The sequence below is a fragment of the Diceros bicornis genome, chromosome 14 (assembly GCF_020826845.1).
Source record: "Diceros bicornis minor isolate mBicDic1 chromosome 14, mDicBic1.mat.cur, whole genome shotgun sequence".
NCBI lineage: Eukaryota > Metazoa > Chordata > Mammalia > Perissodactyla > Rhinocerotidae > Diceros > Diceros bicornis.
Window position 1 is genome coordinate 15882253 of NC_080753.1, and position 144179 is coordinate 16026431.

Here is a 144179-nt window from a genome sequence, read left to right on the forward strand (position 1 = left end):
ACCTGGGTTCACATCCCGGGCGCGCACAGACGCACCACTTGTCTGGCCATGCTGAGGCCGTGTCCCACATACAGCAACTAGAAGGATGTGCAACTATGACATACAACTATCTACTGGGGCTTTGGGGGGAAAAAAATAAAAAAAAAAAAAAGAAAGAAATTTCTACTCAACAATTAATTTGTAAAATTACCAAGGTGGTACCTCTTAAAAAATGGTCATAGAGAATTTTCTGGCCCAATTTTTAACAAATATTAAGATTGGGGATCCTTTTTGATGGCTTTAAGTGGTTTTAAGTGGTTTTCAATCATATAGATAATATTTTAACTATTACTTTCAACTCTAGAAATCTAGTTAATTTGAAATTTAATGTTATAATAATTCCATGCAGCATATATTTAGTTCCTTATGCAATAATTATTATGAATTTTAAAAATGAGAAATGCTACACTTGTGAAACATACAAAACATCCAATTTTGGGGGTTGCATGGATAAAAGTATTTTAAAATATAATAGGACACAAGACCAATGGCTTACTTAGGTAAGCACAGGATTTTTTTTAGAAAAAAAAAGAATCACACTTGAAAGATTCATTTTGTTTAAAACCATTGATCAATCCAAAGCAACATTTAACTTCACTTATGGATTTTACCCGAAATCCTTTGTCCTCTCCTTTTTGGATAAGCAAATGCATGGCAATCTAGATGACTTTTACCTCAAGGATTTAAATGGGAGTAGCTGTTCCATTTTTTCTCTAAAAGAAGGCAGGGTTGGCATTTTTATACCGTTCATCCATGTTTGTATTTCTCGGTATCACAGGAATATTCATAGTTTTAAAAACTATCACAGCATTAGTTCCGGTTTCTTAGGCCAGTCTCTGGGTTTATCTGCCTATTTTATGCAACTATTCTGGTAACAAACTCATTCATGTGACAATGTTAAACTTGACATGAGCCTTGTGTTCTTGGAAAACCTCGATGGATAAGAAGTCCTCCCACCATTTTGTGTTTAGGGAAATGGCTTATTGCAAAGAAACACCTTTCCTCATATGACTTAGTTAAGACTCAGATGCCCCCTTGTTGACCTGTGACAATGCCAGACACACACCCTCCAAATTCCCATTCATTCTCTCGTAAATGATGAGTTGAACTGTTTGTACCCACTGACTAATCTGAACAAAATACCTACTTGACCAAACTGTAGGAAAGCTGCTTTCCTTCCCCCAGGCCCCAGAACTTTGACTCACTCTCATGCTGAGCCAACGTACAACCCTTCCTAAACAGCGCTTCCAAGGACAGGCAGACCAAAAGGAAAGACATTCCTGGGTTAACTGTCCTATCACTCCACCCACTCCCCAACACCAGACTCTTTCTAGCCTTATTTCTCCCTCCATAGTAAAGAAAAGTTCTTTCCTGCTTGACTTTCGAGATCTGCAGGCCTTACGATTGGAGTGTTCTCTCTATTGCAATAGGCCCCTTTCCCTTCTTGCAACCATCCCTTTGAATGCAGTTTCTCCTTAACTGAGCCCAGGTTAGTTTTTATTTAACACGTTTCATCTCCAGTATTGTTCTTCTCACTGCTCTGCAAGGAAATTGTGAACCTTGTCTACAGGGAAAATTAAGTTCTGTTCACTGACATGTACAAAACACTTGACTATGTATGGTGATGGATGTTAACCAGACTTACTGTGATCATTGCACAATATATACAAATATGGAATCATTGTGTTGCACACTTAAAACTAATATAATGTTATATGTCAATTATATCTCAATTAAAAAAGACCAAAACAAACAAAAAGACCACTTGACTATTATTTGCAAATACTTGGAATACATCTAAAATGTCAAGTTTACTTTCAAACGAATCCACTCTGAAGATGCAACATGATGTAGCTAATGCCTGCGAATCAACTGGTTGTCAGATTCACTATCAACAATCCTCCTTCCAGGGAATTAGAACCTCGGACACCGAAAGGAGAGGTTCCGTGATGCTCTTTGGTTGGCGTCTTCACTAAGGGCTTCAGCAAGCCTGGGTTTTGAAGATGAGGATCATCTTGCTCCCTTCTGTGTCTGAGGGTCAGGGTGGGGGGTGGGGCTGGACAAGTGCTAGCCTCCCCTCAGGATCTTGCCAACGCTCCTTGACCACGTGGTCCCACCGGCACAGACCTACTTTCCTAATAAGATTTAAAAATATTTACTTCCAAGCTCCCCACATCACCCTCCTGTTTTCCTGCTAGAAGGGAGCCTGAGGAAAAAGGAAGGAGTGGGATAAGAAATCTAAAGGGCAGGTGATAAGAGGTGTCACGGACTGAAAACCCCAATTGGTTTCATCACTTTCTGGATTAAAAATCCTCACTGGGTCCCTATTGTAGTTACCATGAAATACAGGCTCTTCAGCAGGGCCACATGCTTAGGAACATTTCTGCAGCCTCATCTCTACCCCCTACCCCTGGTTCACCTGCCCCTGGCTCACTATATGGCAGCCTCTCTGACCTCTGAGAGTTCCTGCCAACGCCAAGCTCTCTCCCTCCTCGGGGGCTCAGCACATGCTGTTCCTCCACCAAGAATGCTCTTCCCTTTCTCCTTGGACTGGTTAACTACCACTCATCCTTCAGGTCATTCTCCTTTCCATTGGAGAGGTTTGCCCTACCTCTCCTTGACTAAGTTGAATCTCTGCCATTTTATCTTCATAATAGCACTTAAAATTTGTGTGTTTGTTAACGAATTTTAATAAAATTATAGATAAATGAATGAGTGTTTACTGTGAGTCAGGCATATACTAAGTACTTTACATGGTTTATCTCCTTTAATTCTCCCTATATTATTTATCCTAGCTTGCACAAGATTTAGAAACATTGTGGAACTTTCCCAGGGCACACAGCTAGGAAAGTGGTTGAGCCCGAATTACAACTGAAGCAGTCTGACTCCAGCACCCTCTTCATTCCTGATCTTTGCAAAACTGCCTCCAAAATGACTTTCTCTGTGCTAGGCTCTCTGGTAAACAATTTGCATGCACTCATTTCTGCGCGCAAACTCACAACAATCCTGGAAGTTATATTAGTGTAATCATCTTCATTTTGCAGATAGGAAAAACAAGGCATGGAGAGTAATTTGCCTAAAGTTATACCCAATTTGAAAGCATATATTTGAACAAGCAAGGGACCTCACGGGAAATGGCCAAGCCAAGGTCACAGGCCAGGCAACTTGACCTCAGTCTCTGCTTTAAACTAATCCGATACGTGGCCCCCAGTGCTGCTCTCCCCCTCTGGCTCCATGCGTGCAGGGACTCTGTCTGTTTTGCTTAGCACCACATATCCAGCACAACGCTAAGCTCAGAGGAGCAAACCAATATATATTTGTTGAAGGAATGGAAAAACAGTGTTGGTTTTTTCAATCATAGCTGAAAAATTTGTTTGCTCAAATCAACATATATTTTATCATTAGAAATTATTCTCCAAAAACTTACAAATACCTTTGTTATATTAACTGTGAAAGAGTTTCCCCCCTTTGATCACTTGTCCAATGCTTTTGGTGTCTATATAGAGCATTTCCAGCAGACACATTGTCAGCTCACTCAGAGCAAGGGTGAGAAGTTGTTCATCGACTCCTCCATTTTTCAAAAAAGATGTCATCCTGTTTCCAGTACAGCAGATTTTAATCAACAACTATGTCAGTTGCATAGTGCTGGGTAACAAGTCACCCCAAAACTTAGTGAATGTAAACAGCAACCATTATCTTTCACTGCAACCCAATATCTATCAGAAGTTCAGCTTTTCTTCACATTCTCTTCACGTCCTGACCGACGGATATCAGTTAATGACTCTAAATATAACCCTGGATTAAGTCAGGCCAGTAGAGAGCTGAATAACTGGACTATTGTTTTGACCAAAAAGGGTCTTGTTTTCACTGAACTGTGTTTTGATATAATGCCATAATGCCATTTGTCTAAGAAACAGTTTCTCCTTGTTGGATGTACTACAGTGGTTCTTAACGGACAGGGCTTAGTGGGGTGGGATTTTGGCTTCCAGGGGACATTTAGCAATGTCTGCAGACAGTTCTGGTTGTGACAGTTGGGGGAGTGGTGCTACTGTCATCTAATGGGGACATTCCAGGAATTGCTGCTAAATACCCTACAATGCATAGGACATCCCCCCACAGCAAAGAATTACCCAGCCAATCTGTCAAAGGTATCAAGGCTAAGAAACTCTAGTTTGCTGAAAGAATGTTGTTCATAGTTCTTTTTGCAAGGATTCTTTTGAAAAACTTCTTTATTCTAATCTAAGTGTTAGAAATAGTTGTATTTCTGCTGAGTAATTGTTTTGGCTTAGTCTTAGACACAAACACAGCAAATTGAATAAATGATCATCTTTTCCATTTTGCAATGGCTATTAGAAAGCTCAGAGTTAAATTTGTTACCCACCTGTAGGAAACACTCATAAATCTATTTTTTATTAGCCTCATTTCTAGCTCTATTTTATAACTTTACCATTAATTTGCCTTTTTATTTCTCAGCTATTTCTAATTTATAGTATTTTATTATTTGTATAAGTTCCTGAAAGCTATATTAAATCTTACTTTTGAAGAATCTAGGGGCAAAAATGAATAAATGCATCAAATAGAGTATTTCTAGTCTGTGATCAAGGACTTATGCAAAAATTAGTACATAATGAGAATTGCTATTTATAGCCACTGGAAATGAGCATGAGCTCTCAGCTCTAGGACTTGAAATTAATATAAATCTTAAAGAAACAAGAACAATGAAAACAAAGGATTGACTACGATTTACAGTTCTAGTGCTAAACTTATTCAGCGTTTTCTATTCTCTCTTTAGCATAGCAACTGGCATATACTAAGTTCTCAATAAGTATTTGTTGAATAAATGAATGAATGAATGAATTTAATTAGGCTTCATTCTGATAAAGGCTGTGAGAAAATTTTTTAAAAAAATTCTGGGTTCAGGAACATCTTTGTTGATTAAATATGATTTATTGCTTATGGTTAGAATTTTACCTTGATCAATTTGCAAAGAAATCTGGAATTTCAAAGTTACCATCACATGTTCTAGGAGTTATGTGTCCATATGACAATGAAATACATGCCTATATACAGGGTAAGTTTAGCCAGACAATAGGGAGAAAACTTATACGTAGTGTGCTCTGAGCACAGGACCGCGTTTTCCTCCTGTGTTCTAAGGAAGGCACAGGCAATCTTCTCCAAGACCCTTTCAACAAAACCATTACAGCAATCCTCTGTCTCAAAATCGTTATAATAGCTTTATAACCTCTAGGATAAAAGATCATTTCCAGTGGAATTCTGTCATTCATTAAGAAAACAAAACTTCTCCACTATACAAAGGAAGTTACCTAATTCGAGAAAACATTTATGAAGCCAGAAGGAAATGCAGCTTTTCCACCCCCCTCAACTACTTTTAGAAAAAAGACATCTCGACTGTGCTAGTCAATAGGCTTCCAATAGATAATTAGGGTAATTAGGGTAATTAGGAACAACAAGCCTTTTACCCACTTCAATGCTGTTTGAGGATGCAATAATTTGTGCAAAGAATGATTTGCTGTAGATGAGACAATAGTTGTCAGTTTTATTTTCCATTACTGTTGTATTTAAAATCTTAGTTTTAACAATGTGGTTACGGGATTTATACATTGGAGACTGAGTGTGATGATGACTTTCTGTGTTAGTGCCTGAGACATGTTACACCCATCACTTTTCACTTGGGCACTGTGAATCCGAAAACACTTCTAGGGCTTTCAGGAATTTATGGTTGCCCCATTTCTTCCAGAGAATATTACATATTTTCTCTATAGACCTCGTGTTGGTCCTTGAATTCCATATTCATTCATTCGCCCATCATTCATTCCTGCCAAGCATATGCCAGGTAGGCATTGGGCTAGTTGCTGGGAACACAATGCTAGGCAAGATATATGGATTTTCTCTTCGAAACCTAATGATATTTAATACTAACAATTCCAATATTTGCAATAATATTAACAGCATCATTTGGGGCCCTTACCATGTCTCAGGCATTCTTATTATTGTTTTACATGGAAAATGTCATTAATCTTTATAACAACCTAATGATGCAAATTCTATAATTATCCTCATTTTCAGTTGTGGAAACTGGAGATCTTGGGAGTGGATTCTTCTCTAGAGGCTCCAGATAAGAGCCCAGGCTGGCTGTTATTTTGAGTTCAGCCTTCTGAGAGTTTAAGCAGAGACACAGTTGAGTCTGGCTGGACTTGTGACCTATAGAAATGTGCACTCATAAATGGATACTGATTTAAGCCGCTAAGTTTATGGTAATATGTTATGTAGCAATAGAAAACTCATATAGTTGCACTGAATTAGTAACTTTTAAGCTGATATCTGAAAGATAAGTAGGAGCTGGCTTGGTGAAGGAGGCTGGGTAGAACATGATGTTCGAAGCTAAGAGAACTATATATGAAAAGTCTTAGATGGTGGAGAGTTTCAGGAATTCAAAGACACTTAATGTACCCAGACTATGGAGCGTGTATGTGGTGGGGCGGAGGAGAAAATGTGATAGGGGAAGCAGGGATGCAAGATACAGCCGGAGGAGGCTGAAGGAGAAAGCAAAGGCCAGGTCAGAAGGATATTGTAAATCCTCCAAGAGTCTGATTTTATTTTAAGGGCAACAGCAAGCCATGAAGAGTTTTATTTGGGATGTGCAAATCAGATGTACTTTTTAGAAGGACTCTCGGCAGTGTGGGGAATGGAATAACGAAGAGCAGGACTGGAGGCAGGAAAACCATTTAGGAGGCTATTGCAATAATGCAATCACAAATTGATGGTGCCCTGAACTAGGGGAATGGCTGCCTCATACAGTCAGTCACCAGGTTCTGACAAATTAATTTATTATAATATTATGGTATTAATTTGTCAGAATCTAGTGATTAACTGTAGTAAGGGGTAGAGATAGGGAAACATTTAAGATGACTTACAGGTTTCTGTCTTGGGCAACTGTATGAAGATATCATTAACAGAAATAGAAAGGGGCCAGCCCCATGGCGCAGCGGTTAAGGGCATGGGCTCCGCTGGCAGCCCGGGTTTGGATCCTGGTGCTCACCACTGCGCCGCTTGTCAGGCCATGCTGTGGTGGCGTACCACATACAGTAGAGGAAGATGGACACGGCTAACATCAGTGTCTTTTTACTGTGTCTTCCTCGGTAAAAAGAGGAGGATTGGCAGGGATGTTAGCTCAAGGCTGGTCTTCCTCACACACACACACACACACAAAAAAATAGAAAACTCAGGAGGAGGAAGGGTTGGTTGAGGGAGGGAATGGTTAAGAATCCATATTTTGATATATGTTGAGTTTGAAGATGCTGTTTTTCAGAAGGAGATATCCATAGGAAGTTGATTACATGGATCTGGAGTGCCAATAGTCTGGGATGAAGATATGGATTTGTAATTCATCCGCTTGTGTTAGGCTAGGCTAACAAATAGTAACAAGTAAACCCTCCTACCCCTCCACAGTTTCAGTAGTTTAACATAACAGAAGTTTAGGTCGGAGTAATGTGCACTTCTCTTCCATGTGGTCATTCAGGGATCCGGGTACATCTATCTTGTGTTTCCAGCATCTCTAAGACAGTGGTTCTTAACTAGGAGTAATTTTTGTCCCCCAGGAGTCATTTAGCAATGTCTGGAGACAATTTTGATTGTCACAATTAGGAGAGATGCTACTGGCATCTAGGGCATAGAAGCCAAGGATCTGCTAAATATCCTACAACACACAGGACAGTCCCTTACAATAAGGAATTACCTGGCCCCAAATATCAATAGTGCCAAGGTTGAGAATCGTCGCCCTAGTGCCTCATCATCGTCTCATGCAGCTAGTAGAAGAGGACATAACATGGAGGCAAGGGCATGGCTGGTTTTGAATGGTAAAATCTGGAAGTGGCAAATATCACTTCCACTCCCCCGCTGGAGAGAACTTAATCACCTAGCTACAAACAGAAAGAAATGCTGATAAATTTAACCTAGGTCAGAGGTTAGCAAACTACGGCCCTGAGGACTAATCCAGCCCAATGTCTAGTTTTGTAAATAAAGATTTATTGGAATAGTCGTGCCCATTGGTTTACATATTGTCTATTGCTGCTTTTATATTACGATGGCACAGTTGAGTAGTTGCAACAGAGACTATATGGCCTGCATAGACTAAATATTTACTATTTGGCCTTTTACGGAAAAAATTTGGCAACCCCAGGTAGAGATGTATACCCAAGACAAAGTTAAAATGTACTTTGTTAGATGGCTGTTGGTTTTTGCCACAAGAAAAGACATTATAGTTGAAATTACAATAGAAGATGATATTTTCCAGGGAGAATGTGTGTGGTGAGAAGATAAAAGATGCTAATATTATGCACACAATCAACTTTTATTGATAGTGAGAACACCGTGTTTGGACTTGGAAGGAAGACTAGACATAAATATCATCTTAGTGCCCTTTCTCCACATAGCCATTGACATCAAAGAACTAATTAAGAAAATACAATGTTAAAGAAAGAACAGCTTTGAAAATTTATATTAGACTTTGGCAATAACTCACACGTCCATGTTTACTTTTTGTTTTTATTCTTTTCTGCCTTTTATGGGGGACTGTTGAGTTATTTTGAATTTTCTTAAGTATCTTGGACTTTCAAAATCCTCCATGATGTAGATGGCAAGTAGCTGAAATACAGTTTTTAAGTGTAGTAGGTATGAATGTCTGTCTGTCAATTTGGATATTTGAGAAATGTCACTTTATTTTCCGTGGTGTGACATAATTTCTGTATTTGAGCATTCATTTTAAACGTGGCAGAAATTTGATCTCAGTCCACTTAGGGTCTTCTTGGGTTGTATCTATGTCCCAGAATTGGGTGGGGAGGGCTTCTGTAGCACCAAGCTGTGTGGGGGAACGTGTGCCTGGATCTTCATCTATTGATGCTGGCATCTGCAGAGATGCCCAGTCTTCTGTACTGTGTGATGCTGAGGCTGGAAATCTACAAACTATCTTCCTCATAACCCTTGCCTGCTGGCTTCTACTTAGGTTCTGGCAATGGGAGACACTGGTGGGAATTCAAAGGAAGAAGGAAGAGAAAGCGAAGTTGTACATATTTCCAGTTCCTGTCAGCATCCCTCAAACAAAAGAGGAAGGTTATGCCTCCAGCCTCCAGATTCTTTTGCATTCCCAGCACTAGCCATGCTCTACCCTCTCAGAGGAACCACCAGTACCAGTCTCAAAGGCTCAAGCAACAACTATGGAGAGAAAAATGCCCTCCTCCAAGCTCCCAGATGCAGGTAACTTCACCTCCTTCCTTTTGTTCTCCCGTCTGTAGGAGCGGTTGCTATTTTTTAAAATTATTAATATTTGGGTGATTCAGTGCCTCATTTTCGCTTTTTCACCCTTCTTACACCTGTTTAATCTGTTGTCTTTATTAAATCCTTTCTCTTTGAAATCCCTAAAGGGGTTTCTGTTCTCCTGACTGGACTCTAACTGATACACTTGAATTCCCATCTGGTCTTGATTGACACATGTCTCAGGTTTCTCCTGTGTGTACTTGTGTCCAACTGCAAGGATTTTGCATGCCTGCCAGCTACCACAGTCACTCCCAGGTGTGCCTGAAATATCCTTTTGCTGCTGCACCCCTCTGGGTTGTAGGAATTGCTGCTTCTTTGTTTTCTGCTTGCACCCACATCATCCTTCTCTCTCCATGCCATGTTGAGAGAAAGTCCTTGGGAGAAACCCTGTGAGGCTATCTGAGAACCATCTGCCTAGACACATACCACATAGACAGCTCTTCTGCCTCTGCACTATGCTGGGTGTCCCTCCCTGGGCTTTTCTCTGGGATAGGGACATGGTTCCCTCTGTCCCAACATCACCCCCAGGACCTGGTCCCTTCTCAGAGATGCAATGAGAGCTAAGCTTTGTTTAATTCTTCTTTTATCCTCTCCTTCTTGCCCCAACCTGGTATCCTGTGTGTGTGTGTGTGTGTGTGTGTGCGCGTGTGTGTGTGTACGCCTGTGAGGAGGAAAGAAAAGGCCCTGATATGCCCTTAAACCTCAAGTCCTCCTTAGAGCCTAGGATTCTGAAACTGAAAACTTGCAAAAAAGTTCAACTCTTTTGCTGCCTACATTCCATTGGGTCACATCCCTGCCCTAAGGCCATACAGACAAAATATTAGCTGCTTAAAAATGGGAGGAGCAGGGAGGAGGGTAGGAATAACCAGAAATACAAGGTGCATTTGTTAATTTTCAAAATAGCATCCTGCCCCAAATGTTTTTAATTCACCCAGAACCATAAAGTCTCTTTTCTCCTGATCTTCACCTTTCCCTTTCTCTGACCACAACTCCCTTTCTTGATTTTCCACCCTCCCCTCTACTGTTAACACTCCTCCTCCCAACTCCCTGGACTCTGGTCTGGTCTGTGTTGGGGCAACTTGTGCGCGTTTTCATCACGGCACTTACCATATTTTAACGGCTGGGATCTTCATGGGAGATTGTGAGAGACTTACAAGAAAAATGTTCTATTCCACTCTGTATCTTCAGTCTTTAGGACAGAGCAGTCTCTAGGACAGAGCCTGGCATATAGAAAAGGTTCAATAAACTAAGGAGAAGCTAATATCTAGGTTTAAAAAAATAGTTTGTCTAAACTCTAAGTATTAAGGACAACAGCTAACACACGTCACACTAAGCATGCCCCTGTTTTGCTCTTAGCAATTTAGATACTTTGATTCTGACAGTAATTATGCATTATTATCCTCATCTTAGACATGGGGAAATGGAGGCACAGATAGGTTCAGCAACTTGCCCAAGGTCACACAGTAGCAAGTGAAATAGCCATGATTTGAACCCAGGTAATTAAGCTTTAGAGTGTATGCTCTTAGTCACTAGGCCATGCCACCTCTCGCATATTGACTTGGCCTTGTAAGGAGATGGCATGCTCATTGTGTAATGGATTTTGATACAATTTTAAAATTGCACTCGTCTAAAATGCCTCCAATGAGGCATAAAAGGAAGAAAATATAGGGAAATGGAATTATATTGTTTTACTCATTATTAATAAGGATAATTTATTGACACATTTACCTTAAAACCACCAGGTGGCAAAAAGTCAAATTCTTATCACTGTCACAGTAGGATGAGGATGCTCATGGTGCTAAAGGGTCATGTTCTGTCCTGGACATTGAAGAGAGCATACCCCAAAGAAGGGAAAGAAAAAATGGACTGTAAATCCAGGAAGAATTATCCCTATTTTTAAAGCATCTGAAAAGAAAGGAGCAGGAGACTAAGCATCTTGCCAGTGCTCTAATTTTTCCGGAGAAGAAAATATAGAGTAATTCAGAGTTTGCATTCAGTTTTCTAGAGCTGCTAAACTTAAGCCAAATGGTAACTCTATTGAAATAGCCATGGAAGTGGCATTTAAATTGGTCACTGAAACAGCCTTAAAAAAAACATTTCTTTCTGTAGGAATTTGACTCAATCTTTCATAAGTTTAAGTATAAAAATTTTACATTAATTATCATTACTAACTTTGAGTAAGTATGAGAGGTTTGGATAAATTTTCTGGGCTGTATTACTTATTATAATACTGAAAATCAGATAGAGTTTTTTGTGAGCTACCTTCCTTTACTATAATCTATGATACTGCTAACTTTATAACTTTACGTTTGTTAAAATTCTGATATCCACCTAATTTTCTTTATTATTCTATGTTAAGTACATCCAACTTGCAACTAATATGATATAGTGGAAATATTTCCTTATTAAAATAAATAAAAAGAATTGTCCATAAATTATGATGGAAGAAGCAAGGCAGATTGAAGCACTGAGTACTGAAAAAAAATCAAAAGTAAAAGGTCCTTTGGCCTATTTTGGACAAAGAACACACACATATTCATTTACTCATTTATTTAAAAAGTGTTGAGTACCTATTATATACAAGGCAAAAGTCGGTATGTTAACAATGTCTATTAGAATATGATAATAAATAATGACTCTCAACATGACCAGTCCATCAATTCATTTATGTCCTAATGGCTGGTTAAGTTAATGATGGGTGCTGTCCATTTAAGCCTCTTAAGACACCCAAAATCCTGGTAAATAATATGCACTGTAGTTATAGTAATACTTTTGTTTCCAAGGCTAATAAATAATAACACCCCATTGAGGTGTTAAGAACCTCAACTAGTCACAACTATGGGTGGAGAAGTAAGCTGGTACTATAAGCCAGATCTAATTTTTCATCTGATTATTGGTGAACATTTGACATAGTATATAACTACATTAAGTACCTAGCAGATATGCATATCAAAATGCCATATCAAATACATATGCATTATTATAATAAAAGGAGTAAAAGTTAATGTGGAGATTTCATTAAGGAAATATTAGTAGCCCACAACATCTGTATATAGCTTTCCTACTACTTATTAAACTGAAATATTCATTATTTTTGTTTCATGTGTATATTTTACAATATGGGAAATTTCATGTAAAATGGAATCATTTATTTTGTGATGAAATTTGGAACTGCAGCAGAATCTTGGCTTTATTCTATTTTATTTCAAAAAATTTAAAGCCGTGAATAATGGTAAAATTTTAAAAATGGAACTAGATAAACACAGGAAATCACAACTCATTACTTTTATGTTTCCTTATTTTAAACTCTTCTACTGTGTAACTATAAAACCCCTTTATTATAGAATTCCTTAGTAGTATCTTCTGTTAATTGAATTTAGTCTAGAAAATTTAGATTTTCATTGGTTGTGTCCCTCTTTTCTGCACAAGATTGAAGATAAAGTCAAATAATTTTAAGAATTATTGTTAGGTAAAAATACTTTTTGTGATCTCTATATGAACACTCTTGAGCAATTTCCTCTCAATTAAAAATAATACTAATATTCCCCATGGGGTTATAATATGGCAGACTTTTTGAAAGTAATTGAAACATGTTAACGGGAGGAGAATATTTTCATGCTAAACTTGGTGTTGGGAGTCCACGTTATTGAAATGATTTTTTTTTCATAGATGATGACTTACATCTTTATTTGCCTAGAAGTTTGAAAATTGTTAACAGTAGAAAGGTAAGTACAATGTGGTACCAGTCACACACATCAGGTTTCTTGACACATTCAGGTTTAAACGGACGGAACTTTCATTCAATTAGCCCCCGGCCCTTGCAGGCAGGAACCTCTTGTTTTCAGTGTCTTAACTAAAGGACAATGAAACTGTAAGAACAAGCTACAAAAAAAGGAAGCGTCTTAAAAGCAAAAGTCTTCTCTGATCATTCTGTTTTTGTTTTCTTTATTGAAGACAGACCTGAATGCTTCTGTGCCTCTAAAGGTTTCCAACACAGCTATCAGGCAGGTAGAAGAAGCACAAAGGTAGAAAAAGATGGGCTCTCGTTTTAATCATACAATCATTGGCCACCAGCACTTCAAGGGGCCTCCACTAGTTCCCTGGGCTCCTCTCCTGTCTCTGTGGGGCAGGGCTTTCTGAAAAGATCACTGTTCCTATTCCCATGCTTTCCCAGGCAACATAATATCAATGCTTTCCATTGGGAGCCCAAGAGTGGCAAAGCTGCCTTTTCCTGTATCCATCCTGCCCCGACCCACTAAGTGCCATCTGTTTCCTTGAACTGTTAGGTGGGGGATAGGAAGCGAATGGATAGAAGAGTTCACCTGTTATCTCTTCAATATTATGCTAAGTCTCTTCTTAGCTATCAGGAAAAAATAAAAAGGACCTAGGATGGAGTGGGAATGGTCATACATAGAACAGACAGAGTTTTCTGGAAGTTTTAAACACCACCAAGGCACTGGTAGTTAAGTGGGCTAGGGGAGACCAAGATTTGAGAATTTCTGTCAATTCACAGGACAAGAGGCACTCTTCTGTTATAGGGAATGAAGTCAAGAAAGGTTGGAGCTGTAAGCACTGGTGTTGGATTCCAGTTTGGTCATGCTTTCTGATCCCTAACTACATAGCTGGATAAGGAAGTGCATCAGTTAGATGTGAAAAAGCATGTGTTGTCTCTCCAAAGTCCAGAAGTGCTTAAAAACTGTGATGGATATAATTCGGAACAATAAATTACGTGCACAAAAGGAGTTTATCATAACATAAAATTAAAAAGTGACAATTTCATCACACGGTTACACTGCTGTTTTCCTTTTTTTTTCTTTTTTTTGGGTTTTGTCCTTTTTTCTTTCATTTTGCATTTCCATTTTTGTTTTTTATGAAGGGTTGGGGGAGGGTAGAGATTTGGTCCACTGAAGATTAATCACCCTCAATGATATATATATTAGAAAAAATATCAGCAGCAAGACTCTCTGGAAATAGATTCTGTTTGATGTAGCTAGTCTGTCTTTTCTGTTTTGCCCTCTTTCACAGCAGCCTCTGAAGTTTTCCGCAGGGGGGCTTTCTCCGAGTTGGCATGTCCTTGGCCAGAATCCGCCGCTCCGCCATTTTTGTGGGTAGTGTGTTTTTCCAAGTAGTTCAGCATTTCACTGAGGACTGTTTGGAAAGTGCTTAGGGCTGCACATATTGCTGGAGTCCCAAAGCCATGAGTGATCAAACTGGAAATGAGAAGTGGTAGGAAAAAGAGATGAACAATTTACAGTCTGATGCAGGACAACAAATCCTCTCATTAGATCCAGAACATTCTATTAAACAGGCATTTATTGCATTCATAAATGGCACCAAGCATTGTGGAAGTCAGAACACAAATCAATGTATTGCTTTTGACCATAAGAAATTTAGGACGTGTTTGGAAGAAGACTTGTCATTGATAGATTTGATATGCACTAGTTATTAACACGTCTGAGTGTTTAACACATGACTTGACTCTGCTTCTCTATCTCATTAAGAACCAAGAAGATACAACTTTCTACGTGTGGGAATCATCTTGTTTTTAAGAATGGCTTGTATGCTTGTATGGGCATAGATCACACAAGAAGAAATCAAAATTGGCTGAGTGTGTTTGATGGCCAGCTGTTCCCCTAAACTCATTCTTCTCTTCTTTATAGTAATGGAGTTTTACCTCGGCACATGGCCATCTAGCTGGAGACTAGGATGCTACCTCAATTTCCAAGCTTTCCTTGCAGCTAGGTTTGGACATGGGACTAACCCCCCACAATAGAACATGAGGGGAAGTGTTGTATGCCATTCCCACCTGCTTAAAAGGAAACTGAGTGCCCTTTATTTCCTCTCAAAATAGTTATGCAGCTATGCAGACGAGGATAATCACCTTGGTGGTGGGGACAGAACAAGATGGAAGGAACCCACTCACTGCCAAGCTCCTAAATGAGAGAAAATAAAATTCCATCTTATGTAAGTCACTCTACACGTTAAGTAGCTAACTACTTAACTAATGCACAGATGTAAGGAGTGTTGTGGCAACCCCAGCACGGGTAGCCCTTCCTACCATGACAAATATCATCTCTAATTAAACAAATATGTAATTATAGATTCACTCTTCTTGTGAACAGAATCCACCTAAACTGTTCATTTGGTTAATTGTTTCTGAAGTGACACTCTGCCAGATTGCTCCCCATAATGCATTTCTTGTAATAATATAGAAAAACATGTTTGACATATATTATGCATATGTATAATATATATACAACATGATATATATATTGTAGATTCAATAAATGAAGTTATTAACTGCTGCTTACAAGTCGTAGATTATTACTGTTGTTATGACATGAGCAGTTTTTAAATCAGATAGTACCATCCTCCATAATATGTTAACTAGTTAGTCACCCCTCTTAGGGTATATAATCTTTAGGAACAAAAATAATGAGATTTTAAAACAACGCAAATGAGGGATTTAGATTCCAAGGCAGCCTACTGATATGCCTCCATGATGATAATAATAGGATCTACCACACAGAATTGCTGTTTATATTAATCCATGCAAAGGCCTCAGGATGATGCCAGACCTATAGTGAGTGCTCAATAAATGGTAGATATTGTTGGCTGTGTGATATTCACGGTGAGGATAAAATTTTCTGCATGTTCCTCATTACACTCTACAGGTTGCTAGCATCTTTCATCAGGACATTTTACAAAGCTTGCCCTATGCCTAGGTCATAATTAACATACATCAAAAAGGAAAAAGACTTCAGTCTCCAATTATTTAGAAAACAAGAATGGTCAATAGTTGGGCAACTATGTATGCCAAAATTTGTAATATGAGACATCACCACAGTTCAAGCATCTGCATATCTGTGCTGCAGTGTCTTGCATTGCTGAGCAGGAAAACTGACTTCAGCTCCATTTCTACAATGAGATAACTAGAGGGGAATCTGTATGTTTTAGGCTCTATCAGGGAGTCTGGACAATGAATGGAATTGATTAGAGTGATGGAAGAATTAATCATGGCTGCACCCACAAAAAGAACTGAGTGAAGTCATCTATTAATGTCTAGATGCTTGGCCTGGGTATAACTGCCTCTTTTCTCATGCTTTATTTCTGTTTAGGGCTCCTTGTACCATTAGATGAATTTTATTTTCCTCTATACTGCCATGTCCTCTTGGTTGTGACTGGACTCTTCACCTACACCTGAGTATGCAGAATTTAGTTTCACTAGGTTAAAGTTAATAGCCAGTAGTTGAGTTCTGACCATAGGCCAAGCCCTGTCCTAAGTGCTTTATTCTATGTCACCTCCTGTAATCCTGGCAACAACACTAAGAAGTAGGTATTATTATTTCCATTTTACAGATGAAGAAACTAATGCCCAGAGAAGTTAAATAATTTGCCTGAGATATCTGATATTGTGTATGGCCTCTGTGCTTAGGTTATTCTCAGGCTGAGGGTGTGTTTTATTCCTTTTCTTTGAGAAATCACATTCTGTTGGCAGTTTTAGCTTAGTTTCTCTAACTTTGTTCTAGTGCAGACTTGTAGGCCTGGAAGACGATAATTCTTCTTACTCACTTTCCTGTCTAAGACCAGGGTTGTAAAAAATCAAGTACAAAGTGGAAAGGTTTATATAAGCACTTTAATTCTCCATGTCGAGAAGAGTTGTTGCCCTAACTAAAGACTCTTAAACTGGTATCCTTTCTTGGCTGATGGTCTTTCTTGCTTCTAAAATATGTATCTGACCATTAGCATGTTGAATTGTCATCTTTGCCTTGCATTGAGAACCAGGTGTACCACGTCTTCACATCGGCTCTGACCTTAGGCACTTTGTGATTTGGAGGAAGTTATTTAGCCTTGTAAGACGACAATGGTCTGACTAGACCATCTACGAAAATCTTTCCAATTCTAAGCTTCAATTCACCAGTATTAATAGTGCTCTTCTTAAAACTCAGATCATGGACAGAAGTTATGGAAGTTGAAAGACCACTGAGCTCCACAGAGAAGTCTAAAATTGATTGTGGAATATTCAACATAAGAAAAGTAACTACTTGAAGCGTTATCTTTCAACATGAAAAACATAATGTAAATTTTGTTAGTTTCCTTAACATTATCTGCACATGAAAAAATATGTGTGGCACCCTGCATAGGATGATACTCAGTGCAAAGGATAGTCTCTGATCTAGCAGTTCTCAGTGAAGTTTATGAGTCCAAATAATTAAAGTAATCTAATATTGTATAGAATAGCACAGAAAAAAGTGTGAAATCACAAGATGATTAAAAAGAATTTCTAGGAATATCATGCTATTCTGTTAGCCCCAACCACTCCAGAAAAATAGGTGTATATCTCCTTCATAGTGACATACAAAAAGGAGAAAAACAGTAATATAGAATCTACGGAAAAATAAAAGAAAAACAGAAATGATAGGGCTGACTTTCAGTCCTAGAAAGAAATAAACTAAGGTCATCTGTAAGGGAATACATTATAGTCAAATCTCCAAAATCTTTGGTAATGGAGAATATTTTTTGCCTTTAGAAAGTATTATTTTTCAGCCACAGACTTAATATTTAAGTTATACTTGGCATTTGCATATATTTTCATCAGATTAACATCAGAGAACATTTCACAAGCAAATATTACCTGGGTTAAATAATAGCCATGATGATTTGAAGTAGGCAGTCAAAATCTAGAAGATCTTCTAAAATCAGATTCATCTAAAAGTTTATCCTCAATGAGACAAGCGAAAGAGACAACTACCATCTTCACGCCACGTTTTAAAATTTTTGCTGAACAGTGGCAGAGGGTACAAATGTATCAGATTTCTTAATTTATTTACATTTCCCAGGTCTCCTTCCTTCACCCTTTGTAATCATGTGTTCTGTTACTTTATTTTTGAAAGGCTTATCTCTTCTTTACCCCCAAACCTATGATGGCCATTCTATTGTACACCTTTGTCCTCCCTCTTCTTTTCAGCCAATCTAAAGTCCATTCACCCTTCTAAGCTCTTTGGACAATATTGAAAAGAAGGAATTAGTTTCCTGATTCGTTGATTAAGATATTGAAAAAGATGTGCTTCTGCCAAAGGATAGAAACTTGCCAAAGTGATGAGAAAACTTAAATAGAATTCCTAGGAGAAAAGAGTACCATTCCTCCCAAAAAATGTAAAACTAGAGCCCAGCGAAGACAACAGGAAGAAAATAGACAGATGAGGGTAAGATCTCAGTCATCAAAGTGAGGAGGAGGAGTGGGAGCCGTATGGGTGGCCTTAGATCATAAGCGATAATCAAAGTCCACCAGAGTTTAATAGAAGCGCCGGTAAGATGGTATACATGTCTCTAAAAATTTGTGGTTTGGGCTCTTACTATAAATTGGTAATCAAAATTATAGTTTCATCTTAAAAAAAATACAAAGAATGTTAAAAGAAAATAAAAGATACCACAAACCAACAGCAACAACAACAAAAACAAACAGGCCTGAGATGACGCACTGCTGTCACCACCTACACTGTACCTGACACTGTCTGTTGCCAGCATTTGGGGATTAGTCACCACCAGGAGGCAGCAGCCTCAGGGAAGAAGACGTGGGGACTCCAGTGTATGGAATAATCGAGTTTACAAAAGGCTAAAGGTTCCTTGGTTTCATTTGGGAATCTGATACCCAGACAAGCGGGATTTAGTTTAAAGTTATGTTCCAAGAATGAGGAAGAGGAACAAGACAGAGATAGACCCAAGGCTGGGAGGAGATCGTGCTATGTTAGCCCATGAGAGATTAAATGGTCATTAAGATACTTTGCTTTCTTTTCAAAGAGTCTAATCATTAAAACTGGCAATGGCATAATTAATGGAGTTGAGACTTTTTTTTAAAAGTATGTATAAGAAACTCCATTTCAGGATCAAGAAAATATAGGCATGTGTTTCTGAGACCCTGGAGTTGTTAGCTAATCTTTGAAAAATCATGGAAGGTGGGAGAGGAAGTAGTGAAATGGGACAGAGAAACATGCCTTAATAAAGCAGGGGAAAAAAAGAGACAATTTTAGAAACTCTAGGTTATTGATTACATTTAGATAGTCTTTAACAAATTTCTTGCAGTGAGATATTTTTAAAAATCAGGTCTATTGGGTTTGAATTTACATATGGTTATGTTGACCCTTTTTAGGTATACAGTTCACTGAATTTCAACAAACCCACACAGTCATATAATGCCCAACATTAGCCAGAAAGTTTTCCTGAGCTCCTTTCCAGTCAGTTGCCAGCCCCCACCACCAGCTCCTGGGAATCAGTGCTCTAATTTCTATCCCTACAGTTTTTACTTTTTCCCCGAATTTCATCTAAACTGAACCATAAAAGTCTGTAGTTCATGTAATTTGTTCCTGCAATGGGTTATTACAAATCTGAAGTGTTAACATTTGAAAAATAGAAGTGATCACTGAAGGGCTGCATGGGTGCAGTAAGGAGCCCAATATGGTAACTGTATTTCCTTTTATAAAAGTGTTATTAGAGCAGAGCAGTAACAATGCAATCTACTGTAGGATTTTTAGCAATGCATCTGACAAAATCTCCCCAAATACTGTATGATAAGTTTGGGGGGAAATGAGCCAGATGACAGCAGAGTAAGGCAGATTCACAGCTGGTTGGACAATGACACCCAAAGAGCGGACTTAAGGGCACTTGTCAACCTCGAAGGACATCTCTAGTGGAGTGCTGCAAATCTCTCTCATTAATTCCACTCTGCTCGACAAGTTAATGTGGGCGAAGGCATCATGGATTTGTAACTTCACGGCTGGCATTAACATGGAGAGGAAGATTCCTACATTGGATAGCAGAACCAGAGTTCTGAAATATCTTAATGCGGTAAAAAGCTTAGTTGGTGGGCCAAAATCAGTGATGTCAAATTCAGAGGAGATTAAGGAAAACATATCCACTTGCAGTATACTGAGAGAAAGTTCTGACTCAAGAGCAATTCTTAGGGAAAAGTCTCGAATCAGTAAGTCTAAACGCGAAAAGCAAGGGTCAAAATTTGAGGTTTGGAGCATAGCTAGTCAGGCTTGGAAGCTATTTTTACCTTGAACTATTCTCTCTCTGCCTAACTAGATTCCAGCTCATTGATTTCATTTTCCTATTACTAATTTCACACTGAGGAGCAGGAAGGTTCTGACAACTGACTGTGAGCAATACAATCACCTGCTGGGAAAATCCAGACTGTGATAGTTTATGGCACCTGATGTTAGAGAAAATGTAACTTATATTTAACAGTCATCTTCTTAATTTTATTCATGGTTTTAAAAACTCTTATTTTGCTAGACCTCCCAATTAACATTCGCTAGAGCATCTTTCTGCAACATAAACCCTCTCTTCAAATGGGCTCAGTTCAGGAAGGTAGTAACTGTTGCTGGATCCAGAGGTGAAGCTCTGCTTTGACTTTTCCCCTAAGTATTAGGGCATGTTCACATTTCAGCAACTGAGGGGACACCACAGAGCAGAGCCACACTTTCTAGGGAGATTTTGCGTGTGTGTGCACGCACACACGCACACTTGTGGTCTTACACTGTTTTTGCCTTTTTATAAGGTAGTGTCCTAACCTCTTCTTGACCAATGGACTTGACCTGAATAAGTTCTACTGCTACAGACTTTAACTATTTAAATGAAAATACATCACAACTGTTCAAACTGTATTCTCCATCAGTGGGCTTAAAAATGAAGAAATTGAGACTCAGAAATGAAAACGGTATTGGAGGATGGAGAGAAGAGACTGCTATTTGAAAGACAATGAATTATATCCCTTTTTCCCTGTGTGGTTTTGCTAATGTGATAACCCCTCTTTAACTCAAACAGTGTTTATACTTACAAACTACTGATGTTAATGATGAGGACTATCAAGATACTGCCATATAATAGAAATTTCACTGAGTTCCCTTCACACCTTGTGATTCTTGGTTAAGTGCATTTTTTTCTTGTGGCCAAGGTCCTATGTGTTTATCTTTAAAATCTCCAAAGCTTCAGTGTTTACTTGGAATAGAAGTTAAAATAGGATTCTGAACAGACATCTACCAGAGCAACAAGAGCTGTTTTTCTTTCCTTAATCTAAGTAAATATAGTTTACATTTCACTAGCTTTGTTGTATGCTAGAGAAATGTTACAAAGCTGTTTCCATATTGCACTAATTGTCCTTCGGAAATGCTTTATCATTACTTCAATTGATTTGTCTAAACTAATTTAAATTAAACCACTAAAGCAATTTTCTAAAACTTAGCCTGAAGCAAACTCCTACGGTATCTTCCCCTGAATTCTTCTGATCTTGGCAAGAGTTGGGCCTGGGATCCGGCACATCCTTTCCACCTACTTAAGCAAACACTGATTTGATACGTATTGAGGAGAAAATGAAAGCAACATTAGTATTTGCCATTGAAGATTGGTCACTCAGTTGTGTCTGCCAATCATGGATGGATTTTTCCAGCTTTCTTTTGAGATACAAAAAGCTGGAAGTAATAGATACTATCATGCTACAAACTAGAAGATTGAAAACCAAGAGAAAATAGCCTGCCGTCATCATTTAGGCAATTAGAGTGAAAGCTAATTTCTACCTGGAAAATGTTTGACAAGCAAACTTCTCTTCCTCCACTTCTTTTGGCTTGTGTAAAGGTTGAAATAGTTCGGGCTATTATTCCTATTATTTTGTTATGTTGTATCATTCCAATAGGTGTTTGCTATCATATATCTTTGATTTCCTGAATTGCACACAGATGCCACTGTCGCCAACCTGCCTTCTGCTTTTTGGCCTCTGGGAGGCACGCAGGCAGCCAGATTTAAAGAGAAAACAAGTCTTTTCCTTTGCTCCTGGATTATTCAGCTACTGCGGGTTTCGGTCCAAATGTAGCCCGAGGCTCAGTCTGTATTCCTCACTACAGTTTTAGGTGGCAGCCAGAAAAATGCCTTCTTGCACTCCTGAGAACAGCCGTGAGGGCAGGAGGCTGGAGAACAGACCCTGGGGAACACCAGCAAAGGATTGTGGGGCTTCTCTGAAAAACCTTCCTTCTTTTCAGAGCTGTGAGAATAAGGCACTTCATCTCTCTGAAGCAGCACAACCCCTGAACGTAGGCCTGGAGAGAGACCTCACCGGGAGGAAAGTAGCTCCGGCTTCTCCTCCCAGAGCCTGGTGGCATCTATCCTTTGTAGCCTAACTGGTTGAGGAAATAGAGGAAAAGGAAAAGTGGCTAATTTTGTGCTCGTTTTCTACATAGATTATATTGTCCCATGGACCCTAGTGCTTCTAAAATGGAATTTAATTAAGGTGAATAATTAAGGTATATGGTTCTCTGGTGGCAAGGATTCATTGAAATCTACTCATTAGCAAGGTCTTGACAGCACTCAAAAATGTTCTGTGGTTCCTTCAGCTGGTGGCTCTCAACCCTAGATGTATATAAGAATCACCCGGGAGCTTATTAAAAAAAATACCAATGTGTGAGTCCCACCCCAGAGATCCTGATTTAATTGGTCTGGGATGGGTCCAAAACATTAGTATTTTTTAAACAGTACCTATCCAGTTTAAAAGCAGCTAGGGGGTTGGATGTGTTCCCTTAGGGCCAAGAAACAGCACTTAACTACCATGTCTGCTATTCTTCCCAGGAAAAGGAGGATGATAAACTTCCTCAGCATTCCCCCCAGGAACTTCTGCAGCACCTTGGTTCCATGGAATGTTAATAAGTATTCTGAGAAAAAATAATTTCTGTGATAAAGTTTTGGAAACATGGGGCTAAGTAAGCATTCCTTCCATTCAAAAATGGTTCAATTCAAAAAGTGCTGGGAGCCTTTGATATGCTAATATGCATTGGCATACTTCAAGAGGAGTATAATAGGGTTTCTTGATCCAAAAAACACTTGACCAAGAGACACTTTCAAGGACTATCTCATGGGACGAGTGCTCTATGAAACTCACTTGGGAGAAATGTGTTTCTGATGCCCTGAATCTCTGCCCATCCATTGCCCAAAGGTCACATTCCTCCTGCTTTTCTCAGCCACTGACTGAGGTCCCAAAGGGGAATGGATCCTTGTGATTCCATTTTACTTCAATCCAGCTCATTAGCAAAGGAGGCTAAAGATACAATCATTGCACACGCTTTAGGAGAGACCAAAATCAACCACATCCAAGTCAACTCTGATGGTAAAGACATTTTTGACATCTGCACCCTATTTTTTACATATAGGAATAAAGCTTTTAGGGATAAATGAACCATTTCCTTATTTTTCTCTACGTCAGACAATTCACATTTTCTACTTAGAATAGGGGAACGGAAACGCTAAGCTTAGAGCTCTTGTGCTTTTTTAGATGAATTTTATTCAATCGTCGACTTTTTTAAATGAACAAGTTGCTAAAATATAAAGAAATGAGATCATACGGAAACACAGCATAAGTAATGATTTAAAATGGAGTAGTAAATCAAGAATGGGGTAAATCATTATTGGTCTAGAAGGAGCCTTAGAGATCATCCTCTTTAACTACATCAACTTTACAGATGAACATGCAAAGGCCAGACCAGTCAAATGTCTGCTCTAAATCCACACTTCCAGCTGGCAACCAAGAGGAGACTGGGCTAGGCCCCCTGACATCCATCCTGAGAGTTTCCCATGATCTCGTGCTGTCTCCCTATGAACTCTCCCCCAATCCACAGCTCAACAAAGATAGAAATTATTTAAATAAAAATTTACCAAATTTCTTCCCAAATATATGCATTCCTCAAAATCAATTATTCACACATGTAGTTATTATGGGCCATGTTTGTAACTTGTTATTAGAAACAGTTGCTTCTGGTTTCTGTTGTTTGAATTACTAGTCTCTTATGTGCTGAACCTAAAAATCCATAAAAATGCCATCAAATGATCTGCAATGGATGCTTTTATGTCTGTATCTCCTGCAGCATTTGATTTGGTGCCATGTAACTTGTGAAGTACAATAAATATTGGCAATTGATTTAATTCTTTAATTTTCTGCTTAATGTTAAGTGAATGTAAGTAATTTTATGTAGATTCATACAAGAAGTGCATCATGGTTCCATTTGTCTGCTAAGGAAGTGAAAGCTGTTGCCTGTTTTATTTTTAGTCCACACTTTTTCGAGTGAAAGTTTTACTTCAAAGGAGACTCATTTTTACTCTTCGATAAATACAGACTGTCCTTTCTTATTTAACTAGTGAATAAGACCTGACCACTTAAGGTATGTATTTCTTTGTATCTGGGAATGGCACTCACTTTTGGAGTTTAAGTTAATGATTTAAAGTTTAATTTCCACCTTGCATAAAGGAGCTTAAGTTTGGAAAACACAAGATTTTTTTTTTTCTTCACAATTCAGGCCCACTATTTTCAGTATTCTTAAATAAAATGGGCTTAATGGGCATTTTATTGAGTTCATAAACTTGAGACCACCATTCAGTTTTATTTTTTAAATGCTAAGCCTAGTTGTGGAATTTATTTCATAATGTTTTCTTTTTGGATTAGAGATTTAATTGAAATTTCTTCATTTCTCTTCTGACACTAAAAAATACTTTCACAAGATTAAGAAAATCATTCACTGCTGATTACCTTCCTCACTACTTTCCCATCCCAAGAAAATGAAAAACTAAAAACAAAACCCAAAACTATGCACAATTTAGGCTCCTTGGAGAAGACCAAACATGCTCCCATTTAAGCAGAACAAACATCCTCTCTTCAGCATGTTGCCAAGCACACAGCTGTCGGAAGACGCTAGTTGAGTTGACTGGAATGCATGTCATATGTGGAACACGAAAGAAAATGAGGATGAATAGCCCAGAAAGAGAAAACTCGGAGAGACATGAGAGCTGCCTTTAGAAATTGGGAGGGAAACAGGATTAAACTGACTCTGTAAGGCCCCCAAGGAGTGGGACGTTAGGGAGACAGATGTTGCCTCAATGGAAGGAAGGCATTTCTAATAGAGTTGTCAGAGATAGAATGGATGCCTAGGCAAGAAAGGAGCCGTCTATCATTGCAAGTTTTCAAGCCTGGAATGGGTGACAACTTGACAGTGTTGTTGGAGAGAAGATCCAAATATTGAAGGAAAGTGGGAAATGTAGGGGGCCTTCCAACACTGGGAATCAATGAAGAAAATTTAATCACCAGCAAACATACAGATATCTGGGACTGCCTATATATTTCTTATTTCCAAAGCATTATGGGAGTGGTAGGAGGGTCTATTTCTAAGGAGTTGTGATGTCAGTACACTTTCTGACTCAAATAGGATAATTAAGCACATTGATCATTTCACTTCCCCAGCTCGTGTTCCGATTAAAACATCATGGCCCTGGGAATGAAGCTGTGGAGAATACATCCAAGACCTAATAGAGATAGTATCATAATCTACATTTAGTAACATATATTTATTGGACATATACTATGTGCTAAGTACTGTGGATAGATAGGAAAGCCTTTCCTAATTACCCCAGGTAATTACCTATACTCTGCTTAATCCTCTGTTATAAAATATCTCTCATATATTATAAGTCTTTATGTGTAATTGTCTTCCACATTAGAAGTTTCTAAGGAATGGGACAATCCTTTAGTCATTTTTGTACCACCTGCTATTAGCATGGTAAAATACAAGAAACAATAAAATTTCAGGCTTCCGAGGTGGGTGCTAAGGAAGAATATTTCCTCAATTTTCCAATAAGCTTTTCGCTCTGAACTGAGCATTAAAGATATTCTGACTTCCTCCCTTATTTATGTTGTCAGATGTGCTTTTGCTTGACTTCAGACTCAAAGAGATTTTAAGAACATAAGAGACAAAGAAGGAAAAAGTTGTAAAGATTTCCCGAGATCTCAAAGAGGGAAATTCTTATCATTTCAGAAACTTAGGGCTCTGGGTTTCCATCTGAGCTGAGTCTGTTCTGTTCGCGAAGCCCCATGCCACCTCCGTCTAATTGCCATCACCATTCCTGGGAATCGTGTCTTCAGGGTCTTCTGCAGATTTCAATCAATTCTCTTCCCTTTTCAGTAGGTGTTGTGGTGTCTGCTGTGTTCTCTACAGCAATACGTACTTTTGATGGTACTTAGTAAATTATAAATAATGAATAAACCTGCCTCCTGTCATTTTGATGGAAACAAGCAGCTTTCTAGGCTGTGAATCATGAAAAGGGTCACTGCCATGCGCACAGTTTGCCAGAGCACCCTGATACGTCAACTGCCAGGGAAAACTGGAAGTAGTTATCTGTGCTTTACAAGGCCAGAGCATTCCCTAGCTTTACCTGGACATATTCAGCCTGCTGAAAGTAAGCCACAGTTCTCAGGGTACCAAATCAGCCACCCTATGAGGTGTACTGCCAGTGGTCTGCATTGGGAAGGAGATTTTGACTAAATAAAACAGTAACACACATTGATACTACTAATCAGAGTATGCTCTATATCCATCCAATCACGCTCTCTCCTTACTTCTTTCCAGCCAGTGTTCAGCAAAAACAGTGGGAAATCAGACTCTGCCAATTGACTATTTTCAAAATCAGATGTGACATGCTTCCTTTCTACTCATTTTTCTCTTGAGGTTATGCTTCTATCGAAATTAAAGTTACCACTGTCAGTAGGAAATTATGAAAGAGACACACTCGATGCTGAGACATTTTTACCCAGATTATTAGCAGAATAATAGACATAGAATCTTTTTACTATATTAGTGTACAAGACAGAACTTTACATAATTCTCAGTATCGCTTTAAAATTATTTGAAATTGTTTTTCTTCCAAAAGAAAAAAAAAAGATAATAGTCTAGGAATATCCTAGGACTATGGTTCTTAAAGCTGCATAACTATCAGAATCAACTTCAGAGTTTTGCAAATAACAGAGGCCAGAGTCCAACCCTAGACCTGACCTATGAATCAGATCTTTAAAAATGTACTTCTGTCCTTGAGATTTTTAGAAAGCTCCAAGAGAGATTTTGCTGTGAAGCCAGGTTTAAGGGCTACACTTATAAAGTGTGGAGTCTTTTTCAAGGTCAGGCCACAAGCTGAGTTTTACTACCCTATTAAAATATTCTATTGAGGTTTCTTTTAATAACTGTACAGTAAAAGAAATACATACATTTAAATTTGGTCTACATCAGGAGCCTTCAATTTGGGTTTTAATTGGAAATGTCAACTGTGTATCTTTTGTTTAAAAGGATATAGTTTAAGACATGCAAAAGAATGAAGTTGGATACTTACCTTACACCAATACAAAAATTAACTCAAAATGGATTAAAGATCCAAATGTAAGATGTAAAACTATAAAACTCTTAGAAGAAGACATAGGAGAAAAGCTTCATGACTTTGGATTTGGCAAGGAATTCCTGGATATGATGCCAAAAGCACAGGCAACAAAAGTAAAAATAGGCAAATTGAACTACATCCAAAACTTCTGTGCATCAAAGGACATAATCAACAGAATAAAAAGGCAACCTACAGAATGGGAGAAAATATTTGCAAATCATATGTCTAATAAGAGGTTAATATCCAGAATATATAAAAAACTCCTACAATTCAACAACAAAAAAGCTAATAACCAATTAAAAATGGGCAAAAGAGCCAGCACTGATGGCCTGGAGGTTAAAATTCAGTTCTCACTACTTTAGTGGCCTGGGTTCACTTCCCAGTCATGGAACCACACCACACCACTTGTCTGTCAGTTGCTATGCTGTGGTGGTGGCTCACATAGAAGAACTAGAACAACAGACAACTAGGATATACAACCATGTACTGGGGCTTTGGGGAGGGGAAAAGAAAAAGAGGAAGATTGGCAACAGATGTTAGCTCAGGGCAAATCTTCCCCTGAAAAAAAAACAAAATGGGCAACGGACCTGCATAGACATTTCTCCAAAGATGACATAGAAATGGTCAACAGATATGAAAAAATCTTAACATCACTATTCACCAGGGAAACGTAAATCAAAACCACAATGAGATATCACTTTGCACCCATTAGGATAGCTACTATCAAAACAAAACAAAACAAAAAACCAGTATACAATAGGTGTTGGTGAGGATGTGGAGGAGTTAGAAATCTTGTGCACTGTTGTTGGGAATGTAAAATGGTGCAGCCAGCATGGAAAACAGTATGGCAGTTTCTCAAAAAATTAAAAATAGAATTACTATATAATGTAATAATCTACTTCTGGGTGTATATCCAAAAAATTGAAAGCAGGATATCAAAGTGATATATGCACACCCATTTTCAAAGCAGCACTATTCACGATAGCCAAGAAGTAGAAGTAACCCAAGTGTCAATTAATGGATGAATGGATAAGCAAACAGTGGCATATACATCTAATGGAATATTATTCGGCCTTAAAAAGAAGGCAATTTAACACCTGCTACAACACAGATGAACCTTGAGAACATTGTGCTAAGCGACATAAGTGAGTCACAAAAAGACAAATACTGTATGATTCCACTTATATGAAGTATCTAACGTAGTCAAATTCATAGAGACAGACAGTAGAATGGTGGTTGCCACAGGCTGGGGAGAGGGTAAAATTGGGCGTTATTTAATGGTTATAGAGTTTCAGATTTGCAGAATGAAAAAGTCCTGGAGATTGGTTGCACAACAATGTGAATATACTTAACACTACTGAACTGTACATTTAGAGATGGTTAAGATGGTAAATTTTATGTTATGTGCTTTCTACCACAATAAAAAAACATGTAATTCAGGAAACTTGCTATAAAGAGAATTTTGGTGAAGTGATTTCCATCATCCTACTACCTTCCATTATGAAATCAGAAGATTTCATCTAAATAAATAATCTGGAATGTAGTTAAAGCAAAACAAATGAAAAATTTGGCAAACATTAAAAAGGCATAATAGATGAGAAATTATAACTTTCTGAAATCACAATACTCAACATATAAATAACACAAAAATTTTATAGATGATACTTTTATAAGTAGATATACCACGTAGTGTTAAAATGTTTTAAGGTATGGTTATGTGTTTCAAATTGTTGTGATTGAGATTCTGCAGCCATATATAATTTTGAGAGTTTAACATCCGAAATACAATCTCTCTTTTTTACTGAGGATGGCAGGAGCAATTTACTAAATGTTTAGCTCTTTTCTGGGTAACACGAGTCTAGCTTTTCTGGGTAAGACCAGATTAGCTTGTTACCATATTCTGCACGGGGAGGTAAAGAAGAACATGTAAGGCCCACATACAAAAGTTTCCTCCAAGGAGTTCTATGGCATTCAGTTGGCAACTAACTAAAGTATCAACAAATTAGCAGATTGTATCTATACTGAGCCAACAAATGGTTTGCCTATTTATTTCACACTGTAGCTAATATTCAAGTTCCACATTGATGCTGTATTTTGTTTTGAGCCTGAAAAAGGACAACTGACTGTCCAGTGAAGGCTGCAGCATCTGTCATTGGAAATAACCTAGTAGATATGACATAAAACCTGAATTCTCTGTATTTTAACAGTAAATTCCCCCTTGCAGTAAATTTGTAACTTAGCGAACTTCCTTAAATCCAGAATTGAAACTGTATAAAAATTATTAAGCTCTGAGTTTAACTGCTGAAAAAATTATAAATCTCTCTAGTGTGTACACAAATAAAAATGTGGAAAATATTTGCACAGATATAATCGTGGAGCAATCCACAGCTTTTAAACGGGGATCAGTGGTGGAGTAAATAATACATCATTTATTGAATGCTCACTTTATATTCATTATCTCATTTTAGCTCACAACCACCTCATTTTAGCAACACCCCATGGAGGGGTTCTCATTCCATTTAAAGTTAGGAAAACAGAGGCTTGGAAAGCATGCATGTTACCCCAAACAACCCAGCTCACACGTATAAGGGTCTGGATTTGAAGATGGTTCTATTGACTCCAAAGCCTTTTGCTCTTAACTTCTGGGCATTGTTATTTCCTCCTGGTTTTATTACACTCACTTTCACTAACACAATTGAGTGACAGGAAGAATGTCCTGTGAAACATACTAAATGTGAAACATTTAGTGCATTTTTTTAGAAGATAAATCCTGAGTTTAGTCTTCAGAGATGTACCTATTACATCTTGAGGAGACGTGCAACATTATGGAAAATAAAATATTCTATTTAAAAGTCTCTGATGTTGCAGATAAAACTCCAACTTATTTAAATACTCATTATTTTATATAATTCAGTATCCTCAACAGCATTATACTCAATGAGAGGTATGGAACACATTTTAAAATTTAATGTATAATAGTCTTTCCTTAGCATGTTTTTTAAAATGAATGATAGGGGCCGGCCCCGTGGCTTAGCGGTTAAGTGCGCGGGCTCCGCTGCTGGCGGCCTGGGTTCGGATCCCGGGCGTGCACGGACGCACCGCTTCTCCGGCCATGCTGAGGCCGCGTCCCACATACAGCAACTAGACGGATGTGCAGCTATGACGTACAACAATCTACTGGGGCTTTGGAGGGAAAAAATAAATAAATAAAATCTTTAAAAAAAAATAAAATGAATGATAATAATTAAAAGATGATAAAATATTTTTCATATTGATGAGAAATATCACATAAGGCATTAGAATTCTAGAGTTTTAAAACTGGACTTCACCTGAGTAATCACCATCTTCTTTTTCACATTGCATCTAGGGCATAAATTAACCAGAAAAAATATTCCATTCTCTTCCAAACATCTCAGAAAATGAAATTTAAAATATCCTTTCAATGATACACTCTAGGATGTTTAAAATATGCTTGTGTGGTCCAATTTAAGAACCATTTGCAATTTCTAATTGGGTAGAAATTATTAACATCCTCCGGGAAAACCAGTCTATGATATCCCGTTCATTTCTGTCATATCATCTGTCATTCAACAACTTACCTCACCAAGATAAAGAACTGTTTAAAAATTTCAGAATCCCAATCCAAAAATGCTAACTAGGATTTGAAATAATCGTGTTCACAATTTCCTGATAATTGCACGAAGATATTAAATTTTCTGATCTAAAATGCTTCATACATTACTTATTTTTACAATTTGATCTTAAATGCTTGGAATTTCAAAAAATTCAGTCAGTTGCCATGTGAATATATAAGTGATATCTCTAAATGGAACAGTGATAGGAATACAAAAATACTTGGGTTAGTAAAGATGGTCTAACAATTTAAGAGCGAGTCTGAGCAATGGAAAGCCAGTCTTACCTGAAATGAGTTAAGTGTCTCTGGATGTCCAGGTCTAGGATTGGAGTGGGTCTGGAGGATCCCAGTGGTGATCTATCTTGGCTCAAGAGATCTTGGAATTCTTTACAAATTTGTCTAAAATAAAAGATTCAAAATTGAAGTTGAACTCTTGAGATGGGTCTTTAATCTCATTGCATGATATTTTACCAAAGGTTTGTTTTCTCTTTTAAAAGAGGATTAGATAAAATTTCGTAAAGCAATCTCCAAAGTTCCATCTACAACATACAGTGGAGGTACTCAACGGCAAGTTTGCTCTCAAGCCCTACAGCATCATTGTAAAACTTTTCAAGTAAATAACAGTCCATGGGCACTGACAAAACCAGTGCTCATTTTTAAGGTGAATATTCATCGATTAACCTCAGATTTTTGGAAGAATATCATATTTGTAAACAAGTTTAAATCAAGTTATAGGCTTATTTCAGAGCCGTGATTCAAGTACTTTGGAAAATCTTTTCCCCCAATATTTCATTATAATTCAGACTCTTGTAGACTAAATTTGTATTTTAATATTTGAAGTAGATAATCACTTACAATTCAGCTCACTAGCCTCACAAAAATGATTATGTTATGTTCCATGTAAGATGGTTTCTTGCAAAAAGTCCCCTTAAGAGCATTTTTCTGTTGCTGTTCTTACATTAAATGATTATGATTTCTGGTCATTGGTTTCAGTTTTAATTACCACATTACTGTGTATGCTGGATAACGGTAAAGCCCTTGTGATACATAGTCCAAAGGAGACAATTCTAAAGAAGCCAAACATATAAAGAAAATAGTTGTTTTGTTTTTTTAAATAACAAAACACTAGATTAATGAAATAGCTGAAGAGTGAAGTAAAGATCTGCCAAGAAATTGCTCAAAAGCATACATCATCTAGGTGAGGCCGCTAGATATTCAAGGCGTAATGTCATAACGATTAGGTTTTTTTGTCTAGATTTATGATGGGCAGTCACAAAATTTAATCATGTAGCCCTGGTCATAATTATCAAAGACAAGACATGTAGCCAAAGACAAGAAGGGAAGGGTCAAATTATTTCAAGTGTATGTCTTTCTATGGACCCAGCCGCTAATTCCTCTCCAAAGCATGTGTGTCATTGACAAATAACTATTAAAAAGTGACAAATGTCTCAAAGCACAAATAATTTATCACTGAGTTAAAATCAGTGGAGCCTTGTTTACAGTTAGGTGCCTAAAATTTCTTCCAAATGTCACTTGTGATTTTTTTTTAACAAACAATGTGCCTCAGGTTTATTGCCAGTGTTCAAATATTATGTCCTAACACAGAATATGCCTTTTACGTTTTGAACACAGATGAAAGTAAAGGAGGGTCCTAGGGAGAGGAAAAGCAAACAGAGATAGCCCTTATCTGCTCTAAATCACACAGGATCCTCCATAATCCCCTGTTAATGCCATTTGGTGGGGCATTGTTGTCTGCCGTGTTTCTGTTATTTAATACAGTTAGATATGATGTTGTCTTTGTTCTTAGGAAATTTCTAACTAAAATTTTAAATACAGACTCATGCTATTATTTTTCAGACTAGCAATATGAATTTCCATGTGGTAGCCTATCAATGTGATCCATTATTACAAAGAATATTGGGGTTGTTTAGAGAATAGTCTTAATTTTCTATCAGATTAAAATATATTAAAAAATTAAAACAAAGGTTGAAACGTTACTCTAATTCTTGAGTTATGATATTGGAATTAAATTTGGACAATTGAATAAATTAATTTATAAGTTGGCAAATAAACTTCTTCACTGCATAAACAGTACAGCAAGATACAATAAACAAAGTTGATGAAGAAATGAGAAAAAGGCAAAATGTGGAAAAATTTAACTTATGCTAAGCAATTCAACTACACCACACATGAAGTTGTTTCAGGAGAAGTTACAGAATTCTCAACCTTTGATATTTGATTCTGGTGCCTAACTCACCAACTTAGGACAGCATCTAGACTTCAAAACAGATGACAATTTTGTAGGTTCCCATTAGGCAATTATCATTATCATCTCATTATGACAGTTACAGAGTTATTATTTTTATGACTAGTTTCATTCTTATTTAAATTTTTATTTATGAAGCTGCAATAAGAAATACTCATTTCTCAAAACAAAATGTCACATTATGAGTTATGTAACACAAGATGGTCTTTGATGAATCATAAATTCTAACTTTATCACTTACATAATTGTCCTGAAGAATGTAATTTTTTAGCTGATGTCTGAATTTAAAGTTCTACGTTTCTCCTTTTGATGATTAATGTTATGGTAACAATTAAAACTTGTTAACTATTCTGCTTTACTGCAATGTAGATCAAATGTTAAGCATATTTAGTTCTATGTTCAGTGAAGAGGTTTAAATGTGTTTTCATGAATGAAATAAATGTTTTGTCTGGTACATTTTTAGAATTCAAAAATTCTCAGTTTCTGTCCCTCCTCCTCAGTAATTGTCTAATTACACCAAAATATTTGGTTAATCAACAAAACACTAGAAATAAAGAGGAATTAGGAGGCCAACAGCACTTAATCATTGGTCTTCATACGATTGTATACTTGGCAATATAATTAAATATAACTGGATCTGTTATTCACAGAGGTACAAAAGAAATACATAAGCCAATCTGACAACACAGATCAGCAGTTGGATCTCTGATCCAAAGAATTTTGGATTTCATATATATTTTTGATAAAAATTCTCACAGTCTTGTGAACAAACATGAGCAGACTAGAATGCAATGAATATCTGTGTAGGCTACTTAATTTCAATTTTGAGCATTTTAATTGAAAATATCCAATGCTTTACCATTGGAAACTTAGAAACTGCTCAGAATACATGTTGGATCAATTCATATGTTGCAGAAAAGGCATGTTATTTCTACACATCCCTTAATTTATGTACTTATATTGATGACTATTTGTATTGTGTATGTTTGCTATGACTACATAGTTTCTGATTCTTTAATTTTTATTTCACACTGTCTAATAAGAAGACAGGATGGGTATAAATAACCAAAAAGACAAAAAATTTATAAAGACTGTCTCCTAATTTCTAGAAGTTGATGGTCTATTTACTCTTTTGTAAAATAAGGTAATTGGAATTAATGAACTCAATTCTTGCTTGACATTGAATGATCTGCAAATGTCTAGCTACTGGCAAAGGGATCAAAGAAAATTATATGTTTTCACAATATTTTACGAAATAAAAGTTCAAAATATCACCTAAAATAATATATATTACTTAGATCTCAGGTAAAAGGAAAATATTACTCCCTAGTTGAATCCACCACTCTAAGCTAGATGTCTCAGCATAACTGACAAATATGGAAGTACTTCTCTTACTTCCCTCAAGTTCTTCTAACATTTACTTCTGTAAAGGCGTAATCTTAGCATCAGTTTGAATGCACTGACTCCCAAACTCTTCAACAGAATGATGGGAGCTCCAAATAAAATGGAAACTTGTGTTTGCAATATTAATGGTGGCATTGTTGTGTGTCATAGGGGTGAACAGTTATAGAACGATTCCTGGGGGAAGGAGGACAAGAAGAAGGATTTCTCTGGATTAGGAGGTCAAAGTCTTAGAATATGCACGATGAGACCACATCAAGTAATTTTGAGGTAGAAAATATGAAGGTGTTTTCTCTTGGATAATTTGTTTTTGGGGATAAGATTGTCATTCAGAGGTATCACATGGGTATACATACTGGGAGATTGGTATGATCCTGCCAGCCAGAATGATATTATCCTTTGGGAACACTTGGGGGGTATTATCTAACTTCCAGAACTGTATATTTCTCTTGATCCATAACAATCTTTATATTTCTCCTGAGATTATATTAAGGATTCAAACTAACTAACTACATACACTTTTAGTTCCTTGTGGAGAAACTGAAATATGACTGATGAAGACATCTCTGAGTCAATAAACTATTTGGAAGAGGGAAGGAACACAAGCAAAATAGGTACGAAGACTCCCAGGAATAAACCGTGCAAAAAGTCCAGGTGTAGGTCTTTCCACTAGCAAGTTTTCAGGACCTTGCATAGCATGAAGCTTATACCCAAATTCTAAGTCCAAATTTTATATCTGCCTTACAATTTTCTTTCTCTAACTTTTGATCTTCATTCTCTCTTTCCCCTTTATCCTTGTGTCGTCTTTTCTCTTCTCCTTTTGCCACCACCTTTTGTTTTCCCTCTCTTTGGGGCAAGATGAGAGAATCATCCAGTACTCTCAGAAGAGCAATGTATAAATATATCCTAAACCCAAACAGTGACAGCTACAAGGAGCACAAACCCCAAATAAGGGACTCAATTGTCTTGGGCAAGCCTGTTAGGTAGCAGGGGTCCCACATAAACCCTTAAATTTGTAAAAAACAAAACAAGACAAAAAAACCAAACCTATGTGACATTAGAAGTTTGTAGAAAGAATATTTAGTTTTGGTTTTATGCATTTTGAGCCAATTTAAATTTTTTAGCCAACATACAGTAAAGTCATTTTTTTCATCAGTTTCTAAGAAGCCACATCTTTAACACTATCTACCTTATACTTTCCCTTTAAAAGTTTTCCCCAAATGAGAAACTAATTTCTAAATGGTAATGTAACCATCTGAGACTATTAGTTCTAAAATCCGAATAGTTAGGAAATTAGATAAGATTATAATGGTCTCTATGTAGCAAAGACATTTTAATACAGAGAAGATAGCAAGAATTAGCTACCATCTGAGAGATTTTTCTCTAAAAATTTGAATGTGACTTTGCAGCAGTATTGACTGTTCTGCTGGGTTTTCACACAACAAATGTAGTTCTTCCATTAATTATCAAAGAACTTTCAAGTGGAGGGAATTTAAAGTCATCTTATGCAAGCTTCCCCTTTCCTACATCATTTCCATTATTATTTTAATTCACATTTTAATTGGACTTTCTACAATTTTCAGAAGCTTTCACATACATTATCCCTTTTCTTTTCGACAATACCACCCCAGGGGGTGGGGCACGACAGGGATTATTTGCTTAATTATACACAAGAAAAGATGGGGGTATTGATGGCTATCCTTGGTCCCAGAGGTCTCCCTGTTACCTCTCACGCATCTGGGTCCTCATCTTTTCTCACATTCCCCAAACACTCATAGTGTTTTAAGATCTTTATCCTCATTTATTAAGGCACAGTGAGTGGCTTAGACCAAATTATACATCAATCAATGGCATATTTGCCTGGAATTTACATCTTCTAAACATGCTTTTCTCCTAGGCATACCTGCATATTCTGGAGAGGTTTCCTAAGAACTTTCATTAGTGTCAATGACAGCCCCATCACGTATCAAGGGCAGTTTGTAAGTCTCGCTATGAGCACAAGGCAGTGTGTGTGGGGGGGAGTTGGGGAGGGTCTTTCTTTAATACATCTAGCTGCTGGTATGTGAGACCCTCTTGTTGGAGAGAACTGGTGCTTTTTAGACTGTTTCCCTCATTCAAAGAAAATTGAAACACTGAGAATGAAGGCATATAGAGGCTTCCCCCTTCTGCTTACTTGGTCGCTAGGATCATCTTTTTTCTTGCTGTCTGTTCTTTTTGTTCCATATGTTGTCTGGCAAGATGTTCGCCTACCGCTTTGGCTGGAAACTCTGTTTCACAAGTGTAGCCAAAATCCCGAGCCAAGTGTAAAGCTTCCCCTGTTGGCAGACAATAAAAGTCAGTTTCTCATGAATGTCCAAACTTAATAAGAATACACCTTATATTTTTCTCCAGCCTCATTCCCGGTTGTGGTCAGATGGATCATTTTTCCTATTCATTCTAAACAATCCAAGGGAAAGGACTTTGGAGGTGAGGTGGGGTGGGGTGGGATGAAGAGAAACTGAGAAACAGAAGCTACTTACCAGGCAGGAGTCTGTGGAAAATTGAGGGGAAAATCCAGAACCACAGTCTAGGAATTTTGACTCCCCTCGAGGCTCTGGCCATTAGACCACAACGACATCTGAGATCCTATGTATTAATGCCCTCAAGGAAAAAGCTCCATGGGCATGTCATTTTGTTGCTGCTCAACCTACAACCTACTTTCAGTACATCCAAAATATTCAGATATCTTTTTCATGAGACTTATCAAAATATCAGCAAAGGGTCTTAACTTTTCCAAAGAAGTTGGAACACTTTGAAAAAGGAGATAAATAAATTACATCAGTTTCATAACATTATATTGCTAAAGAGAGCATATTGCATAATGATGGTCCTAGCATCATCAGGCTCTATGGTAGGCTTCAGGACCTTTTAGCACTATGTACAATGCTTTTGTTGTACATAACTTTATTCTTTCACAAAATCTGAAACCCGAGTAAATTTTTAAAAATGGCTTAGCAGCAAAGTAATATTTGGCGATGGAATTCAGTCTGGAAAACAACAGTTAGTATTTTTAAAGCTCAAGCAAGCCAAATCTTACTTGACCATTAACACATGAATAAAGCAGGATTTCACTACCTGTATATTGAGCACCGACTTTGCACAATGTGCAGTGCTCAGTAGGAGTAATGGGGGATCTAAAAGGACATCAAAAATGGTTCCCGTTTCTAGGAAGATGACAATCATACGAAAAACAGCAGCAACGACAACAACACAAAAAACACCTTAGTAGCATTTTATAATTTATATCACACCTATGTAAGCATTATCTATAATCTGTACGTTTATTGACATTATGTTGATATTAGATTTAATGCAAGCTATTGCATTACTAGTATCAAATGAGTGTTAGGGATAAAATGTTTTGCGTAAGTTCAAAAAGAGGAGAAGGTAGTAATCATGGAGAGGTGATCCAACAGCTCCATGGTCAATCAAATTTTGCCATAAAGAAATAAAAAAATAATCAGGCTTGATGAGCAAGTCATATAACCCTTGTTTGGTGGTTGGCCAAAGTAACAGTCTGAGAAGTAATGAATTTCATCCTGCTTTATACTCATAGAATAATAGAGTAGTGTACGAATTAATACCAGGAAGAAATAAAAACATTAATATTACTATAGAGAGGAAGGAAAAGTTTATAGGTATAAAAAATAAATATATAAAATAGGCTAGTTAATATCAACGAAAGTTTCCTTAATAAATACATTAATTTTTCTATAGAAAAAAGAAATGTTAATCCTTCAAACTCGGAAACTCATATTTATAAAGAATGACAAAATTGCCAACAATCGAAAATAGGAAAACATTTTAGGATAGTATAGAGCTGAGAAAATATAATCCTGAGAGTAATTTTCCCTTAAATTATTCTTGGATACCTTGCTTTTCTTACAACTAAAAATCCTAAGGAAACAAAATGTAAATAAATTCCTTACGATTTTTTCCGAATATTTCAATTATAAAAATTTCAAACATATAGCAAAGTTGAAAGACTTAGACAGTGAACACCATATGCCCACTCTTAATGTTGTACTAAATTTGTTTCATCATGGGGTCGTACCCGTGGCAGAGCGGCTAAGCGTGCGCGCTCCGCTGCTGGCGGCTGGGTTCTGGTGTTAGCTCAGGACTGATCTTCCTCACAAAAAAAAAAAAATTGTTTTATCACATATCTATTCATCTTTCTTTACCTCTACTCATTCTTCAATCTATATTAATTTTGGTGCATTTCAGACTAAATTGTAAACCTCAATATCTCCCTAAAAACTTCAGCATGAGTGTAATTAACTGGAGTTCAATATTTGCTTATAGTTTTTTTTGTAAAAGCCTTTATCTCAAAAGTTTTCCCTGATCTATATTAAGAAGAAGAAGGAATAAGACTAAGATTTATGCCAACTGAGTAAATGGGAACTGGTGGGGAACTGGTGTATTTGACAGAAAAGCACATTTATACAATGGAAAGCTGCACTATGACTAAGATGCAGATATTAGTTAATATCCTGATTTGAAGTTTCAATGTGTACAAGTATTAACAAAGCATTAAAATGAGACTCTTGAATTTATGCGTTTAATTTTTATTTACGTTACCAATAGACGGCAATGTTGTCATTCAGTTTTTCATCCATTCACTGAGTCCTTATCAACTTTTTTCATTCCCACAATGTGAGAAGTCCTGTTCTAGGCCTTGGAAAAGTCTAATTTAATATAAAAATATTACAATGAGGTAAACATATTAGATCAGATAATGTTTTGTGAACCATCTGATCGTGGTTCCCCCCCACCCCACCTTGTTTTAAAGCAGTGGCAGGACTTTAGCTAAAATTTTTATGTTCATGTAGTAGAAAACGTTGTTTGTTCTCCCTAGTAAATAGAATGATGACATAACTAAATGGAAAGGATCGCTATATTGATTAGTCTGGAGAGTGCTAGTTATTGGAGATTACAGTTTAGGGTAAAGCTGTAATGTACAAGCAATATTTTCAAAGCTCTTAGTACCAGCAGTTGTGCACCCTAACCAGTTAGGAAAGAAAATATGCGCATATTTGCCAGGAGAAATGGCACAAAGGTTTTTTTTTAAAAGGACATTGTAACGCCATATAGGATGATCACTTTCGCTAGAAAAATGAAGAAGGGAGATAATTCAAGAAATTTCAAATTTGAAGTAAAACATCTTAAAGCTTGACCCATCAGATAGTGGCCACAGCACCTGACCTCTGAGAGGATAAACTCATGTGACCTTAGGACTCACAAGCATCTTGCAACTAACAAAATAACTCAATTCATAGTGTCATCTTTGTACGGCAAGTCGTTATGTGTATTGATATAACTGCATTTTGCAATACTCACACAGAAATAGATATTTAAATAACATTTTAAGAGAAACTATTATATATATTTTTTCCTCTACTGTTTGTGCAATAGTGGGAGAAATGAAACAGTGCAAACAGGAGGATGGCAGCATGCCTCTTAAATTTTGTGCTAAAACCTGATTCTTGAGGATCTGGCCCATTTTATGCAAAGCTCTCACCGTGTGGTAGTTTTAAAAACAGTTTGAATGGAACAGCTGCTATTTACATTTATACTGACAGCCAGATCCTTCCTTGTCTTAGTTCTGTTTACTGCTTTCTCCTGCTTGCGATATAACATTGTTACTGGATGTATAGCGATGCTACATCAAAAGAAGTGGCAAGTGAAGACACTCTGATATGTAGTTAAAATGTGTATATCATGCCACAAAAGCTTTTGTGTGTGAGGATCCAAGAATGAATAAATAAATGGATCCATGAATTAAAATACATGTCATATTCAGTAACGATGACAAATCTATAGTTAAATTCTGTACACCATGTATCTTAGAGTCAACAGCTTTAAGAAAAATAGAAATTTTAGGATCAGAAAAGCATATGAAGAAGACTTTAGGGGATTTGAGTGATTTGTGAAAACAAAGATCCACAGTTTCTCTGTCTCTGTGGTGGGACAAAACACCCACGTGAAAGACAAGCAGGTGCAGTAACCTTGGTGAAAAGAGGGATCCGTGCAGGGCCGACAATCTCTTCCCTTCTGTTATACAGCAAATATGGCTGCTGTCCCCTCACTTCTGTTCGAGATGAGGTAAGATGCCCTAGTTCTATTTTTTTTTTTTTAGAATAGGTTTAAGCTAGTCCTTTATTTCAATGTATTGTGCCACTTGACAAACCAGGTCCCCCCACAGCTGAAGCAACACAAGAACCTTGGCATATATGTCCATTTTACATCATGTCACTTTAAGAATTAATATCTTAGAGGTAGGATACATGGATATTTAGGGGGATAGGGTTAGTGCTTGGACAGGATTATTCTGAGTGCAGGGCTTTTAGGGTATATATGCCAAGCAGTGTCACCCTCCCCTCCGAAAAAGTGGAAACTACTAAAGGATATTCATTTTTTTATAGTAACAAGAGCAATTGATGACTCATATTGAGTATCTCTCTCAAAAAGCTGGCACAAGTAAATTACAGAATATGGGAAGAACATAAAAAGAGAATTTGCTCCCTAGTTTCAGGGCATACATTTTTCACACTCAAAAGCAAAAAGTAAAAAACGAGGAGAAAATACTAGGAAAAATCTAAATGGCAATCATTGCTGCAGCCCAGATATAGAAAGTTAATGAAAAAATATTTTCTGAAGAAAGGTGATTGCTCATTTGGCTGAGATTCTGGATTCCCACGTTATTTTACAGGTAGATCTAAATGCATTTTAAAATAAAAATAAACATACCTGATTTTCAACCTTTTATACAGTCATTAAGGATTTTTCCTTCTTTAAAATTATTGTGTTTTAGGGAAAAATGTACTTTAGACAACAAAAACTCAATATCTAGTACACTAATTTATACTGAAGGATACTCCTACCTTATTATTCACTAGATAAATCTTACCAACTGTCACCACAACAATATTGCCTAAAAAACAATTTAGGTTTAACTTAGTATTGCAATACCCAGTTATTAAATAAAAGCAACAATTCATATGTGCTAAATTCCAGTCACATATCTATGTAAGATTACAATCATTATTGACATGTATGGAGAAATAGCACATCCAAATCTATCTCTGGGATTATTCTAAGAAATACCCATTAGAAAGCAAATCTGAGAATATTTTCAAACCTGGATAAGATATTACATTAAATAAATTGTTTTCTAATATCAAGCTACAGTAAACCCTCGAGCTGAAGGACAAAGTTAATATGTTTGTTGCAGGTTTCCCAAACTATTCTGAAAGGAATGCACTGTACAATACTATATATCACATGATCTGTGATATACATAGGTGCCTTATAATGTGGCAGTTCCCTAGTTTAATGATGATTTTGTTTAAACACCAACACTTTGTCTTTCAAAGCGATAGTCTTGTTCCCCATTGCATATCCTGCACTTGGCACAGCACCTGATTCATAATGACACTCGGTAAACATCCGTTGAATGGAAAAGCTTTCAAGTATTTTTCTGGTTAATCATCACAATAGTCTTGTGAGGCACCCCTTCCAAAGAATATAGTGCACAACTAGAGCAAAAGAGAATTGCTAGCAAGAATGAAAGATACAGAAAACCCTTAAAAATAGAGTATATCGTTATTTCAGTGAAACCATTTAATAAAATAGACTACACTTGAAGGCAGTGTTTTTCAAACCCTTACTACTCCTATAACCTGGGAATTTGTTTAAAAAAAAGTCTGGGTTCCTCCTCATATCAATTTATCGAGGGAGCCAGGGCATTTGCATTTTTTGAAAGCTCCTGAAGTAATCTCTACCTAGGGTTGAGAACCACTGTCCTAAAAGGAAGGGAAAGTGTTCTGTAAGGATTAACTATACATCTTCCCCAAATACAAGGATTCTGTGCCTTATACAAAAGGAAGGCAGTCACCACAGAGTTAATATTAAACTGTAAAGGCCTCTCTCTGGCCTCTTGCATGATGAGTTCTGCCTTATTTGGCTGATATAGTATAAACTTTAGAAACCGAAAAGGAAATGTGGTGATAGAAGTAGAGACAGCATTATTAGAGAAACAAAGTCTACTTAAAAAGTATATTTGTATAGGGAGATTTAGTGTAAGATGATGTTTGCTTTTCATAGTAGTAGGCAAAAGATGGATTATCAACAAAAGGTGTTGGCACAACTGGGTGGCCACCTGGAAAAAAAACAAATCAAATTGGATCTATACCATACATCCCACAACAAAACAAAATCCAGACGGATCAATGACTTAAAAATAAAAAATAGAACCACAAAATAATTAGAAGATAACATGGGAGAAATCTTGGAATTAAAAAGGTCTTTTGAAGTATTATAATAAAAACCGAAAGCCATGAAATAAACTATATGAGGAATATGACTATATTAATAACAAAAATTCTGCATGACATAAACCTGAACAAATAAGCAAAAACAAAAAACTGATAACAACAAACAGACAAACCAGAGCCAGGGGTGAGAGTGTGTTGCAACTCAGAGACATACAACCAATTTTCCCGATATATAATGAGCACTTAACAAATCAATGAGGAAAATAGAAACAATTATCCCATAAGGACAAAGCAAATGAACAGACAGAAAAGCTCATAAAATTCTCCTAAGAATATAGTCAACCTCCTTTATAATAGAGGTAGCTTTTTTGTTTTTTTTAAACAATCAAATTAGCAAAGATCAAAAACTTGATAGCACCCTGCTTGGGCTAGGGTACAGGGAAGTTCTGTCACATCAATGTTTCTCACCCCCACTGCTGATGGGATTATACATTTGCAACTACTATGGAGAACAATCTTCCAATAATCTGCTAAAATTACAAATGCAAATATCTTTTGACCCTGCAATGTATTCCTAGGAATTTATCGAATAGACGTACTTGCATATCTGCATAATTATTTATGTGTGAGTTTTCTCATCGTGGCACTATTTGTAATAGCTGAAGATTGAAAACACCTATATGATATTCAGCAGGGGACTGGTTAAATAAATTGTAATGCACTCAAACAATAGAATACCATGAGTATTTCAAAGAATGGAAACTTGTAAGCACTAAAAAAAAAAAAATAAAAAAAGGAACATTAACATAAGGTGTGAAAAAAAAAACCCAACATGCAAAATAGAGTGTATGGAACACTATAATTTCTTTTAGAAATAAAAAAGAAACATACGTACACACGTATATCCTTGGAAGGAAATAGAGAAACCAATAACAATTGTTTTCTTCCAGGAGGGAGACTGAATGACCAGGGAATAAAAAGAAAAGGAGGTATTTCACTATACACTCTTGTAATTTTTGAGTTTTTTTACCATTTGTATAAATTATCTATTTAAAATTATATTACTTCAAAAGCAAAATTACTCTCTGACCCTGTTCTTAGAAAGATTTAATTCTAAACTTAAATATTTGTTGCAAATTAAAACATGGGCAATTCCAAAACTTCCATTGTTACTCAGTAGGAGTTAGACATCAATAGGAATGATTACAGTCTACAATTTTACTAGCATATCTATGAATTTTGATAAATGTAAATAATGGAAAAAAGCAGAAACTGCGTGTTTGAGAAGCACATTACTTGAGGCATAAAGTTTGAAAGAGAGAATAATGTAAAAAAGAAAATAAAATCACCAGGAAAACAATGCAGAGACATACTTTTAGGTGAGCATCACGATTCACAAGTATGTGTAAGGAACTGGACCATAGGGAAAGAGCAGGACTGAGCCAAATGGCTTGGATACATTTGCCTTCTTGTGCCTCAGTCACCATGAGTAGGAGCAGAAATTTAAGGACACCTTGAGCACATAGACACAAAGGCATCTATGTAGTAGCCTATTTCCTCTGCCTCTAGATGTAAACAGCTTTCCCCCCTAAAAGTGAATGAAATCATAAGATGCAAGTCAGGGGAGTAATATTAGGAAGTAAGCAAATGATTTAAGAAGATGTTTTCTGAGATAGTGTCCACTTGTCCATAATATTGTAAGATACAATCCCTGGTTCATTGAGACCAATCACTGAAAATTCTGATAAACACCCGTTCTTAGATATTAGACAACAACATCCAATTGTTCTCTAATTACCAGTTATCAAAGCAAAGTATCTCAGACAGAAACTATTGCATGACTTAGAATGAGAAATTCACAGATTAGACAATTCCCATTGGTCTGAAAAAAAGCCATCTTCCAAGAGAGATCTTAAAATGAATGATTAACATAGGCTCTACTAGCATTTACGTTGCTCAGCCCAATCCCACTGGTAGCTCTGAAATGCAAAGAAGACACTGTCAATGCCAGAGTGTTTGTGTGCCAAAGGGAACACCAGGGTCCCCTAGTGATTGGGCCTTTCCAAGTGATTGTCTGACTAAAGTGAGCACCAGTTAGAGTTATTATGACAGAGGGTCAATTTATTACCATTTTTATATCATGTATGGTTTTAGAAGAAACCTTTATGCCAAAGCAAAGACTAATGTGGGAATGTGATGTCTGGAATGACCAGTGCAGGAGTTATTTTGGGATGATGGTCCTTTCAGACCTGCAATTGCCGTGAGTCCCTGGAGGCTAGAATTAAGCTTCACACGTCCATAGAAACCCATCGTACCCATGTGGAGACAATGAGAATATCAGCTTTGTCCTAAATCTTGTGAGAAGAGCAACTAATGATGAGCATGCTCTGTGTATACATTATCACCAATACTTGGCAAAAGGATTTTGGTGTTTGAATCTGACAGGCCTCAAGCAGTGAACAATATGTCTTCCTAAAGTAAAAAGCCATGGATAACTACATCAAGAAAACTGGATATACTATACTCGCTTTACCTCATCTACAGGAAAGAATTCATTGCCAAGTCTGTTCTTTTCCCTTGTTTCCTGGAAATGCAATCATATAGGCTCAGGATGAAAGAAAAAGGGGAAATAGCACCACATCATAGCATTCCTTTCTCTTACCTTTGGTTAATTTGGCTGGAGTGGAAAGAAAAGGTTTTGTATTGATAATTATTCCAGAAAAGAGGAAAGAATCAAGATTTTATGTCATCCTAACTTTGGGGGATTAAGTGGCAGCAGAGGGCTCATCAAGATTTAAAAAACTTGTGCTAGTGGATGCAAGAAAGCTCGAGACACTTGTCCAGGATTCCTAGCAGCAGGGGAGGTGCAATCCACGGTGATTCTTTCTTTCTATCCCTTAGTTATACTTTAGTTAAATTCAGAAGTAGTTCAGCAATGCAACTGTTCATAATCCACGCCACAAATACAAATCCAAGTGGAACACACGTGGTGGTGTTGCAAACCGGGAGACCCGGGTTCTCGTCCTTGCTGCTCCCAATTTTACGATCCTGTGCAGAATGGTTAATCTCACTGTGCCTTAGCTTTCTTATTTGAGAATAGGATAACTAAAATTTACTAAGCACCAGCTTTGTGCTGGGCACCATGCTAAGTGCTTTATAAACACTCTGATTTAACTCTCACAATGACCTTATGAGGGTACTATTATTAACCCTTGATAGATAAGGACACTGATGCTCGGAGAGGTTATGTATCTTTCCCTATAGCACACAGCCAGCAAGCAGTAGAAGTGAGTTCAAACAAGGTTATTTGATGTCAGAAGCACTCTTGACTGCTATGACCTAGTGCCTTAGACTACTCAATCTTCCATTTTCTTCCAGGGCTAAAGTTTAATTATTGAGTAAATTTTGCTATTAAGTAACACTGTTGTTTAGGGAGAAAGAATCTAGAGGACAGGTACTAATCTTTATTAAGTGCCTCTGTGCCACCTGGTACCAAGTGTTTAATCTATGTGAATGCATTTAATCCTACAGAAAACACACAAGGCAGATGTGGCAGAGATGGGTGCTGGACAGTCAAAGATTCGTCCTTTCTGTATATACTATAGAGTTGTTGTTGAGAAGACTGCCCAGCTAGTGACTACCTTTTCTAGTGTACCCCACACCCACTCTAGAATTAGGTGTGGCCATGCAACTGGTTCTTATGGAATGTGAACAGCACTAACGTGGGTCACTTCCTGGCCAGGGGGGTAAGAAGCTGTGTACGTTCACCATCATGTCTTTCTTTATCGTGAACTGAATGTATAGGGCTCCTAGGACCTAGAGGAGGCATAGCTACAGATGGAAGGACTCTGGATCCCTGAGTGTGACTGTGAGAGGAAGGAAGGCCCCCAATGAGGAACACTAACATCAGACTGTGATGAGCGAGACATAAGCTTCTATTGTGTTAAGCCACTGAAAATCTGGGAATTAACTGTTCTAACAGCTAGCATTACCCTAACCATTACAGATATTAAGACCCTTATTTATAGATTAAGAAAATGAATCTCAGTTAGGTTAAGGAACCAGTTTAAAGTCAGACAAAATTTCAAAAGTGATATTATTGGGAATGTGGGTTTGGTACTAGGCCAAGGGATAATAGATTTTGCAAGTGGTACAATTAGTTCACAAGAGGTAAGAATGCAGGGCAGGATCTGGGAGCATACATCTTTTTGAAAGTAAAGAAGGAAGCAATAGTGACAGAGGGTTTAAACTTGAAAAAAGTGAATGGAGAGCATACACAATATTTGTAAATGGTCCCCTTTCTTTTGCTGATGTATATTTACACCCTTCACTGTCCCACACTATTTTTAAAAAATATGTATATAAACAGAATTTGACTTTCTGTCATAACAAACTACAAGCTTTCAGAACTTAAACTATGCTTTCAGAACTCCTGGTATTGCCTAAAAATACTATATGAGCTTTTGCAAATTCAGCAAAACTGTCCCAGGAAGGCATCCCACTCAAGTGAACGAAACTTCCCTCCAGCAACACTCTGCAACTTTGGCCATCTTGGAAAGCCTTAAGTGAGGTGGGGGTGATGGGCAGGCATGACTACATAATTGACTCCTCATATTTGTTTTAACAACCACCAACTCTGCAAAGATTATTCTGGAGTAAAATACAAGGGAGGCAGCTACAGACGTTGCCAATTAATAAATGATAAATATATAGCAAGAGTATTTGAACTACAATGATACTATTGGCAAAATTCTTTGTTTTCCAGAGACAGAATTTTTTCCACTGTAGAAGAGTCTGAGATTAGCCCAAGATCTCAGGGAGATCAGTGCATTGGGTTAAGCAACTCTAATCCACAGTATTTTCCAGAGAGTGACATCTCTCTGATAAAATAGATACCAGAACGGACAAAGAAGAAGTTATAGCAATGTGATTAACAAGGGGAAATAAAAAGAACTTCAGGCCTATGATAAAGTGGGGCACAAGAAGTTGTACAAACCATTAGTTATGTATTTAAATCTCATTAAAAGAAGACATATGGTTAAAAAGGTGATATGATCTAGTACTACATTCGGGGACTCTAGATTCAAATATTTACAGCTCATTCTAGCTCAAAAATATTTATGTTATATGGGCCAAAAAAATCCCCACTCTAAATATATACCTTATTAAATGTTCACTTTCAAATGACTTTGTCAGGTGAAAAGAAGTCAGTCTTGAGTTCTTCTTCCCATTGTTACTAGTGCAATGATATTTGTAACAGAATTGTCATGAATTATTTAAATATATTACAAATTTGCATTAAATAGCCCTCTCTTTTAAATCTCTAAAATAATCCCTAAGATAATGACTTTAATATGTTGATTTGAGAATGATGCTAGAATGGAGCTATTAGTAGAGAAACTCCATTTTAAAGAAATACACGAGAAAATGATTATAAAATAATAAAAAACAAAATGACTGAAAACCCAAGGCAAGCTTGGAAATCTAGGAATATCATGAAGAAACCACTGTTATGTTAGTGACAGGAGTAGTTTTTGAAAAACATATGTTCATTTGCTAATTTCATTCCTTATCATAAGGTACTTTGCTGTTCATTGATTGGGTCTTTATAAAGGTTAAATGATCTCTGCACAAGAGCCAGCAGGGTCTTCATGCACTACTCTTTCTTTGGGATTCCTGTCAAAACAGCAACAATGGCCAGGCTGTATTCAAATCTTCCCCAGAAAGGGGCAGAGACAAGTACTATAAAGTCATAGGAGTTTGACATTCATGAGATTTATTCCTAAGTCTGTTCTATGAGAAATAAAGCCAATCAGATATTATTTATCTTGTGCTCAAAATGGGGAGGGAAATGTGATTGAATCCCAGAAATGTACTGGGCCATCAGAATGTTTGAGAAACAACTAGTCAGGTCATGGCTTATAGAAATGTCTATAGCCTATAGAAACTTATAGACTACTCTATAAGTTTCAATCAACGGTTTTAAGTGACATTTCACAGAAACTAAATTATTAGGTATTGGTGATTAAAATGCACATATGGGTTACTGTAGAAAATGCAGGAGATAAAGGGGAGATATCAATTTAAAAAGAGTGGAAAAAAATAGTGTTCTTTCCCACAAGACCATAGATTTGTAAGAAAGCTGATGGACCATTTTTGACAACTAGGAATCTAGTTTTAGAATTTCTGAAAAAAATTAATCTAAAATGTTGCTGGCTTTTACAAAAACATTTGATTGAGGGGGAAGCACCACCCAAAGACCTGGTCAATTCAAGGTCTTATCAACAACTGGTAAATAGGTGAAGTTTTAATTTACCACCTAAAACTGTACGAGCAAAACGAACTTGAAAGAACTGAAATCAGACTCATGTTAGCTCAAAAAGGATGAAGGTCCCAAAAGTGTTGAAGAGAAGCACCAACTATTTCAACTTCCCAGGAGGTTGATAAATGAGAGTTGGCTCACCATTATTCTGTATACATCCAGCATCAGCTACAGGATTCCAAGGACTGTGAACCTAATGCAGAAAATGGCATCATGCTGACTAGAAAGGAGTCATCAGCTATCACCACCAACCCAACTGAAATGTGGGAATAGAAATATATAGGAGAGTCCTCAACCATGGAAATTGCTCTTTTTGTCAGCCCAGGGATAGAATGAAGCCTATTTTAATTTACATGGAATGTCCTTGATCTTCAAATATTAGGTTCTCCTCATGTCCTGAGACAACTTGTAGATTTTTAAAACTGGTGGTCATGACTCACGACTCAACAGTGAATCTTGAAATAAATTTAGTGGGTTTGCAAGCAGCACTTAAAAAGAACACAAAAATATGGAACAGAATAAAAATATCAGAGAACATAGCACATAGTAATGAAATTTAAAACTTGTATGTATGTGTATGGGTCCTAATGTAATATATGGAGAGTTAAGGGATGCAAAAGGTCCCTCTTATTTGAAACAATAGCATTCTGGGTTATAGAAGAACTCTCCTTTGACATTCAAAAGCTCCCCCACAAAGTTAAAAATAAGTCTCCAATAATACTTCTTTTTAGAAGATTGAATGAGAATACGTAAAGTTTAGTCCTTACAGAAGAAACAAAAGGGAAAAGGTAAATTGGAAAGAAATAACTTCCGAGAATATATTTCCACCTCTGTCTCTACCCCACTAGTTAACCCTAACCTTTCTGTGACTCAGCTCATCCACCCATGAAGCCGTGGAACTTCACTGTACCTTAAGAGAGGTGCCTTAAGAGATGTCGACTAGGATTAATACCATATGCTCTCAGGCTTGGTATCACGCCTAGACTCCTCTGAACTCTTTATAAAGGATTATTATTTATCCTGTAGATCATGCTGCACTGAATTACAGTGAGTTAAGTCAGATTTATGTGAACTCTAAAATAAACAATAATAAAAGTGACAATAGCACAGCCAGTTTTATGTTGCTGTTATTTAGGGAATACTTGTCAAGGTAACTAAACCTTCCATTGTTATCTTCTCTATTATTGCCAATATTAGTAAACTAAATGATATTTTATTAATTATCTAAGCCTTATATTAAGTCTAGCTTAATCATCATTGTCATGATTATTTGGAAAATTCACCTGTAACTGTTAACTGTTTTTCTTAATAGTACAGACAAAAATTAAACAGCATAATCTAACAAATCTGAGTGTCAAAGAATTGCTAACCTTCCATCACTACTTCACAGAGCTGAAAAGTCATACCTTCAACTAAGGAAGTGAGGAGGGTGACATTGGCTGCTTTCCGTCTTCCTGCTGGCAAATTCAGGCCGAGCCTATCCAGTTTCTCTCTCAGGCAGCGGCCCCCATTCTTGGATTTTGCTCTGTCCAAAAACAAATAAAAACTAGGTTTTGAAAGTTCACATTCTGAGGAAAATGATGAGAAGTCTTGACCACACAGGGAAATCGACATGGGACAGATGATGTTAAAGGCTCAGGTTGAGGAGTGTGGTATCAGTATAGTTAGAAGCCCACAGTGCCAGAAAACAACTTTGTCTTACCTTCTCAAAATGCCTCCCAAGAGTGAAGCATTGAGGCATTCAGGTGGTGAGAGGCGCCTCTTCACTTCAGCAATGGTCACCTTGTATTTGGAAGTAGAACTGAGAAGGGACAATCGACCAGGGACAGAGCAAAACAAGTCTGTGGGGTTGACCACACAAGTGCCACCTTTAGAGGAAGAGGTATATCATATATCAGTGACAGTGAGAGCAGATAACTGCATGCAGGACACTTAATATCAAGGCACTACTCAGGGCTTGAGAATACCTGGCACCACCGCCCTTACACACATCACCTGGATCAGCTTGGAAAGCTGCTCTGAAGATGTTCTTTCAAATAATATTCACGGTTTTGTCTTTCACATATCATACAGAAAACGTGTGTGAGGGTATGGCTTTAATTTTAATGAAAATTAGCATCCTATGGGGTATTGGCTGGCCTACCACTGTTAATTTTGACATCATCCATACCAAGAAGCACTTCAATTAATTAAAAACCCCAAACTCCACCAGTTAACCCTGCAAAGAGTAGGTATTATTTATCCACGGCTGTATGTGTATATATGTGTGTGTGCACACATATACACAATGGATGGATATTTTTTTATCCATGACTTACTATAGACAACAGTTTTAAAAGTTCTTTTCCAAAATGTTTGAGAACTGCCATCTCCTTTCCCTCATCCACCTACCAACTGTAGGCACCAAAGTCACTCAGTCCCCTGGTACCACTAAAAACCATTTTCACATCACCAGAAACTTCCAACTCATGTGGATGAATGATAGGTCAAATCCTTCTACCATATGTCAGCCCTCAGGATCAGCACACAGAGTCAAACACAGCACAGGACTTAGAACATAATAACAGTAACACATTAAATGTTAGTGGCCAATAATATTGATGTGATTGTTATCGTTATTACTATTAGGGAACAAAGCAAAGATAACTGCTGGTAGCAAAACAACCAAAGCAATTTTGCCATGCTGGGGCTCATGGAGCAGAAGCCTTCTGTCTCCAAGGTCCAGAAAGCTCCTTGAGCTTTGCTCTCCTCTTGGAACAGCAGAGTACACTCCCTAACCTCACGCAGCTGAAGTAGACTTGAAGCCCCAAGGTGATCATTGTTGGGGAGAGTTTCCTGCCACCCAGTCCTCCCTTACTACGAAAATCCTGAGCCAACGTCCACATTGCTAACACGGTGGCTACACAGCCCCAGGATCCAAGGCTGCCTTCCCATGCATTGACCAATCTGAGGGCAGAGCTTTTGAGGTTCAGCAGCAAGTTCAAATTCAAAGTTTGCTTTCCTGAGCATACATTTGATTTCTTCAGCAATGGGCGATCTTAAGAGCCATCTCCAGAAAAGGATCAAGTTCTATGAGGGAAAAGAAAAAACAAGTAGGCGGAGGAAGAAAAATGGACAGGAGAGTGTTGTCCAAAGTCATTTTACTCAAACGGTGGTCCTCAACTGGAAGCATTGTCGTCTCCTAGGAACTGTTAGAAATGCAGAATCTCAGGCCCAACCCAGACCTTCTGAGTCAGAATCTGCATTTTAACAAGACTCTCTGGTGGTTCATGTGTGCATTAAAGTTTGAGAAGCCCTGGTCTAGGGCTCCCCCCTGGCCTCCCATGCAGCTCCTCCCCTCTTTTACTAAGCAGCTCAAATGGAATATTATGTCGGTGGAGTCTCTGGCATCCAGATTTGGGTGTGTTCTCTGGGCACTGTGGCTAAGGAGCCTGAGAGGATGTTTAAAAAGGCAAAGGGGTCCTGGACCTGGGTGGAGAGAACAGGCTAACTGTGCCCCACTCTTACAGTGATTCTACCCCTGTACTTTCTGGAATTCCTCCTGGCTGTCTCACAGTCATCAAAGTTTCCTCTGCAAGTTCTGGGACCAAGGTCTTTCTCCCTAAGCATTCTGAGGCTGTGATCACCCCGAATGCCCCACCCAAAACAGAAGAGAGGATATTGAGAACATCAGAGTAGCCAGCCCTCTCCAGGCTGAAAGACGGGTCCTGTACACTCGGCCAAACGCCCAGTGCTAGTGCCTGGAAACCTGCCTTCAGTTTGAAATCTGAGAGGTCGGAATCTCAATTGTCAACGTGAAACCTTTTTCTTGGCATTAAACTTGTGGCCAACATAATGGAAACCATGCAAATGCTGCCTCAGAAGCTGGAAACACAAATTCACCTGCGCTTCCCCACTTTCATTCCCAGAAAGAATTTTAAAACTAATAATAATGATAATAATAATATTAGTTTTTCCAGATTTCTGGGCTCGAAACTACCATTATACTTTTGTTGATGCTCTCATTTTGTACCTATAGATGCAAAATGCTTTTTAAAAATAAACTCTTAAGTGACTTCTCAAAAGTTGAGATGAATGGGAAAGTAAGCTAGATATCAACGAATCTGGGTTTTAGTGTCATATTGTGAGAATCATGACCCTGAGAACGTTACGATTTAGGTCATTGTGAGGTCATCTGAGCAAAAATATTAAGAAAAGAAATCATAATGTCTATATTCAGAATTCACACAGCTGTCTCCTGAAAATGGGCCTCCATCTAGGGTCACTATGAATCATAAGCAAATTTATATTCTCACATAAACCCCCTTCTCTTGCACACTAGCTAGTACACAACTGAGGATGCAAGGAATCTCACCCAATGCATCTTAAGTTTATTATGAGTGAGAGGAGTGTTTGTGTATGTGTTGTTCTCCTGGCTGCTAAAGAAAGTGGGGACACAATTTTAGACCTCTCTTATCTTTGCTAATCTACAATGGGTAGAAACCTAATTTAGGGAGATGCAGAAGATTATAATTTTTATAGAAGGAGTTAAATCAGGCTTTCTCCAACTGGAAAACTGCCCCCATTTGGCAAAGTGAACCCTATGTGCTGAAAAGCAGCTGCTCCCGGGAAGTTACTGGGTCTGCTGCCTAGCCAAGTGCTAACTCCCTGGGCCCTGGGACTTTCTCTCCTGCATCCAGGTTGGGCTTCTGGCTTATGCTTAAATAAGCATTTATTAGGTAAGTTACACAGGCTGCATATTAGGAGTATGCTTTATGAACACACAAATTGCCTGGAGGATTTATTTTGTATTCAGGATTAGCCATCAACTCTAGACTCTTTTATTTTTTATGTCACAGCATCTTTAAAGGGAATTTCTGTTGCTTTGATACTTGGTATTGCTGCAGCCTTGGGGAACTCTCTCGTCCTGGCTAAAGATTTGGCAACTTGTAGAGTTTACAGAAGCATGGGGAAGCTGATACCTTTCTTCCCAGTGATTTATTTTTTAGGGAGGAAGAAAAGAGTAATAGGTCAACATAACCAGAGTTTTGTATCTGGAATGAAGATTCCAAGGAGGTGGGACTTCTTTACCGGGTTCGAGACTACAGATGGCAATGATGAGATTTCAAAGAAGGAAGGTCATGTGTCAACCAGTATTCATCCCCAGTGTTACTAGTTGAAGTTCCTCATGGTGCCTGTGTTGCATGTCAGCTCTTATTGAAATTATGTAATATTCATTCTAGATCCAGCGCTCCGGTTAGGGGTGTCTTTGGTGCCACAGCCAGGGTACTCATGCAAAACTTCTCTAGAGTACATCCCTTTTCCATTCATAGTGCACAGAAGCAATACTTCCATGGAGGTCATTATTTTTAAAATTGAAATTTGGAGATAGGGCTTTGTATTTCCAATGATGCTGCAAACTCAGATGGGTAGCTATAGTAACAGCATAAGAAATCTGGGACTAATCTACTCAAGGTCACTTGTCTAGGACATGGCTATCATAAAAGGGATAACTTTGCCATAGCAACAGGAAAAAGTCAGCCAAAGACTTAGTATGTGTGGGACAAAACCAGGCACAGAATACCTAGATGCAGATCCTCCTGCTGCCAGACCTTGTTAGGTCGCATGCAGCCAGAAGCAGCACAGATTGGTGCCACGCCTTTCTAGGTGTGGCTGTCTGCAGACACAGTACGGGGGAGGGGAAAGATTATTAGGCTACAAGTAAGAGGTTGGCCAACTAGCGGCCCACGCAACCTTAGGCGGTTGAGTAACTCTGGGCATCGGTCTGTCCATCTGAAAAATGGGGATGCTCTTAACTGCTCTACTTATTTTTCCAGCTTGTGAGGAGGCGCAATTGGAAATGAATGCACGCATGCTCAGCAACCTCAGTAAAGGCCGCAAACCCCACCATTGTGTTGAGCGACTAGCACGTCGCGTGGTGCGAGCTGTGGAGCGCGACAAGACCCCCACCCAACTTTTGCGCGCTATTGGATGAGAAAGCCAGGCGCCGACGCCTGGCCGCACTTTTCCTCTTCTCAATCCAGGCAGTTAGGGCAGAGGAAACAGCCACGGCTGTCTCCAAGGAACCGAGGTTCCCCTGGCGCCCCTAAAGTCCGCTCTAAGCCAAGCGCCCGGTTTGGGTGCCCCCCCTCTAAGAACAGAGCGAGTGATGGCTAGAGGCCCTGCGCGCTCTCCAGGTGCGATCAATACTTCCTGGCGCGTTTCTGGGCGCAGGGCCCGTGCGCGCAGCCTCTCCAAAGCCTCAGTGCCGCCCCGCTCGCCGCCGCTTCAGTGTTTACATAATTAGACCAAATCTTGAGAGCAAAATAAATGTTCTGTTCGCCTTACAGCCACACAGATGTTTACAATTCAAATGAAAGAAATACAAACGGCAAGGATTTTTTTTCTCCCCTTCTTCATCTCCAGTGATCGCTCGTGTTTTCTGACACATTAAAAATGTGTAAGCGATTACAGGAGTTTCCTGTCTCTGTTTTTCTGCGGGTGCATTTCTGCGAGGTGCGCGTGTAAACTGGGTGGGGCAGGATCGTTCTTGGCTGCTTCCTCTCTAGCCTCTCAATCCTAATACCCCCTCCCTATGTAATCCCCTCCCCCAAGGTAGCAGATAGTAATTGTAATCAAACAGCAAAGGGATAGGGGCTTACTTGCAATCAAATAGTCCTCAGATGATGTATCAGCAGCGAATGGCACTGTTTGGGGGGAGGCTATACCATTACAGGTATAACTGGATTACGAGTTCTGAATGCGCTCCTCCGGGTGCAGATTCCAAGCAGAACAAAAGAACGGGAGGTCTGCAGGGGGAGACGTACTGGTTTAATGTGGCGGTGGGTGTGTAATGGTGTGTGTGTGTATGGATTAATCCCCATTTCTCAATGCAGAGAGTGTTTTGGCTTTTGGTGATTTTCAAAGCAATAAAGAAATTAGAAGGCAAGGAGCTGAAAAAGCAGCTCCCCCTCCTCCGCAAAAAAGATTTCCAACAAATCGTGCTTCTAGATTCTTTGGTATATGAATTTTAGATTCAGATAAAGGAGACTGAATTCCGAATGTGCAGCATCTGTATTTGGGGACTAAAGAGGCAGGCGAGGCTCCGGGTGTACTTCTGGCTCAGTTTTCACAATGCCATAGAGATGAGTTTTGGCGATTGGAGTAAGGAGATGATTCCCGGGGCTCTGACAAAAGAAGAGGAACAAGGCTTCCCACCTCCCTCCCATCTTACTCCTTCCAGGAGCTGCAGAGAGAACCAAGGGCTCTTTCTAAGTCGAGTTCCAAGCTCTGGAACCCCAAGCAGCAGAGAAGAGCTCATCCTCCTGCCCAAGCCGACCGTGGGCAGCCGTGAGGGCTGCAGAAGAGAAGAGCGATCAGGTCCATCCAGCCTGTGATTGGCAGACTGGACGATTGACGCTAAAGCCCCGTTTGACGGAAGTATATATATATATATATTTTGAAATTAAATCGGATCTGACAATGTTTGTACCACAGTGTAAATGCCTCTGCCTTGGCGTGCCAGTCACCACTAAGCGATCTAACAAACCACAGCTCTCTCAAAACGTGCAGAGTTCAGATCATATTAATTCTCCAAAAATGTTTTGATTCAAAGTAGTTTGTATTTTGTGTAGCCACGGGCAATCCGGAAAGCGCTCCTGCCTGCCTGTGGCCGGGTCCGCTCCCTCTCCGCGTGGCCCAGAGGCTATGGCGGTATTTAAGCTTCTGAAATTAGCCTGGGGCTGCAAGGCAGAGTGATCACAAAGCGAAACAAGGGCGCTTCCCCTCTTCACTTTTTTCTTTCTTCCTTTTTTTTTTTTTTTTTGAGTTTGCCATCCCGATTTTACAAAAAAGACCAGGGCCAAAATGTCACTTTCCACCCAAATACGGAAAAGCTGGGTCTTCTCATCTCACCTCCATCTTCTTCTGAAGGCCACAGCCCCCTACCAATTCAGCCCCTACCCCTGCGATTCCAGTCTGGAGCCACTCATTATTAGCTTCATCATCATCGTCGTCATCGTCATCAACATTGTTCTCCCACTGTTAAATTCTCAGAGCGAGAAATGAAAGGGACCAGCGCCTGACAAAGGGGAGGGGGCCATGAGGGAGCCTCAGAAGATTCATAGGGAAAAGAAGAGTGGGTTTTCCTTTCTTGTTTTAATGATTAAAAACACAGACGACTCCTGTAAATAGAAGCCTCATTTCTTCAAGAGATGCCTTTTGAAACCCAGTATCTGAATATTCAACGAAGGCAAAGCCCCACTCTGTACGTACAACATTAATATGATCTCTGCAGAATTTGCTACTCGGAAATATTAACATATCAAAGCCGACGCCGGAGGCGAGAGAAGCTATCGATACGCGAGCACGGGGTAAAGTAAAGATTATTGGTTCTGATGGTTGGAGTGGCGGAGCTGCGGGCAAAATCGCGCACACCATTAACCGCGAGTGAGCGCGCAGGGAGCTACACCTCGGAGGCGGTGGCAAATATTTTATCTAGGTGGTAATTACCTCGGCGCTGCCCTCTTCCGCGCTGTCTTTCGCTACCGGGCCTTCATTATAGGCAAAAACAACATAACTGCCTCTTACCAAAGTGAGGCAGGGAAATGGTATTTTGTTCTTTGCAAGCAGAAGTGGCCAAATTTAAATTCCCCTCCCTCCACACACCACTGCAAAGCCAGAGCGCCTGTCCCGGGTGAACTCGTGTAGAGTACTTAGGGACCCATCTTCTAGAAGAGCATTCAGGGGTTTTTGGAAGTGAAATCTATTTTTTTCCTCCCAAGGTAAATTCTGGAAATCATTAGAAATGTAAGAACTTAGCACGAGGGGGAAAATGGCGAAAAGTTGTGCTTTTCAGGAAAACATGTTTCATGTGGAGAGTCATCCGTGAACCACGGATTAGAAGAGAAACAGATATTCCCATCTAATATGGCGACATGGCAGAGCGCTTGAGTTGTCCTCTCGATTTTTGATGAACAAAGGTGACGTGAGCTACTGATATTAGGAATCCTGTGCACTACCGTAGTGACAATAGAGAGAAGGGGTTTCCTTAGCGTTTCTTCAGAAACGGGGAGTCCTCAGATGAGGGGCTGGGCGGGCTCCGGCAGGATATACACCACCTTTTAATGCAAGACTTCCTTGCTATCCATTTGTAAATTGTCATAAACGTTCATCGTTTCAGAGTAAACAGACACACATAGACACATACCCTGGTCTCCGGACTCAACCAAGTTAATTGGCCTTTCTCTAAGACACGTGGCAATAGAATAAACTCAGCAGCTAAATTCTAAATTCCTTCGCGGAGTTGGGGGGCCGGGGGGGGGATTAGAGTTTAGTGAAATAATACAGACATAAACCTCAAGTTGCCTCTCCTTTCTCTTTGGAGCCACGCTGTTCTCCTAAAAGATCAATATTTGGTTTAAAATAGCAGATTCGGCACTTTTAGGTGAAACGAAGTGGCACCGAATTCTCCAAGAACAATAAAACAGCGCCTAATGAAAACCATTTCTGTGGCTCTGATAGGATAGGACTGCAGTTCTCATCCTGTAGTTACCCTAGAGCGTTGGCCTTTCTTGGGAGGATGGTGAGGGAGTGTCCCCTAAACCTCTCTCCGAAAATTCAACTCATTACACAGCCGCCTCCTTTCAGCTCCCGCCCTCAACCTCGAATAATTCCCACCCTCTGTCAGCTATTGTAAGATCTAATGCAATTTCCAAGCACTTGAGAATGCGATCTTGGAGCAAGTGCGGAATTGAACGCAAAGACCGCAGTAGCGCTAGCCGGCTCTGGGAGGAGCTGGTTCCGGGCGCTAATTAGTGGCGCTGTCCTTCAGCACCACCGGCGTCTCCGTGCGCCCTGAGTGCTCGGCCCCGCCTGCAGTGTGACCGCCCCAACAGATCCAGACCAGCACATCTCACCCGGCCCTTCTTTCACTGTGTATTAAACTCCTCCCCACAACAGTATGTATATTTTATTTCAATTTTCACTACTCTTGAAATTTCATGCCATTTCAATAAGGCTGAGTATTGGCCTGAAAAGCTAAATATTGCTCATTAAAAAAAATCTTTGTGGAGCAATACTAGTAGTTTTTTAAAAAAATAGTTTTCAAATCTCCACGGGTGAAACAATAGAATTGACTAGTTATTTTACACTTAATGGAAGTTCCACTATGACAATAGACGAGTTCCAAAAACACTCTTTGTTTTCTTTCCCTCTCAGTTTAAATGGAATTTCACACTGGACATTGGGTTGTAAAACCTGTAGCTTAAACGTGAAAGAATACACTGCTTTCTATCAATGCATTTCATTTTGAGGAAAAGCATTGGAATCTTTCAACAAGCTTTGAAAGGGATGGAGAGGGACTGAAGGACATTTATTTGGTGCCATCAGAAGTGACTCAGTCTTTAGTGGTTCAGTTACTAAAGACAACTCCGGCCCTGGAGCTGGAATTAGTCCTGGAGAATAGGCCACATCTTATTAATTCGTATGAAGTTGGAATAACAGCTGGTCCCTCTTGCCTTGTGTGTTCCTCGGGTTACTCAGCTTGCTAGGAAAATAAGCTTCAGAGGCTCTGGGTACAGTTAAGTGGGGAAGCCAGAAAAATCTGCACTGCCTCGAGGCCCTTAAAATGTCATAGTTCAAAACCTTTTGTCAGAATGGAACATCTGAGATGCAGCCCCCTTCAGTGTCTGAGCTGAAATCAACAGCTCTCAACTCTTGCCTTCCCCCCACCTTCCAATTCCATGGGTAACTCTGGATTCAGATGTTTTCCTCAACAGATGGGAACAAGAAAGCTTTATCTGGTACAGTTAACACCACCTCCTCCTCCCACTCTCCCTTAAAGAAAGAAATGTTCTGGACACTTAAAAAAATAAGGGCAGCTACAATATTGGTGTTTCATTAGCCTTCCCTGAAGCCTCAGTGAATCTAGCCTTTCACAGAATCCTTCAAAGCCTCAAGCTAACACCATCACCTCAAACACCCAGGCTGTGGCTGGCACATTTAGGGCTAAAAAAGACCAGAAATTCTGCTCGAGGATGTGGTGATGGGGGAAGGGGATGTGAGAAGGATTTTTTTTCTTTCTTTTCTTTTTTTTTTTTTTTTTTGCCTCTAACTTTGATTCTGTCACTGTTCCATGAGGAACAGCAAATGTCTTCAATCACAGGTCTTTTGGGCACAGGCTGGGTTCAAGCCTCAGTGGAGAAAGGGAGGCTTTTTAATGTGGGTATGTCTGTGGGGGACAAGAGTAATTGACTAAGAGTAACTGTTTTCTTAGTCATCAGACCATGGATCTCATGTTTAAAAGCACCACCAGATCTTCAAAACAAAGTAATAGATGAGAGAAAAATATTTAGTTTTAACACGTTACTTACCTCTTCTTATCACTCCACCTTGGCCATTGAGCACAAGCCCACATTGAGCTTCCACAGAGCCCTTAATAAAAAAAAAAATCACTTAAATAGATACTAATAGGTATGACTACATGAGTTAAGTCTTTCAATCTGCCCCATCTCTGAGTAGATATCCCCATAATCCCATAGTAGACATTTAAAAGCAACATTGAACTGGAGCAAATTTGGCACCACACATGATTTTAAGGAAGAAAATTTCCAGAAAAACCACAATCTAAAAGTTGTATAAATCTTAAGGTATGCATTTTACAACACCATACAATATTGCACTTCAAAGTGCCTGAGTACCTTTCATCTTGGCAGAAGAGAATGAGAAGCCCTTTGAGTCCCCATCAAGGCACCGAGCATATATACAGACAGTTTCCACGGTGCTTTCTGCATGGAGCAAATTACACCAAAAGTGTCAGGTCTGGCACTGTGGGTTTCTTGGGAGCTCAGAGGAACCATTTCAAGTGCAGGATTCAAGATATCTTATGAGGGTTCTGCTTTACCTCAGATGTAGGAGCATCCTATAATGCTACCCAAAATGTGTCTTATAGAGGAAACACCTTCAGGTTCACTCACGGTAGATCTTCAGGCTCCTAATGGATTGAGGGACCATTTGAGCTGGGAAGAAGGAAAGGGTTTGCTGATTTTTGATTAAGAAAAATAAAAATTTCTCTCTGTCTTTTTTTTTTCCTGAGTCAAAATGTGTTAAAGGCTCATTTTCCTTTACAAACAAACGAGGTATTGGACATGAAAGAGGCCTTGAAGGGTGTTAACCTACCCAACAGCCCGTGAAGAGTTAAGTAAATGCGGAGAGAGTCGGTGCATAATAAAAACCCACTTTACAAAACAACCTTTACAGCCCTGGCTCCCTTTTGCTTCCCCATTTTCACCATATTGAGGCAGGCCTGTAAGACCCCCCTTTTCAACCTACTCACGAGTTCTTTCTTATTTTAAATGTTCTGCCTTAAAGTGATTATCAAATCAATATGAAAAAAAAAACTTGGAGACTGAGCATAAATTAAAGCTGTGATGGGAAAAGGTGTGACAGTTTCCTTTGTTGGCCATAGCAAATCTTTTTAGGGGACTCAAAGATGGAACTGAAGCCACAAGACTGTTTGCATCTGTTAGGCAGACTTAGACCGCCCTCCAAACCATTGGACTTTCACTTAAAATTCTGTGCAGGGAAAAGTATATTTACATTTGTTGCATTTGAAATGAGGCATATGCTGATGAATGTTTTAAAAAGGAAGAAATAAAAGGAGAGAGACGGGTTTCTCCCACACATCCCCTCCCCATTTCTCTTTTTAAAAGTAGCTATGACTTGTTTTCTCTTTCTTTTTCATTCTGCCAACTAAGTCCAGGAGGAGCGGAAGAAAATAACTTGCCAGATTTACAACTTGCTTCATACATACATATATATATCATATATAATGATATATACATACATAGATATGTCTGGATCCATAAATATATCATACACCATACTCCTCTATTTCTTCTAGTGTCTTGCAGTGTTTCTCTCAATATGAATACTCCCTTAGTATGAGTAATAAACGGGAAAAGGGAGATTAAGAATATAAAAAGGACCTAGGCTGAAAAAAAGGTTTCAAAATATCTGAAATGCACAAGGTAAAGAGCCTCAAATCTCTCCAAGGAAGTGAACCTTTTTCCCTCTCATTCTTTGGCGCACCAGTAAGATGTTTATTTTCTTAGAAGAAACAAATCTTGGTCTTTTCACTTAACAAACTTTTTCCCCTCATAAGTAAAACATGTTGTCTGGTCGGATGACATTGCATAAATGACCAGTTGAATGGCACTAAGTCGAAAATTGGATAAACTACGGTGTTCTTTTGCACGGGATTCGCTCTTTGTCTGGTGCTTGCAAATGTTCTAATCCCCTCTTTTGAAAAATGCCCCGCTTTGTGCCTAGCACAGAAAAAAAATTTGTACAGATACAAAAAAATCAGCAGCAGACGTGACTATTAAAAGGAGTAAATAGGTTTTAGTTGAGCTAAGCATTGAATGGCAGATTTTTTTCCTTTTGAGACATAAGGGGATCCTTGTGAAAAATGTAAAAATGCCCTGAGCGTATAAAATTATTTCGTGAATATAAATGTAGAAAGTCAAGGTTTATGGAGCCAAATCTTTTTTCTTGTGTGCCGATCTTGCAGCTATGGCTCTTTGTTGGGGCTGTAAGGGCTTTCACTATAATTTAAAAATAATCCCTTGCTCGGAGGTAAATGAGGGGAAAAGATTTTCTGTGCGCAACAAGGGATCTCTTACGTCTCCGACTTGTGCTCCTTGGATAGCTCCCCTTTCGTTGTGGACACTGGAGAGAGTGGCCAGCTTTGTGCGGACTGAAAAAGTAGGGACTCGCAGGTAGAGCTGCACTTTCAGCCAAAAGAAGCTACAAATTCATATCTTCTGGGTTCCTTTTTGGACATTTGTGGGCTTATTTGTTTGAAATGTGGCTGTGACGACATGTTTGCGTAATTATAAATTCTATTGTTGCAAAGAATGTGCAAAGTGCATTCAGAAAGAAAGAAAGGAGAGAGAGGTATTCTTTCTTTCCTTCCTTCCTTCCTTCCTTCCTTCCTTCCTTCCTTCCTTCCTTCCTTCCTTCCTTCCCTCTTTCATTTTCCTCTCTCCCTTCTTTTCCTCCTTTCTCTCTCCCTTCCTATTTCTTTTCTTTCCCTCTCTCTCTTCCTCTATTTCTTCATTTCCTTCTTTTTAAGGAGTTGCATCTTATGTAAAAGTTAATGACCTGGAGACGAAAAATAAAGTTGTGAATCGTCCAACTGGGCAGCAGGATTGGGCGGTCCTCAGGTGGAGAGAATTGCGCTCAACCCCACACCACGGCAAAGTGCATTGTGCATATCCTTTCACTGGGGTAAATTTTTGAGGCTTTCATTTGCGATTCTTTCCACAGCAATCTAGTTATATTTGGTGAAACTTTTGCTAGAGCTCAGGGTCCCAACAATGTCCAGAGAAAAAACCAGCCCCCCAATTTATAGTAGCTCCCCACAAGCTCAGTCTGGGACAAATGCCTGGGACGTGCGGGTAGACCCAGAAAAGCACCCAGACTGAGGGTGCGATTGGTCATCAGCTTATCGGGTCTTACTCTGAGTCCAGTCGGCTCAACCTCAGCCTCCTTGATCTTCCCCACCCCATCCCCTCAGGGACAGAAGTGTGGATTCACAAAAGACGTCTGTGCAGACCGACCGAAAGTGGGGGCCCGAAGCTAGCCGGACTCCCGAGCGTCCAGGTCCAGGTGAAATGCCTTTATCCAATGAGAGGGACAGAATGGCACACGCCTCTTCTAATTGTTTTGATAACTTTCCATAAGTGGTGTGTGTGTGTGTGTCTGTGTGTGTGTGTGAAAGAGAGAGAGAGAGAGAGAAAGAGAGAGGGAGAGAGAGGAGACGGCTTACAGTCAGAGCACTAACGGAGCGGGAGGGGGAGGGCGAAGAGGGGAGGGCGCAGACAAATTCGCTGCATGCTTATTTACCTGCAAGTCGTCTGCTCCCGCGGCGGCCAGCCCCAGGCTGGGCCCTGGCAGGAGTCTTTGATCTGGGTGCATTCCATACTGAGAGCCATGGCTCATGAGGGACAGGTCGTGGCGGCGGTAGGCATCGAGGCAGCCCAGCTCCCGCCTCTGCTCGTCCAGGCAGGACGACTTGAGCGCCCGCGCATTGTGCAGGTTAATAAAGTCGGTGGGCTCCCCGTGGTGGATCTGCTGGTAGTACTGTTGCGAGTGGTGGAGCGAGTTCAGAGAGTAGGCGTCGGGGGTGACGGCCGGGTGGCTGTGCTGAAACTCGTAATGGAAGGACTGGTGGTGGAGCGGGGTGTACTGGTGGTTAGTGGAGAAGTAGGGGGACGCAAACTCGGTGCCGGTGGTGGAGTAAGTTAAAGGAGAGGAGGAGGAATAGGCGACAGTGGAATTGGCTACGGACTCCAGACAGCCAAGCTGCATCAAACGGTAGCTGTTTGATCCGTCGTGACGTATCTGGAAGGAAGAGGGGGAAAAGGGAGAGCAGAAAAACTTGAGGTTTGTCATTTTGCAACCAAGGCGCCGCTCTCCCGGAGCCGGGCGCTTTCTCGGGCTCTCCAAGGAGAGCGAGAGCGCAGGGCTCGGGCCGAGCGGCAGCCGGGGCTCAGCGCCTTTGCCAGGGAGCCTTTGTGAGCAGGCGAACTGGGGGTGGGCGGCCTCGTCCTCACAGTCGAGAGAGCGGAAAAAAAATCCTCCACCCTATATAGGTGCGGGTGACACCACACACACACACACACACACACACACACACACACACAGCCCCTGCCCAACTTGCGCAAGGAGCTGGGCGTTGGAAGCCAGGTTTGCGACTGACTCCGAGGCCGCGGGGAGCAGAAGGAGCGAGAAGGAGCGCACAGAGCGCGGGCCCGCGCCTGGCCGCTGCCACCAGATCCCAGCAGCGAGATGCCGCGGCTGTCCACGCTGAGATGTTCCTCCAGAGCTGCTCAAAATCATGGTCCATATATTTTAAAAATCCAATCTGTAAATCGTTCAACTTGCTCATTTCCTTAACTATTTGGGGCAAGGACCCACCCCCCCACTTTCTGCTTCACTTTTCTAGAATAAGCCCATTCCAAAAGGGGTGCGTTGTTTCCCACCCCCCTTGTCCATCTACCGCCCCCCCATCAATCTCTTTACTTTTCCTTTCTGAGTATCTTTTTCCATTTCTATCTCTTTCTCCTCACCCCTCCTCCCTTTCTTTATTATTAGGATTATGTTTCCCCCTCATTATGGCAAATGTTTCTTAACGTGGCAGAGAGTTGCCCTTCCTGGCGACAGATGTCATAACGAACTTTCTCCCCTTTCCTTCCTTAACTTCCCCGGAAAGCCAGATTATAATTAAACGTAACGGTCCAATATAGATTAGAGACAGGGGAAGCTGCCACCGCCGCCACCGCCGCCGCCGCCACACACACGCGCGCTCAAAAAAAAAAAAAAAAAAAAAAGTAATAATACCTCGGCATCGTGGACTAGTCCCGGAAAGGTAGTTGACATGTTGGGTTTCTCCGAAAGCTTACGATGCAATTTCCCCCTCCAAAAAAAGAATCGGGAAAAAAAAATCCAAAATTCTTGTATTTTCCAATTTTTTTAAGGAAAAAAAAATGTTCTATAGATAGAGATCTAAATTGTAATGGCTTTGCCCGGATCAGATAGCTTCTTGCCTCGTACCCACTTAAAAACCTGTAGGAACAAAATTTTCCCTCTGCACAAAAGCAGCTCCCTGGAACAGATTTTGTACTTGCTGAGTATTTCTTTGGCTGATGTCGTAGGTCCCTTGGTAATATAGAAGTTTTGAAAATTAAGCATCAGCACTGAGAACTGGGAGGACAATAGGCAGAAGAGATTTATCCCAGGAGACAAGGAATAAATATTGTATCTTCGCCTAATAAGGAACTGGAGGTTCTTTCAACATTTTTATCCATTTTTTCCAACCTTTATCATGCTTTTCTATACTGACTGAGGTGGGGACTCTTCTCTGCAGAGAGCATTTGCACACGTTTTATTGTGAAGATACAGATCTAGCCCTGATATGTGTATATTAGAGATAGAAATATATATTAATTAAAGCTTCCTTTTACATGAGTAAGTGTTCATTCCTATTGGTTCCACTCCCTGGAAGCTGAAAGCTGTTTTTTCCAACAAGCACCCAAATCAATTTCACCCAGATTGGGGTGTCTGCTTTTGCCCAAGTGGAAACAATACTGCTCTTTCCATATTTACATCTAATTTGGGTTCTTTTCCTCTTTTTAAAAGGCAACACCCAGCAGTACCTTACACTTTCAGCGCCTTTTAAAATAAATAACTATGATGGACAGTCCCAAGTTTCCATCATAAAGAAACGATGTAATTGGTAATATATTTACGAAAAATACCAAAGAATAAAGATGTGTGACAAGATTCTACATTTAGGTGAAACGTTGTCCTCCACTCCCCAACCCAACTCATTTTCCCCCTCTTTTGTGTTTTCCTTCTTCCCTTTCGGAAACAGTGCTGGAGTGGGGTCTGTGTGGGGGGTATAGACCACTTAGCAGTGACACCAGGTATTTGAACACCATTACCCCAAAATAACCCTTAAATGTTTGAACGTTATATTTTACAAAGAGAGGGCAGGAAGGAGGCAGCACACACCTATCTCTATCTCATCGGTGGATTTGTCGACTTTCAAACAGTATTTGAGCTTTACTTCGTTCAAAATTCGGCTTCCCGCACCAAGTGGTCTGGCGCCTGAAGAGGGGAGCGGTAGCCACATGCCCGAAATACTGAGGTTCTGCAAGGTCTGCTCTCCAACCCTGTCCATCTCATAAGAACTGGCTAGCCCCACAGACTCATCTCAGAGATAGAAGGAGTAATTTAGTCTTAATTGCCATTTCATTTGGTTAGCTTTTAAGTATTTAAGCTGAGAAGTTGTCTCAATAATAAGCCGCAGGCAAACAGGCATGTGGCTTTTTTTTTTAGGTCGGGGTTTGGGAGGGTTTATTAGGATCTGCTCATGCAGGCTAACTGGGGCTGCCACTCAGCGCTCCTTGCTTTATATAAATGGACAAAGGAACACGACAAGAATTGAAATGCACTGTCTGAAATGGAGCTCCGTGATGCTTCAGCCCTGCGTGAGGGTCAGGAGCCAACATTTGCTCCCTTTTTCAAGGTGCGTGTCCCCCTACCCCAAGTTCTTTAAATTCCATCCTTTGGTCTAATGAAGTCAGGAGACTGAGAGCCCAAAGAAGATGAAAAGGAAGAATGCCCAACTTGGTCTTTAAGTAGGAGGGGTAAGATGAGTGCCATTGGCACCGAGGGGCTGAATCCCCAAATGCTTGCGGCGGCATCTTTTGTTTGCCAGGACTGAGTGAGGCCTCTGTATTCCTCCCACAGACGAAATAAATAACCGTCCATGGGAGCTGGGGCTTGCCCCACGACTTTACCCCAGGAACCCCCGCCCCAGCGGAGGTACAAACCTCCCCCCCGCCCCCGCAAGAACGTGTGGGCCTGCGGGTTATCTTGGGAACGGCTAGGTGCGCTTTTCCTGGCGGGTGATGTTCGTTTCCCACTAAGTCCGAGCTCAGACGGAAAAGGTTGGCCCCTTCTCGGACAAGCCCGCAAACCCCTCCCCCAACTCCTCTACTGTCAGATACATCTTCATTGAAGGCGAAGGGACCTTCTTCGCTAGCTTAGGTCCAGGCAGCCGACCTAAGCAAAACCCTCTCCCCCGGGAACAACCAGGAGGCTCAGGATGTCGCGGCCGCCTGCTCTGCCTGCTGTCCCAACGCGTTTGGCTCCAGTGTTTGTCCCCGTCCGGGAGAAGATCCACACGCAGCCTCCGCACTTCTGACACTCTCGATAACGAGCTCTGGCCTGGAGCGGAGTACATCCGCAGAATGACCTCTAGTTGTCTCGTTCGTCTGAATACTTCAGGACATCACCCGAGAACTGGCAATGGTACCTCTCCATTCCACTCCCTATCCCAACCCCGTTTTCCCCAGTGGCTTCTAAATACCAAGACAAAAGGCGTCCAAGGCTTCCTTTACTGTGCTTCTTGAACCCCTCGTGGAATTAGAGGAAAGTAAAGATCACGCAGAATGAGAAAAAAACTTGTATTTGTCTTTAAAGGAGATGAAGCGAGGAGGGTAACGGGCATTTCTTTCAGCTTAAGGGTCTACTTTGCCAGGGCCCAAGCCTCCTCTGGGAAGCTCTCCTCCCACCCCAGTGTCCCAGCTTCCCACACCAGTGTCTGAACTGTAGGGAAACTCCATTTGGCCAACTGCTCCGTCTTGCCTCATCCCAACCCAGAAAGAAAGAAAGAAAAAAAAAAAAGCTGTTTGTCCTTGAAAGAAAAGTTGGGGAAATCATCGGTGCCATATGCACACACTGGTCAGCGCTCCCTTCCATCTGCTCTGGGGTTGTTCGGCGCGCCCCTTTTCTAAAGAAACTCATCGAGGCAGGTGTGTGGTGTGCTTGGTGTCTGTGTGTGTGTGTGTGTGTGTGTGTGTGTGTGTGTGTGTGATGTGCGCGCGCACGCGCGGGATTCCTTCTGTCAGACAGTCCCCCCCACCGTCTCCGCTTCCCACCCAGTTAATAGTCTTGAGCAATTAGTAAGTGCCATCCTGCTTGACCCAAAGGCTGGGTTTTTCAGCAAAGCTAATTCCTCTTTCTCTGCTTTGCCCCTTTCGGGGAGAGAGATTGGCCACACATTCTCCAGTGGGCGGCGTAATTGAATTAACTGGCCACGGCGAGTTGGAGACACAGTGACAATCGCCTGCGGCTCCCTCCCTCGGGAAACCGGTAGTGAGCATCCCAGCCTGAGCTCGTGGCCCGGCCGGCTCCCGCCCACTCGAGATAGCTCATAGAAGCACGGGAGAAACCCCGCCAGCCCGGCGCCCTAGAAGCTGGAGAGGGTCTCCCTTAGCACCCAGAGCTTCTGTTCTGCTTTCTGATTCCATGCTTCACACCCCAGGAGGGATTGTTCTCCCGCAGTCACTTTAGGAATCCGCAGAGAAATCTCTATATCTATCAATGTTTTGGTTAGTATCCAGAGCTAGGGAAGAGAGTTTCTGAACTATTTCCTACAGTTGAGACGCTGGTCTGGGAAGCTCAGTCTCTCCCTGAGCTTCTAGGCTGGTTACCATACAAGTCACCCCAGTTTTCATCTAATCCCAAACATGTTCACTGAAAGACTCTGCCACCCACAGCGTGTTTCAAGTTAGTAGACAATTACCAGAAAACAAGTGTCTACCCTAGCTTTATTAAACGTGTATCTCCTTCTCCTCCTCCTTATTCCTCTGTAGGATTTCCTTTGCTCCTCCAAATGGATTTTATTTGTTTTCCTGTTGCTTGAATAGACTTTTCCCACAAAAGTGCCTGCATAATGCTAAGTGAAGTGGAGTAGTTAAGGATTGCAATTCTTGGTGCAGTTTCAACTGAAAATATTCCCTTGGATATATTCACACACATGAATCAACCAGAGTATCTTTCTTCCTCCCTCTCTTTTTCCTTCCTCCCTCCCTCCCTCCCTCCCTCCCTGCCTCCTTTCCTTCCTTCCATCTTTAGAGGAAGAGCGGAGATTGAATTCATTAAACTTATGCCTTAAGAGAGCATATATGTACATTGTCTAAGAATGACATTTAGTGTGCTCTGCTCCAGCCAGGCATGCAGTTCTCTAACCCAGACGTGAGTTTGAACAACAGGAGACAATGTTTATGATCACAAAGACCCTGGCTTTTGAAGAGTACTTGCACAGGAGAATAGTGGAGCGCTGAAGATCCAATATAGTAGGCAGATATTCTTTCCACAAAGCAAAACAAGAGGACATTAGTAGACGTGGATCAGTACCTCTCCTAACCTAAGCCCCTTTCCTCCCACTCCTTATCTAGAATGCACATAAAGAGCAGGGGTGCCTTTACAGAATCCAAGGGAAACCAATGACTGCTGTGCTATATCTTAGGAGTGTCCGATTCTATCCTCTCTCAGGCACCCTTCCACCTTTTTGTGAATCCCTTGCCCTCTGAGTGCCTCTACCATGGATAAGCTTCTGAGACAGCTTGGCCTGGGGTCTCCAAGAGCCAACCACAGAGGGAACTCTCAGGGCCCTCTCCCAGGGGCGTCTAAGCTTCACAGTGACTCTGGATTTTAATGACGTGGAAAGATCTTCTTATCCAAGGATCTCCCTAGGTGTGATTCTCCTAATCCCTCCCACTTACTGTTGCCCTGAGTGGAGGCAATCCTTCAGGTGGTGGAAAGGCAAACATGTTGGGTCCGCCACACAGTATCCCAATCCCTGGTTCATTCATTTTTCCTCGTCAGGCAAGGTGGAGAGAGAAGAGTGCTCCAAATACCAGGAAAATTCTGGGCAAGAGCCAAGAATCTAAAATTTGACCCAGTTACAAGGACCAGAATATTTGAAGAGAAAAGGCTTGGTAGTGTGGGTATGTGTAGGTGCCTGAGGTCAGCCCCCCACTACCCCCCACGCCCCAGTCAAGAATGAATTGCTTGCCTTTCTTACTTCTATCAGCTTGAGCTGATGCTCACTCTGGGTGTCTTTCCAAGGGTCTCTCCCCTCCTCTTTCCAGTTAGAATTTGATAACTCTTGTACCTCCTCCTTGTATTCCATCCTCCACCCCATTCCACTTTCACCAACAAGAGGGCCACTTGGTGTAAAACGTTACCTAATTGCAAACGAGAAAAGGCAGACCATTTTTTAAAAGAGTTTTGGGATATTTAGCGGAAATTAACATTTCTGCCAGATTCTCCAGTCATTTCAGTTTAAGTGTCGTCATTGATTTTTTAAAGTCCTTTTTCTTACTTTTCTTTTTTTTTAAACTTCCTCCTGCGCGACCCTACCCCGCCCTCTGGGCTGTTTGTCAAAAGCCTAACAAGGATCTGTATTCCGTCCTTAGCCTTGCAGCCGACAGGCAACACGGATTCCATAATCGCACAGAGGAGATGCGTTTGCAAGCAATTAAAAAGCCTTGCGAACATATTAGTGGAAAATTAAATAGAAGAACTCTCTCGTCTGAAGTCTTCTCTTTAATAACAGTAAAACTTAGAGCTGAGACTCTCATCAGAGAGGGCAGACTCCTGGCCCTTCTGCAACAGCTGCCGACTTGGACGCAGGCTGGGCGCGGACTCGTCCACCCTCTGCCCTCAGCCGGGGCGCTGCGGACCCTGCCTCGCCAGCTCGACGGCGTCGGAGGGCGCTGGGCCCCAGGCCGTAGGGCGAGCCCGGGAGGGCGCAGCGCCCTGGAGGCCTCCTGGCTGGCTGCGCTGTGTGAGGCAGGAAGCCGGTTCTTCGGCTAAGGCCTTGCTCTCCCCTGGGAAACCCGCCCCTTTCAGCCAAGAACCGGGTGAGTTCGGAAAGGGCCGCGCTCCTTCTCTCTCCGTTCGGCTGTTTAACCTTGTAGCGCACTGGGGGTTTTTGAGAGTGATCTGTGGGCCATCTGGTGGTCTATGGAGCCTGGGTTTACTGAGCACTTTTACAAGTAGGGACTCACCTTTAATCCTGAGAACACTCCCCCTCCCCACAAGTAGGGGGGACTTGCATAATTATTACTCTCTTTTTATAGAGCAAAGAATCACAACAAAATAACAGCAGCAGCTAACATTTATTCAGCACTTACACACGTCAGGCCCGGATCCGAGCTCTTTACCAGCATTCTGTCATTTTATCCTCACGACGACCCTGCGAGGTAAGGATTACGAGGTCGGTGTAGTAGGTAGTAGTGTTAGTATGAGGTCGGTAGGAGCGCAATCGAGGAGACTGAAGCCCTGGGCAGTTGCTCAAGACTTTCCCTCCCCCCAGCAGGTAGGCAAGCCCGGAAAGTGAGGCGCAAAGACGGATGAGTCATTGCCAAGGTCACACTGGGCTTTGAACTCAGTGATTTCGGCTTCAGATCCAGAATTTTTCTTTTTCCTACTCATCTTCTGGGCTCTGCTGCTGCATCTAAACTTTTCCAAATTTTTTATTTCCTCCTTTTATCCCACGTCTCCATTCCTTTCTAGACGCCTAACAGAAAATACCCACGTGAAGGCCTGGTCCAGGTTTCTTTTGCAGTAAGGGAGGTGTCATCTTGCCACCTTCGAGCGGACGTCTACCGGACACCTGCAGCCGCAAATCCGGTCTCCCTCATCGCACCCCTCACTTTCCTGAAGACAGACTGTGCGCGGGGCTTCCAGAGCCTGTGGTGCTCCCCCCCCCCACACCCCCAACGCGGCCGGTCGGTCTCCAGCTCTATCCGCGGGAGTGAGTGGCTCGGGCCCAAGCCTCATGGATCCTGCGAGGCTGCGGCGCGCCCCCCGGAGCCAGGCCAGCATTACCTGCCAGTCTCTTCCTGCACCCGCTCCCCTGTGCCACCGCAGCTGCGGGGATCCCCTGTCCCACTGCGGCTGCGGGGATCCCCTCGTCACCGAGGTTGCTAATTGAGCGGCGTTGGAGCGCTGGATCTGGAACCACGGGGCCTGGGCTTCAATGTCGATTCTACTTGAACCAGTTACTTAATTTTCTCACTTGTAAAATGGGAAAAATAGTATCGGCTGTTGTGAGGCTTTAGTAAATGTGTATATATATATATATATATATATATATATATATATATATAACCCTTCCATCAGCCTGGACCGAGGAAAGCGTTTAATACATGTTGGGTATTATATTTGGAAGGAGGGGGTTGTTAAGGAGGCCCCTCAAGAGAGACGTTATTAGTAGGGTAGCCTCGCTTCCCTAGGGTCCGTTTCCCGGCCCTTGGACAGATGGCACCAAGGAAAATCCGTCTGAGAGAGACTTCAGAGGCCAGAAGATCCTACCCTTTGCTGAAGTATAAGGTACAAAGTCACACGGCTAAGCAGGTGACTGGGCCAGGGCTGGAGCTGGAACTCAGATGCTTGCACCCGCTCAGTCCAAAGCCTCTCCTTCAGGATCTGGGGAATGCACAGCTCAGTCCTCCTCCTCCACACCCCAGGTCCTTTTCTTTTATGGCTAATTAGCATTTCCTCCTGGCTTAACATTTTAAAATTTTGGATTTCATTTTTTCTCTCTCTTTCTTCTCACTCTCTTTTCCCTTCCCTCCCTCCCTCTCTCTCCATCCTTCTTTCTCTCCACTTCTGCCCCAGGGGCCCCACATGCCTTCCTGGGATTCTGCTCTGACTTAGCTCCCTCTCTTCTAATCTCCTAAGGTTTCTGTCTCACTTTTGCCTCAATATCCTGGGCATCTTCTCAGTGACATGCGGCGGGGGAGAGGGGTGTGCTTTTCCATCTGTAATATTTCAAGTCCTGGCCACCCTAGTACATAGCTCATCCCCTACCTGCTAACCACCCCTGTGGATCTGTCTGGTTACTGACCCCAAGCCCATGCCTCATCTCCCTCCTAGTAGCCTTGAGGAGCTTTGAGGCAACCAATGCCTCCAGTGACTTTTTTTTGTTTTTTTGACTACAAGAGCTTTGTCTGCCTCTTCTGTCAATTACCCCAGCAGGCTCTCAGAGGTCCCGTTTATTTTTCCATTGACCTTTTCTTTCTTATGTACTGGAACAATGCCTTATTATTTTATTTATCTTAATCTCTGGTGCAATCGCCCTTTTATTCTTCAACTTGGCTGTGCTAGTGTCTGCCTTTACACTCTCTTGACTTCATTATGTAATCTTGCCGAATCTCCACGCTCTGTGCATGCTGTTTAGACCTCACGTCTGTCTTTTACTTACCCTTGAATAGTTTTGTTTTGAAACTCCTGGTCCATCCATATTTACCTTATTCCTTTGTTTCTGACTATCTGTCTGCTGCCTGGAATGCCCAGGGATGTTGTCCAGATATTTGTGCCAGTTTTGCTTTGTTACACATCTTACCCAATGAGACATTCCATTTAAAAAATTTTCCTGACTTTGGTCCTGCCATTTTTGGCGGCCTGTGGTAATGCCCCTTCCTCCCTAGTCAGCTTTGGGTACAGGCATCATATGGACATTAGGCAATTGCTCTCTTTTGATTTCCCTTTGATGGGGTGGAGGATGGCAAAGAATGCCCAGATTGTGCCACTGATTGGCTTTGTGACTTCAGACAAGTCACTTAACCACACTGCTCTCTTTCACAGCCCGGTTGTATTAAATGGGGATAAATATATATGAAACAACTTTGTAATTGATAATGTGATTAAAAATGATGAGGTATGACTTATTTCTGCAAATCACCTTCCTGCTGGTAGGCCAAGCTTCTTCATTGAGTTTGTATGAACCCTAATGGTGACGAAGAGTATTGCTTGTCTTCCATGACCTATCCCTTGCAACACTAAATTCTGGTTTGTCTATCTTCATTTCTGCTGATTTCCATGTCAGATGCCTATGCTCTAGAAGTCTAGATTCAGAAGGGGACATCTCTTTCTCAGGCCTCTTCTCCATTCTAATGTCTTGAAAACCCATAGGCACCCTGCTGAATCTCCTCTGTCCCTCAATATCCTCTGCAAAGGACGGAAGTTGCAATCTCAGAAACAGCCTATTGCCGCTCCTGCCCTTTGGTAATCCTCTCTCCACCAATTTTCTCTCCAGCTCTCAACCATTCACTCCTTTTCCCTCTCTGTCTTCAGATAGAGAATCTTTGCTGAAGAAATTACTGCAGAAAAGAAGGCAGCCCACACTATTGATTCTTGGAGTCTCTTCCCCTTAGGTGTATCCTGCCAATTTGGCTGGGAGTAGGTCATGTCATGGAATATCCATTTTAAGAAGTTCAGTGAAATGGGGAAGTCTGAGTTAACGCTTTGCTATCTTTGGATGTGAAAATCGTACCTCTCAAGCCCTCCTTTTTTGAGAAATTAGGACTAAGTCCAGCATTGAGACTTTTCCCTAGTACAAGACACTGGAAACACATATAGACTGTGATGTATTAAATATGTACAATATATTAGAAATATCTGTAATGAATGCAGACATTCTGCTAAATAATACAGTGTAAGGTTCTTTGTATGACTGAACACTATCTACTTCTCATGTATTTATGTGCCAGCAGTTAAAGAGAACAGGTTGCTTTTCCTAGTCAAATAGGTTGAAACAACATTAGTCTTTTAGGAGTGTGTTCCAATCTGAATGTTGAGATCTAGATGGTGACAAAACATGTAGGTGCTCTGCCCTGGCACATTCAATTTTGGCTTAGAGGAGGAAGCTCTCAATTAATTATCTGGGCTCTGGCAGTGGAGGAACAGTAGTAATGCAGAATATTAGAGAGCCATCATTTTAATGTACTTTTCATTAACAAGGTCAAGTGTGTCTCAGATACAATTGACAGCAAAATTCAAAATCCTTGAGACGTAGAAATTATACACCTTGACAATGTGCTTGTTTACTATTCTTGTATAGATTATGGTGGCCAAAATAAACAAGCTTGAAAGAGGTCTGGGAGTTCAAATTGTTCTCTCTAACATTTTTTCTTCCTTTTCAAAATCAGTAAACTAAAGATCACTCGAAAATCTGTGTTTTCCCAGAGACATGGAACCTACCCATACTTCCACAGATAAATAAGACTACTGGCCTATAGGAAAGAAGTATAGAAAGTTCATCCTGCCCCTCCTCAAGATGGTATATCTAATATGAGACAGAGGCTGTGTTATGATTCTTACTAGGTTGGGAAGAATGCCAGTTGAGGGGCTTGGAATGATAAAATTAGGATTCGTATAACACCGTAAAATGTATTCTTAAGAAGTGATTCATTGACTGGACGTTATGAAATCTAAAGGATAGGGAGCTGTCTCACTCACTTTATTTAACTGCTTATGCAACTCCACCCCAATGCAGAAAATTGGGCCATCTTTACATCTAATTACGGAACTCTTTACCATGAAGTCAGTACATTACATTACAGGGAAAGGAGATAATAAAAAGAAAGACTAAAGAAAATCCAGAACTCCTTTACCAGCAGTGAAACTTGCAATTTTTTTTTAATTCTACTGAGAAATGTTTCCAGTCACTGTGAGTTTCTAGCAAACAGACACAGTTAATTTCAGATTGTCTGTAACTGTGCTTCCTAATGCAATAATGACTAGCCACACGAGGCTATTGAGCACTGTTATGGATTGAATTCTGTCCCCCGCAAATTCATATATTGAAACCCTAATGCCCAATGTGACTATATTTGGAAATATGGCCTTTAGGGAGGTAATTAAGGTTAAATGATGTCATAAGGGTGGATCCAATATGACTCATGTATTTATAAGAAGAGGAAGAGGCACCAGGAGAGGCCATGTGAGGACACAACAAAAAGGCAGCTATCTGCAAGCCAAAGAGAGAGGTCTCTGGAGAAATCAAACCTGCCAACACCTTGGTCTTGGACTTCCAGCCTCCAGAACTATAAGGAAGTAAATTTCTTTGTTTAAGCCACCCAGTCTGTGGTATTTTGTCATGGCAGCCCTAGCAGACTAATACAAGCATTTTGAGATAAAAACAAAACAACAAAAACCAAATGGCCCCTGACATCCAGAATTTGGGCTAGTATTATGAGCTAGGCCATGGTGTTGCTACAGGCTGGCCTGTCACTCACAGTCAGGTCTTGATGTTCTCTTGAATACAAATCATCTCACAGAACATTGACATCAGACAGGGCCACTCTGTGACCATGATGAATCAAGATGAAAACAAGACTACTGTGTAATCATGTCTGAACACAGACAAAAAGTGAACAATGTCTAAGCCCCAAAATGCTAAACATACTCCTCTCCTGGCTAATGTGAGTGACAGCTACATCGTTATCAATTACAGCTTTAGCTTTCTTCTTCCCTCCCTATAAAATGTTATTGAGATGCTCAGTCATAAAGTTCTTCCCTTTTTCTGAAAGTGCTCAATCCAGTATTAACCTTGGCTTCTTTGGACCATCCCTGAAATCAACCAACCAATGTCCAAATCCTACTATAAATTCTTTCCAACACCTGTTGCTGAGATGTTCAATGATGCCTCATGATGTGTGTCTTCCCTTGCCACAACAAGTTATAAACCCAACTTCTTCAATTGTAGATGTGTGTTTGGTGGTCTTTGGTGATTTGAAATGAAGCTAGTCTGAATTAAGAAGTGCTGTAAGTATAAAATATATACCTGATTTTCAAATACTTAGTATTAAAAAGATAATGTAAAATACTTCATAATTTTTGTATTGATTATAATGATAATATTTTGGTTATATTGACAAATATGTTATTAAAAGTAAATTCACTTGTTTCTTTTTTCTTTTAAAATGTGGCTACTAGAAAATTTAAAATTACTTATGTGGCTTGTGTTGTATTTCTGTTGAACAGCATTGGTTTATAATGTCCCGAGAAAGGTTGATCATTGACGATTCTGACCATGGGCAGCTTACTATTTTGTTTTCTTTTAAAGGAGTTTATTAGTCACATAAGGGCATGCCACACCGTGGTAACAAACAGTTCCTGAATCTCTGTGGCTTAACCCAACAGAAGTTTATTTCTCTCAAACGCGCTATCCAGTGTGGATTTGGACACCTCACCAAGGCTGCTATCTTCTGTTTGGAGGCTCAGGGATCTAGTGAGATCTTTATCTCTGCATTATCACAAAGTGGAGGTGGGGAGGGGTCCAGAGCATCTGGCACAAGTAAATAAGTCTTTGTTCCAGAAATGCATTGGTCAGATCTAGTCATGTGGCTCTGGTTAACTATAGGGAAGAGAGAGAGTGTAATCTTCCTATATGCCCAGAACAAAAGGAAAACTGAAAATGAGGAACAATAGTAATATCTACCATAAGGGGAGAAATTTAAATAGAAATACATGTTCTAGGTCTTAGTTTAACACAAATGTGTGACATATTTGATATATACTCATTGTGTTTTATTTGGGAGACCTAGACTCGGAGGACATCAGCAACAATGTTGAACATAACAGTCAAAAGGATGCTTAAATTTTCCAACTCATATTTCTATGATAACATTTTAATGTTTCAGGATACTTAAATGGATGCAATGTGTGGTTACTGATAGATCACAATTCCTTACACCTTTTTCTCATACTGAGATGAACTTTAAGACAAAGTTCAAACTTTGTTTGAAAGCAGTATGTAATTGGATTAAATAGAAGAAGATTTTCAAGATCATGGATCTTTTTAAGTTGGTTGATCAGGTTCTATCTCTATCTACATCTATTTCCATCTCTCTATATATATACTTATACATACATATGTACACACATTCAGCTATAAATACATATATATATATTACATGTATACATACACACACGTGCATGTATTACTTTATTCAACAAGGTTTCTTAACGTTAACAACAAATGAGATCCTTGAGATTTCATTAGTTAGAATCCTCCCATCTGCAGGAGGGGTTCCTAAAACGCAGGCGAACTTGCCTTTCTCATCTTCAAAGGCCTCCTCCTAGCATCAGAAAAGTTTTTTGTAGTAAGCCCAGGGGAGGGAGGAGGGTCTGACAAGCTTTCTCCTCCCCTTTTGTGGCTTAACTGAGGAGGCTTCTAGTATGACTAATTTTACCAATATAGATCAGTAGGCTAATTTCTGGAGGAGGAAGCCTATGGCTGTGTGGGGTATAAGAGGGGGAGTCACCACTTGATCTCATTCTCCTGCCCCCTCTTTCCCCCCTCTCTCTCCAGGGTCTGCATCTGCCCTTATAGACTACTAGCCCCCAGTGCACAGCCCAAGAGAAAGGAGCTGTCCGTTCAGTACCAGGGCCACGTGCAACCTGCCCGCCAAAACACAAAGAACTGAAATATTAATTAAAAAAAGCCAATCTGCTCAATCCTCCGCCTGCAGGCAGGCTCTAACGGAAAACCGCATATGCTTTCCCTTTCTCCTCAATAAATCTTCATGTGGGCATTAAAATACCTAAAAGGATTAGTCATTAAATGCTTGTACATTTGGCTTAATTCGAAAGAAACTGTATGTCACAGGGTTACATCAGAACTGCAGTTTAATCTAATTTGCAGTATTTGCGTAAATGCTTTATTTCTTCTGCTGATTGTTACAGAGGATAATATTAATATCCCAAGTGTCCAGAGGGAGAAGGTTAACACACAGCACGGAAATGAGCTGGATGCTGACTGATGTGTAAAAATATCAAAGCTTCTTTTAAGGTAAAACACAAAAAAGAATAAATGGGAGTATGTCTTTTCCTCCTCAAGCTGCGTTTATTATTATTATTTATTATTTGATCCTAAAGTAATAAGGAAAATGTGTTTTTTGAATAGAATTTTCGTACTTCAGTTGGTATGCTGTCCTGCATATCACATTCAAAAGCTATAAGGAAACAGTGAAACAGCTCTTCAAACGGTTTAATTGAAGAATCATTCTTATTTTCTTCTGAGGAGTTTCCATTGTAGCAACAACATCTAGTCCAGTTATGTGAGCCATCCCTCCCACTACACTCCGCCAAGCATTTCTCCTTTCCCTGAACTGCTGGAGCATGCATTGTCTGTATTATGCATCTACATCTGGCCCTGTTAATTTACTTTTTGGTGTTCTTACTTATTGTTGTACGTGGTTTTTATAACTTTATTGGACAATAAGACCCCAGGCAAAAAGGGATCAAAGCCCCAACACTATCTAGAAGACCGATTTTATTCATTAAATCCATATTTATTGCTTACCTACCCTGTGTGAGTACTCTGAGGATTTTTTCTCATAGTACATTTTCTGAAATTATTTTTTGTTTACATATTTGGGACACATCCTAAATTAATGAAAAAAGCCCTTAATTGGCTTAATTCTTGTTTTTTTTTTTTGCCAGAACATTCATGGAATACAAGTTAATGTATTTATGAAAAAATGTATTTTTTTAAAAAGTCAAAATTTACATTAATTTTAATGGAATTAGTTTTTAAGAATACAGTGAGATATTTGAATATGAAGTCAACACTTGATTACCCAAACTTTATCAATCTTTGAAAAATAGGCTCGAACTGGTAGAGTCCATTTCAATCCAGGTGTTTCCCTTATTCATGATGTACTGTATGACATAGATAATTAGGTTTCCTCTATCAACCGGGAAGGTTAACAGTTAATACTCTGTTGACATATTGTGCAAGTGGTGAAAAAAGATGATAAATGGACAATTTGAGGCATTCTTTGGGAGAAAAGAAGTTTTTCAAGTTATTTGAAATAACTTCACTTACAGTTGAGCCAATGTGCATTATTATTCATGATAGATGGGCGAATGTCTGTATATTGTGGTAAAAAGGGCACTTACAGAAAGTTAGACGTTTTTTCTATTCCTGATTTAGTCACTAATTTTCACACACATAGGAAATCTCAGAAGCTCTCTTGGTCTCTGATGCCTCATCTCTTATGTTAGGCAGGTATACTAGGCACTTTAAGGTTTCTCCATGCTCTGATCTTCTATGAGTCTATCTGAACGTCTTCAACTTGTGAAGTTTTCATTCTGAGTACTATCATGACATTCTTTTTTTTTTCTTGCTGAAGAAGATTTGCCCTGAGCTAATGTCTGTGCCAATCTTCCTCTATTTTGTATGTGGGTCGCCGCCACAGCATGGCTGACGAGTGGTTCTTGCCCAGGATCCGAACCCTCAAACCTGGGCACTGAAATGGAGCATGCCGAAATTAACCACTACTCCAAGGGGCCTGGCCTGTAACATTCTTATCTAAGTTAAAAGTTATCTTCTTTGAGTCACTCTTTTTAGTTTGGTTTTATTCAGAGTTAAGTAATATGGAAATTTTAGTTAACAAGCAAAGCTGAAATCAGCTTTTACATTTTTTTTGACAATTTACAGTTTGTTATTTTTACTCCTATCACCTTTATCTCATGTTATTGCTGAATAATGAATTCTTTTTCAAAACATAAATGATTATTATTGCTTTTTTAATAGTCAGTCAGGGTCATGACTGGATTTATTGATCATCAAAGTTTTGATTTGAAAAGACTAGTTATACAAAATTAAACTGATCCTGATATGCAATGCTAGTTTTTTACCCTTCTTTAGATGTGAGTTTAATGCGTGAATTCTCAATAATTTAATTAAATTCAAACCAAAACAATTAAATAATTATTAAGCACCTATTATATTTATATCCAATACTTTATTAGATAGTAAGGAAGGCATTAAAAAGTGTATAAAACATAATTTTTGTTGTTTGGAGGAACTTCCAATCTAGTTGGGGAAACAGTCTTCACACAACAGAAAAAAGTTAATTAAGAATACAAAACCAATTATAATGAATGGCAAAAAGCGGTAATAAAATGTGACAACATGCAGTGGCACAGACAGTGCGATAGGTTAGGGATTTCAGGGACTTGGTGGACATTCTACAACAACATGGTCATAGCCTAGGCATTGATGTGTGGCGTTAAAAATCCAAGTTACAGAATCATCATAATTTATTCACATTTTCAATCTCTAACTCTTCTTCGACAGACAATTTTTTCTCCCACTTTTTATATTAGAACTTGGCTATCATTTTGTCCTTCATATAAAGCCTTTTCCTTTCCAGGAAACTCTCATGTTTTCTTTGCTCTAAGGAAGGAAATGATACTCACATTCAAAGCATAAATCTGAACTTCCCGTGGGACTGCTTGGTTGATAACTGGATAAGAGAATTACATTAGAGCAGAAGTGTGGGTCATATCATATCAAACCAAAAACAAGAGTGTAGAGTCAAGTTTGGTGAGTTTTGTTTGTATCTGATCATTTTCAGGCCAGCTCTACAATTTAAAGTCTTCCCGAATAAGGATAATATTCTTGTCACAAAACAGTAAATGGATTTTCTTTTAAAGTAGTTAACTAGCAAACAGAGTACCACAGACTCAGAAATTAGACTTAATCTGGAACAAATCAAAAGGAGTAACTCCTAATTAAAATAATGACAATTAAAATATGTGAACCATAGGAATTGACTATACAAGTTTTTAGGCCAAGGATATTGTTTTTTAACAAGTGCATCATTTCTAATGCACTGGTAATTCTAGGGGGGGAAGTTTTGGGGAAACTTATCTACAAGACTATTTAATATCATCTGTCGTCTACAAAAATGCATAGCATTTACATCTAATTTGTATTTTTAACAATTATTTTGAGAAAGTTCTTGCTATGACAAACGCTTTCTTGCTAATATATTCTGTCTTACATTTGATACATATTTACAAACTCTGAAAAGAGAATTTAGGATAAAGGATGCCATAATAATTAAAAATAATTTAAAAAATTTATATTATGTACCATATAATAGCTTTGTATAAATAACGTTTGAGCTGTAGTTTTAGATCTCAAAACATGTGGTGTGTTCAGTATCCCAGACCCAGAATACATAGATAAAAAAATTTGTAACTGAGTCCAAAAATATAATAATATATCATGTGGAAGTTTTAAAACTTGTCTGCAAAATCTTTTACATGCTTTCCATCAAGAAGTGTATGTGCATGTGTCTGTGTTGCTTGTCCTTGAATTGAGACTGACTTTAGTGATTCATTTTAACTGTAGAATGCTCTGGAAGTGATACTGCGTGACTTCCAAAACTGGAAAAGCTTCCACCTTGTGGGCTAGTATACTTGCTTTGAAGCTTTTTATTTTCTTGTTCAGCCCATGAGTTTCTATAGTATTCCAAAAAGGTTAAAGTTGGGAAGAAGCAATGAGTGATTGCTAGAGTTTTGTAATATTCTCCAGGCAAAATTTTAAGGCACTTAAACATGGTCATTTCTCTTCAATTTCTTTCTCTTTTTGTATGTTTGTGTCTCTGTCTTTCCTCTGATGCCCTCCACTAGATATATTGAAGTCCTTGTATCATCCTTGTTCTAGGTGAACGTGAACAAAAGAATACGACCATCTTCATGAGGTTTAATCCTATTTTTTAAGCTACTCAGTCCAACAGCTGATGGTGGTGCCTACCGTGATGTCCCACTCCAACTTGCCTTTCTTGGGAAATAAACAGACCTGTCTTTGCCTTTCTCAGTTGCCACAGATAGGTAGTTCTTAATGATTGATTTGGCACGTGCTATGTTCCAGATACTGTGCTAACTACTTTAGATATGTTGTCTTTTTTATTTATCACCAAAATTCTATGAATGACTCATTATTGTTGTCCATAAGTGATAGATGAGGTTAAGAGTTAAGAGGTGAAGTCACTTGTTCAGGGTGACCTATATAGTAAGGGCAGGAGCCGGGATTCAAACCTTACTGTCTTACTCCAGAGTCTAAGATTGTCCGTGTTTCGTTTCCTCCGAGTCTTGTTAGGCAACACACACACACACAACCATTGGTACAGCCATTATGGAAAACAGTATGGAGGTTCCTCAAAAAAGTAAAAATAGAACTACTGTATGATCCAGCAATTCTATTTCTGGGTATATAACCAAAGGAAATAAAATCACTATCTCAAAGAGATATCTGTAATTCCATGTTCATTGCAGCGTTATTCACAGTAACCAAGATATGGAAACAACCTAAATGTCCACTGGAGGGTGAATGGATAAAGAAAAAATGTGGTGTAAAAATACAATGGAATATTATTCGGTCTTCAAAAAGAAGGAAATCCTGCCACTTGTGAGATGTATAAAGCTGGAGGACATTATGCTAAGTGAAATAAGTCAGACACAGAAAGATAGGTACTGTATGATCTCACTGATATGTGGAATCTGAAAAAAAAAAAAATCTGAACTCATAGTTACAGAGAGTAGAATGGTGTTTACCAGAGACTAGGGGGAGGAGGTGGTCATGGGGAGTTATGATTTAATGAGTACAGAGTTTCAATTTTGCAAGTAAAAAAATGTTCTGGAGATGGATGATGGTGATGGTTGCACAACAGTGTGAATGTACTTAATACCACTGAATTGTACACCTAAAAATTGTTAAGATACTAAATTTTATGCTATGTGTATTTTGCCACAATATAAAGTCAGAAAAAAATCATTTTTAAAAGAGAATTACGTATTTTCCATGTACTTTCCTACTCATTTCTGTGGTGGTCATCACACAATTTCAATCAAGCAGAGGAAGATAATATCCCAGGTGAGAAAGAGCAACAAGATGGCAAGAACCTGGGCTGCTGACTGACCACACTGAGCAGGCCTGCCCCACTCATATGAGCTGCTTTTTATCTGAACTATCATGTGTGAGAGAAATAAACTATTCTTTCATTGAAACTGTTGTGTTTTTACACTCCTTTGGTGAGACAATTTAGCCTATAAAATAATCAATTCAGGGGCCGGCCAGTGGTGTAGCGGTTACTTTCATGCGCTCTGCTTCAGTGGCCCGGGGTTCGCAGGTTCAGGTTTATGGGTGCAGACCCATACACTGAATGTCAAGCCATGCAGTATACATCCCATAAAAAGTAGAGGAAGATGGGCACGGATGTTAGCCCAGAGCCAATCTTCCTCAGCAAAAAGAGGAATATTGGCAACAGGTGTTATCTCAGGGCTAATCTTCCTCACACACACACAAAAATAATAGTCAATTCAGTCTTTTAAGGTCAGTTTTATTACCTAGAAAAAAAATAGAGAAATTAAATGATTACTTTAGGATTCCACAGATCTGCCCGTCTTCAAGTTGCATTCTTCTTTTCCTGCACCACACTACTTCCAGACACAATAGGAAGGGTCCTAGGAGCTACAGTGGCATCAATTTTGGGGAGCTCATTGAAAACTAGACATCTATAGTTCAAATGTGAAAGCTGTCTGAGTGCTCTCCTTTTACACTTAGTTCAGACCCAACAACGTATTCTGAGAAGTTTATGTGTGCTAGGTACTTTGCTAATCACTGAGATTAAAAGATGAGTAAGATCCAGCCTCTGTCCTTAGACTCCCATATCAGTCAGGATAATGGCAGAAAAGAGAATTCAGCTAAGATGACGCAATGATGAGACTTTCATGAAGGGCATATTTTCAGAGATATAGCTAGGGTTAAAGGAACAAAGGATGTTGAGTTACTAAGGGAACAACAATTCGTAGGAGGCAATCACAGAAGTAATAGTGGGAGACCACGGCTAATACTAATGGGAAAAGTCAGAGAAATAGTTTTATTAGAGACTGGTGAGAGCTGAGTCAGATAGAAGGAGTCTCAGAGCAGGAGCTGAGGTCAAGGCAAGACACAAATTCTGCCAAAGATATTGTGCCATTGTTGCTATCCATTGACCAATATGATTGGAAAATTAAATGGCCAGGAAGACCAAATGATACAATCTACAAGGCAAGTCTACTGGGACATAGAGAAGGACACAGAAGAGTGGAGAATAATCTTTTTGTTCCCAGAGGAAGCTAATTGAGAATAACTAGCATAAGATTTTTACAGTCTATTTGGGAGGTGGGACTGCAGCACCACCTATATATAAGTCTTTAGCTTTACCTAAAATCTGCACTTATTACTGAATAAGAGAAGTAGGTAGACCCCAGGTTGCCTATTGAGCTATCATGGTGAAAAAGCATGTCAAGGGAAAGCTATCCGCTACTTATTTGGTTTAATTTTAGAGTGACCAGCTATTGCTATTTCATTAAGGTAATTCTGACTAGGAGATTGTATGAGTTGGTTCCCTCAAAGATTGCCATACACAATGGCTAGCATATTTCGTACCTCGATATCTTTCCTGCAAAGCCCTCTAGGTTTCCATCATTCACAGAATGGTGTACTTAGTCAAGATTCCTTGTTACAAGCAATTCAAACTGATTTTAGGCGATTATGCAGAAAGAGAAGTTATTAAAAGGATTTTGAGTGGCTCATTGAATTGCCAGGAGATTGTATAAACCGGTTTGGAGAACAGACAAGGTAAAGGGGCCAAGAAGTATGAACCTCAGGCACAAATCATGCTTTGAACCATTCTGGTGAGGTTTGAATGAACAAGCGACTGCCTCTGCTTGTTGAACACTGACGGCTTTCCTGAACCATTGTTACTGCCTCCAACACGATGCGCCACCACTCCTGAATTTTGTCCTACTAGGTTGGGGAATCAAACCTGGGTCAGCTATGTCTGACTGGCCAGTCCTAGTTCATGTGTCCTGCTTAGCTGTAAGATGGGCCAAAAAAGAAAGTATCCAGATTTTTAGTTCCCTGCCTCCCCGGGAAGACAGGTTCTTCCTCCTACCAAGACCTAAAAAGTGAAGAATTCTTAAAATATAGGAGCTGGATTAAAACACTGGGAGTCACACATGTAAACTTCACATTGGTATCCATTTTACATCTATATTCTAGGTATATGTTTACACATATACATATATGTAATGTCCAGATGACACAAAAAAGCTGTGTCTTAGGGGGAAAAGACAATGACAATGACTGACTGATGTTCTCCCAGCTCTAAACATAATATTGATATATCAATGATAAGATAACTTTTTAAAAAGACCAAAAAAGTCATACTGGTGCAGAGTAAGTGAACACATTTAACACCTAAAGGAGTGTCTACATCTAAGCAAAGAAAGAATATAAATGCGGGCATCCCAAGTCTTTCTTAGTAGGTCCACACATGGTTAACAGTGTTATAAGTTTCATCTTAAATCTCCAAATCATAGATTCAACCAACCGTATAGATCCAGTTTTAGACCATACACATATGTATTTCATACTGTTGAAAGGCACATTTCAACAGCTATACCTTAATTATCAATGCACCCGCAAAATTTCATTTGTTTTCCAACTCAAAATAATTTATGGGGATGTAGCTTTTCCCTCGTTATCCTACAGGTTTGGGACTGAAACCAGGACTTGGACTCCATTTCAGTGTTTATTTCCCCTTTAGTCTGCTTGAGGAGTAATTGCTAGGACTATTTTTCTCTATCTGAAGAAGGCAAAACTTGAGTTATATGCCCCAACCCTTTGCAATCGTGGCTATGATCACACCATAGTAAGAAAATCTGGTTTATTTTGAGTAGGGTAGACAATGCCGAGGTTTTTAAATTTCATTTTCAGCCAACACTGAAATATACAGGGAATTTCTTAGATGTGGACTTAATATGTCAGAAAAATTTCATGTTTAATTTTTATGTGGAGTAACAAGAATTTCTGCTTTTGAATAATGATTCAGGAGTGATTTGCTGGTTGGAGAGACAATATGCTTCAAACATATGTTATTCAAGATTGGAACAATTTTCAGAGTCCAGTCTTAAATTATTTCTGAGAGTGTCCTGTGGAAGGAAAATGAATTAGAAAGGATCTGATAAGGAAAATTCATTTGCATCTCATGTACAGCAGAGAACCTGTTGAATGACATTTAAAAGAGGATTAAAGCTGATTTCTTACAAGCTCTAGGATAATCAGATTCCTAAACTAAAGCAGAATTAGGACTTCTAATTCATTTACAAAGTAACTGATGTCATTGACCAGAACCCTCGAAATGTATTTGCTTTTGGATATATGATCCCTGTATCTTTTTATCTCCTTCAGGAGTTTGCTTCTTTCCAATATTTTTTAATGAGGTGGGCTAAGGATGTTTTGTGCTGTTGCTGTTATTGATATACAAAGTCTAGATTGGTATTTTACAGTCAAGAAAAATTAGCCATACCGTAGTTCTACGGGTCTATGATATTTACTTGAACAGCATAGATCCTTGGTCTTATAAATATTAATTTAAAGACATAAGCACGGTGTTGCGTGGAGCACATTCCTTGAGTAGGTAACAGTGTGACCATCTTCGTGTTGTCAATGCAATGTGTACTTCTGAGATCATGCCACTCTCCTTTTGGAAGCTCTAGATGCAGGGGTCTGTTGGATTTCCTTGGGAATAGCCTAATATTCTCGTTATATTTTCCCTCTGTATTTGTCAGATTCGACTCTCTTCATTTTAAAGTGAAAAATGGATCTTAAATGTATCTTAAGGATGATTTCTGGCTTTCTTTACAATGAGAATCTTTCATCACTCTCTCTTTTTTTTTTTTAATTAAGTTATAATTGCCGTACAGCACTGTGTAAGTTTAAGGTGGGTGTGTAGGTTTGATACATTTACATTTTGCAATATAATTATCATCTTAGTGTTAGCTAACACCTCTATCATGTCATAATTATTCCTTGTTGTGGTAAGAACAGTTGAGATCTAATCTCTTAGCAACTTTGAAATTCACAATATAGTGTTATTGACTATAATCACTATGCTGTGCATTAGGTCTCCAGAACTTATTTATCGATTTATCTGCTAGTTGCAACTTTGTACCTGTAAACAACATCTTCCCATTTCCCCACCCCCTAGCCCCTGGTAACCACCATTCTACTCTGCTTTAATAAGTTTGGCTTTTTTTGGATTCTGCGTATAAGTGGTATCACACAGTATTTGTCTTTGACTTACTTTGCTCAGCATAACGCCCTCAGGGTCCATTCATGTTGTTGCAAATGGCAAGATTTCCTCCCACACTCTTCTTTCTTTTAAACTTCTCAGCTTTTGGTATCAGTTGGTGTGATAGTTACAATTATTGCTCAACACATATTGACTCCCTTCTCCCATTGAGAGTAGAGTATGCTTTACTGCCCCATTTAATGTTGACTTCAGCTGTGTGACTTGCTTTGGCCCATAGAACGTTGTAGAAGTCTAAAGTATGTTTTCACAGTTTTGCTTTGCTCTTGCACTTCTGCTTATTACCATGAAAATATTTCATGGTGGCCTCTGCCCCTTCAGCCTGACCCCAGAATGAGACTCACGGGATAGGCCTGACCTAGTCCTGGCCCTAGAGCCAAGCTGGGCTGAGTCTGCCTGAGATCAGCAAAACTTCAACTCCCATGAACAAGAAAAATAAATATTTTTTGACATAAGCCACCAAGATTATGTGATTATTTTTTATGCAATATTATTGTGGCAATAGCTGACTATACAGATGGGTAAAGTCATTGATCTAACATCTCATGATAGATACATCAAGACAAAGAAAAAGAATCCCCAGGGTATAATTGAATTATTAAGAAGAAACTGGGCCTATTACTTTATTATTTTGAGAGTAAATTGCTTATTTTACCTTATTAAGAATGATACTTAAAATTGATCGAGAAGTTGCTATACATCCTAAACTGTGCTAAACGCTTTACATGGAATATCTTATTTAACCTTCACAGTAACTCTGAGAGGTCGACCAAGTTATTACCATTTTAGAGCTAAGAAAACGAAGGCATAGAAATGTTAAGTGACTTGACCATAATCACTTAGCTGGTAAGTGATGGATCCAGGATTCAAACATGGGCAAGTGGACTCAAGTCCAAGCTCTCTATGTTGACATAATAAAGAAACACCTCTTTGGATGAGACAAGTAGTCCATTGTGCTCAGTAATGATACACTGTCAGGAATGCAAAACAGTATTTTGTGTGAAAGCATCATTGTCTTTATCTACTTGTACTTAAAAACTCAGAGATTTACACCCAGATTTCCTCTGTCGGCTATAGGTTTATCATTTTGATCTGTTTTCAATGTATATACTCTACTTCTAGTTTATGCCACTACTTGAAGTAATCTGTATTATAAATTTACTACTCACAAAGGTGATTTGTTTATCCTAAACATATCTCCTTCAAATTTCATGGTTTAGGTCCTGGTTGTGAAATTTTCTGATTTGGTGAAAAAGTCTAACTGACATTATTCACACATTATTATTCAGGTTTCATATAAATTACAAACCTTGACACCTTCTCAAATTTTATTATTCTAAGGTTCTCGCATCTCGCTATTTACTTTGATTATCGTCTATTGAATTTCCTCCAAACCCTTTCTTAAACAGGGAGTAGACCTTATTTTGCACCAGAGTTAAGTACTACTTTCACTTTTGTTACCATTATCTTTCTGGAAGATTTCCAGAGTTATTCTGAAGCTTCAGGCCTTGGCCTTCTCATCTTCAACGATGTGCACTCATTAGAGGGACTTCAGTGGATCTTCTGAAATATTCAGCAACACTTAGGCCATATTTCACCAATGATACTTGACTTTTCCAAAAATAAGTTTCCTACCAAATCACAGTGAGTCAGTTTTGAGGTTTTCTCTCTGGTAAGGATGCCCAGATTACAACAAGGTTTTGTTGGCTTGATAATGCAAATATTGAGGGAACATCCATATATATTATAGCTACTTTGGAAACACCCCTGACAAATACCATGTAATAAGAGGATTATAAGCACGTCTTTGCCAGAGTGTGTGTTTGATGGTGGTGGTGAGTTGTAGAGTGAAAGTGAAAGCATGTTGCTTTTCTGCTTGGCTACAATCTTCCTTCAGCCATGGCAGAAATGAGAGAGGACACACAAATATCACGGTAGTAGTCAGGTGGGATTCATGTTTCCTCAGGCCAATTCAAAGCAATTGTATACAATCTAAAGCAGAGCAAAATCTAATAGATAGTTTGGCTTGGAGCTGAGATTTGGTTCAAGATACGATCTGTTAATTATGGTTTATCTGACTTCCCATTGCTTCAGTGGGAATGTGTTGGATAGTTTGCTTAGCGATGAAGTAGGCCTTCCAGAGTGTTTGAGTAGAAAGTAGCAAGATATACACATGCACACACACACGCACACACATGCAGATATACATACTTGGCCTGTATTCCTTGTCAACTGGACTACTAATATCAATGTTTATTACATTGGGCCAAATTTTCACAAGCTTGTGATTTGGGGTCTGAGGGCTCAAGACCAGTCATGTGATAATACCATCACTCTAGATAGATTTTATTCTCATCACATTTCTTGGCTTATGACAAAAACAGAACACACTAATAAGTCTGAAAAATCAATTTTCATCCATCTTAATGGCAAATATAACTTTTAGATTTAATATTTTATATTCCTAAGAAAGGCTTACAGCCTTATGTGAAAATACAGAGGATGTATAGCCATTGTATGGCAGTTTGTCATGAAATGGAGGTGAATACAACAGTGTAAGGCTTTACCTCATCCACCAGTGGAAATGCACAGGGATATAACAAAAAGAAAAGAGAAATTATATTCCTTATTTCCAGAAAAAGGAGTACTGCAGAGGTTGGAGAAATGATTCTCAGCATGACTTTTAGTACTGTTGTCACTTTAATTGGGATTGGTTTGGTGGTGCTAAAGGTTATACACACATAATGATAGTTTTTGTGCAAGGTTATGTAAAAGCATTCTTATACTGATTTCTTTTTCTAGGAGCAGCAGGGGCCTTGGATCATCTTTTCTTTGTCACTCAGGTTTATAACTAACTAGAGAGGAAAACTCTGTAGGAACTAAAGGGACATCCTTCTCCCTTTCCCATCTCTCCAGGGAGACCTTCAAAGAGTAGCAAGTCAAAACTACTGTATATCTACTACTTATTTTTATAACTGTCGCTAATTTTTGCCTGTGACCATCGACCTTATATCCTTCCTTTCATCTTCCTGTACGCACCCCTGGACAATACTCTGAAAAGAAGGAGGGAGGGTGCTTTGATGGGTAAATGAAAAACGGTCTACTAAACAATAGATTCAGCCACATCTTTGAAAGAAAGTAATATAATGTCCGGAGGAAGGGTAAATCACTAAAACAGAAGTAGCAAGTCACTTTCTGCTTCCCCCAAATTTCAATGAGCATCTCCCGTTCTGAGCAGCTTGACTGCAGTTCAAGAACTCATTTGAAACCAGGAGAGTTTGGCCCTCTGGATTAAGAACTAATTTCATAGTTCTTTTTTTTTTTTTTAACCCTCTTTCTTTGTTTTCCCAAATCTCTCCAGACTTTACTGAACTTCAGTTCTCTACTGTCATTCTAGCAGCTTATATTCAGAAGCTTCCCTCCAGGCTAAGAAATCATCAGAAGGTGGCCAAACATCTTCTTCTCTCAAAAAAATAATGATTGCATTTCTTTTCATTTAATGTTTACTTACATTATATGATGAGAAGCTACTAACCAAGTTACCTCCCTCTTGCTCCTTGATATCCAAGGTGTAGTTTAAAATTTAAATTCAACTGTTACTGTGTTCATGACGTTTATTTTTCAGACCCTTCAATATTTAGAATGCTAAACATCTGCGATAGTAATTAAATAAGATAATTCATGAAGGTGATGTCAAAGTAGCAAATCTCCTTCCCCCAAAAATAGTAAAACAAGTAGAATAGAAAGTCTTAAGTTTTATTCTACTTAGCGACCAAATCCCTTTCTTGCAGAAAGGTATATAATTGGAATAAACATTTTAAATTGCTGAGGAGAATACTGGGATTATGCTTATACAAATGCTTTGGAGAGTAAATTATAAAAATACTCTACAAAATAATGATATATATAAAATGCTAGAATAAGGAAACTTCCATTTAGTATTTTCCTATTGTGCACGTACTAGGTAGGTGTTGTAAGTTTTGGTGTGTTATCTACTTTTCTTATTCTTAGTTGTTGAAGATCAAACTCACATTACATTTAAACTGCTCCCTCTTTCTCTTAAGTCTTCTTAGAGAAAATGAATTCCAGCTTAAGTCTGGCAAAGATGAACAAACATTATTTCTGTGAAATTTTCGTCTCTTAATATCTCTCATTCTTAAGGAATATTTTTCTCAAACCTTTTTAAGTATATTAATTAACATCCAGTTGTTTCCAAAAGATTTATATGCTAATTACAAATAACTTTTATATATTAATTATATAAAGACTTCAGAGGACTTTCTTAGGGAATACTTCATGAAACTGTTTGAGACATTTGAAAATGTTTTATTTCTAAAAAATTATCTCCAGTACAGATTTTGTGTTATTGTTACTCCCTTTCTTTCAGTTCATTCATTAAATATAGATTTATCAAGATCTTATTATGTTCCAGAATAGAGCAGAAAAGAGGGTTAGAGATTGCTGGAGGTTGGTGGGGAGGGGTTGAAATTTTAGATAAGAAGGACAGGGAAGATCTCATTGAGTTGACATTTGAGTAAAGACCTGAAGGAAGAGAGGGAGCAAGCTACCCGGGAGAGGAATGTTGCAGGAACAGCGAGTGCAAAGGCCTGACTAGTGATACTTAGAGCATTCCTCAGCAAGGGGGCCATTGTGGCTGGAGGGAAGATAGCAAGGGGGAATATAGGAGGTCAGAGAAGTTACAGCGGGCCTGATAATTTTGATGAGGGTTTTTTTTTTCCTTGTGCTTTTACTTTGGATGAGGTGAGAAAAGACTGCAGAATTCAGACCTAATTTGACATAGTAGAATCATTCTGGATGCTGTGCTGAGAATTTTCTTGAGGCAAGCACAGGCAAAAAAAGTTAGCTATTGCAATAATTCAGGTAAGAGATGACATTAGCTTGGGTCAGAATGGTGAAAGTGAAGGTGGTAAAAAGTGGTTGGGTTCTGGATATATTTTAAAGACGTATCTGGTAGGATTTGATTACAGATTGGGATGTGAGAGAAAGAGAGAAATCGAGAGTGAGTCCAAAGTTTTTAACTTGAGCAACTGGAATTGTTGAGTTATAATTATTCGTGATGGAAACGCTTGAGAGAAGAACAGATTGAGAATGAAGTTTATGATTTTGATTTCAAGATGACTGAGTTTGAGAAGTGTATCAAACTTCAAAATGGAGATGTTAAGGAAGCAATCGGATATACAAGTTTGGATATTAGGAGGTAGGTTGGCCTTCAAGGTATGAACTTTGGAATTATCAGCATTTTGATGATTTTAAAACCTATAGGCCTGCTTAAGATAAATACAAAGATGGAAAAAGAGATGTCCAAAGCCTGAACTCTGGAATCTACCATTGTTTAGAGTTTGGGAAGATGAGTAGAGATCAGCAAAGGAGGTTGAGAAGGAGTGCAGTGAGGTAGGGGGAGAACCAGCAGAGTATGTATCTTGGAAGATAAATAAGAAAAGTGTTTTAAGGGGGAAGGAATGACCAACCAAGCCCCTTGCTGCCGACAGAAGAAGGATGAGGACTGAGAATTGACAACTGTAACTTAGCAGGTGGAGGTCGTTGGTGCCTTTGACAAGAGCAGATTTGGAGAACATTTTTCGGAGAAAAGTGGAAGGTCTGATTGGAATGGATTCAAAAATGAAATAGAGCAGCAGTAAGAGGCAGAAGTGGGGTCAAGAGAGAGTTTTCTTTTTAAGATGAGAGAAATAATAACATGTTTGTGCACTGATAGAAAAGATCCAGCAGAGAGGGAGAACATCATGATTCAATAGAGAGCGAAGAAAATTACTGAAGGAATGATTGCTCTCGTGTTGATGTGAGAGGATGGGATCTATTGTACAAGTGGATGAATTGACCTGCCTGGGATCATAGACAGTTCATCCTTAATAGCAGCAAGAAGACATCATATGGATACAGGTGCAGATAAGAACGCATGTGGGAGCTTGTGGACATTCTCTTTTGAAGCTATTATGAGGTGGGAGTTATTGGAAGATTAAGGATAGAAAGCAAAGTCTGAAATAGACGTCTATGAGGGTCAGTTGAATACACCAGGGAAATACACAGTATGATTGCCAGGCAGCACTGAAGAGGTTCCTGGTCATGCACTTGAAGTGAGATCAAGTCAGCAAGCTTTTCTTCCACATACTTTTCGCCAGCCTGGATCATCTGTTCAGGTTAATCATTAAAAAGGTTTAATTCTTTTCACGCTAAATATCACGCAATGAGGATATAAAAAATGACTAAGAAACAGTACCTTCCTCAGAGGAGGTCATAGTCTACTGAATTTGAAGAACCTGTAAACTAATAGTGAAAAAAAGAATGGTGACAAATTCTATAGTAGATGCACAAAGTGTATTCATGACGTGCTTTACACTGACTGGAGCTCAGTCTTTTATACACCTATTGGTGATAACAAAGTCAAAAAAAGAAAAGATCTTCAGGGAATGCTTATTCACTTTGATATTTGGCATGTCTGTGTGAAATATTTCTGTGGTATTGGTGAATAATTGTGAAGTATGTGCTTTAGGGAAATTGTTAGAAATACGGAAAATCAGAGCTGGAATGAAACACATGATTCAATCTCTTAATTTTACAAATGAAGAAACTGGGTCTCAGAGAGGGAAGGCAGATTGCTTAAAAGGACATGCCTAGTTACTCTCACCCCAGGGCTCTATCCACTTCACCACGCCATGATCTGGACCAGGACTTCACTCAACCCAAGGCTAGGTGGTAATTCTTACTTGTTATTCTAACCAGAACCTGGACTGGACTTTTCTGCTTTGCAAGACTTTCCAGCCTTCCATAGTTTGAGAACAGAAATTACTTTTCTACTTTGCAAGACTTTCCAGCCTTCCATAGTTTGAGAACAGAAATTACTCTGGTTTATTTCAGAGGTTAAACACAAAAAGAGCTAAAGCAACCCAGAAGTGAAAAAGAGACAAAAGAGAAAGAAAAGTATGAAACTCTTCAGGACAAAGTCTCTACAGGGGATTTAAATCTTCTCTAAATTTCTGCCATTTCTTTTCCTTTTTTTTTTTTGTGAGGAAGATTGGCCTTGTTGCCAATCTTCCTCTTTTTGCTTGAGGAAGATGGTCCCTGAGCTAAAATCCGTGCCAGTTTTCCTCTACTTTGTATACGGGACACCGCCACAGCATGGCTTGATGAGCGGTGTGTAGGTCTGAGCCCAGGATCCAAACCCATGAACCCTGGGCTACCAAAGCAGATCGAATGAACTTAACCACTATGCCACTGGGCCGGCCCTCAAAATTTCTGCCTTTTCTTAATATAACATGTAATTAATGAATATTTATTATTTATTGTCAGGCATTGTGTAGCATTTAGAAAAATACAGAAGGAGGTCCTCACCTTTGAGAAAATTAAAATTCTCGGGCTAAGTGAGAAACCTCTTTACCTCTCCATTCTGTCCTTTCTTTTGTAGTCTTCTCCTCAGTTCATATTCCAGACTGATAGAAATTCAGAAGCGAAAATAAATATTGTATGTAATGAACTCAGTCGGTAACTTCCTCCTTAAATCTCCGAAAATATCAACTAGGTTTGGGTAAACAATGCATAGTGGAAAAGAAGAAAGACTTTTTTTTCCCTAAAGGATATAATAAAGACACATAGTCCAACCAGTCCAATTATTCAACATTTATTTTACAATTAAATCAATACTTGAGTGTCTGTTATATGCCCTGAGCTGTTTTAGAAGCTAAAATGTATGTATCAATTACCACGCATAATAAAATTAATGGTTGGTAATGAGTTCAAGTTGACAAAGAATTTTCAACAAAATTTTCTGTTTGTATACTTAAATAAGAATTTTTGATTTTTATTTTTTGAATCATATACGGCTTGTTAATGAAATGAGGACAAATTGGAAATATATATATGAGTACACACACACAAACACACACATATGGCAAAGGAGCAGTGACAATGTAGTTGATAACTTAGTTTGGTGTTTGGGTGTGGAGACTGATGGGAATTAGAGGGGACAAGGCCAGAATGGAGTGTACAAAAAAATCTCTTCTTAATGATCATAAGCAAATAGCTGGATGAAATGTTTATTATTATTATTTATTTTTGACTTGTGTTTCCCTATTTACAGACAAAACAAGAAAATTGGGAAACCACATCTATCTTGCACCATTATTCTTGCTTTTTCCTACTGGTGCACAATCTTTCCTAGTTCTCCATTCTTTTAATTGGTCCTTGGAGAGTCCTCTCAAACCTTTACAATGACATTCAGTGAACATTTCTGAGTGGTGCCAAGCCAGAATCTCTGTGATAGCTCACAAATTACAGATTGAACTAAAGCTGTATTACTTCCTTTTGAGATGTTTAATGCATGAGTTTTCTTATTTGGTATGGCTAAGCTGATGACATACAATCTTTTTTTCTTCTTAAAGCCTCACGAATTTCTGTGAACATGGCTTAAAATATGTTCTTTAAAAATGATTACGTGGCAAACTTTTCCTTCTATTGTTTCCTCTGCACGTGGTTTAAAGCCAAATGATTAAACATGAATGATATATTTCTGAAAAAATAGAAATAGTCTGCAGAGATGGATTTAAAATACCTAAAAGTCGCTGATTCTGCTTTGACAGTTTCACACAAAGAAAAGTGAGTTTTGGAATATTTGCAGACCTCTTCAACATCTCATAAATGAAATAAAAGGCATATTTTGGCACTTATATTACATCAGCTTCAAAATATTTTTAGTGTTGACTAGATAAGATTTAGATGTAGAAGAAACTTTAATAGCTTTTTTGATAAAGAGGCAAGAAACAAATTTTCAAAAGTTACTCATGGGTGATTGTTATATTTTTGAGTTTCTCTGTATTTCAAAATTACTGAGCACGTTGTGCATAAAAATCCAATAAATGTTATTTTGAAAACATTTATTGACTCATTAAATAATGCACTTCCATCCTCCTATACATCTTTCTTTTTTAGCGTTTGTCATTTTCAGACATATTTTATATGCATCAATTTTTCTGTTTATTGACTTTGTCTAATGGCTAGAATGAGAGCTCCAAGAGGCTGGGGCCTTGGTCTATTTTGCTGACTGCTGTGTCGTCAGTACCCAGAGTTGAGGCTAAGGAAGAGGCGAGGTTGGCCTATCTGAACATACATAATAGAGTCTCCATTAGAAAAGAGGATTTTCTTTTTTTCCAGGGATTGAGAACTGCTAGACAGATAAAATAGCAGTCTACCATATTTGACTTATTGGTTTCCTAAGCCCTTGTGCTGGGACACACCTACAGTTGCACATGTGTGCTTTTTCCCATTTATAATTTTAAGAACCATCCCAGTTGCAACTAAAAATGCACTCCCTCCTCCCCAGTGGGAGACACATATTGTCACCTCCAGCTACTGCATCTAGCCTTGACTCCAGATATGTTTTCCTAGAGTTGGGTCCAGATGTGGCTCCACATAGTTTGACAATGAATAGATTACAAACTTAATTGTCCCTAATGCTCTCCTGGGCAGGAAGAACAAGGAATCTCTGCCTTGGCAGGGGACATGGTTTCTCAGTGAGCCCAGCAGAAGACTCTGCCTAGTTCCTTGGTTTCCATGACCACAAGTGAAGTAGATAGAGAGGGATTGCTCTTCTGGGAGCTGCAGTCCTTCAGCCTCCCACCCTCCGTAGTTGTGGTTTATTGGGGATGTGGCAATAGGTAGAGAATGAATGAGCAATGACAAGCCCCTGTTTGACAGACTTGGACATTTATTTTCTTTTTTGTGAGGAAGATCAGCCCTGAGCTAACAACCATGCCAATCCTCCTCATTTTTTGCTGAGGAAGACTGACCCTGAGCTAACATTCGTGCCCATCTTCCTCCACTTTATGTGGGACGCGGCCTCAGCATGGCCTGACAAATGGGGCGTCGGTGCGCGCCTGGGATCCGAACCTGGGCCGCCAGAAGCAGAGCACGTGCACTTAATCGCTACGCTGCGTGGCCAGCCCCAGACATTTATTTTCTTGGCGATGCAAATGCTGTAAAAGTCTAGTCAACTGCTACTTTACTGAATTCTTTTTCCATACTGTCAGCTATCCACCACTCTTGGTGTTCTTATCTAGTCACGATTCCATCAGGATCTGTACCCTTGCCTCCCATTGTAGTTTCTGTTCCTTAGCAATTGTCCTCAGAACTCTGCTCATTTCCCTAATTCTCCTAACATTGGCTTTAGTCTTTGCCTGTTCCTTAGATCAACGGGAAAGAACAGATTATAGCTCCTTCCTCCAGGCTTCTTCTACATGGATGGTGTTATTTATTTATTTAATTGATATTTGACGTATAACATTGTACAAATTTAAGGTGTACAAGTTGATTTGATACATTTATCTATTGTAGTATGATTGCCATTGTAGATGATTGTAACCATCATTTTACTCTCTGTTTTTACAAATTCAGCTTTTTAAAATTCCACATATAAATGATATCACACAATATTTGTCTTTCTCTGTATGGATGGTGTTTATAACGTCAAGAATTACTACTCTTGTCAGGCTGGAGCACATTGCTGGAAGGGGTTTGAAGTTTCCTGTCAGATCGTTCTCCCTGATTTCTCTGGCTCTTCCCACACCACAACTTAATTTACCCCAAATCCTCCCCTCCCACACCTAATTTTTGCTTGTACTTCATTTGGCTTGAAACTACCTATTGGGCTCTTGCAAATTCTAAAAAATGCATGATTAATATGACTCTTAGCAGTCTTAGATTTCTTGCTCCTGGCAAAAAAGATCTCTTGTAACAAAGATTCTTACTGTTACCTTCTTTCTTTTCAAGGGATGTATCAGTCTGAAGAGTCTCCATTTTCTAACATCTTACTGCAGTAGCCAGCATAATCTAACTTTATCTCTCAAGTTTCCAGTCTAGGTGTAAGTATAAGTTGCAAGATACAGAATTCTACAAAATGTGTAAAGATAAGATTATCCCAAAGCTAAGTATATTGTTCCTGGTCATAGTAAAAGAAGGAAAATTTTCTAATTATTATAATGAAACAAGTACAAATTGCTATAAAAACCTGACAAAAATTGTAACAAAAAGAAAACTACAGCTTATCAGTGCCAAATTTATAAATCAGATATTAGCAATCAGATTCCAAGAGCACTTAAAAATGCATCGTGGCAAGTGGGGTTTACTTCAGGAATGCAAGGGTAGTTCAATAATAGGAAAACCATTAATATAATTCAACATATTAACAGAACTAAGGAGAATAAGCATATTATCATTTGATAAGAAAAAAAGCATTTGACAAAATTCAACAGTTATTAATACTAAAAATACACAATTGTAAATTATTAGTTACTTTTTTAACCTGATTATATATCTAAATTTATATTCATCTATCAATGCACACATACCCTAACCCAAGAGAGCCACCATCTTTCTTAATGGGAAAACACTACAAACTTTTCTTCCCTGCTGAGTCAGGAAAAAGATAAGAATGCCCACTATCTATTACTTAATACAGCATTAGTCAATAAGATTAGATAACAGAAAGCAAATCAAAGCATAAAAAATGTGACAGGAAGAAATAAAACTTTCTTTTTTGCATATGAATATGATAATTTATATGGAAAAGCAAAAAATTTGATAAAACAGTACTAGAAATAATAAGAAAATTTAATAAAATAGAATTTAAAAGTATCATTCAGAAAGCAGTTGCCTACATATATTCAAATAATAACCAGTAAGAAGAAATAGTGGAAAAACAGACTCCATTTACAGTGGCAAAAATAAAACATATAGGCATAAACCTAACAAGAAATAGGTAAAAGCTATTACAGAAAACTATAAAATCTTCCTAAAAGAACAAAAAGTAGGCTTGAAGGAGTGGAAAGTTACCCTTTCCTCCTAGATAAGAAGACTCAACATCCTAAGGACATCTATTCTTTTTAAGTTAAAATATGAAGCAAAAAAAAAAAAAAATTTTGTTGTTCTTGTTGCATTTGAATTTTGGTAGACAAATCTATTAAAAACTTTATTTGGGAGAATAAATAGGCAAGAGTAACTCATAAAATCATGAAAGAGAAAGACAATTTGGGGAGGGGTACTAAACTTACCAGACATTAAACAGCAAAAAGAAAAAAATATCGATAATTAAAACACTGTAATACCGGTGCTTGATGAATCCCATGGAATAGGATAAAAAATGGACCTGAGTGCATAGGGAAATTTAATGATAAATGTGGCATCTCAAATAAATTAAGTTGGGACAACTCGATAAGCATATGGAAAAAGATAAGATTAGTTTCATTCCTCGTATTGCAAACCAAGATTAATTCCCAAAGTATCATAGATCTAAAGGTAAAAAAACATACAATCTCTGGAAGAAAACTTAGGTGAATTCCTTTATTAGTAGATTGGAGAAAACGTTCCTAACTACGGCTTTAAATCTAGAAGCAATAAGAAAAAGACTGATACATTTGTGTACATACATACAAAAAATACCTTGCATAGCAAAAAAAAAAAAAAAAAAAAAAAAAATCAAATGCCTAAGCAAAATAAAAAGGCATAAATATTTGTATACTATACCACAGACAAAGGGTAATTATCCCAATATAAAAATAGCTTCTAAACATTGAGAAGGCCAACAATTCAACAGAAAAACGGGTGAAATAGAAATTTCATAAAAATGTAAATGGCTCATAAATATACAAAAAATGCTTAATGTTGCTCATAAAAGAAGTGGAAATTAAAACTACAAGGGGCTATGATATCCAAAAGTTTGAGAACACACTCTGTTGACAAGGATGTAGGGAAAAAGGCACTTTCATATATTGCTGGAGGGAATACAAAAATTACATATGCGTTAACCCCCAGATGAAGAAAAAAATTACTCTAAAAATTTATTCCACAGATATATTGGCATAAAAAAAGGAAAGAAATTATATATGTACAAAACTATTCATTGTCACTCTAATATTTGTCATAGCAAAAGACTAGAAACAATCCAAATGTCCATTAATAGGGGACCAATTGAAAAAAAATTGCACATCTTTACCTATGAGTACTCTGAAGCTGTAAAAAGGAAAGGGAAAGATTTCTATATCTTGTTACGGAGTGAGTGACAGAATATATAGTGAAGTCAAAAAAAAGCAAGGTGAGAATAGTGTGTATAGAATACTTCCTTTTGTGCAAGAAGGGGGTGGCATATGTGATGGACAGACTCTAAGATGACGTGCAGTGATCTCTGCCTGCTGGTATTCATGCCCTTGTGTGATACCATTGAGTGTTGGTGGAAACTGTGACTTGTTTGCAACCAATAGAATATGACAAAGATGATGGGCTGTCAATTCCATGATTATATTATTTTTCTTTGCTTTATTAATGTGTAGGAGTTCTTTCTATTTTCTGGATTATACATACATATACTTTTCACTATCAATTCTTTTCTTTTTGATTAACATATATTCTTAATTTTAATGAAGTCCAATTTATTAAGACTTTCTTTTATGGTTAGTGTTTTTTGTGCTCTTTTTAGGAAATCTTTGACTATCTGAAGGTTATGAATATATTATTTTATATTTTCTTTTAGAAATTTATATTTTTAGCTTTCACATTTAGGTTTATGAACCTTCTCAAACTGAATTTTGTGCATAATATGAATTAGAGATCAAGATTCACTTTTTCTCCCATATAGATACTCATGTCCCAGAGCTGTATGTTGAAAAGGTCATGCTTTCCCTACAGAATTGAAACAATCTCCTAACTAGCCTTCTTTCCTCCAGTTTTGCCTCCTCTAGAATTGGTTTTCCAGGGTGATTTTTAAAAATGATGCATTGTGTGATATTACTTCCATGTTCAAAATTCTCCGATAGCTTCCCATCACAATCTATATAAAATTAAATAATCTCATGACTCACAAGAATCTACAGTATCTGGTTCATACACAACCTGACCCCATCTGTGATCTCATGTTCCACAACTCTTTCCATCATTCATGTGCTGTATCCATACACACACTGGCCCCTGGAAGTCACTTGAACTCTCCAAGTATGTTCTGCCTCAGGGCTTTTAATCTATTGTTTTCCTCTACTCACAGTGCCCATCTTCAGGTATTTGCATGACTCACTATACGACAGCACATGCAACGTCATTTCCCCAGAGAGGTGTCTCCTGAAAGATTGTTCTAAGTGGTATATACTAGACCCATTTCTCTATTCCTGCTCTGCTTTATTTTTCTTTATGGCACATTTCACTACCTGACATTATACTTGTTTATTTGTTTATTTCCTGTCCCACTCCCACGTTAAAATGTAAGCTCCATCTAGGCAGGGACATTGCTTTGCTTACTTCTGCCCCCCAACACTAGAATAGCACCAGATATACAGTAGGTACTCAACTGATATTTGTTAAATGAATGACTGAATAAATGGAAAAATAAAAATTGATGCCAATGATGTTGAAGGACATGAAAAAATGCAGAGAGAAGAGAAGGGTTGAAAATGCACTTCCCTTTTTCCTTTGAACTTTTAATTACTTTGTACTGTGATGCTGCTGCTTCCTGCATGTGCTTTTGCTGTTATTCATATAGCAAAGTGCAAAAAGATTTGGGTTCAAATATTGATTCCGTATGTACTAGTTCTCTGATCTTTGAGACTCTCTGAGCCTCAGTTTCCTGTAAAATGGAAATTAAAAATAGCTGCCTTGCTGTGTCTTGATTGTTAGTAGTGTAAATAACTCATGTAACACACCTACCCAAAAGTATATATGTAGGATTACAAAAACTGTAACTATTATTATTATTATTTTGTTTCCTATTTATAAGTTAAACAAGGGTAACACTGATTTTTGCAAAATCTCTTTGCATCCTCCAAAGTCGCTAGTAGGATTTTTTGCACATATTAAGAGCATATTAAATACCTGTTGAATAAATAAATAGATGCAGACAGGCTCTTAAGAACTAGAATTACAGTAGAAGTCTGTTTCCTTTTTTCTCTCTGTGTCTTACATTGATTTATTGATTAATGATGGAATTAATCTGTCCTTGGGTTAATTAGTTAGAAAAATCTCTGGAGAAAAAATTCCCATTTACATATTCTCTTAGCCCTTACAAAATATCTTTAACTTCTTATTTCTTCTCTAATTTTAGAGCTAGACCTTTTTGATTCTTAGTATGCACAATTGTATATTTCAAAGATTTTTTTCAATAGGCAAAATACTTCTCCCCCTTCTTTTTTCACTTCTAAAACCTCACAAGCTGTTAATATGTCCATCCCTTCTGCTCCATTTCCTCACCAAAATCCTATCACATACCATATGAATTTTTAACCCTAACACCTGTCTACCCACATGGTTCCAGAGGGGTAAATGAAAAAAAACAATAAAGCCCACACATATCCCTATGCAACCAGCCCACAAAGTCTATAAAAGATAGTTTGTCAACACTGATTGCCTATTGTGTACACACTCCAGTGGCCAGAAAACAAATTATATGTATAAAGATCACCACTTTTCCACTTTTCTTGGTTCCTGACCAATAACTTTGTTACTCTGCAATTTGTATAGCTTCAGAGACCTTGGATTTAATGCTTTTGCCTCAATATCTGGATGCCAAGCAGTCCTCCGGACTGCAGAGAAAGCTGTTCTGTGAGATCTGCTTCCCCCTTAGGTTGTGGTGTATGACAGAAAAAGACAAGAAGGAAGTGTGTTATTGCTAATTTTAATGTGATTAATTAATTACACAAATGCTTTATATTATAATTTTCTTAGTCTTTTATTGGATGTGAGTAGGGAAACCTTTAAAGAAAGCTTCTGCATGAAAATTTAGCTCTGTGACTATTTGAATTTTTGTTTACTGAGAATCAGTTAATGCCCCTGTAGGGCACCCAGAATGATTGACAAGCTTCTCCTCCAGGCATCCTTTATTGTCCCATACTTCTTCACATTAACCTCACTCTTTTAAAATTTGCATCTGATGATCCAGTTGGCAACCAAGGGGAAATGATGTGTGGGAGTAGTGTGCTTTGGTGGGGAGGAGTACTACTGACATTGTTTTGAATTGCTGGTGCATGGTGATAAAGAAAAGCAGACCAACGTTTAGCTGGTTTTATCATTGCTTTAAGATTTTCTATAGACAACATAATCTCTTATTGCTGGTACCCAGGGCGACCCACTCACACCCCCCTCTCTCTCTTGACATATAACTTGCCACAGTTGATGTCTCAAGAGATATTGAGATATATCATTGAGAGGTCAATTCAGTAATGAAACGGTGACTATTTTGATGGGGAAAAGAGAAAGACCTATCTTAATCTCATTCTATGTGAAGTATTTTATTTAGGGAATTGCATTTAGGGTTTTTTTTTTTTTGCTCATTCTTTTTCTTCTTCTTGTTTTAGACAAAGTTGCATGCTTAAGGGACTCACCAGTAAGGCAAAGGAGTCAATTTATCAATTATTTAAGTAGCCTGGTCTACACTTTTCTCCCTGCTTTAAGGGTCACCAATAAAAAATAAAATAAAAACAATAAATTTGGTAGAGCAGCTTTTTATGTGGGAAGCATTGATTTTTATCACTGGTTAATATAATACTAATGAGGCCATCTTTGGGGATCCTAATTCAACCATTTCCTTTGCTATGTTTTATAGCCACAAGGCACAGTCCAATTCTAATTTTGATTCTTTATCTTGAGAAAACATGCCCTCTTTCATAAGATGTTCAGGGGTTGTAATGTGCACAGATACCATTGATTCCACTAGCATCTTGGAAAAACAACTCAAAAGACATGTCTTGTCCAGTGACATACCACATTTTATTGTATCTAAAATGCCTTTGATCATAAGATGCTCCTTCATTTCATGTACCACAAAGAGAGAAAAAATTAAGCCAACTATATATGATACAATGCTTTCTTGTTACTTAAATGTTTATTTTAAGTATATTAAAAACAGGTTTTGTAACTTATTTAGACATAAATTCTATATTTTATCACAACTAGGTAATACATATAAAGAAAAGATACAAATTAAATGAATTGTCCAAGATATTCTTTTTTTTTTTTTTTGTGAGGAGGACTAGCCCTGAGCTAACATCTGATGCCAACCCTTCCCTTTTTTCTAGAGGAAGAGTGGTCCTGAGCTAACATCCATGCCCATCTTCCTCTACTTTACATGGGACACCGCCACAGCATGGCTTAACAAGTGGTGCGTCAGCACGCTCCCGGGATCCGAACCTACGAACCCCGGGCCACTCAAGTGGAGCTCAGGCACTTAACTGCTTGCACCACTGGGCCGGCCCCTGTCCAAGATATTCTTAAAACTTTTTCACACTCAGGGTATATTCTATTTGGGACCACTTTTAAACTTAAGGTTGTCAATGTCTGTATTTTTCCAAACAATACTGTTCTCTGTGTCATCCAAAGTTTGAGTGATTTAATATTTCTTAAAATATCCCACTATTGTTACTAGAATTTTTATTCAAATTATAGATACCCATTCTTCAAAGTTGATAACGGTGCTCTTCATCTTACTGGAAGGTGTACAAGCAGAGGTAGTGACAGCTGCATCATGACTACCAACTTTCCAGCAGGAATTGTAAGATCAATTACAAGATTTGTCTTAAAATGAGTCCCAATTTCAGATGTTTTAAAATTAATAAGACATTCTATATCTCAGTTAACTAGAATCTGATCCAATTAGCTTCCTGGTAAACCAGCAAAATAAAAGAAAAATCTAAAGATTTTTCTTTAGAGGAGGCAGTGTAGGGTAGTGTAGAATATTGACTGAAGACCATGGGACCTGATTTCAGGAAGACGTAGTTTTTTCTACTCTTTTGTAATCCGTGCAATGACAATCTACCTGAGTTTCAATTTCCCTGTAGGGAGTGAAGATAATAATAACTCATCCTTGCTATAAGGATTCAGTGAGATACTGTAGGTTATGGTACTCAATGTGACTCTTGGAAAATAACCAGTGCTCAACTAACAGTAGCAGTGATGAAGAGGATGATGATTTGATCTATAAGAGCTATATTTGTAAGGCAAAAACTATCAATCTTAAAATTACAGGCAGGAAAAACAGGGAGGGACTTTTACAAAGCTACATTTGAGAACAGTGTATTAATCTTGGCCATTAATCAGAGTATCCAAATATATCAGACATACAAAACTTGAACAATTAATCACCAGCAGACCTTCACTACAAGAAATATTGTAGAAAGTTCTTCAGGTATAAAGGAAAAGATATCATATGGATCTATACAAAAGAATGAAGAATCATGGAGCTGGTAACAGCATGGATAAACACAAGATATTTTTCTCTTGTTAGTTAAATCACTTTAGAAGATAACTGACTGTTTAAATATAAATAATCACGATGTCATGCAGGGTTATAATATGTGTAAAGGTAAAATGTTTGACAACAATTGCATAAGGGTTGGGAGTGGAGGAATGGAGGTATAATATTCTAAGTTTCTTATAGTATATATGGTATACTCTCAGCTGAAAGTAGACTATGATAAGTTAAAGAAGTATAAAGATGTGATATTAAAGATGTAAATCTTTAAAACAACCTATAAAATGATAAAATAAGAAGTTGTAGCCAATAAACCAAGAAAGAAGATAAAATGGAGTTATAAAAAAAATCATGTACTGCAAAATAAGGTAGAAAAAGAGAAAAATGTGAGCAAGACAAATTGGACAATTAGAAAACAAATGGCAAGATGACAGATTAAACATATTAAAATAACATTAAATATAAATGTTCTAAAATCTCAATTAAAAGTCAGAGATGGTCAGATTGGATAAAAAAAGCAAGAACAAACAATACGCTGTATACAACAAAGGCACTTCAAACATAACAACAGAGCCAATTTAAAAGTGAAGGTTAGATGATCATATGACACGTTAACAGCAATTTTTTAAAAAACCTAGAGTCATTATATTAATATCAGAGAAAGTAGATTTCAGAGCAAAGACTATTACCAGTGGTAAAGGAGGCCATTTCATAATGATAAAGGGGTTGTTTCCTCAAGAGGGCATAGCAATCCTAAATGTTTATGTACCTAATAACAGAACTGCTAACACTGATAGAACTGTAAGAAAAAACAAACTTACAATTATAGTAAAGATTTCATATCCCTCTCTCAATAATTGACAGAACAAATAGAAAATCAGTATGACTACAGAAGATGTGAAAATTATCAATCAATTTGATCTAATCAACATTTGTTGAAAAGTCTTATCTAACAAGAATGGTATATTCATTCTTTTCAAATGCACGCAAAACATTTATCAAGGTAGTGAAAGGATTCAAGGCATATAAAATATGTTGCAAAAATGTAATTAAATTAGAAATTAATAACAGAAAATCTCTGGAATATAACCAAATACTTGGAAATTAAACAACGTATTTCTGAATCCATAGGTCAAAGAGGAAATCAAAAGTAAAATTCATATTTTGCACTGAGAAAAAATGAAAGCAAAATTTAAAATTTGTGATGCTGTTAAAGCAGTACTTAAAGAGGAAATTTATAGCATTAAACACTAATATTAGAAGAGAAAGGTCAGTTTTCACCTTAAGAAACTAGAAAAAGTGGAACAAATAAAGTCTAAAGAAAGTAGAAAAAAGTAAATAATAAAAACCAGAGTGGAAATCAATGAAATACAGTACAGAAACACAATAGACAAAATAAGTGAAGTTAAGAGCTGTTTTTTTTAGATCAATAAAACTGACAAACCTCTAGACAGATTGATCAGAAAAAATAGAAAAGACACAAATTACCAATATCAGAAACCTGAAAGGTAATATTATTATGGCTATACAGATATTACAAGAACAATTAGGAAATATTATCAACAACTCTATGTCAATAACTTTGACATCGTTGATGAAATCGACAAATTCTTTGGAATATACGAACTATCAAAGCTTGCTCACAAAGAAATAGATAACTTGAATATCTCTGTATCTATTAAAGAGATTAAATTTTGAAGTTAAAAATGTTCCCACAAAGAAAACTCCAGGCCCAGATGATTTTACTGGTGAATATTACTAAATATTTAATACCAATTCTACACAAAATTTTCTGTAAAATTGAAGAGCAGGAACTACTTCCTAACTCATTTCATGAAGTCAGCATTACCCTAATATCAAAATTAGACAAAGATATTAGAAGTAAAGAAAACTATTCAGCAATATCCCTTGTGAACATAGGTGCAAAAATTCTAAACAAAATTTTAGCAAATTGAATTCAGTAATACATAAAAAGGATGATACATAATGAGTAAAGGGGGTCTAATTCCAATAATGCAAGGTTCCAGAATGAATCAGTGTAATGCATCTTATTAACCAACAAAAGAGAAAACCTGTTTGATTATCTCAATAGATACAGAACAACATTTAGTGAAATCTAAGATCTGTTAAAACTCTTGGCAGAGAAGGAATTGAAGGGAAATTTTGCAACCTAGTATGGTCATCTGTATACAACCTATAGCTAACATCATTCTTAACTGTTAAAGACTAAATGCTTTTCCCCTAACATCAGGAACTATACATGTACATCAGCTTTCACCTCTTCCATTCAACGTTGTACTGGAGGTACCAGTGCTGTAATAAGTTAAGAAAAAGGAAGAAAAGTCATTCTGTTCAGAAATGAGGAAGTAGAATTGTCTTTATTCGTAGATAATATGACTGCCTATGTAGATGATCTGATGGAATCTACAAAAGAGCTACTAGAACTAATAAGTGAGCTTAGCAACATTACAGGATAAATGATCAACATATGAAAATAATTTTTTTTCGATATACTAACAATGAACCATTGGAATTTTAAATAAAAAATATGACTGATGATATCTGTCATATATAATATATTATGTATTTAATATAAAATATTAAATATATAAATATATTATATTTTATATGTAATATAAAATGTTGAGCCAGCCCTGATTGCCTAGTGGTTAAATTCAGCACTCTCTGCTTCAGAAGCTCAGGTTTGGTTCTTGGGCATGGAACCACACCACTTGTCTGTCAGTAGCCATGCTGTGGTGGCGGCTCACGTAGAAGAACTGGAAGGACTTACAACTAGAATATACAACTATGTACTGGGGCTTTGGGGAGGGAAAAAAAAAAAAGAGGTAGATTGGCAACAGATGTTAGCTCAGGGTGAATCTTTCTTAGCAAAAAAAAAAAAGAAAAAAAATACCACTTTCATATGATGCTTCTATAAATATATATATATGTATATATAATGTTAGAGATATATCGTACAAGATGTGAAAGCCCTACACACTGGAAACTACAAAACTTTGCTGAGAGAAATTAAAAACTTAAATAACGGGGAGATGTATTGTATTCATGAATTGGAAGTCTCAATATTGTTAAAACATCAATGTTTCCCAAATTTGATCTTAGATTAGTGAAATCCCAATCAAAATTCAGGAGGCTTTTTTTGGTATGAATGGACAAACTAATAAAAAAATTCATTTGTAAGTATAAAAAGCCTAAAATAGCCAAAACAGCTTTGAAAAAGAATGGATTTAGAGGACTAACACTATCTAATTTTAAGATGTATTATAAAGTTATAGTAATTAAGGTACTGTGGTATTGGTGTAAAAGTAGACAATTACATCACTGGAACGAATAGAGAGCACATAAATCGACTCTCAGATATATGGACAATTGATTTTCAACAAATGTACAAAGGCAATTCACTGAAGAAAATAGTCTTTTTAAAAAACAGCAGAATGTAAATTTTAAAGGACTGACTAAATCAAGAGTTGGTGAGAATGAAAGGAACTGGGATTCTTACACACTGCGAGTGGGAATGCAAAATTATGCAACCACTTTGGAAAACATTTGGACAATTTCACAAAAAATTGGACATACACCTGCCATATGATCCAGCTATTCTACTCCTGGGTATTTTCCCAAGAGAAATAAAGCATATGTTCATCCAAAATCTTGCACATTAATGGTCAAAGCAGCTTTATTTGTAATAGTCAAAAACTGTAAACAATTTAAATGTCCATCAAAGGCAAATTAATTGATAATTTGTGGTATATCCATACAATGAAATACTACTCAGCACTAAAAAGGAATGAACTATTGATACATGCTGCAACGTGGATGAGTCTCAAACTACTTGTGCAGTTAAAAAAAATTACATACTGTATGATTTCATTTATATAAATTTTTAGGAATTTCAATAAAATATACCACAGTTTTACTTATGTATAGTAACATAAGGCTGATTAGTGATTGCCTGGAGACAGGAAAAGGGATTGGGGAGGAGCAAAAGATTACAAAGGATTACAGTGCACTAGAAGGAAATTTCAGGGAACGATGGATAAGTTCACTCTCTTGTTTGTGATGATGGTTTCCAGATATATATATGTATATATATAGTACACTATTTATGGATCCAGTTTATTGTATGTCAATTTTACCTCAGTAAAGCTGTACACATTTTTAAAAACAAAAAAATACTACAGTCTTTTATTTGCTGTACTGCCAGGAATTGTCAAAAAAATAGGATTGCTCACCTATATTTCTGCTGCTTTTTCTTCCAGATAGAACATAGAATTGTACTTTTACACATCCTTCAAGTGAAGTAGGGCCATGTGCCTTACTTTGATCAGTGAAATATACACACAAGTGTCCCTTCCTAATGGAAGCACTTAAAAAATTTTTCAAAATGTTTACCGTTTACTTAGCCTTTAAACTAATCATCTAACATGAGTGTGAAGCCTGCTTGTCATTATATTTTATATAGTAACTTAATATACTGGCGTGGAGTTTTTTTTTCAATTTACAATATTTTCCTAATGATTCAAATAAATTTGTAAAGCTAATATATGCTCAGTAAAGGTCATCACCCCATCTGAATTCTTGAAATTGACTACGGAGCATGCCCCTCTTTTTACTAGGTGTAGTCTGCCTCCCAACATATGGAATAATACTTTCCCTCCCTCTCCAAAGGAGACAACCTAGAGTCACTACTTCCAGTTAAAAGTCCAGGAACTCTAGGTAATTTACAGTCCTCAAGTCCCTCATGTCCAAATGCATGTGGCTCTTTGTGTACCAGTGACCTATGAATTAAAAGGCAAATAATGGTGCAGGAGGAGTCAAAAACCGTAAAAGTCCTGTTTGGAAAAGTGAAGAATGGGAGACCCAGAAATCGGTGGTCCATAGCAGTGATGAAACCCTGCCAGGCAGCACTGTGAAGATTCCTCATCCTGATAGTGAGGCTTCCTTGATTAGAAGCCAGTTCTACACTCTGGGAGAAATTATCCTCTTCCCTGTTCTCCATGATCCCTGGCTTCACCGTTTGGAAGGTTCTTCCTCATCCTATATCCTCTATGATTATTTCTGAGGTGGATATTGGGGACCGTGCCCTCCTTGGGAGTTGTACATAATTCATAGCCAGCTTTCTTCTAGTGCAGCTTTGAGGGACTGAAGGTTGCTTTATTCTCAAGTTTCTTTTCTTCATCTGGCCAGTCTCGTGGTTTTCCTTGGCTATTCAAATCCTCAAAATCTTGGTAGACTTATGATCTCTTTGCTTCTAGTCAGTTTCCAGTGCCAGAAGCTACAACCAAAGTTATTTGCTAGACAGAACTCTCAATTCTGTTTTATTTGTTTGCTTCCTCGCCGCCATCCTCACCCCAGGCCTTTTTCTTTTTCTACTTAGTGGCAGCTAGCCAGAGGCCATCTAAAATCATAGGTTTGGGTGGGAAGGTAACATCACTGGCACAAAACTGAGTTCTTCTATTTAACTGCGATTTATCAAAGCTGATTTCTATTTTCATTCTCAAGACAGAAAGTTCCCAATATTCTGGTCTCTCTTCATTTTTTCCATTTTTGCTCTTACGCCAGCCTGAGCACATCTCTTCATGTAACACTGTGATAAAGGCAGCTGGTAGCAATACACTGCTGACACTGTTTCTCAGGCTCTTCCTCTAGCCCTTGTGGTAGGAAGCTCATGACATGGCTTCCAAAGTTCCTTGTGTAATCCTCTTCCCTTAAATGAGGGCTAGACCTAACGACTAGAGCACAGAATATGGAAAAAGCAATGGGGTGATGTTTCTAAGATTAGATTATAAAAGACTTCTGTCTTGCTGACATTTCTTTTTCTCTGACTTCCTACTTGCACTGCTTGCACTTCAGTTCCTTGCCAGGTGACAAGGAACTGAAGGAGGCCCCTGTTCAACAGCCAAGGAGGAACTGAGCTCCTCAGTCCAATAGCTCTCATGGAATTGAATCCTATCAACAACCACTGAGTGAGTTTTGCTATGGTCTGAATGTTTGTGTCCCCTCAAAATTCATATGTTGAAATCCTCACCCCCAAAGGTGATGGTATTAGGAGGTGGGGCCTTTGAGAAGTGATTAGGTCGTGAGGGTGGACCATCATGAATGAGATTAGTGCTCTTATAAAAGAGATCCCACAGAGCTCCCCAGCCCTTTCCACCACGTGAGGACACAGTGAGAAGTCTGTGACCCAGAAGAGGGCCCTCACCTGACCGTGCTGGTTCCATGATCCTGGACTTCCAGCCTCCAGAAGTGTAAGAAATAAATTTCTGTTTTTTATAAGCCACTCAGTCTGTGGTATTTTGTTATAGCAGCCTGACCAGACTGAGATGAGCTTGGAAGCGGATCTGGCCCTGGTTGAACTTCAAGATCACTGCAGCCCTGGCTGACTCCTTAAGTGCAGCCTGTGAGAGAACCTAATCCAGATGGTAAAAGTATCTGCAAGTGTACTGTCATGCACATGTATTTATATAATAGGAATGTATTAGGAAGGTGGGCTAACTGTTGTAATCAGCAACCTCAAATTCCCAGTAGCTTTACAAAATAGAAGTTTAGGTCTTGCTCTATAACAATTCACAGAGAGTATTTTGGAGGTGACCTTTCATGAAGTGATTCAGAGACCTAGCTCCTTCCACCTTGAGTCTCCACCATCTCCTAGAGCTATGCTGTGCAACATTGTCATCACTAGCCTGCCTGTGGCTATTGAGCATTTGAAATGTGGTGTACCGATAAACTGAGATGTACAGGAAGCGTGACATGCACATGGATTTTGAGAACAGTGTGATGAAAAAGAATCTAAAATATTGAATTAATTTTTTATTAATTACGTGTGGAAAAGACAATATTTTGTATACACTAGATTAAATAAAATACACTATTAAAATTAATTTTACCTTTTCTTTTTAATTTTTTTTGTGTGGCTGCCAAAAAATTTGAAATTTCACATGTGACCATATTGTATTTCTCTTAGATTTCACTGTCCCAGAGTTCTCTTGGATCTTCTCTTGCATCTTCTGTAGCTGGTGGAAGACAGAAGATGAAAAAGAGTGAAGATGACTGTAAGCTTTTTTGAGCCAGGCCTGAAAGAGACATGCATGACTTCTGTCCCAATCCCTTAGCCAGACCTGACATATGACCTCACTTTTTTGAAGGAAGGCTGGGACATGAAGATAAGTGTGTGCTCAAGAGGAATACAAAATGGATTTTAGTGATTACATAAACTGTCTTTTCTGCATATATTAGTGTCTGTGTATGTGTGTGTGAGTGTGTGAATAAATATCTTGCTACCTGTGTTAGAGATCAACTTCTTAAATCTTAACATTTTGGAATCTTTCCCTACTGAGCCTTGCAAGTCACTTAAGCACACAGAGTCTCACTAAATACCCTTTGACTGATTTGAATATCAGTGAAAACAAGAAGGCAGAGATGAGTATACCTGACTTGGGAGATAACTGGAGATAATGACCTGACTGAAATGTGTGAATGTATATGAATGTGTGTAGGTCAGGAGATGGGGAAGTGGGGAGGTGAAGTACAAACTGAAGAATAATTGGAAATTTGGCAGAGGAAAAAGTTTTACAGAAGGCAATGAATACCAGGCAGAAGAATATAGACCCGATGCTGTAGAATATAAAGTGATTTAATGACTATACGGCAGGGGAGATGGTGAGAACATTTTTTAAGAAAATTGATACTCTGTGCCTGATATATTGCAGTGGGGAAAATCTTTGATTCAGCGAGGCCTGGGAGAAGGCTATTGATGATGTATTGAGGTCAAGTCAAGTTTCTTTAAAATATGTGTTAGGAGGCAGAGAGGGAAAGGTGGTGTGTTACTAACCTGCTATCTCCTCTCTTAAACTTTGCTGCTCCCTTTTTCTAAACAAAAACGTCAGCTCTGTTTTTCTGACATGGTATGCAGCAGACTTCTGTTTGTTTATTCTTCACATGCAAATTGCCTCTTGTTTTTCAGCTGGTCTTCTCATTTCAAAGCCAGCACAGGATAGGTGGGAGGCTTATGGCACTGCAGCCCCAAATAACAAGAAAATGCTAAAGTTTCTTCATTTTTAGAAAAATTCCATGTGGTGTGCCATGAAATCAAGCTGTGACTGTTTGGTGTCAGTCTCTTTTGTCATACCAATTGTTTCAGAAACTTTCTCCCACTGAAGAGGGTAGTGGAAGTCCATGCACCTGAGAAAGCAGCCATCTTGGGGCCCAGAGATGCCCAAGTGGATTGGAGAGAGTGTCAGTGACAGTCATAGGTACTGAGTGTTAACCCATCTGCATTGTTTTATAAAAAGATGTTATCTTTTATCTTTTGGTGATGTCCAGAGTGGAGACAGTGGACTTAGCAGTGGCAACTGTGTGTGTATGTGTATGTGTGTGCACACACTCACTTGCATGTGTGTATATTAATAAAGGATTTTTTATACTCCATAGTGGGTTTGGATGAGGGCTAAGTAGGTTAAAGTGCTTATAGATATAGTCTAAATATCTAACAATTCTTTCAAATATTGTGATCAGATAACCCTACATCAAAGGATCCAAATAAGCTTTGTGTTTTATGTTTTTTGTTATTAGAACATATACTTTAGGGGCCGGCCCCATGGCTTAGAGGTTAAGTGCAGGTGCTCCGCTGCTGGCTGCCTGGGTTTGGATCCCTGGCGTGCACTGACGCACTGCTTGTCCGGCCATGCTGAGGCGGCGTCCCACATACAGCAACTAGAGGGCTGTACAACTATGACGTACAACTATCTACTGGGGCTTTGGGGGAAAAAAAAGGAGGAGGATTGGCAATAGATGTTAGCTCAGGCCTGATCTTCCTCACAAAAAAAAAAAATATATACTTTAACACTCTGTTTTTAAATAATACTTTCTGCTGTTATAAACACTGTGGCATCTATTATGTCATTTGATCCGTGTATCAATCCTTTTTTTTTTATTGAGGAAGACTCCACCTGAGCTAACATCTGTTGCTAATCTTTCTCTTGTTGCTTGAGGAAGATTAGCCCTGAGCTAACATCTGTGCCAGTCCTCCTCTACTTTATATATATATATATGTGAGTCATTGCCACAGCATGGCGTAGGTCTGCACCCGGGATCCAACCTGTAAACCCCGGCCACCAAAGCAGAGCATGCCTAACTTAACAGCTGCACCACGGGCCGGCACCTGTATTAATCCTTTGAGATAAAGCAAATGTAATGATTCCCATTTAACAGGCTAAGGAAACCAGGATCCAGACAGGAAAAGTGGTTTACTCTGGTTTAGACCATATGGTGATTGGTGGTAGAGCTGAGACTGTGGATATGTATAATCTTGTTTCATCTCTGGAGGCAGAAGAGAGGAAGCAGGTATAGTCAGGTATTAACTGGAATGGGGTCCAATTAATCTGAATGCAGATGACTTCCTTCAGAACCATCCAAGATGCTTGTTAAAAATGCAAATTCCTGAGCCCAAGGAAGAGCTACTGAGTCACAATCCCCAGAAACAGTGCCTTAGAATCTGTGTCTGTAGGACCTCTCCCAGGTGTTTTTCTGCCTACCTCAGTTTGAGAACCACTGGAATGTAGGGTGCTATTAGGCCCTGGAGTGTAATAGTTCTTGATTTGAATTACAGCTGTTCCACTAAGCTGTTTGACACTGAGGCTCAGTTTTCTTCTATTTAAAATATAGATAATAACACATGTAACCACCGAAAATTTTCTTAATGTACAAGAGGAAATGCAGTGAAAAAAAGATTTCTGAAAAAATGGTGAGTATAGCTTTATGCCAATTGTGGGTTTGTCCTGTTGCTGAGGGACACATGCAAATTCAAACCCTTTTGTATTACCCACATGGGACTAGAGAAGGAAAAGAAAAATTAGTAAAAACAAATAAATATTAAAAGATAAACTTGGCTATAGGTCATGCAAACTTATTTGGCTGACTTAAGAACCCATTTGAAAACCAAGGGCTCCAAGTTTAGAAGGAAACAGAACTTCTGAACTTCAGAGTTTAGGTTGTCTACAGTACAATATAACTCTGATCGCCCGCTTGGTTAGGTTTTTTAAAAAATCTAATTCCCCTGGCAATCCTAGAAGCAGGACATGAATAACTTTCAAAAGAAAAAAATCTTTGTTGTTTGCATAGCACGGCTTTCCATTCAGTTGGAAAAAATTACTAAAATTTCCCTTGAAAAGCACTGATTGAAATGTTCTGAAAAATTCAAAGAACTTTTTTGAAAATATCAGCTTCAAAACAAAATTTCTCAAGGTTTTTATAAAACCAAAACACCAAAACCCTGATGGGTGCCCTCTTATCTCTGGCCCGTTATGTCATCAGCTAATCTGATGCTCTGATTTTGAGGAAAGGAGTTTTGTGTATCATGGAGCCAGATTTTATTATAATATGATGGTGCTTCAGCTTTGTGCTGGGATTGGGTCAAACACTAAAGGAAACATTTATTTCTGCCGGCAGAGAAGTTAATAAGAATAATAAACCTTTCTTGAACCCATAGTTTGAGGCTGACACTGTACTAAGCACTTGAGAAATATGAGATGAGTAAAACAAGATTCCTGCCATGTAAGCACTGACAGTTTCGTAATTATAATCTATAGAAAAGAAATTAAGATTCTAGGGAATCTACATCAACATCTATCATTCCTTTAGAATCCTTTGGCTGCTCAAAGCATGGAACTGTCAACTCGATTTTGGGGATGTTAGGAATGAAAATTTTCCTGTGATATCCATTATACGAAGAGATGTTTGGTAAGTGGCTTCAATTTGGTCCACCTGGGGAATCAAGAATTTAGGACGCTTTTTGTTTCTGACTCGGACAACCTACGTGAGCAAGAACCAGCCATTCTGACATTTCACCCAAACGTTAGAAAGAGAAACATTTAGAGAACATTTAAACCACGTTGAGATGCATTTTTGCTGAACCAGCTGGCTAGCTGAACGTTCAAGATATAGACCAATGCCGGGAATTGTTTTAACTGATTGGTTGTATGATTGATGAAAGTTGAGAAAATTGATTTAGAAAACAAAGTACACATATGTGGGAGAAATATTACTTTACATATTCTAAATAAGACACGGACTCATTTGAAGAAAATTCTTTTTTTTTTTTTTAATTTTTTGTTTATTGCAGTAACATTGGTTTATAACATTGTAAAAATTTCAGAAAATTCTAATTAAAGCTACTAGGTTGATCACTATCCTACTGGTTCTGCCTGTGAAAAATTTTTTAAGTATAAATTTAGTTCTTTAAATCTGCATTTCAGTTGTATCATCATGATAACTTTTATACTATACTCGATAAGGGAAAAGAATAAACATTTGCACAGCTAATAACAGACAAACCCAACTCAAAAGCAAATAACACAGCCTGGCTCTAAATCAAGAAATAGAGCTGAGATGCGACTTGTACATAAGATGCCACATCTCTGGTTCTTCTGCTGCTAATGGACACTTGCGCCATGACTATTTCACTGGGATACTGAAGAGACTTAAACAAATGAAGGAGAGTTCTTTGAAAAATGTGAAAGTAGCACGCAGACTTTACTTATAATTGTAAAGTCCTGAAAAATTGGCATTACATTTAAAATTTCTGTGAAGTTGCATAGTAAGCTATCATAGCTGTATTTGAAGGGGACTATCTCCAACACTGGAATCAAATGGACCACAATTCTTAAAAAAATTGACATCCCATAAAGTCAAATTTCATTTAGGTCTCATGAAGAATTGTTTGCTAATTTTTTCAGGCCTGAGTTGGGCTTTGTTTCAAGGATCTAAGCAGGTTCCAGGAAGCACTGTTTCCTCAAGTTACTCTAAGCTAAAGGGTCAAAAATTTCCAAAACAATGGCATACTTCCCTTTAAAATTCACAATGAACACAAAAATATTATTGACTCTGAGAAGTCCTGCAAATAAAAGAAACCAGTGTTTATTTTTGTTTAACCTAGCATTTCTTAATTTGATGAGAGAAATTGCCCCTCCTCCTTTTGTTGGTAAAGGGTAACATCTATTCATATCTATTTTTTTAAAACTTGGATATGGGCTCATCCAGGGAGTTTTGGAAAGTTACTTAACTAAGGTAGAATAACTTAGGCTTGGGAATTGCTTAAGAAGCAATCCTCTATGGATGTCTTTTTCTCAAGTTACACCTACTACCATCCACAGGACTTATGGTGTACAGAGCATACTTCAAGAAATACTGGTCTCTGGGAATGGTAATCCCTATCTATTCCAGAAATCAGGCATGCTGAAGGTCTGTGGAGATCCTGCATCTCCATGCATCGTGCATCTCCATGCATCATGCATCCATGCATGATGTCTTATGTTTGGTTTAAAAATATTATCTGTCTGCCAGAAGCAACTTCTGCCCACAAACCCTCCTAATCATCCTGTTATTTTCAATTACCTGTTGAATCAATGCTGACTGCATTGAAGGGCAGATCAATGGGCAGAATGTTAGTTTCATTGGTTATTAAAGTCTTTGTATACACGGCAGTCTGTTTACTTTCCCCTCTCTGCTAGTTTTTGTCTACCAAATCCTTTTTAAGACTTGTTGTCTTGTCTTTCATTCATTCAGCAGATATATGAGCATCTGCTTTATGCTTGGAAAGATGCTGGGCCCTGGAAGGCCTGTGGACACATCAGTGAACAAGAACAATGTTTTCTTTGCTTGCAAGGAGCTTCTTGTCTGCCTATAGTGTTCTGGTCCATCTGCCCGGCTTCTATCCATTGCGAGCTCACACACTGATATTTTATCCATTCCTCAACTGTCATTTACATAACTGATTTCTGACTTTCAACCCCTTCATACTACACACTTGGTTACCCAGCTTGGCATTGACAACTAATTTCTCGGACCTTCTCTAGACCCAGGGGACTCTCAAGCAGGCCTGTTGGGGCCCCTGTTTCACCTCAAGGCTTTCAGTTTGTCCTGGCTACACAACCACCACAAGTGGAATGAGGAAATGGTTAAAGGTTATGTAACTTCATCAAACAGGTTTTTGGAATCTACTTCCCTGATCTTGTCAAACAGGCTGAAAGTCTGTCTAAGACAATCTAGGAGTGCCAATGTGAAATTCTTTGTGCTTTGCAGTTTTTGTACACAGAAAAGATTTTAATGTTTCCTTTATCTTTTAAGTCGATATTAAATTTATTAAAGTATTAAACTCAAAATCTTGTTATTTTTAAGCTTTTTGATATTCACATGTACTTTATATGTATTTTCATATGAATTTTAGCAATCATTTTCAAGGGAGCTTTTGATCAATGTTCAATCAACTCAGAACACAATAAACACCATTAATAATCCATTTTCAAAGTTCATTTGTTTAATTTTCTTAAACATTTTAAAACTGTATTTATAAATTCAACCTATTCAACTTTCATTTATAAACACTTTAAATATTTAAGCTAACAAGTAAAACCTTCCATATACTGAACCCTGATATATCTCACAATTAAAATTTATAAATATATTGAACCACATTCTCTTAATCATTTTAAGAATGTTTACAAACATAATTAAATGATCTTATACCTTTTAACATGAAATCAGAAAGCTGAAATCAATTTAATTACATATTTTGCATATTTAATTGTGTATCCACAATTACATATTCAATCTCAGGGCTGAATCTTAAAGATATTTATCTAACTTTACAAAAGGTTTAAATATCAAGTCTGTAGATTAAGCTTTGCACAAAATTGTTAACACTGTTTTGATTTACTTAATAAATGTACTTAATTAAAAAAGACTTCTTAGAGTTAAAAGACACTTGTTCAGCAGTGAACAATTTTATCTTTCCAAGAAAGTTGTGGTTGTCAACCCCAGGAAACTTAGGACCAGAGAATTTTGGCCAGGACACAAAACCTAGGATTACAGATCTATAGGGTAATTCTTATTACAAAACTGACAAATGTGCGGTGTCCTCGTTTGTGGTCTCTATAACAATAGAGCCTTCATGTGCTATAAAGAAGTTGGTCTTATAGTTCATAATCCTGGGTACAAGTCATACCATTAATTGATTTTTCTGTCTGAATTGAACAAAAAGAAGTCTATAAGTTTTTCCACTGCTGGTTTGAACTTGAACCCTCATAAGACAAAGCAGGCTCCAAAGATACCCTAACGTTATTCCACTGGATAACTCACACCCTTGTATAAATCGTTTTTAACCTGCTTTAATTAAAAAAACATTAATTGTGATAAAATACACATAACATAAAATTTACCCTTACCCGTTTTTAAGTGTACAGTGGCATTAAGTACCTTCACGTTGTTGTGCTACCATCATCGCTCTCCATCTCCAGAACTCTTTTCATCTTGCAAAACTGAAACTCTGTACCCATTAAATAATAACGCCTCATTCTCTCCTTTCTTCAGCGGCTGGTAACCACCATTTTACTCTGTTTCTGTGAGTTTGACTACTCTAGGTACTTCATATAAGTGGACTCAAACAGTATTTGCTCTTTTGTGACTGTCTTATTTCACTCAGCATAACATCCTTAAGGTTCACCCACATCGTAGCATCTGTCATTTTGTTTATTCATTTATCTTGGGTTGCTTCCATCTTTCGGCTATTGCGAATGATGCTGTTTTGAACATGGATGTACAAATATCTCTTTGAGTCTCTGCTTTCAGTTCTTTTGGGTACATATCCAGAGTGGAATTGCTGAATCATACAGTAATTCTATTTTTAATTGTTTAACAAACTGCCATACTGTTTTAACCTCCTTTAATTTTCTATCCTAATTAGGTAGAGAGAACTCTGCTCATCCATTGCATCCCTATTAACGTTTCTGCTGGCTTTTTTTTTAAAACTAATTTTTGTACCTGCTGACTGAATTCATTTAATAATGTTTAATAAGGTTTACCGAGTATAGGGCCATATTGACTAGATCCTGCACATCTCTCATGCTTTGCCTTCATTTAGAAGTGGGAAAAAAGCTTAGAGACCTGTTGCTCAAAGTGTGGTCCATGAACCAGTAGAATGAATATTAACTGAGAGTTTGTTAGAAATGCACAGTCTCAGGCTCCACCCCAGACCTACTGAATCAGACTCTACATTTTACCAAGATCTCCAGGTGATCCTCATGCACGTTAAAGCGCAGGAGAAGCACTGACTTAGATGATTTCTCATGGCTCTTTTTATTGTGCAAAACCTGCAGCCTTAGAATGATATCAGACATTGTTATCTAATGTTTGCTAAGCATTTTTATTTCCTCTCTTGGGTGGGTGCCAGATCTCAGGGGATTAAGACTACAAAAAAAATCTTTTGATTACAGGTCATAGCAATAATGAGGTCTGGAACATTCTAGGATTCAAAATACCTGGGAAATCAATTATTTAGATGCTATTAGGCTAGGGGTCAAGGATCTGGAAAAACACAGAAGTGAGGATAAAATATCTGAGAAAGTAAAGAAATTACCGAAATACAGTAAACTTGTCAGGGGCAGGGATCATGTCTTATTTAACTTTGCATCCTCAGAGCCTAGTACTATATGTGGCATATAATAGATGTTGAATAAACATCTGTCCAACTGAGTATTTGCAGAACTCATAAAAATGAAGTCTGATACCTAGACCTGGGGGTCTGTAGTCACAACAGCTGAATGGAAGTTATGGAGTTTGTCATAAGTGGTACTGTTAACCCTTCTGAAGACTGAGACCATTTTGAGGGTAGATCTGGGCATTTATATCAGCCTGGCTGTACTTTGACCTAAAGTAGCTCTGCCATGGGATTGTGCAGAATTTTAAGTTCTGACAGTATAAAGCTGGACTCTAAATAGAAAAAGGTAGTCTTTGGTCTTTAGGAAATCACTTTTTAAAACAGACCAAATGGTTGCAGAGAAGGTGACCTAGCTTTGAGAAAACCCAATACATAAATATCAGAACTGCCAAAAGAGATCAATGTACTGTCAGGAAACTGCCTTAAATTTCCATCTCCAAACCTCATTTTTAAAATAGTTTTATTTTAAAATGTTCTCTTCTTTAGGAAGAACATAAACTCTTTCAGGAAACAGCTCTGGGAACTCTCCACCAGGACAGGTTGGGAACTCAAGTTATTACTAGAGTGTCTGAAAGAAGATCTATGGGACACAGAGCTCAAGGTCACCTAGCTACTAATTCTAATAAAAGAAAAACATAGCTAGTGCTTGTAACTTTTCCTTTTAATAAGGAAAAAAGAGTAATGTTTTTCTTAAAGGTTCTAGTGTTAGATGTTAAAAGCAAGCTTAGACAGTAAGCAGAGAGACTCGTGGGCGAAGAGGGGGCTAGAACTGGAAAAGAAGTCTCTTTAATTGATTCAAGTAGTCAGTGGGACAGAAAATATTCCACCTTTTGATTAACCTGGAACAAGTCTGAAGATTTGTGCCAAGAGTAGAGCTGAGTATCTCAAGGAAGTGTTGATATCTCAAAGAACATTGGTTTCAGCCCGCTCAAAGCTTGAAGACTTGGCACTTCAATGACTTTTAAACTACTGTGTAGGAAATTTGCCTTCAAGTTAGAATTCGGGATAAATGATCAAGGAAAGTTAAGGATCAATAAAAAAGGTAATAGTTGTAGGAATTTCCTTTTTAAAAATTTTCTCTAAAATGTGATATTGAAATGCATTAATTCACCTAACAGTTGTTGAATACCCAAATACTGTGCTAAGGGCTATGGGAGATTAAAATAAGGGACTAACGTTCAAGAGCTACAACTTAAGGCAGTGCATAAGAGCTACTCCTGTGCTGAAGACAACGCACTACTTGAGTATGGCAGGGGGCAGATCACTTTCTGCTGGGATGATGATGGAAAGCTGACAATGAAATTGAGCTTTCATTGAAAGATTTTTATAGCTACATAGAGGAAGGGGTAAAGCATTTTAAATGAAAGGAATGAAAGAGCAAAGGCTTACAGTAAGCATTTATTTAGCTCCCACTATGTACAGGTGCTATATTGTAGCATTTGTCAAAAAAAGAAGGATGAATATGATACAGAAGTGTAATGAGAAAAAATGTGTGAGAAATAGTAAACAGATCAGATTTGACATAGCAAATGTTTCCTATACAGGGAAAGTGTGGGAGATGAACCTGAGAAGGAAATTGGGGACTGATGACAGAGATGCTTGAATGCCAGACTAAATCTGATTATTAAAATAGCTAAATATAAAAAGCATAAAAAGTTATGTTCCAGTGAGTTAAATGGAAAATCATTCCTAATTTTAATTTGAATCTCAAAACGCATATTGAAGGGACCACCACCTGGTGGCAGAGTACTTACATTGCATTATCTGTTACTGAGCGATGAATAAACATTCTGAAGTTTCAAATGGCAAACTTTAATTTATAAAATGATAAAGAATATGATCAAAAAATAAGAGATCATTATTTTATTGTATAAAAGTCTTCACCACCAGATTCCTTTCTAAATAGAGAAATCCCCGAGAGCATCTAAAATCAATTTTTCTTACAAATCCCAATATATTTTTAAGCAGAAAAATGCCAAGAATACTCCCTATTTATTTGTCCAAATTATTTCAACAATTAACAATTATAATTCCACCAACTGTCTAATGACAACATTAGGAAAGAGATTAACAATTTTATTTTGGGGATATTTTAATCTTAAAATATTCTTTAGCTATATCCGTTAGCTGTATTTTGATTTGGTGGTGGTTACAGATGTGATAAAATTGCATAGAGCTACACACACACACATACATGTAAAACTGGTGAAACTTGAATATCTGAAATATCTAAGATCTAAATAAGGTCTGTGGATTGTACCAATGTCAATTCCTGGTTTTGATATTTTGCTATAGTTATGTGAGATGTTACCATTGGGAGAAAGTGGGTAAAGGGTACATGTGACTTCTCTGTATGATTTTTATGTAACTTCCTATGAATCCATACTTATTTAAAAATAAATAGTTAATTATAGGGACCGGCCCCGTGGCTTAGCAGTTAAGTGCGCGCCCTCTGCTACTGGCGGCCCAGGTTCGGATCCCAGGTGTGCACTGACGCACTGCTTCTCCCGCCATGCTGAGGCTGCGTCCCACATACAGCAACTAGAAGGATGTGCAACTATAACATACAACTATCTACTGGGGCTTTGGGGGAAAAAAAGGAGGAGGACTGGTGATAGATGTTAGCTCAGAGCCAGTCTTCCTCAGCAAAAAGAGGAGGATTAGCATGGGTGTTAGCTCAGGGCTGATCTTCCTCACAAAAAATAAAAAAATAAGAAAAATAAAAAGAAAATAAATAGTTAATTGTAAATATCATTTAGCTCAACTTCTACAAACTTCATCTGCAGAAATAAAATATAAAAAGGTTACATAATGAGCAAAATTTTTACATATGTAAAAAAGTACAAAATGAGCATTTGTAACTATTTATAAATTCTATCAAAGTAAGAATATATTTTGGAAATTAAAGGACATTAGGTATGAGCATTATATTCATTTTCTTTCTTTTTTTTGAGAAATATCAGCCCTGAGCTAACATCTGTGCCAATCTTCCTCTACTTTATATGCAGGTCGCCACCACCACGTGGCTGATGAGCGGTGTATGTCCATGCCAGGGATCCGAACCCACGAACCCGGGCCACCCAAGCGGAACGTGCTGAACTTACCCACTATGCCACAGGGCTGGCCCCTTCCTTTTCTTCCTTAATTAAAAACGTACTCATCCAGATTGATGCATTTTTGTTCTCATTTATTATTTATAGATTTCTTTTTTCTCTTTGAGATAAGTTTATACATTGAATGACATATTAACATTGTAGAAAAATTAGAACAACTCAGACAACAAAAAGAAGTAAAGTCAATGGAATTATTATCACTCAGGCCCACTCAAATGGTATAGTTTTTTCATCCTTTCATCCATGTATCCATCCATCCATCCATCCATCCATCCATCCATCCATCCATCATACAGCCACCCATTCAATATTTATAAACAAGTTTCTGCTCTGGGTACTCTTTGATAATATAGATTAATGAATGGTGCTGCTTATGGTGACTTTTCTAATTTGCGCAAAGTTTCCCTAAAGGCCAGCATTGGCTCAGAAGACAAATATAGACAAGGAACTTACATTAGTAACTACCTTAAAATATTGTTGTATTAAATGAGTTTTTCTATATGTTTGGCATATAAAAAACACTATGAAAGTCTTAGTTATTATTATTATCATTAAACTACTAGAATTTGTCATAAGTATTTGGCCAAAAAGAAGGTACCAGGGCCACATGATCACAGAATATAGAATCATAAAACTTTTGTTTTTCATTCAACAAATAATTTTGAGTGCCAGGCACTGTTCTTGGCAATGGGACTGGGAGAAAAAACAGATGCTCCCCCTAATCCTTGCCATGACGTCGCTTACATTCTTGAGTATTTTGAAAAAAATCATGCATGTTAATTAAATTTGTTTTTATTTAATGGTTTTTAATTAAGTGCATTGTGCTAGAAGGCAATGGAAAGAGTGGGAGATAAGACTTGCAAAGAAGTTTAAGATTGTTTCTGTTCTCAAGAGTCTGTGGTATTAATAAAGGAGACATATTTTCATAAAGATACATCAAGACAAAATAATAAAGTACCAAAATACATGGTACAGATAAAAAGTTTAGAGTGGGAACAATTGTTGAAGCCAGTGGTAATCAAGCAAAGTTTTCTAGAACAAAGAGGACCTGAGCTGGGGCTTCAAGAATTTATAGATTCATATTCTGCTCTGAAATGACTTTTTGGTTCTGTCTCTGTATGGCAGAGTCTGGTTAGCTGCTCTCCAAATCTGATTTCTCTTCCTCTTGAGAACATAGCAAAAGTTATAGAGAACACTTCCAGGTCTGGTCTATGGAAACTCCATCTGATGCTCCATTTGCCTTCTTTCCTTCAAATTTTGGCTGGATAGTGATGCTCAGGGCGACCTGGGAAGCCACATGTTGACGTCAGCAGAGACCCCATGAGCCTGCATTCCTGAGCGACTGCATGGAACCAAACTTTTTGCTTCTTCTCCGCCCCTGCCCCCACTCCGCCAACTACTGGCCTTTACTTGAATGAAAAATCAACTTCCTCACCAGTTTATAGGTTTGCCTGATGTAGCAGCTAGCCTTATGTCGCATGACTGGTTTGACTTTGATTTTTTTTTTAGTACTTTCGACAGTGCATCAGCCCATAAAATACAATATCCAAACTCTGAATCAGCTGACAATACCCAATCTATAGCAAGGTTATGGTGGGGCCGGCGCAGGGGGTGGCGGGAGGAGACTCCTGTATGATCACTGACAGACTCTGATAAATTCAGAACTGAAGGTTATGTGCATGAATCTTTTGTTTTACAAATATGGATGCAAATGAGAGAAAAGGAGATGTTAAATGACTTGCCTAATATCTTAACTGGGGTATGTGGGAGTGACTGTGCACATGTATGAGGGCATGTGTGCCTCCCGACACCTAGGCTGGTTCACTTTCCATTATTTTAAATAATTGTTAAGTCTAGTCTGAATTCTCTTTTCAGTCATGTACTCATGATAAACGTGAAAAAGTAGTTCTGTCAGCATCTTTTTAAAATGACTATACTTAAAACATAGTCATCACCTTCTTGGCTATAATCCAGGTTCCATTAAATTCCTTCATGAAATTCGTCAAATAAAGCTTACCCGTTTATAAACACAAATATTGATATGTTTTCCTTTGGGTGTGAGTCTAGCTCTCTCTTTGACTTTATAGGCCTCAGGCTGTCATGTGAATGATTTTTTACACATCATATCTCATGACACGGCTGAATAAAGAGCATTTAATGGCCAATGGGCTATCGTGTGGATTCGCATGCAGGGAACCATGCAGGTGCTAAGTGACCATAACTGGGTAAGTTGTCACAGCTGGAACACAAAGGGTGGGATAAGAACAAGGGTAGCATGAGCCTAGACTCAGACTTTAAGTCAGGACTCCTTATGTTCCCAGTGCCTAACATCAATTCCAACTCAACCTTTGGAAGACATTGAGCCTGTAGATAGAGGAAGAATAGCTTGAATTTTGGGTAGAGAAATGCAGACCAGAAAAGAGGCAAGTTTCATCACACACATGGGTCTTTCAGCCTGTCTTATATGATTGACACAGTTTTTCCTTATTGTCTGGAGGTGCTTCTTTGTTTAGACATAGCCCCAGTGTCTTCTATTTTAAAATGACTCTGGCAATGATAGCCCTCCAAAAACCAACTCCTTTCTCCCAGATATGAACAAAGGAGAGATTCTAGTATCTCTTGAGTCCTTGTTAATATCCTTGGGAACAGCTGAGAAGTCTCTATAATAATTAAAGAAACTATGATGGAAACTTTCTTTAGAGATTATTTGCAACTAACTGAGAAGGTTTAGTTTTTGAGTTCTGCTAGGAACACAGTGGAAAGTTATATGACTTTAAGCTACAAAAGCATTTGTGTTTTTGGATGTCAGATGGGTTCCTAAGACAGAGTTCCAGGTCTTACTGCCTTTCAGTGTGCCACCTGGAGAGTTGACGGACCGACAGATGCACCACAATCCTCATGTTTTTGTTCTGAGAAAAAGTCCTGCCAAAGCCACATCCTGTTACCAAGCTGCATCTAAGAGGATGCCTGGCATTGCAGCATTAATTAGGGAGTGCCTCTTCCAGTGGCCAGACCCCTCACTTGCTGTGATCATGCTGTCAGATCCAGCCAAGGATCTAGCTCTGCCAAGTGGACCACGAAAGGAGGGATGCTCTTTTCTTTTCACCCAAGTGGAAAGGATGCTTGTGCTAAGCTCCTCCACGTTAGAAATTCACTCTTGCATATCTTATGTCTCTCAACGACACCTCCAAGGATTTCTTTTCTTTAGACCTTAAGAGATCAAGAGATCTTTGAGGAGATAAAGAGTGCGGATTATCAGGCAGCCACTTGAAGAACAATAGACAAAGACAGAGGCATCAGAACACACACCAGTGCCTGCGCACATCAATGCCTTTGTTGTGATGGCAGATCACGGTAATTTTCAAATGTTGTAATTTGGCAAATTGGATCTTCAAATAGGTGAGGAAGTTCACCTTAAAAAAAGAGTACTTTCACACAGGGACTGATTGCTTTTTTTTTGTAGTTTCTCTTCCCTGTGTGTTTGTTGTGTGTGTTTAATGCTCTACCCTTTGTTTTCCGAGCCCCATAAAAAGTGTGCTACTCTCTGCTGGTTTCTTATGATAGCTTTGCTCACTGAGGCAGAGCAGCCCCTGGAACTGTTCAATACGTCTGACTGGCAGCTATCCTCAAGTGTAGCTGCAAGTCCCTGAGAACACACTCCCTCGTCCCTATTTCTAAGATATGGCTGGAGTTAATGAAAATTTATTAACTTTTACTTGTTTAAATTTTTTATCATCAAAGACAATCACATTTTTTTCAAACAGAATGATTTTTCTTCCTTTGTTAACAAAATTAACAATCAAATTATGAATAATCTATTTGCTAAATCCTTTTAAGATTTTCACCTTTGGCTTTTACATAAAGGTATACACATGTGCTATGTTTTCAAGACAAAGGAAATAGGTAATATTAATTTCATCACAAATTATAAAAAGTATAATGTCGGGATTGTGGTGACTTGCTCTAGTTAAGCTGATCTGCATAGTTTACTTAATGAGAATAACCTGTCATATTTAGTGATTAACCAAAGATAATCTAAAATTACTTACTTATCTTTTGTAATATCAAAAAATGTCAAATCCTATATATATCTAGTCAATAAAGGATTGTTAATACTGGTGACTGCTCAGTCTGCTGTGGTTGAGTCTGAATACAAGTGAAATAGATTTAGCAACTGTAAGGAGAAATAAGTGATCAAGATTATCACCAGGGCTAGTCCGCCCTCTTCTCGAAGAAAATTGACACAAAACTTACCAAACCCCCTATCTTTATTTTCAGTAGTCAACACCAAATGTGTAAGACCCCTGAGCTTCTTTTGTTACCACGCTATTATTCCCAGAACGCTCTGAACTTCCACGTTCCTTCCCTCTTAACTTCAATCCTCAAATCCAACTACTGTGCCTTCTATAACTATTGCTCCATACCCCTCCAACTCCCTCACACGCTCAGCCTCATCCGCCAGGTCTCTCTCTCTGTCTTTGCTTCAGCTGGCTCCTCTGTGAGGTACCACATCCTCTGGAGTTCTTCCGAGCGGGGACTTTTTATTATAAGCTGATGTGCATTGTGTCCATTGACCCCTCCCCGCCCCACCATCTCTTTCAGACATTATCTCTCCACCATCTCATACAATCCTTCTTGAAGACTGTTTGACTGCCTCATGCTCTCCCTGCAGTCACGCTACCTGGAGTCAGTATCTCATTGAGTCATGTGGAGGCCGTGTGGCTAGAGCAAAGTAAGCAGTCTTCTGAAATGTTTTACTAGAAAATCTCTAATGATCTCCTGATTGCTTCAGTCTTGTCAAAGTTTTCGATCATCTGTGGTCAGAAGGATGGGGTTATGTGGAACAAAAGGACTGTTGTACCCACTGCTGTGTCTGGGTGGCTATGGATAGATGAGGACGTCTTGTGAGCTGGGCCAGCACCTGCAAGGAGCCCATTACAGAAGATAACACGAGATAAGGTATCGAAAGCTTTTAAAACTTTCAGCACCATGTCTGGAACACTGTAAGCCCTTGATAAATATATAAATCTTAGATTTTAAAAAATGTTTCTTACAACACACAGCATATGAACTTGGACTTGAAGGATGGTGACATTTCAATAACCCTACTCTGCTATATTTGCATATAACAGGACCTCACTGAATGGTTCACACATAAATCTATATTAGTTAGGGCACCACTGGTCTCTGTAATAAACACACTTCAAGGTTTCAGAGATTTTTCTCAATGAAACCTTGTTTCTTTTGCACATAACAATCCAATGCAAGTGTTCCTGATTAGAATACTTTTGTGTGTGTGTGAGGAAGATCAGCCCTGAGCTAACATCCATGCTAATCCTCCTCTTTTTGCTGAGGAAGACTGGCCCTGAGCTAATGTCAATTGCCAATCCTCCTCCTTTTTTTTCCCCTTTTTCTCCCCAAAGCCTCAGTAGATAGTTGTATGTCATAGTTGCACATCCTTCTGGTTGCTGTATGTGGGATGCCGCCTCAGCATGGCTGGACAAGCGGCACGTTGGTGCGCACCCAGGATCCGAACCGGGCCTCCGGTAGCGGAGCGCCTGCACCCAACCGCTAAGCCACAGGACCGGCCCCTGATTAGAATACTTTTAAACACTCTTAATCATCTGGAAGCAGTGTGCACCATTTCTCTATTACATTGTCAAGAACTAGTAACATGGCTCCTTTACATACAAAGAACCTGAGGAAAATTCTCCCTGGCTGGGCAACTGATTCTCATGACTACTCTATACTCTGGAAAGAGGTGTAGAAATTTTTGGTGAACCACTCAGTCATTTCTGCTGTAGGATTATCATAGAAAGCTTCCAGAATATAAATGGATAAATCTGAAGAAGTCGAAATGTATTTATATTCACTCACATAACTGAGTCACATTTAACACTTGTGCAGCTGTATCAGTTCTCTGGCTTAAATGTTGCATGGACTAGATGTTAGTGAGTACCATTTCAGGAAGCACCACCTACTCCAGTTGGATCAGTCGTTAAGATATTGTAAGGATCTGTATTGTTCTTTGATGTTTCACTGAATCCTTTTGCATGTTATGAAGCCTGCTGGTAAGCTCATGGCTACTAAACATATAGGCTTGGGGTTTGACTGGGGAGAAGAATTAAATAATTTATTTTTGTTAAAGTTCAGCTTTGGTCATCTATGTCATTAGATCGGACTCCCAGAAGCTCACCTCTACCTCTGTTTCCTCTAGGCTGGATTACACAAATCCGTGCTTGCTGGCCACTGAATAAATTGCTCTTTGAACTTGCATTTTTTTTTATGTTCGTCTGCTACTCTATCTCATGTAGAGAAGACATATTTTGTTACCATCATTCCATATCATTATTATCCCTACATGCTAAACTCTGAATATCATAATTTGAAGTTTCTATTTTCAGAGTAATATGCATGCTCATTCAAAGAAATAAAATATTTGAAGAAAAAAATGGCATTAAAATGAATTCCAGAACTCATATTTTATTTCTCATTCAGTGAATAACGCAGGCTGAGTTATATCCTGGGTTTAATGAGCATACTTGTTTGAAATCTTTCTTAATTTCCTTACATAGACGTTCTACCAAATGTGATGCATTTTGACTAACTCTTAAGAAAGACAAGCCCATAATGTAAGCATAAGGAATTTTAAAAATCTACTTTAACTTATATTCAGCATGGAATTACTGCCTTTATTAAGTCGTAACCTGCACTCACTTTCAAATTATTATTTTTTAATGCATTTTTCCTGCTTCCCAATTTTAAGAAAATTTTTCCCCCATCACATACTCTGTCCTATGCGAGAGAGCAGTGGCTACAATGCTTGGAAATATTTGAATAGCTCTCTGAATGAATTCTGAATTAAAAAACAAAAGGAGCATGTTTAAGGAATACTAAGAATCCAGGTGTGTGTGAGAGCTGGGGCTGGGTGGGGCCTAAGTTACTGTGGCGGATGGGGAAATTTGACTCATTTTATAGCCTCTTCTTTTCTTTAATGGTGAAATTGCTACTTAAAAGTGGGGAAATGCAAACTAGTAGAGCACTAAGTTCCTGATGCTCGACTGGGGCTGGTAGTCCAGGGTTGTGAATGCCACACTCACTATCTGTGACCTGATGCACCTGTGTGTGCTGATGTTGCACCTACTGCCACACCTTCCCTTGTGTCCTGGGCTGGGGAGAAATAACAAATCCTAGGCTTGGAGAATAGTTTCCCTGATGACTTCAAAGTTGGTTAAAGAATTAACGTTAACTATAATGGTTAAATTTTTTTTTTTTTTTGGTGAGGAAGATTAGCCCTGAGCTAACATCTGTTGCCAATCCTCCTCTTTTTCCTGAGGAAGACTGGCCCTGGGCTAACGTCCGTGCCCATCTGCCTCTACTTTCATATGTGGGACGTCTGCCACAGCGTGGTTTGATAAGCAGTGTATAGATCCACACCCGGCATCTGAACCTGCGAACCCCTGGCTGCAGAAGCGGAGCATGCAAACTTAACCACTACGCCACCGAGCGGGCCCTGCAATGGTTAATTTTAAGTGTAAACTTGGCTGGGCCATGGTGGCTACATATTTGGTCAAATATTATTCTGGATGTTTCTGTGAAAGTATTTTTGTATGAGATTAATATTTAAATCAGTAGACTTTGAATGAGGAGGATTGCCCTCCATAAAGTGGATAGGCATCATCCAGTCGGTTGAAGGCCTTAACAGAACAAAGACTGACCTCCTCCAAAGAAGAGAGAATTCTGCCAGCAGACTACCTTTGAACTTGAACTGTAGTTGTTCCCTGGCACTCCAGCCTGCTGGCTTACTTCATCACATTTTGGACTTGCCAAGCCTGCACAACTCTGTGAGCCAATTCCTTAAAATAAATCTCTTTCTCTGTGCATATATATATACACACACACACACACACACACACACACACACACGCGCTCTTTTGGTTCTGTTTCTCTGGAGAACCCTGACTAATATGCTAACATATTCCAAACTGCATAGTTAAAACTCCAATCTTGTAGCTATAGAGGTATTTATAACTAAACTCTCTTACTTGATACTTTTGTGAAATAGGCTATTCTGGATTATTGAGCATGTTATTTAGCAAAGAGTATGTATAACTAATATGCACTTACAATCCATATACACAATTTTTTTTCTTTTTGGAATTTAGGTATTTTGTGGAAGAAGTTTACATTTGTAGATAAAAGTAAATAGTTTTGAAATGATACACAATTTAAAAAGCAATATTTATATTAATAAATATTATAAATATGAATACTGATAATAAATTAATAAATTTAGTACTAACACTGGCACTCACAAACCTAACTTTTTTAAGAGAAAAAGGCTAAAAATAGCAATTTTTAAACATTTATAAAACTTGCTATTTTATAAAATCCTAAAATCTTGTTTTGACATTGTTAGCATAGCATTTTCTTTTTTTAAAAATTTTATTTATTTATTTTTTTATTGAGGTAACTGATTTATAACATTGTATTAATGCCAGCTGTGCATCATTATATATATATTTTTTAATTTTTTGTTTATTGCAGTAACATTGGTTTATGACATTGTAAAAGTTTCAGGTGTACATCATTGTACTTCTATTTCTGCATAGATTACATCATGTTCACCACCAAAATACTAATTACAGCCCATCACCACACACATGTACCGAATTATCCCTTTCACCCTCCTCCCTCCCCCCTTCCCCTCTGGTAACCACCAATCCAATCTCTGTCCCTATGTGTTTGTTTATTGTTGTTATTATCTACTACTTAATGAAGGAAATCATATGGTATTTGACCTTCTCCCTCTGACTTATTTCACTTTCCATTATACCCTCAATGTCCATCCATGTTGTCACAAATGGCTGGATTTCATCATTTCTTATGGCTGAGTAGTATTCCATTGTGTATATATGTATGTATACCACAGCAAATCAAAACTACAATGAGATATCACCTCACGCCCATCAGAATGACTATAATTACACAAGACAGGAAACAACATGTGTTGGAGAAGATGTGGAGAGAAGGGAACTCTCATACACTGCTGGTGGGAGTGCAAACTGGTGCAGCCACTATGGAAAACAGTATGGAGATTCCTCAAAAAATCAGGGATAGAACTACCATATGATCCAGCTATTCCACTCTTGGGTATTTACCCAAAGAACTTGAAAACACCAATTTGTAAAGGTACATGCACCCCTGTGTTCATTGCAGCGTTATTCACAATAGCCAAGACTTGGAAGCAACCTAAGTGCCCATCAAGGGACGAATGGATAAAGAAGCTGCATCATTATATTTTGCCTTCTGTATAGACTACACTGTGTTCACCACCAAAGTCTAGTTTACATCTGTCACCATACATAGGAGCCTTTTACCCTTTTCACCCTCCTCCTACCCCCCTTCCCCTCTGGTAACCACCAATCTGTTCTCTGTATCTATGTGTGTGTTTGTTTATCTTCCACATATGAGTGAAATCATATAATATTTGTCTTTCTCAGTTCAAAGCATAGCATTTTTTAAAGGTACCCTTGTACATTTCTGATTGAGACACTCCCCCCTTACTAATTTTTACTCTGAATTATCATTTCAAAATCCACCCCAAATTGAAGTTGTATGAATGTATGTGTTTGTATGTATGAGAGAAAAAACTGTTAATCAATAATAGTCTGCCTGCTAGAGTATAAATTCTCCCTCTAGACTTAAAATTGGATAACAAGGCAAGGACGTTGAAGGGTGTTGATTTCTGTCAGCTTTTAATTTAGTATTCATTTTTATCAACATTATACATGCATATAGCTTGAGTCAAATATTCAAATATTATTAAGGACTTTTCCCTTTTTTCCTGCTTCTCAGAAACAGCAACTCTCACTTGCTTATTTCATGTCTTTAATATCTTCCCTATTTAATTGCTGCTTCTAGATTTTCTAGTTTTAGGCGTTATGTATTGAGTTTCCATCATGGATGGTGTGGTGTGGTTCTCTTTCACCAGTTCTACACTTCTTCCTAACCCTGTTTGTGCACCAACTTCACTTCTTTTCTTTCCTCCAATATAATTATCTAGTAAGTACATCACTGTTCTCTATTTACATTGTTTTCAGCATGTAAACTCTAATAATACCTCAGTCATGTTATGTGTTGTGATTATTTCTCTTTCTCTCACAGCTTCTTATTTCCTCTTGTGTTTATAATTGTCATGTTATTCTCTTAATTTTCTGTGTATCTACCGGTAATTCATCTCCAAACTCTTTCCCATTTACATGAATGTAAACATCAGTCTTTTCAATAGATTTAAGCACAGTGGATATACTATTAATTTCTTCTTCAAGAAATCACTGTTGTAGCCTTCTGGAATGCCACCTGTTCCAATGTGTGTTGGTTACTCTCTAGGTGTGATATGATCCTTTTGAGACTCCCTTTGTTTTAGATCTTCTGCTTCCTGGGTCCCATATCTTCCTTTTTCTTGGTTTACCGCCTCATTTTTGCAAGCATATCCTCTAGTTGCTCCCAGTGAAAGTATCCATAGACTTATATTTGTTGAGACCTTGAATTCCCAAGAATTCGTTTGATCTACCCTTACATTTACAGTTTAAGAATAGATTTCTTGGTTGGAAATCACTTCAGAATTTTGAAAACATGTTTCACTGTTTTCTAGCTCCCAGTGTTGTTATTGAGAAGTCCAGTGACATTCTGATTTTATTTCTTTCTATGACACCCATTTCCCTATTTTCTTCTAGAAACCTAAAGAATTTTCTCTTCATTCCTGGTGTTCTGAAATTTAATGTGGTACTATTTTGGTCCACTGTATTTGGCATTTGATGGAGTGCCTGGTACTCTGTGAGGCACTGTTGACAACAATGGAGAGAAAAACACACAGGGTCACTGCCCTCAACGGCTTACAATGTAGTGGCAAAGGCAAATAATAATCAAAGACACAGGAACACAACTAAAGTCTTAGATAGCACAATAGAGAAAAAATATAGAATGCTGTCTGACATAAGACAGTCTGTTCCCTAGAAACAGACTGAGATCAGGATACTTGTGCAAGTTACTTATTGAGGGAGTGCTCTCAGGGAAGCCAGAGTGAGGGAAGCAGGATAAACAGAGAAGGAAGCTAAGCAACCATGTGGTTTCAGCTGGAGACTAGCTTGAGCCTGAGCCCACCGGGCATTCGAGAGCATGAATGGCACCAGCAAACTGGTCCCACATTGAGACTAGGCTTTTGTAACTCCGATCATCAGTCATTGGGTAAGGGCTGCCAGGTAGAGGGGGCGTGGTGGGAGGGTGAGAGGACCATTTAAATTCAATAAAATGCATTTTTTATTGAAAAATATATGTGAATGTGGTAAAAAACATGAGCAATTTTTTTAAAAGAACAAAGAAGCACATGGTAAAAATCCATTTTTCCTCCACCCTGACCCACGAGTTACCCAGTCTACCTGCTAATAGTCTAAAAATTTTATATGCATATGCAAACACACATATGTATATGAATACATTTGTGTATTTTTAACATATTAATCATTTTAAGTGTACATTTCAGTAGTGTTAAGTATATTCACAGTCTTGTAAAATAGATCTTCTGAACTTTTTCATCTTGCAAATCTAAAACCCTATGCCCGTTAAACAATTTCCCTTTCTCCTGTCCCCTCAGCCTCTGGTAACCACCATTTTACTATGTTTCTATGGATTTGACTACTTTAGATACCTTGTATAAGTGGGGTCATACAGTATTTGTCTTTTTGTTTCTGGCTTAACTTATCATAATGTCCTCAAGGTTCACCTCTGTTGTAGCCTGTCACAAGACTTTCTTCTTTTTAAGGCTGAATAATATTCCATTGTATGTATAGACCACATTGTGTTTATCCATTCTTCCACAGATGGACATTAGAGTTGTTTTCGTCTCTTGGCCAATGTGAATAGTGCTGTCATGAATATGGATGCACAAATGACTCTGCTTTCGATTCTTTTGTATATGCACCTAGAAGTGGAATTGCTGGACCATACAGCCGTTCTACTTTTAATTATTTGAGGAAACTCCATATTGTTTTCCACAGTGGTTGTACCATTTTACGATCCTATCAACAGTGCACAAGGATTCAAATTTCTCCACACCCTCACCAACACCTGTTACTATTATTATTTTTTGATAGTAGCCATCCTAGTGAGTGTGATGTAACGGCCACTTATGTTTAAGCACGGGAAATAAAATAACTGAATGGAAACTCTATTCACAAGCATGTGGCTAGTAGACTTTGGGCTTTGTTCTAGCATGATCTGTCTGGGCTGTTTTCACTAAGTCTCTGATGTCAATATGTTTATGTCTTTTCTTTTGCCAACCATATCCGCCCTGAATACTTTCTCTCAGTCTTAAGTATGGCAATATTACGTCTGGCTGCTTATGTCCTGAGGGCCAATTGAGGGAAGAGAGATGGTGGTTTCCACATTCAATACATCAATTTTATTGATTGTCCTACTCCAAACTGTGTTTGGTGTCTCCATGTCCAGGAATCCAGAGAGCAAACCTCCAGTCTTCTGCTGAGCAGTTACTTGCCTGGAAGGAGCTCGGGAGAAGATGTGGTGATAGAAGATTACTTGTACAGACTTTCATCCAAACCTTCTATTTTAGACTCCATCTTCATTTCTCCTTCCTGGGGTAGTACAGCCAACATTTCCTGAACTTCTGGGGGATTCCACTAAGTAAATTGGTTGTTTCTTAGTTTTTTTCCACTGCCAACTAAAGATTCAGCTTTCTTGGTTCTTATAAATGAGATAAAATACATCTATTTGATTTCCAGCTTCCAAAATAATGTTACTCTTCTTACATCTTTTACTTTTTTTATTTGGCAGATTTATGTTTTGTTTATTAATACTTGTGCCATTAATTTAGTGACTTTCGGGGGGTGGTCATGGGAATAGTGACATCGAAGAAGAAAAGTCCAGGAACCCAAATGTATCTTGTTAGCATTGTTCCAACATTACATCAAAAGTGATTGCAATCTTACTTTTGCGTTATAGAAGAGTGATTTGCCTCAGGCTCCAAATAAGTTAAGGGAGTAGAACTGATCTGAAGACACATGAAATGGACCAGTCTCAGAAAAATTCTCCCTCCCTAACTCTCGCAAATCTCAGATTCTCTTTTCCACTTCATATTGGGCACCTGGTGCCATTGCCTCTGAAGGGTCCCAAGCCGTGGGACTCAACATCCACCCAGACCTTCCAAACGTATTATTTCAATTCCATCTTATATGTCCTGTCTTCTCTTCCTTCCCAGTGCTGCTTTCCAAATGTTCCAATAGGTGTTTAGGGTTTTTAAATAAATTAACCCCGTATCATATGTTAATTGGCTCCAGTAGCAGACAATACAACGTGTAGTTAAATGAACCTTTTTTTTTGACAACTCCTAAAACATACCCTTGACATTGGATTATCAGGCTCCAGTTACAGGATAATAGGACAAATGATGTTTGGCCAGACTGTCAAGTCACAAGCCAGGGATCATAGTTGTATTATGCATATGCTTTGTAATCGCCCTATATGTGGAAGTAAATTCTAGAATAAGAGTAACCAAAGAATCTGCATATTCTTTGGACTATTTTATTTACTGATAGAAACAATATTACATTACACAAAATTTTAAAAATATAGTAAAAAAGTCACCCATAATCTCATCATCACCCTAAAACAAGATTCTACTTTTTTTGTTAAAATTATATTCACACAGTATGTTTCTTTATATTCTAAATTTATTCACTTAACATTATATATTATATCATGATCTCTTCTTTGTTCCTTAGAAGTCTTTATAATCCTATAAAGAAGGCTTTATAATCATAGCTGTAAAATTTTCTACTGAGTGACTGTACCGTAATTGACTTAACTATCCTCTCATTATTGAAAATTCAAACTATTTCCAGTTTTTTTCTATTATGTAGAGTATCAATCAAGGTTCTACAATTAAAATTGAAATCACTCTAAGTATTTAAAACAGAAAATTTAGTGCAGGAAATTGGTTACTCAGGTGATGGAAGTGATGAAGAGTCAAGCAGAGGATGACGAGGCATCCCAGAAATTAGCAACAGCAAAATGTCACTTCCACTCCCCTGCTGAAGATAAAGGAGAATGGGGTGATATTATCCAAGCTCTGGGGCTGGAGGCACCCTGTTAAAGCTGGAACCATTGTGGAGACTCTGAGGCAGAGGATGGGCATGAAGAGAAGTACCCTGCCTTCTTCCTTCCTCCTGCCATCCATTTTTCACCACTGCCTCTGTGATATTGTGATTTATAATAAGAAATATATATTTGGTCTCCGTTCCATTTCTGGCACAGGGAAAACCCTTGGAATTTCTTAAGCAATGAGAGCCGTAAAGGTGTTTTTGTTGTGTTAATGAGGTGACTTTAGACCCCACCTGAGGCTGAGGGCTGGTTGCTCATAAGACTCAACCGTGAGATGAGAGGGTTGGAACTTTCAGTCCCACTTCCGACTTTCGTTGAGGGGAATGGGGCTACAGGTTGAATCAATTGTCAAGGGCCAATGATTTAATTAGACATGACTATGTAATGAAGCCTCCGTAAAAACCCAAAAGAACTGGGTTCAGAGAGCTTCGGATTGGTGAACACACAGAGGTGCTTGGAGAGTGGCGCCTGGAGACAGCATGGAAGCTCCAAGCCCTTTCCCCATGCCTTGCTCTATGCATCTCTTCCATCTGGCTGTTCCTGAGTTATGTCCTTTCATAATAAACTGGTAATCTAGTACGTAAAATGTTTCTCTGAGTTCTGTGAGCAGCTCTAGCAAATTTACAGAACCGGAGGAGGAGGTTGTGGGAACCTCTGATTTAGAACCTGTCGGTCAGAAGCACAGTAACAACCTGGGCTTGCAATGGGCATCCTGAGTTGGAAGAAGTCGTTGGAAACTCCAATGACTGGTTTTGTAGCTCGTTGGTCAAAAGCACAGGTAAAAGCTTGGGTCTGAGTTGCGGGGGGAGAGGGGAGGCCTGTAGGACTGAGCCCTCAACCTGTGGAATCTGACACTACCTCCATGTAGATAGTGTCAGATTTGAGTTGAATTCTTGGACACTCTGCTGGTGTCCTGAGAATTGTTTGTTGGTATAGGAACTCCTCCCCCCCACCCCCACCACACACACATATTGGAATTCGTACCAGGAACTCTAAATAGCCTCGCATTGGCATAACCAGGTTGGCAGCCAGGTGACACTAGAGCCTGAAAGCCCAGTCTGTATTTCAGCCAGGCCCCCTGAGTTAGAGAGCTGAACAGGCGATGTGTGAGCAGTAAGTTTGAGGAAAATCAGGTATATGAAACCAGCGTATATAACTTATGAAATTTTTAAAAGACTAAATGCCACTGATTTTCTTATATATGTTTACTGTATCTAAAGTAAATCCTTTCCAAGACGTTAAAATAAGATAATTAGTCTAAAGATTCCATTTTTAAAAATTTGCAACTCCATGTCCAGTGCCTGGCACACAGTAATAGCTAAATAAATATTTCAGGAATAGCTGTATGGATAGTTGTAAAAATATTTTCCATTTGTAATCTAAATTGTTTTGGTTCTGAAATGTCCACTATTTGTAGTCTCTTTTCCAGCTCCATATGAACAGGATCGAGTAAACTAATTTACAACAGCAATCTCACATTTTTGTCCCATTTAAGCATTGGTGGCCTTGGTGTCTTCATTACCTTTTCTTCTTTCAGAAATACTATTAGCTTTGTTGCCAGGATTATCTCTTTGAAGTATTCTGACTCCAAATTGAAATACATAGAAATAGCCCAAATATCTACCTCTTTTTTCCAAGTCCTCTAACTTAGTCTTTTTCAATTACTTCCAAAAATTACCGAGACCAAACAAGGATTCCCTAAGCCCTGAAATAAGTAGGAATAAAACTTTCATGATAAAATTACCAATGAAAAAAGAATCAATGAAGCAAAGACATATTTCCAGGAAAGGGAAAGTAACTTTTTTCTTGAGCAGGCTTGTATTATAGGTTATAAAGAATTGTAAGGGATGGTGATTTTGGTCTCTTTTGGGTTACTAATGACAGTTAATACTCTCAAAAGGATTTGTTAATTTCCCTTTCTTAAAAAATGGTTTTCACAGGGCTGACTCTTGGTGATGCTATTTAAAGTTGCAGTATAGTACAGCCAGATAGATTTAAATAGGGAAAAAATACTGCCATGGATTCAATCATGATTAGATTCTCTCATTAATCTAAGGCTGTTCAACACTGCTTGTTGGTGCCACCCCAATGTTTTTACAAAAAAAATTTAATAAGCTATAGTCCTTGGAGAGTCAATCAATAATTAATTTTAGGAGCCCCTATGTGAATTATTGCAATCATATGTATGCTCATAGAGAATTTGTAGAGAATAATTAACTAATATAAAATTGCTCGGTAGAAATTAATTTTATAAGTTGCTCCTTTCACTAGCAAAATGTCAGGTGTGTTTTACAAGTGATGCTGGGAGAAATTATAAGGTAATCTCTGAGGATATAATGGGTTTTGAGCTCTTTTCATTCTTGGAAATGTTGGCTGCATCATACCTTCTCTCCGTCTCTCAAGTAGGTATGAATTCTTGTCAGCCTTTGTTAGTTCCCCGTTTTATCTTGTGCTAACCCCATACAATAGAGCAGGTTACCAAGCAACCACTGGCTGTCTCTTAGAGTGTCTGTGGCAACAGTACCTCCTGATACCTCCTGTCACAATGTCTCCTGTTAAGTTGTCAGGATCGGGGCACCAACGTGGTTGCCATAGTCACTCTTAGCAGTGACCTGTGGTTGCTGAACCGAGAGCATAGTTCTGAGTTCCCAAGATAATTAACGAAATAGTAATGAAATAGGCTATCCTGGCTGTCATCTTTTTTTTGAATTAAACAAATTTCTGATGAGTATGAAGAAATTTACACCATTAAAGTGTGTTAATTAGGGTAATACTAGCTTACATATTTGAAGTGAGTGAAATGTCATTCTGTCTATGATGTAACATTTGCAAGTGTGGCATGTAGTTATCAACGAGTGTCTCTCCAAGTAAGTCACACTAGGCAATCATTAGTGCTGTTTTTACATATATTAGAAAGAAACCCTTTTATGAACCAGAATCTGGTCTCTTTAAATTGTTTTTACGTGGTGAATAGCTTCATCTCCATTTAGCAAGGATTGTAAATATGTCCATAGGTGTCATTACTAGTTTGGTACTTAATCAGAGTGAGTGTTGATGATGGTATTAATAGCAGTAATAGTTACCATTTATCAGTTGTTTACTCTGCGTCAGATCCTGTGCTAACTACTTTACTCGAATTATCTCGATTTAATCTTCAAAAAGCCTATGTGAAGTAGATGTGATTCTCTTGTCTCCTTTAAATATGAGGAAACCATATTAAATATAAGGAGAAGAAAAATAGTTTACCTAAAGACAGATAGCTAGGAAAAGCAAAGCTGGGGCTTTTGAACCCAGACCTGTGTGAGCCCAGAAGACTTCAGTAAATATGATTTTGATTAAAGAGCTATACAAAAGAGAAAAAAGGGGCTTCTTGTGAGAAATTATTTGCTGCAGAAACTCCTCTTTGTGGCACTGGTTCTTGAAGTTGATATAGGACCAATCTTATGAGGAGTTGACTGCTTGTTTGGTATTTTTTGAGGAGTTCAAGAAAAGACCCTGTGTCTGAAGAAATCCTCAGCCTGGGCCTGAGAGTGATTTAGAGTCATTTATTTGAATGATGACATCGTGGGTCCAGGAATTTACTGGCTCCTTAGTGATCAGGACAGGATATTGCTGGTGATGACTAAGGGGAAGGGAATTTCCCAAACATGGCCTACCTGGGATGTAAGCCTGGGAGGAATGCTAAACAGGGGTGGGGGGAAGATCATGGATTATTAATAACAGGAGAAGAAGAATTTTAAAGGTAGGTGGCAGATGTTGAACATAAACCATTGACTTCGTAATGTTGTGAAGGAGTTCTCTCTCTGTTGATGTTTACAGAAGAAGGATAGATTTTTTTCATTTGTATTCAGGTTTCATTGACATACAATATAATTCACTTATTTCCGTGTATAATTCTGACAAATGCCTGTTATAATGTAAACACCGCTACAATCAAGATACAGAAAGTTCCATCACCCCGTAAATTTCCCCATGCCCCTTTGTAATCAAAACCCACCCCCACCCCACCACCCTTTATTGATATGTTCTTCCTCACTATATGTTGTCCTTTACTACAGTTTTTCCTTTTCCAGGACGTCATATAAATTAAACCCTGCACTATGTAGCCTTTTGAGTCTGGCTTCTTTCACTTATCGTAACACATTTGAGATTCATCCAATTTTTTTGTGTGTTTGTTCCTTTTCAAAGCTGAGTCGTTTCTTTATCCAGTCTCCACTTGAGAAAAACGTGGGTTGTTTCTAGTCTTTGATGATTATGAAGAAAGCCTTTATGAACATTCACATTCAGGATTTTGTGTGAACTTAAAATTTTATTTCACTTGGGTAAATATCAAGCAATAGGACCGTTGGGTTGTATAGCAATGGTTTGTTTAATTTTGCTAAAAAATGCAAAATTATTTTCCAAAATGGCTGTATCATATTGCATTCCCACAAGAAATGTGTGAGAGTTCCACTTCTT

General features: G+C 38.5%; 1 protein-coding gene across 1 annotated transcript; it reads right to left on the reverse strand.

Moving 5' to 3' along the window:
* Positions 1-14362: 14362 nt before the first annotated feature.
* On the reverse strand, positions 14363-65963 carry TFAP2D (transcription factor AP-2 delta). The gene is made up of 8 exons (XM_058553932.1): positions 65925-65963; positions 64428-64925; positions 60893-60953; positions 51244-51409; positions 50948-51066; positions 37081-37222; positions 31526-31639; positions 14363-14582 (listed from the first exon to the last, which is right to left on the reverse strand). Exons 1-8 carry the CDS (start codon positions 65961-65963, stop codon positions 14363-14365), a joined length of 1359 nt encoding a protein of 452 aa, XP_058409915.1.
* Positions 65964-144179: the final 78216 nt, after the last annotated feature.

Bases quoted from the DNA above. Each gene is read 5' to 3' on its own strand.
- TFAP2D (XM_058553932.1), bottom strand. From the start codon at position 65,963: ATGTCAACTACCTTTCCGGGACTAGTCCACGATGCCGAG. The intron at 60,954-64,427 runs GTAAATAAGCAT...TTTTTTATTAAG, and splicing joins CGGGAGCAGACGACTTGCAG to GGCTCTGTGGAAGCTCAATG. The intron at 31,640-37,080 runs GTAAGCAGAAGG...CTTTTATTTTAG, and splicing joins AAGATGATCCTAGCGACCAA to ACAAATTTGTAAAGAATTCC.